The sequence below is a fragment of the Ascaphus truei genome, chromosome 4 (assembly GCF_040206685.1).
Source record: "Ascaphus truei isolate aAscTru1 chromosome 4, aAscTru1.hap1, whole genome shotgun sequence".
NCBI classification, from domain to species: domain Eukaryota; kingdom Metazoa; phylum Chordata; class Amphibia; order Anura; family Ascaphidae; genus Ascaphus; species Ascaphus truei.
Window position 1 is genome coordinate 60,165,350 of NC_134486.1, and position 144,179 is coordinate 60,309,528.

General features: G+C 42.7%; 1 protein-coding gene across 2 annotated transcripts; it reads left to right on the plus strand.

Moving 5' to 3' along the window:
* Nucleotides 1-43,010: 43,010 nt before the first annotated feature.
* PPP1R21 (protein phosphatase 1 regulatory subunit 21) lies at nucleotides 43,011-113,928 on the plus strand. Of its 2 annotated transcripts, XM_075595836.1 has the most exons (22): nucleotides 43,011-43,881; nucleotides 47,565-47,633; nucleotides 49,415-49,561; nucleotides 54,124-54,225; nucleotides 58,962-59,126; nucleotides 60,178-60,236; nucleotides 61,016-61,110; nucleotides 68,436-68,488; nucleotides 71,114-71,263; nucleotides 72,977-73,078; nucleotides 73,165-73,253; nucleotides 76,912-77,048; nucleotides 80,471-80,563; nucleotides 81,159-81,286; nucleotides 85,057-85,209; nucleotides 89,610-89,702; nucleotides 90,000-90,230; nucleotides 91,556-91,591; nucleotides 96,512-96,628; nucleotides 97,599-97,697; nucleotides 102,464-102,592; nucleotides 112,656-113,928. In XM_075595836.1, exons 1-22 carry the CDS (start codon nucleotides 43,825-43,827, stop codon nucleotides 112,683-112,685), a joined length of 2,334 nt encoding a protein of 777 aa, XP_075451951.1. In that variant the 5' UTR covers nucleotides 43,011-43,824; the 3' UTR covers nucleotides 112,686-113,928. The 2 variants fall into 2 exon arrangements, with proteins under 2 accessions (XP_075451951.1, XP_075451952.1); XM_075595837.1 differs by lacking the exon at nucleotides 96,512-96,628.
* The last annotated feature ends 30,251 nt before the right edge of the window (nucleotides 113,929-144,179 follow it).

Consider the following 144,179-nt stretch of genomic DNA (forward strand, 5'->3'; position numbering starts at 1 on the left):
ATAACAGATAATATAAATAACAGATCATGGGAATAAGTGCTTTAGACAAACATAACATTAAGGAAGAGGAGTCCCTGCCCCGAGGAGCTTACAATCGAATTGGTAGGTAGGGAGAACGTACAGAGACAGGAGGAGGGAGTTCTGGTAAGTGCGTCTGAAGGGGGCCAAGCTTTATGTATCATGTGTTCAGAATGTTCACAGTGCTATTCGTATGCTTCTTTAAGCAAGTGTGTCTTAAGGTGGGTCTTAAAGGTGGATAGAGAGGGTGCTAGTCGGGTACTGAGGGGAAGGGCATTCCAGAGGTGTGGGGCAGTCAGTGAAAAAGGTTTAAGATGGGAGAGGGCTTTAGATAAAAAGGGGGTAGAAAGAAGACATCCTTGAGCAGAACACAAGAGTCGGGGTGGTGCATAGCGAGAAATTAGGGCTGAGATGTAAGGAGGGGCAGAAGAGTGTAAAGCTTTAAAAGTGAGGAGAAGAATGGAGTGTGAGATGCGGAATTTGATTGGAAGCCAGGAGAGGGATTTCAGGAGGGGAGATGCTGAGACAGATCTAGGAAAGAGTAGAGTGATTCTGGCAGCAGCATTTAGGATAGATTGTAGGGGAGACAGGTGAGAGGCAGGAAGGCCGGACAGCAGGAGGTTACAGTAATCAAGACGGGAGAGAATGAGGGCCTGAGTCAGAGTTTTAGCAGTCGAGCAACAGAGGAAAGGGCGTATCTTTGTTATATTGCACTAATTTTCACTATTAGAGCATACCGTGTATGCTCTCATCACCTACATTCCTTTTAAAACTGCTTTATTATTAATGACAACCTTAGATCCAACATGATCCTCATGGGGCGTTCCTTTAATATTGGTTAACCTATATCCTGGTCACGCCATGGAGCGACGATTGTGATGGCCGAGACTTGTTTCCGTATGGCTACCTGGGCACTGGTCAGGAGGTCGAAGCACGCTGTGTGAAACGCTTAAGAGGTCACGGGAGGTTGCGACGTGAGCTTGCAGTCTTTGAGAGAGTTACCGGAAGAGAGAAGAATTTTTCAGCGCGTTATCATTTCGGTTTCCGGACCCACACCATTTTGTGCACTCGACTGACAACCAGACCTCTCCGGCATCACTCTCTACTTATGATAATTGTAAGTTTACTGTTTATTTTATTGCACTTGGTACTTTGTGTTTTGTATTTTATTTTGTACTTTATCTCATATATTTCTATCTTGTCATAGACATTTTTAATTTTTATTGTTAAACTCCTTGTGGGCTTTTATTGATTAGATATCACATTCGGTGTGACTTTCTGCCTATTTCTTTTCTTGTCTCTATAGGAGGTTGTGGAGTCCTCCCTAGCAGACGGCAGCAAGAAATCTAGCAACTCTGAGTACAAACCTTTAAATATACAGCACCAGCGTGGAGCACCATTTTTTATTACTGATATTTATCGCTATACAATATATTGACATATTCAATGTCATTACAAGTATGCTAAGAATATTACACCCTGTTTCTTGATATTTTGGATTGGGTATATGGCATGATGTATGTTTATAGCCATATTGGTTGATATATAGACAACCATTGGTGCTCATAATAGCGATTTGATATTGGAAGACTCACTGAGTATGCTTTCCACTATAGTTGCAGCTGTATATTATATACACTCTCAAATAGACCATAAAGTGACTGTCCCACCATTGTTTTAAGATTTCCCTTTTCTCACTGTATATATTAACACACTATCTATATTTTTTTTACCTAATAAAATAATAGTTTTAACAGTACCATTTAGATCCTTTGATTAGGGATCCCTTTCTTACCTTTGGTACATAACTACCAACAGATGGGAATATTTAGATTTTTAGACCTTAAAAGGTCTGCTATATGAAGACGTGAGTGCAGACAATTAGGGGCCTCTTTCTGATACCTCTCTTTGGGTATCTTCTTTGTACACATATGAAGGAGAAGGAGTGGCTCAGTGAGTAAAGACACTGACTGCGTTCAATTCCCGGCGTCAGCTCCTTGTGACCTTGGGCAAGTCACTTTATCTCCCTGGACCTCAGGTAGCAAAAACATAGACTGTAAGCTCCACGGGGCAGGGACCTCTCCCTGCTAAATGTCTTTATAAAGCACTACGTAAAACTAGCAGCGCTATACAAAAACATGCTATTCTTATTATTTATTCTCCTATGTACACCCTCATGTAAATAATCTCCCATATGATAATATTATGGCTAAGCGGTAGGTCAGTGGTTTGGTAAATATGCTTTAAGTAAGAGTCACAAAGTCCTTCATAAAGCGCTACGGCATGAAACGCATATGTGGGCTGTTATGTCCGTTTCTTTAAGATGACCTAATACATTTTCATTTTTTTATGGGAGCATACTTTTCTGTATTTTTCTTCGTGATTTTTCTCTTGTTGTGCGCCACATTCTTCATTCAGTTTTTGAAATTGTTCTCATTATTGAGGCGTGCTTTAGTTAGGAGTTCGTGGCATAGTAACTCCGGAGTATGTTTGGATCGTCTCAACCGAAGGTATAGAAGAAGTATGCAGTACATAGTTTGTGGGCTGCTAGACGATGTGGGAGATTACTAACTCTATGCAAGAGACTGCAAATTTAACCCCTACTACAGGTAACAAGCCAAGTACTTATCTAGCGTAGGAGTGAAAGCTACAAAGGAAATGAAGTTCAGAGTAATATATTTTGCCACGAGTTTCTGTCAAGTGAGATGTATGTCAATACCTGTGGAGCCTTATAGACGAATGTCAAATAAAGCAACTTTTATATTTTACAAAAGTTTCTGGCGCCCTACCATTTCTATCTGCTTGTTCAAGCCCAGCCTGCACCTACCGAGCACCCTGAACAGATGGGAGACACAGAGCAATGCAATGTACATAGTAAATCTGATGGAAACTCCTTTGGTGTCGGGAACAGAGGGTTACATTTATATTTATAAATATTTCAGGTTTAAAAGATATCATAAGAATGTTTAGGCCTAATGTTTTCTTGCTTTTCTTGTATACCTGTACAGTACCTTCCCTTTAACCCTTTTTTGTTTATGTACCCCTCCCCACGTATAAAAATTTTATAAAATAAAAAATTTGCGGGTGAATTATTGTTATGTTTTTAATAGATGATGAAGGAGAGGAAATTAACCAATATACAGTAAATACCACATGTAGGGAAAATGATGTATCCCGCTAGAACTACAAAAGAAAATAAACGAATATCAGCTCAGGAGAGTATTCAAGAAATAAGGTATATATTGTAAAATATTGTATATAAAGCGGAGCTCCCAATGGGTTAAGGAAATATGGAGTCAGGAACTAGGAGTTCTGTGGAGACGCTGTGGGGAGTATTCCTTGAGAAAGCGCCACAGTGGGCGTGAAACGCGTGGGAGGAGTTCTGTTCTTTTGTCCATTTTTTATGTAGTTTAATAAATTGATTTTACTTTTATATGCTGGGGAGTTTCCACTAATTTTTCATCCTGAAGCGGCAGTCACATCGATCGATCTACCCCTTCCAGCTAGAACTGGATGGTAATCCGGCAAAGATCTTGCTGGACACTGAAGCATCTGTTTCACTAATCTCAGAGAATATCTACAAGAATGGTTTATTTCATTTGCAGTTTCACTGGAGAAAGGATCCCTGTGCTGAGAGAGATCCAGGTACCAACTACTTATGAGGGAAAGACCTTTACCTTACATTTGGTTGTTGCTCAGAGTAACAGGCACACTTCTGGGAAGAAGGGTTCTACTAGCGCTACTAGTTATAGTAGCAATTTAAATAATGTCTCCAGCAGCCTTTTACAGCTAGGAATTAGCAGTGTCCTGGTACTTTGTCTCCCTGTGTTCCGGATCATAGAAGTGCAGGTAATGTTGATAAACAAAATATATTACAAATTGGGATGATAATGCTAGCCAGCAAGTAGTAGAGACAAGTAATGGCAGGGGAGTGGGGGGGGGGGGAGGGGGGTAGGGGGTGAATACTCAGGTTCATTATGGGGGAAAAGGTAGAAATGGGATGGATTCAAATGTTTCAGTGGCAAATGCTTGGAGGTTAGATCAGATTCAATACGAACTTGGGGATGATGTAATTGATACTAATTTAACACATAGTATGATACTGTATTTGAGACTATTTTGGAAGATCCACATTTTTATGGAAGTAAATATATATCAGGGAGGATCTTGGAAAGGGCCATGATCCAGAGGTGAGGAAATAAAAAAAAGTAATCAGTTAAGTAAAGGTTCTTGGGTTTAAATTTAAAAAAAATTAAATACCCAGTTAAAATTTATTTGGGAGTCAAGGCAAATTATGTGAGATGGGGCAATACCATTTTTAGTACATCCAGATGACCACATTTCAGTTCACTAGGGTTTTTAGCAAAATTAAGTGACTAATTGTGGCACTCACTCCTTTTGCATTGGTGCCGCAAGGGCTGGCCTAGATGAGAATCTCATTTTAAAAAATGACGTTGAGGATTAAAAAGGTTTTTAAGTTATGATAGGCCATATTGGATAGATGTTTAAAAGTATTTGTGTTCACTTTTTGTTTTATTTAGGTTTGTGCGGTTTGGATTATTGGTGACTCTGGAACTTTGGGCTGGCAAGAGAGCTGGAATTGGGACGTATGACACACACATAGGATTGTATTTGAAACATTTTAAGGTAGTATGGCTGGATAAGAGGGGTATACATAGGGTTCAGTTTTAGCCCGAATTATTTAAAAGGTTGAGATTCCAAAAAGCGCCACATCTGTTAATTATTCATTTAGGGAATCGATCTTCTGAAGGGTTAGCAAAAGATATGAAAAGAAATGTTTGTCAAGTTTGAATTTATTTGAATGAGTGTAAATTAATATGGTGAGCAATAGTTCATCGTTTAATTTGGAAGCAAACTAGGAATCCACATACAACTGAAAAATGCAGAAGAAAATGAAATAACAAAGGTGAGAAATAATATGTGAGAACTTCTCTTAACAGAGTAGGCAAGCTGCAGAATTGCTACCTGAAGCAAGCTACTGTACACTGTAATAGTGAGTAGCATTAGATAGGAATACTATCCGCCGAAGTGGCCGATTATTCTCTAATAAATTTATTGAACAATTTTAGCTAAAAATGGCTTAATCAACTGCTTTGGCAGATACAGAATTGACCCCATAGTTTTGCTCAGGAACATGTATTGGGTATCAAAGTACTATCAAGTACCTACTTAGTGATGGCACCATTTAACGCTATATCACCTTTGTTAACTCTACTGTACATATACGCGGTGATACACTGGGCTAAGAAAGGTAGCATACTGGTTCCCTACATGAAGGGAAACCAATTATGATCGACATAAGGCAAATGTTATAGGTCCTGTGCCATAGAATGCTAATCCTTTTGCTGCCTGAAAGGTCAGAACTTCAATGCATTTCTGGATTGAAAGTGGTGCATGCTGTATTTCTGTAATTTGTTAGTAGAGCTGTTGATAGCTAGTTTGCCTTATTGTAGCTTTATTTTAAAATTGAATATGACAGTTTTTGTTTGGTGTATGTGCTGTGTGCTCTTTGACTGAGGTTAATGGGTGTTACATTCCATTTGTTCAAATAAAATGGAATTTATTGCACCGTAACCCAATTATGTAGCAAATGTGCTCAGAAATAATTAAGCTACTTGCATCTTATGAGAAATCTTCATCTTGATTTTCATAACACGATTATATCAAAGTCGTTAAATTACTTGGCAGTAAGTCTGTTACTCTTAATTAACTAAAATAATCTAACTAATTTCTCCATTTAAATGCAGGATTCATCATTGGCCTTAGTTTCTTTTAATAATGCTGCTGAGTTGCAGAGGCATTTCTTCTTTATTAAAGTACATCAAGGCATAAAATATAATGTCTTTTTTTCCTACAGTCTTTAAATTCAATAGGACTTCATACAACCACTTCTGAGATGGAATTTTAGTGATACATTTTTGCTACTAGTCTGTTGTACATGGCAGCACTTATAAGGGAGTAAATTACAATGGTTGGATTACTAAATTAAAGATTGGTACAGCCAGTGTAACGATGTAGGAAAATTAACAAAATACCACCCTGCTGCAAAACATAAACATTTCCCAGAGGGAAAAAAACAAGCATGTTCAGGTGCTCAGTACAGTGACATTACTATTCAGTGACCGGCCCGGTAAGCAGCTCAGATAGGGGATCGGGAGATAACCGTATGGCTGATTGCTTGCATCCTCCCTTCTCCTGCATATTGAAAAATTCAGCCTCTAAATTAGGATTACAGTGAGTAGCTGAAGTTAGTTGATTCTTAAAGGAGCAAAATATTCAATATCCTATATGTGTTTTTTTTATTTTTTAAATAAGTTCTGTAGTATTAGATAATACTCACTGCATAAAAAAAATCTACTCTTAATGCCTTTTTTATGAGTTTTAATATACTGAGCATCCTTTGCTTTTTATAGAACGGTTTAGCACACCTCGCTAGCAGTTTAAGATCTATGCGACACTTTCCTGTTTGTGATAATTTGTTGCCGATGTTGCCAGCAGAAGACTGAGTTATGTGTCTGAGCTGCAAACTGTAACAATAGACACATTACCTTAGTAATGTAAGGATACATTGTAGCTGCTGAGCTACACTGACTGAAACATTGATTAAAACTGAAAGGCAGCCATTTAGCGAACCCTGGGAAGCAGGATCTTTGCTGACCAATCACGGGAGAACTAATCAATCAGCATCTTAGGTAATCAGCTTTCAATAAAGGTAATAAAATGCTACATATTTTAAAACTATTTTTTTTTAAAGTAATGTGAGTAATGTGAGTAGTGTTGCTCTTAATAGAGATCCCTACTTCCTCCTTTTCTCCTCCGATGACTCTCCTCTCATTTGTATCGATTGTTGGGCACTCTAGCAAGATGAGTTAAGCTCTTGAAAGCCACAATACAACGTAATACTGCAACTGTTGCTCTGAGGCTTATAATTAGACAGGCAAAGACATATGAGCTTTATTGTTACTGGCCATTGTTGCTACTATTTCAGTAAACATTTGCCAGTGAGCTATTTCCTGGGCTGGGGTCATTTTAAACATAGCTATTTTTAAGTGTGTACTGTCTGTGCGGCCATTCTACCCACATATCTGATTTACTTTCCTGCCTAGATTATCCAGTCTGAATGATTTTGTTGCTGGGAATTTCAATCTAATTCAGATTAATACCAATGTTGAATATAATAACACGGAAAGTATACTTTTGTGAGACAGCAATGACACACTGGGTGTTATATATGTATTTATGCTGGTGCTTTCAACATAAATACTATTAAAAGTTATTTTTATAAAGTTTTTTTGTATTATTTTGCAGTACGTTATATCTATTTTAGTTAGTGAGCAACAGTAAATTTGGGGTTTTCTTTCTCTCCTTCATTTAATATTAGTGTTTTTATAAGCATAAAATGTTTTATTTTCTATTTTTTTTTAAATTTATTTTAAGTTTAGACATTTATAAAAACATTGCCAGAATAAATGGACAGAAAAATAAAAGGGCAAATACAGTATGCAGACGTAAATCTCCAGACATATAAAGTGCTGGGAAGATTTGCTTCACGTCTAACCTCCAGAAAAGGAGTGAATGAACATTGTAGTTCCCTAGTGCAACATTTTTGCAAAAGTTCTCAAACTCTGTGATATTTGCCAGAATGTTTCATGATTTTTTTATTTTTGCAAAACAGCAAAGTTTGCTCATTTGTCTTGCCAACCAAGGTCATTGTCAGCCAAGGAAAAACACTCCAACGCACAGCCCTGAACAGAGTGGGTCCCACACCAAAAGACTGATAAAAATATATGTAATCCTTTATTGATCCATAGTTAAAAAAACGGAGGTAGGTACCCTCCTACGCGTTACGGGCAATCTGCCCTTTATCAAGGAGTAATATGCCCCCACCAATGTTGGCATTTAAATACCTATCAGGGCAGCCCCAATTCGCGCCAAAATCGCCACCAAATGTGCCAGCCCACAAACGTAGTGACGTCACACGCAATGCGTGATGACGTCACGCGTCATGACGCTCTACTACACCGCCCCCCGACACCGTCATGGCAACCAGCCCGCGTCCCATAGTACAGGAGAGGCGGGCCATGCCTCGGGCAGCTCGATCACAGTCCCCTCCTACACTGCAGAGCAGTAAAACAGAGGAGGAGCCGGGCTATCGACACATGTCCAGGCGATAGCCCGGCTCCTCCTCTGTTTTACTGCTCTGCAGTGTAGGAGGGGACTGTGATCGAGCTGCCCGAGGCATGGCCCGCCTCTCATGTACTATGGGACGTGGGCTGGTTGCCATGACGGTGTAGGGGGGCAGTGTAGTAGCGCGTCATGACGCGTGACGTCATCACGCATTGCGTGTGACGTCACTACTTTTGTGGGCGGGCACATTTGGTGGCGATTTTGGCGGCGAATTGGGGCTGCCCTGATAGGTATTTAAATGCCAGCATTGGTGGGGACATATTACTCCTTGATAAAGGGTGGATTACCCGAAACGCGTAGGAGGGTACCTACCTCCATTTTTTAACTATGGATCAATAAAGTATTACATATATTTTTATCAGTCTTTTGGTGTGGGACCCACTCTGTTCAGGGCTGTGCGTTGGAGTGTTTTTCCTTGGATCTCTCTGCATTCTCCTGGTTGCACGCCCATCAAGATTTGCAGGACTGGGGCAATACTAATTGTGAGTAGCTATTCTTTACCTACCTACCTTTGGACTCTCCCAATGAGGCTTTAGGTCTGATTTTCCTTATATTTCAGCCTTTAACCTTCAGGGTCAGAGTTCCTTATATATGGTATATGAAATGTCAATGAATACATACCTCACTAGCCCCAGTGCCTATTTTCTGCATCTCATTTAAGGATTTGTATCAAGATTGGTTCTATATGTTGGAGCGCATATCACTAGTTGACTTTACATTGTCAGCCAAGGTTTATGTGCAGGTCAGGCCATATAGAAGTATAAGTGGCACTTCAGTACTCATAAATATACTTTTGCAAGAAGGGAGGTCCTCGTTGATGCTAATGTCCCAAACCTGGATCCTGTCAGGATATTGAAGGGCTCCGTTGGAAAGAGGAGGCAGCATGTAGTGAATACTTACTCTTAGTTTATTCCTAAAATCGTCCCTTCCTCAGATATGTGCACCAATCACCTAGCAGTCCATGGCTGTTTTTATACTCCAGTTTTTGCCATTTCCCTATTTATATTTTCTCAAACATTTGCACACAAACGCAAAATGTAAGAACAAAAAAGATGAATTCCCTTTTGAATCCATTTCTTTCTCTTTTTTTAATTTTTTTAACATTCCAATTTATAGTGACTTTTTTTCCACTTAAATTTATTGGGGTTTAAAAGTAAGAATATACAGAAATAAAGCGTCACAATATGGATATTAGGGGAGGAGGTGGAGAGCGGGGGGGGGAGTACATAAAATAATGGAAGGGGGAAGGAGGGGGAATTTTATTTACATTTTTACAGGGGATAGGAATGGGGAATAGACAATTAAGAGGGGGAGGGACATGGGAAATTAAATATTCCATCAGCAACGTACTGTATGTCACAGCAGGTAACAATAGGTACAATTACATTTGTTTTAATCCACATGTTATACAGCCAATTCCAAATAAAGAAAGCAAACAATTATACCTTAGTGTAAAATGTGGGGGAAAGGGTTCCAGGACTCAAACCCAGAGGTGGAGGGCACCTGTGGGAAGATGCAACATGAAAATCCCAAAAGAATTCTAGTTGATTCAGAGGTCCCAAATTGTGTTAAAGGATGTTATGTTGTGTTTTAGGAATGCTGTGAGTTCCTCCATCAACATTATTTCATTAACCTTTTGAGTGATCAAACTCGGGGATGGGGCGCCTCTTTTTTCCAGGCTGCAACAATAGAGCATCGCACTGCTGTTAGGATGTTTGCAGTAAGTTAATTTAGATGTGGAGTCAGGTTTTCAAAAGGTTTGCCTCTTGTATATAATGTATACCCTGTTCATTTATGTAACTGAATTTGTAACCATGTATTATTTGTTTTACTCTGTGCCCAGGACATACTTGAAAACGAGAGGTAACTCTCAATGTATTACTTCCTGGTAAAATATTTTATAAATAAATAAATAATAAAAGCACATTGGGTCTAGATTAATCCTGTTGTCTAGGACTGACCCAATCAGATCTTGGATCATGATCCAGAATCTAAAAACCTTCAGGCAAGACCACCACATGTTAATCATATCACCAACCAGGTCTCAGTTTCTCCATTTATCTGAGACTCCCAGGTACTGTATATACATTTATATTCCCGAATTGATTACAGCAATTGTCATCTAAGATGGCACAGAGAGCAGTATTCTGCATCTCTAAATGGTTGCAGAAGCTCTTTTTGGGTATTGTCAATATTTATACAAAAGTTTGAATTATCTGAGAATTTGTTTCTGCGCTTGTCAACATCAGACATTACATCAAATCTTTCATTTATTGCATAGTGAGCCTTTCCCAGTTTGAGAGATTTGGAGGATTAGAGTTTAACCAATTAATGAAAATGTCTTTATGAGTTACTATGCGGAATACATCTACTATCATAGAGCGATCAGGAGTTGAATATCTCCATGATGTAAGATTCACACTTAAAAGTGCTTTAAAATCCCAGATGAGTCTGAGTATTATCATTTTGCTTGTTTGGTGCCAGAATTTGTTCTTTTTCTTTGACCCGCCCAATTAAAATTGTACTACTGTACAGGTAATACATATCCTGTATTCTCATGCTGAGATCCTTTGAAATCGTTTTCGTCATCGCTGCGTTTAGAAAAAAATACAAGCACAAGAATGTATATTCGATGTGTAGTCTGTGTATTCAATGTGCATTGAATCAACAAAATGGATGATGTATTTATACTTTAATGGGTCTCAACCTCACTTGACAGGTTTAGTACACAGTATGCCCACTTTTAACACCTGCACCTCGTGTCCATTCCCGCGAAAAAAAATTAAAATAGGGACACAGTGTATAAAAGGTGACACAAATTGCATAGCCTCTCACACGCTGATCTCTATCTGAACTTGCCCTTGTCCAGATACTGCATTGTTCCATCTGCTTCCCGGGATCAACCCCGATTCTACAGACGCAGGAACCTGCTTGCTTCTGCCGTGCCGTCCACGACAAAGCGAAAGGCGGTAGCTGTTTCCAAGCCAAAGCCAAAGGCAAAGGAGAATAAAGAAAACGTTCTGAAGACTCCAAAGGCTAAGAACCCTAGGCCTTATTATGTCAAGAAGAAATTCGCTGGCGTGCACACAAAGCAAAACATTTGGCAGCCACCCATCCACGACGCTGCTCTCCTGGAAGTTTCACGCTGCGTTTCAACAAGGTTCCAATGAGACATACATGCATGCGCATAAATGTGATGACACGCATATGCATTTCAACAAGGTTCCAATGAGACATACACACATGCGCATTAAATAAAAACAGTATGAAAACAAGAGAAAGCCTAGCAAAAGTTGAAAATATTGAATAATACATATAGAATAAAAGATATACGTATTTATCTTTGGGTTTCTTATAAGCGTTAATTAAACATGCAAGAGTATTGTAATTATACTGCAAAATGCAACGTCAAACAGTAGTGATAATTACAATACAATGTAAAAAGTATTGAATATGAAAACAGCAGCATACTGTTTAGGGTTTTCTATAAAGCTCACAATTATTCTATCCTAATCAATAAAAATTGCACTGTCACTAAATTGTTGCCTACAGTACTTGGATTTATAAATCAGATTCACAATGCGCAAGCAACGTTTCAAAAAAGCGATATTATACCGTAGGTCCATCGAAATCCCTCCTTTTGCCTTTTTTCGCTTGATGTCAAAGTTTATTTTCTGGGGAAAAATAACATGATGCTATTATTTCCGGTATTGCGCATGCGTCAAGGCGAGTCACTGGGAATTAAAGCAGCAGTTCAAACAACTTCTGATAGGCTTTGGATCTTGAGCCCCGCCCTTTCCCTAGCTGTCCACCAATTGTATCTAGTGTAGTAACTGCTCAGTCAATCATATTGCTGGACTACATTTTTAATAATTGTGCAAGAATTTAATTAAATTAAATAACCCAGAGCAAAGCGATTGATTACAGGAGAACGGACCGATCTGCAGCTTACTGTAACTAATCACTTGTTTGTGTGCATAATGTATTGATGCACATACTGTACGTACAGTACAGTATTTTTTTAAAATAATATTTTTTTTTAAATATGGCAGCTTGAATTGCAGCTTTAAACTTAATAGTGTAATACAGGTAGTTACTGTAGTAAATTATATTTACCTTCATTATAGACTTTGCCAAATGGGTGGTGATGAGCCACTGTCACTCCTTTAGTCTTCATTATACATGTAGTTGACAGGTGACAGCGGGCCTGCTGCATCTGTAGTTGACAGCTGATGAAGCTGGAAATCTTTTTGGTACATGCAAGCTTGCTGGTACCTGTATGTGAAATCAGGCTCAGACTGGAAGTTTTGCAGGTATTCTGGAAGGGACAGATAGCAAGGATTGCCATTCACCAGGTTTTCAGTGACGGTTGGACTGTTATTGTAAGACGGTGCAGGCGCTCTTGCTGGCGCTGTTAAATTGCTGGATTGGGATTGACGAACCTTATATGGATTCAACCCGGACTTTCTCCTTTTGAAGTTTCCATGATCAAACACACTGGAAAAATCTGGTACCACACACCAATACCCTCTTCCATCTCCGGGTGCAGGGTCAATACGAAAAACACACGGATCGCTACTTAACTTTTTTCTTATCGCGTGTTTCCACACACAAGTGTTAGGTGAGAATTTGTAAAAATCATAGTTCGAAATGAAATATTCATACATTTCGGTAATAGTCGCCATGTTATCTGCTGCAGCATTAATTGCAGAACAAATTAAAAATGCATAAGTACAGTCAGGTCTTTTATATGTCTGGTGTAGTCATTGTATCCAGTCAGCAATTGTACAGGAGAAATAATGTAAAAAAAAAGACACAGAGCATTGAGTTTTAAAGTTTTTATTACGAAACACCTAAAATTGATAACTTCTTCAGGGTCTTCAAGTACCAAGGTCAATTCACAATGGAACACTGTGGCAGACATGGTTTTCATCTGTTTTTTAAACACCTGCAAGTCGACACAGTAGCACAAGTACTGTACACATTACAATTCATTACAATTCATGGATTTCTGCCACATGGCGGATACGCGAAGAATTGCACCCAATTAAATCCAAAACCATTAAATTAAATGGGTGCCGGGCGGCGTGAATGCGGCATGAATGCGGGAATGCAAAATTAATACTGCGTGGAATACAGCAGATCCAACGACAACAGCTCCGTGATTTTTTTAGAATAATGGCCGCTAGAGCTGTATTATTGCTTTCTCCACTAAATGTACAGAAGTAACAAAAACCCATGATAAAAGCAGCGATTCAAATAAGTGATGCATTCTGGGATAAAACCAGTTATACTTCTACAATTTGGTGAAACGTTTTCAGGGCTGAGGAAAAATATCTCATGCACACTCACAGTCATAACGTCTATTTCTCTCCCATTCAACCTGTCTCTTTCACTCCTCATCCTCTCTCATGCTCTTTCATGGTGAGATGCAATTTACACATAAAATGACATGGCTCCATCTTGGTGGAAAGGCATTGGTTAGATTTTCCAGGCCTTTATATACACATTTTCATAGGAGTTTTGCCTCATTCAACTGTGTTTTGCTGTATTCTTAATTCTTTACAAGTTTTTTCAACTATTTGTTTCACTTCTTTAAACAGCTCTACGGTTTTTTCCCCCGACTTTTTTTTGTCTTTGGGTGGCTTTTCAAATCTGTTCAAATAATATAAATGCCTTTTCGGCTAAGGGAGTTTATTAAATCGGGGCATATTCCATATGCTCTGAAACCGCTGTCCCTGTTTGGCTTCTTCCAAAAAATTGGGACTTAACTCATCTTCAGCACAAGGAGGACAGTTTCACAAAAATATTATACAGAGGTCTGAGTGATAAAATGCCTATTTATTATTATCATTATTATTATTATTATTATTATTATTATTATTATTATTTTGTAATGAACAGCCAAGAAGAAAAAGAAAAAAAAAGAATGTTTCACACTTTTATCCATTTATTTTCACTATCACGTTTTTAGAGGGACAACTCTTTGAAACCAGATAATATATTGGTACCAGTGGACAGTTCCAAACGATGAACAGATTTACTGTTCAGGGGTACATCCCGTGCTGCCAGCAAAAGGGGTTATTTAATTGCTCTTGTGCTGCCTTATTTAATCTGCAAAATAAATGTGTGTTTTTAAAGGTCTTAAACTCAAGCATTCAATTCCTCTGACTTTGCAGAAAAGTATATTTACTGAATGGTCCTGTGAAGACACCCAGCACAATAGGAAGAAATATGGACCCAAGGACATAATAGGCTCATGAGCCTCTGAATAACTTCCATCCGTCACACTTATTCTCTGTGAGATGATCAAATCCTAGTCAGTCACTCCAATTCACAAGTTATTATTCACTTTAAGTCACACAAGGGATGGCTTAAAAATGCAATCTGTGCACTGTTTTTTAACCATTCAATGTTAGAGCTGGAATCAACGCGTTGCATTGCATTCCTTGCCCCCCTGCTGCCAAAGGAGCCAACAAACATATACAGGCATACCCCGCTTTAAGGACACTCACTTTAAGTACACTCGCGAGTAAGTACATGTCGCCCAATAGGCAAACGGCCGTTCACGCATGCGCCTGTCAGCACGTCCTGAACAGCAATACCAGCTCTCTACCTCTACTGATGCTGTACGCAAGCGGGAGACTATAGAGCCTGTTACACATGTGTTATTTACATCAGTTAAGCACGTATATGACGATTACAGTACAGTACATGCATCAATAAGTGGAAAAAAGGTAGTGCTTCACTTTAAGTACATTTTCGCTTTACATACATGCTCTGGTCCCATTGCGTATGTTAATGCGGGGTATGCCTGTACTGTACTTTGTTATGATTTTCTTTTAGCAAATCTGCTTGTAATTTTTGTATTCTGCTTTTCGAAGCCTCAACATGGAAAATAATGTCTTTCATGTACACTAAGACATTTGCATTATTTGAATTAGAACAAAAAAATTACATTAAAAAAAAAAGAAAAAACAAAGAACGTAAATATTTGAAAGAACCTATAATTCCTGTACCTTTTATATATTTATTTCCCGAGGGAATTACATATTAATTGAATTTCTGCAATACTTGAAATACATTATTTTCTTGAAGCTTTAATCCTTTGCGTTTTGGTGAGCCCGCGGCCCTGGGGTGCAATCACGTGATCGCGATGTCACTGACGACGGGAACGGAAGAGGATGGATCCATCACTTCTGTTCTTCCGCCTGCTAGATCGCACTCAATGCTCCACAGGAGCGCAGAACACAATCTCACCCTAGAACACTGGATGGAATCCCATTACATAGCCACTATCTTATGGGGCCTCTGGAGTGCCAGACCCAATGATGTGGTGGCTACATCATGAGGGCATTCAAAGGATTAATTCAGGCAGATGAAACATTTCAGTTGAAACCCAGGAAGGTGGCACTGGTCTAAATTATTATTATTATTTTTATTTATAAAGCGCCGTCATATTCCCAGCACGGCGCAATGGGGGAACAGGCACACAAAATTTTCCCACACAGAATAACGTACAGCTTAAGAATAATTAAACGCAAACAGATACAGTCTAAAAGGTTATTATTTATTTTTGTGTAGTGACAGCCATGTGTGGAGCGATTTACAAAATGAGCACACAGATAATTTAACATACGGGGAATTATTATACAATCAGGAATATGGGCATTAAACATAAGTGTAAACACAAGGTAAGGGAATACTTGTCAAATAAGTTTTCTATATAAATGTATGGTGGGAAACATACAGAAACAATAGGAATAAATATCACGATAATAGGCAACGCAGCACGAGATGCAGAATGTGAGCGCATTTCTACGTGTATTTGTATGCAATATAGATACCTCTTTTAATCAGATTAAAACACCTGAAACGCCCCCTTCCTCTCACACACAGATTTTACAAAAAAATATAAACAGAAAACTGTCATCTGTACATACAGTGCCTTTCCATTGCTAGGTACTAAGTAATGACTGAATTCTGATCCACGGCTCCCTCTAGTGAACTGATGGAGTAATTTCAACAATTATCAAAATGTGATTGAAAGACTTGTAGTGGTTATGTTGAAGAGAAATGGAGAAAGTGCAAAAGTCATGCAATAGTGCATTACATTTTTACTGAAAAACACATAAGATCGATAACAAGGTTACCATTACAATAGAAATGGTTTAAAATTGCATATCATTGGATTAGCTGTATTACTGCTCTTTAAAATGATCTGGACGTTTGATATAAAGGTCTTCCTGTTCCTCTAATCGTGGTCACTCGGAATTTGGGTAGGTATGTTGTCTTGACCTCCGATCCTGTGTCCGGCATATCTCTTCCATGAGCAGATCCTTTGAGTAAGTAACTTGTGTTTCTCGCCTGGAGGATTCTAAAATCAAATGGCCTGCTTTCATGTTTCAGTCAAAGAAATTACCCCCGTGGTTCACAGCCGCATGGAGTAATTCACAGATGCACGGATCATCTCCGAGCAGAGAACCAACAGAGCAATGTGTCCTTTAGAGAATAAATCGACTAGTGCCTACATCTGCATCGCCCCAAAGGCGGTCGCCTGATGGGGTTCCGCAAGAACTGCTCTCCTCTGCACAGAACCAGCGTGCTAAGGGTTAATATCTGCATTTGCTTATGGCTGTGTTTCGTCAGCCCCACCCTCTGGAATGTTAATGACCGAGGAGGACATAGGTCTTTGAAACCACAGCTGCATTCAATCTGAACCACTTCAGTCTACATCTGCGGCATCCGAAAAGGCTGACAGCCTTTGGCACAGCCGAAAGGTAGCTAAAGGGTGTGACCTGTTTTCTGCCGTTCGCTGATGTTTGGTGACGTTAAAGCTGCTCTAGTTCAATCTGAAACTCACCAGCCCTTTTATCCCCTGTAACCAATTTTCCAACTCTAACTGTCCATGAAATGTCTGTGAATTGACTGTATAACCTCTGTTCATTTAATGTAACTATGTATAGTTATTATAACTTTGCCCAGGATATACATGAAAACGAGAGGTAACTCTCAATGTATTACTTCCTGGTAAAACATTTTATGAATACAAATTAAATTAAAAAATAGTTCCGCGGACAAAGCCTCCTGCGTGTGGGTGTTGCATCTGAATGTCAGAGTTCCTACACGTTTTGTGGTTTACACCCACTTCTTCAGGGGAGAAGGACTTTCTGCTCTCATTGCTGTTGTTAAATAGTCTATATTACAATTTTATTGGCTAAGGAAAGTCATGAGAATATTGCTCAGTTGATTATAGAGGTGATTGTCCTGTTCTAAGCAGATATAAATACATTTTGTAGTACACACAATACTAAATTAAAACAATAATACATAAGGTTCACAAAAAAACATCCAAATATGTAGCACATTACCCCACCCTCCGTGCCCATCACACAATCCACAGCCTCGTCTGAATGGTCACTCAAAAGGTCACTGCTGGTAGAGGTGATCTCAAGGGAAGAGATGGAAGAAAAAGGCACTGTCGGTGTATGTCACTGATAAGTGACAGTGGTGGAAAGTAATAGCTATATAAATTCCACTCACATGGCCATATGTGAGTGGGAGGCACTCAGAGAAAGTCCATGCCTCACTGCTAGATGATAGGATCAAATCCTCTGATGTCACTCGTAAACATAATATGCCGTGAGGGTATAAAACAGAGTGAATTTATTCAAAACATGCAACAATTAAAAATGTTCACAATGCAGGGTACATAAGTACACATAAAAGATGCTGCTGCACATATGAACTCACAGCAGCTGTCCTTTGCAGTTCATTCGTCGTGTGTCCTGACTTCCGCGTCCGTTCTTTGCCAGACCAGGTGTGGTTGTCTACCATATCTTTCCTCTCATACGATAATAATTCAGTCTTTCTTTTAGCAACACCTGTAATCTCAAGAAGTGTCTATTCGGACCACAGGAGGGGGAAAAACTCAGGCCTTTGGATATCAAAGTTTGTTGAACTTAATACATGGCTAGATAAATTAAAAATAATTTTGGTTTATTCATATTATGTTCCATATGTTCACTTATTACCTCTTTTGACTTGCATCCGCCTTGTTTTCCTCTTCTATAAATGCTTCTATAAATGCTTTTTTTCTCCTTTTGAGGTGGGATGCTATATATCTCCCCTTCCTCTCAGTGGCGATTATATCTCCCCATAGGGTGGATCTCCTTTTTTCCACATTCTCTCTAAAAAAAAAAAAAACAAAAAAAAAAAAACATTTGGTAATTATTTGGGTTACTATAGGGAGAAACATTGTCCATCTTTCTATATTTTTGATGGTACACCCCTTGGTTTTCAAACCTTCTAGGTTCTCTCTGATTAGATTTATAATTTGATCTTTAGAAGGGTTATCTCATTTGGTTATTAAAACCCCTTCCTTTCACCTGATCATACACTGGTCTCTCATTATTCAAATCACCCCTTCTGTAATAATTCTCAGTATAATTGAAACTCCTGGTCTAGCAGAATTACCATATGATCAATATTGGTCATTCTGTTTTGAAATGTGAATTTTTTATGTCTATTACACCCAATTACTAGTCCGACCATGCTCAAATAGAGAGAAACCATAAATCCTGGTCAAAACTCCCCCCCGACCCTTTATTCATGGTGACTCAATAACTCACTTCTTGTCGCCCCCAAAGTGCTAGACGAAGTCAGATAGACCAGCGGTGCGCAAAATGGGAGGCACGCCCCCCAAGGGGCGTGGGATTTTCTAAGGGGGGCGTGCGGTTGCAGAGCCCCCGCGCTTTTCCCCCAGGCATGTAAATTAAGTGCCGGGGGAGGCGCGAGGCCTCTGCAACTTCACTTACCTGCTCTCAGCCGGCTCTTCCCTGACGCGTCGCCATGGTCAAATGGCAATGCGTCACATGATGTTGTGACGTCATATGAAGCATGGAGCCCGAGAGCAGGTAAGGAGGGGGGCGTAGGCAAGGTAAAGCGGAGGCAGGGGGGGTACGAACTTAAAAGTTTGCGCACCCCTGAGATAGACTATAGAGAATTATTATACGAGCAACATGACTGAAGATATCTCCCAAAACACCCTTTGGAATGCACACAAAGCGAAAGTTAGAGGAGCATTAATAAAAATAGCAGAAAGAAAATTAGGCAGATTAACAGGCTGATCATGTGATCCAGCTGCATCACAGTAACCTGTTGGGGTTTTCCTTGTCCTCCCTCCCTATCCCTGTGTTCCATCCCTTTCCCCATGCACTGTGCTTTACTTAGTGTCTTAGTGATATTCTGCTTGTGTATGTATCATGACCCCAAGTTTACACTTTTTGCTTCATCTGTTTACACTTTTGCTTCATGCTCCCCGTGTGCGCACTGTCCTCTCAGACTTTGCCTCAGCTCTTTTGAGCTTTCCTGCTTTCCTGGGTGTTCCCCCTGCCTTCGCGCTGAGGTGTGACGTCACCTATGCATCGCGCGACCTGATGGTCTTTGAGCTCGGTGCCAGGTGATACCTCCACAGCGTGCAGCTCCGGTTCCCCTCTGCGATACATCCCACTCACTCCAGGATCTGTGTGTGGCTTAGCAGCGGCTGTTCCGGCGGTGTGGATCCCTGAAGGCTGCAGTTTCCATCTTTGCAGAGGCTTTGGTCTGAATTTAAAGACAAGTTGCTCTACGGGCCTTTACTTTTCAGCATTGCTGTAAGTAGGTTTTCAATTTTACCTATACCGGATGATACAGCCTTATTAGTGTCTCTAGCCCACATACATGTGTATGTTGTTTCATTTAATTTTACATTGCATTAAATTTGTAATAATCTTTTTATCAATCTTTTCAGTGCTTTTTGTTTGTTTTGTAAGTTACACTATGATCTTTTTTCTTTTGTCTTTTTTATTTTTGTCTTATATGTTTGTTAGTTCCGTTTGAGACTCCATTGAAGACTCCTCCCAGGACTCCTTCTCATCTTTGTTGGACTTTATATTTGGTCAGATTTTATATTTTAGAGGCGCCGGTTCCCCCTTTTTTCTTTCATGAAAATGTAACCTACAACCCCCACCCTTTTCAAGTCTTATTTTGTTTTTGTACCCACACCACCTACTCCCCTGCCCCACCTTTTAAATCTTTGTAACCCCATCCTTCTTTTCAATGGAAAAAGATTTTTATTTTTTTTAAAGAATAACTTATTTTTCCACTTTATCTAAATGATATACACATTGTGTCTCGAATTTCCAATTGGGAGAAATTCTCAAACGTCTTCTGTGTGGATGCAATATCCTTTTCAATGGTCTTGAGCACGCTCATTCAAAAATAATCAATCTCATTAAAACATTCCTCAAAAATCTAGAATTGCACCTGTGAATGACCAGTCTATTAGAGTCAGCTCTCCCTCCATTAGACAGGCTATGAGAGCTTTTTGCAGGTGCAGCAGTGTTAGGACCTACAGATGGGCCATGCTGTGAAATGGTTGTAGGCTTAAAATACTTTGGCCAAAGAATTTAACTAAATTACCCATTCTTATAAGCAGATATACAGATACGTATTTAACTATATAATATGTCACGTAAGATATAGCACTAGGCCTTTCTGTCTTTTGTTCTACACATGAGGTTCTAGTAGCACTATTTTTGATACAATATATAGGGGATCACTAGGGGAAACCAACCCAAGAGATGCGCTCTATACCTAGGGTAACTCCCACTCAATCCCGGTGACCACAGGCTCTCACTGGGAGTCACAAACGTACTCATACTCTGGTGGTTTCTGGGGGCAATGGAACTTATGCTAACTCAGGGTCTCAGGCTCCCAGAAATGATGAGTCTATTAAGACTTCTTCCTCATATTAGAGTGGTTAAGAGAACATTTGCAGAGATAGTGCTAGGACTTGCAGAAAAAGAGAACACACCTTGACGTGGTCTGCAAGCTTACATATGCTTTGGCCAAAGAATTTAACTACAGTAAGTGACCCTCGCTTATGAGAAAAGAACAGATAAGTATTTAACTATATGATTTGTCATGTTGGATGTAGTATTGAGGTTCTCTGTCTTTTGTTTATATATTGTCAAATACCCAATAGCACTCCTTTTTGACATACAATATATATGGTGAGGTGGGTCTGGGTTTGAGCTTACAGGGGCTGTGTGTGCTCTCAGAAATCACACAACAAAGTTTAACAATCACAGTGCATACAAAGAAACAATCCTAGCCTAAACTCACTAGGAGGAAGCATGCCACCAACCAGGCTATGAGGAGATCCACCCAAGAGCACTGCTCTTACACAGAGTACATTCTCACCCACTCCGAGTAATCCTTGACTCACACCAGGAGTCAGCTCCACTTCAAAGACTAGCGATCCTGTATATATACTGTTACTGGGGTAATAGGGCACAAGCCAATTACCAGGGTCGCAGAATTCTCAGTAAGCTCCCTGACCAAAAAACACAACATACAGTATATAACAAGTTACTAAAGACCAAGTGAGCTACCACTCAGCCATGAAAATAGAGCTTTTAAACAATAGATTTAATAGAGAAAAGCACAGTACCCAAAGCAGGTTACATACACAATCAGCAACAGCAAATAAAAGGGGAAAGTATTGGAAAAGTTCTTATAACTTAACAGAATGTTCAGTTAAAGTCTGTGGGTGCAGAAGGGTTCCTTGGGCTGGCGTAGAGGTGGTAGTGTTTGCTGCATGGACCAATAGAACATATATAGACCAGCGCCCAAAAAAGAGGCCAAAGTCCCTAATAGAGTCCAAACAGATGGAAGGGAAGATAATCCAGATGGTCCAATCACTGGAAGATCTCCAATCCGGGGGTACGTGACATAGGGACAGAAACAAAGAAAAATAATAGTGTAATACGTAATGTTAAAATGGGACAAACAACATGAAACACTTAACAAAAGACAAACATAAAACAATCAAGCTGAAAGAAAAATAACTATTTAATAAAACAAACGGAGCCTGCTGCAGCGGGTCATCAAGGGGTTAAAACCCAAAACCCTACTTACAGCAGGACTGGAATAAACAAGCATGTGTGACCAAGTGGGGCAGACGCCGGCAGCAGTGGGGGTCCTCACGGGCTCCCTGAAGTGTAATTTCTTTCCCTCTAGCTTCGGAACACTCTCCAAGATGGACGCCGAGTAAGGGAACTCCACACTCTCCTGCTTTCCAGCACAGCAGCCACAATGATGCTGCTTCCTGCTTCACTTGATTGACACTTCTCACAACCAGTGTAACTCCAAGGCGCCGTGACCTGTGACCCTGTGTATATGTTCTTTGTGTTCTCTCTGGTGTTGTTCTGCTAGTGTTCCTGGCTGCCCTGTACATATTGTGTTATTATTGTTAGTATTTTATTTAATTGCACGTAGCACCTAAGCACTTTTCTTTGTGTTATTTATGCATGGACCAATGCATTCCAAGGGTGACAACACAACAAACATCTTCCCTAGTAAGTCTGACTCTAGGGGCAGTGCGTGGCCCTTTAAGGGATTCTGACCCCATTCAAGCCTATGACCTAAAGCTGAACCAATCAGGAAGCTTGACTGCAGGAGAAGGAGACAATCAGGACCAGCCATGTCAGGGTGATGTCATAGCTCCGCCCCCTGGCCAATCAGAAAAGGGGACAGAGCTTGGAAACTAGTCAATGGAGAGGCCCTATTTTGAAACAAAGAACCCTCTCCCTGAGTGCAAAAACTCGAGGTGCTAGAGAACACAGGAGTCTGAGCAGCCATTTGTCCTGGCCGGATAACCGCCCGTGGAAACCCCCAGATACTGTGGTGCCAATGAGGGACAACATAGTCCCCACATGGGGCCTTTCCCTTCCCCGCGTTGGGCCGCTGCCATGGCCGTCCCCTGCCCCCTCCATCCCGTGTCTGAGGGAGGGAGACCAGGCAATCTGTGGGCCATTTTGAGTGGCCCCCTCCATTTTGTACTTTGCAATGAGATCAAACTAAACCCACCCTCCTGGGCGTTTCCTACTTTCCCACTCATCCATCTCTAATTATATTTTTATTACTTCGGAGAGAAAATTGTTTTTTTAATTGAAAATGCCAGAATATAAAAATAACCTCTAACTTTCTTTCTGTACCTCCTAAAGCAATGTGACACACATCATAGCATTCAGGTGAGTTTACCGGATGCATAGAAATCAGCCTTTCCAGGACTACTCCTAATTTTGATAGGGAAACAAATATCTGACAATTGGACCATAAAAATTGGAGAGCGTTTGGTATAATTTAATCCACCGGATTTCCCATTTCACAAATATATATTTCCCATTCTTGGGTGGTACATCATTTTGTTGTATTTTGTAAATTTGCAAAACACATGCAAAATGAACTTTGTCACCTTGGCTCATGAGGGGCAATAAAGTTTAATGGTCTGCCCTTGAAGACGGGCCTGGCCGATCAGTGAGGCCTGTGTATCCTCTCCTGTCAGTTCAGTTTTTATTACTTAATGACCCCACAGACATCAACACAGAACAGACCAGGTTCATTCTTAAATGACCTCACAGAAACACAAATAAAAAGGTATTTCAAAGGTAAAATGGTATTTAAAATGTCTTGTTAACTCCTTGTGTGCTATATTATTAAAATATTTAATTTTTGAATGGCATTAACGTGACAAACGTGTGTGAATCCTACAGATATTAAAAGGTGTGTTGAATAAATATGTACAGAAAGAGATATAAAAAGAACTAATGTGCAAAATTGCCAGGATGTAAAAGCCTATTCTTACTTTACAAGTCCCTAATATTGCTTCATCTATGAGTTACTGTACAATTGTAGCTGTGCTGGTCCTGGAGTACTTTAGATTCATATTAGGCACTTATACAGTACCAACAAGAAAGCTCTTTATACTGTACTGTATATGTACAAAGTATTTATAACATCACAGGACTCTTCCTAATATGTCCTGTAGCAGCACTGTGGGAAAGAAAGATGCATACCTCACCAAAGGAGCTGTTTAATGGGACAGGATAAGCTCTGCACACAGTTGAGTGCTATAAGCAGGAGGTAGATGTCAGAAGTGTGATATAGATTGCAGTAGTGTATCACAACACTAATATTTTGGTTTAAACGGATCTGCTCACCACTCCAGTTGACATAAGATTAAAGTACTAGCTCTGCACCAAGCAATGGTCACTGCTGCTGCAGTTATCCTGCTTCTGAGTTTTTTTATACAGTAGACTGATCAGACTACTAGGGATAGAGCATCAGGAGCTACAAGAGGACTATGATTTTAAAGACTAGCACCGATTAGAGCTCCAATTCAAATCAATAGAATTACCTGTTACTGGTTTGAATTGCAGTTAATGCAGGATCCCTGTGTGATAACCCATATCGGAGCCTGGTGGAACTCCACAGGGCTGGATTTAATTCTTTGTATGCCCTGGGCACTCTTGTAATCGTAGGCCCCCAAGACAGATCTATAGATAAATATTTGCATTGTATACAATTTATAGATCCCATAATATAATCATAGATCTTTATACTATATGACTATGATACTTTGATAGTATGACTATGATATTTTGTCTATAATACTGTTAGCGATATTGCTTTATAGGAAACTGGCCACCTCTAATGATCGGGGTGGCCATGAGTTAGTAAGAGAAGAAGGTTGGAGTCCAAAGGAGAGCTTTGTCATGATGTATGTTAGAATCAGCGTACGGATATTGCGAAACAATCTAAGTTAATACATTATTTGAAAGGATTGCTGTGTTTTGATAAAACCATTATTTGAATAATAGTTATGCAACTATTGTATCTTGTATGTTAATGTGTAGACAAGTGTATAGTGAGAAGAGAAGCTATGATACTTTGTCTATAATACATACTTCAATGCTATAATACTTTGGAATGACATACTCCAAAATACAATGGTAAATAAATCTCTGCAGGAGCCTGGCATTGAGTTGTGCACTGCCGTGAATTTGTATGATGTTTTCTTAGGACACTTTCATGATACACGCAATAAATTTCACGTGTTTGAGGCCATGGCAAAGGAACTCGCACCATCCAACTATGAGGAGATTAGACAACGCAAACAACTGAAAACCAGATTTTTTTAATGAAGTTGGCGTGGATAATACAGACTCAGGTTTGAGTTGCAGCAAAAAATTCTGCATACACTCCTTCTATCCTATAATGGATAAACTTATAATTGAGATGGGCAGACGGCGAGCAGCATACGCCACACTGAATGAAAGGTTTAGTTTTCCTGTTGATAGATCTATGTCCAGTGATGAAGTGGCCTCTAGAACACGGGCATTAATAGATACATATCCATCAGATATCAAACATGCATTCACAGAGGAATTTCTATCGTTCTTACAATTTGTGACAGGAATGATCAAAGCAAAAATAGCAGACAATTTGGTGACAAGTTTTCCAAAGGTTAACTTTTCTTTTAAAATGTATCTTGCCATTATTGGAACAAACTGTGTAGGGACGCGTTCTTTTTCAAAGCCGAAACATTTTAAGAACTGTCTTAGATCAGCCATGAGACAGAAACTATTATCTCCACTTGCATTACACTCAGTTGAAAATGAGTCTTTTTCAAAAATTTAAATTGGAAGATGTAGTCTGTGATTTTGCTAGCAAAAAGAGCCACAAAGTTAATGTTTAATGCACATTTACTGAAGTCAGCGCTAATATCATTCAAGTTAATTCAGATATCCAAAACTCTACATTGTACTATTTTGTTATGCTGGTATGCTACTTATTATTAATTTCTCGATTATTCAACTTTCCATAATATCTCACAATTTTATTTAATGTTACATGCATGTGTATATGTACTTCAACATTTGTTGATGTCTTATTATAATAAAAAGGTTTTGTAAAGTAACTCAATTAAAGTAGATGATTAACTTTGATTTAGCAGTTTTCATTTCTCATTTTTGAGTCATCTGAGATTTTTTGGGGCCTACAACATTATTGTAGGCCCTTGGTAGCTTCACAGGCCCTGGATCATTGTGCCCATAGTATAATCAAGGCCTGAATCGTCCGCCTAAAAATATGGTCAGGTGCTGCAAAGATTAAGTGCTGCAAAGATTAAGTGCTACTGGTCAAGGAGCTGTTACCATCCAGTTGATGACAGCATATCAACTCTCTATCTACCATTAAATGATTGTGAAGCTTAGAACCTAGAGAATGAACAGATGAGTGGACTTGAAATCTCACTAATGAACTTTATAGGAGCGTTACTTTTAAGACATGCCACCCAGGAAAAAATCTAATATATTTAATTGTGGAATACTTCAGCATTGTGCTGCCTGCAACATGAGCACTACTGAAGGTACCACATTTTTATCATAGGTTTCATAAAATATAACGACGCTCGGCCACATCACCGCACATTACTCAGAATAACCAGCTCTCTGACATAAAATATAACAATCAGTCCACATTGATTCAGAGATTTACATATTCCTCCTAGAGTCCCAGGGCTCCCATACTTTTTGAAATGTTCTTGTATTATGTCTCACACAGGCTGTTAACCTTTCCATAGATTGCACCTCATTTAATCTCAAAATATTCTCTCTCCTAGAGGGGGTTTGGTACTTTTTCCAGGCCCCTGCGATTGCACATCTCGCCGCAGTCAGAATAAGTAATAATAATTTAGATACATTTTGATTTACATTAATTAGAGGCTTTCCCAGAACCATTACAAATGGGTGTAGAGGGATTCTTATCCCGATTATTTCACGTAACAGATTCTGCACTATTCCCCAAAATGTATTTTTGGGTAAAACCACCAGATATAGGCCATATCTCCAAAACCACCGTAACCCCTCCAGCAAAGATTCATGGCCCCTGGGTAAATCATCTTCAACCTCTGAGGAGTCAGATACCATCTAAAAATAACTTTGAAGATATTCTCTTTTAGATATTGTGCATAATGATGTGTTTGTTGCATTGACCCAAATATCTTGCTAATCTTCCCATGAGATCTCTGCTTGAAAATCATGGGCCCATTGATTTATATAATGGTGGGAGAAGGGAGTGTTGGATTCCCGAGAATTAATAACTTGGTACAAAATAGAGATGAGACCCCACTGATAACTTATTTATCTACAAAGCTCTTCGAATACAGAGCAGTCTGGGAAAGACCCATCCAGGGACAACTGCCTAAGATAATGGAAAACTTGTAAAAATCTATACCACAGCACCCGTGAAAGAGTATTTCTAACAAAAATCGCTGACGTTTAGCAGTTTACCATTGAATTGCATATTCCCCACATCTCTAACATTTTTAGCCTTCCACAGATCAAAAGTACCGGTAAATCAACCCGGACCAAAATCAGGGTTATCAAAAATAGGGGTACATCTCGAGGGAGCTGAACATAATTGATAGTGGGTTTTGACGCTGTGTCAAATTTTATGAGAACATTTTATTACTGCCGAATCAAAAAAAATGTAGTCTGGAACATTTTAGTGACTTATTATTCCACAAAAGGGCCAGCAATGCCGCGGAGCTATTAAATATATTTTCTAAATCTACCCTCCTATATTGATTTTTCTCAGAATGCCAAATTATTATCTGTTTCAGATGGGAAGCTAAATAGTATTTCCTAATATCAGGAACTGCCAGACCCCCTCTTTCTCTGGGTGCGAGCATAACTGATCTCGCAACTCTTGGTCTTTTGTTACCCCATGTAAACTGCATAATCTTATTCTGTAGATAGCTTATATATTTTATAGGGAAAGCGACCGGTAGTCTCTGAAAACAATAAAGCAGTTTTGGAAGAACATTCATCTTAACTGATATAATATGGCCTATCCAGGAGATTTGGTGGCCATTCCATATAAAAGATCCCGTTTGATTCGTGTGAAAAGCTCTGGGTAATTATATTTAAAAAGAAATTGGGAGTTTTTTGTGAGAAAGATCCCTAAATATTTCAATCGAGCAGTATTCCAATGGTAATTGAAATTTAATTTGATTATTTTTACCTCTATATCTGATCAAGTTAAATTTAGTGCCTCTGACTTGGCCGAATTCATTTTATAGCCCGAAAGCGAGACAAACCCAGAAAGCTCTTCTTGTAGATTGAAAAGAGAAGTCAGAAGATTAGAGATTGTCAGAATAATATCATCGGCAAACAAAGATAATTTGAAATTGTTCTGGACGATCTTAATACCCTGAATATTGGGGTTCATCCTAATTATTATTGCAAACGGCTCAATTGTTAACGCAAAAAGCAGAGGAGATAATAGGCAACCCTGCCTAGTGCCATTCCTGATTCTAATTTGGTTTAACTCCCCACTTTGCATTTTTAAAGAAGCTGTTGGGGTGTCATATGGGGCCTGGACCCCCCTTAAAAATGGACCAGAAAAACCAAACTCTTGCATAGTTGTGTCCAGGAAATCCCATTTAATTCTATAAAATGCTTTTTCGGCGTCTAACCTCAGTAACATCGTTTTGGGTTTAGAAGACTGTATATAGTCTATTATATTAATAATCTTACGCGTATTGTCCGAGGCTTGACTCTTGCTTATAAAACTTACCTGATCATTATGTATTAGACGGGGAAGAATTGGATTTCATTTATTCGCCAATTTTTTGCTATACATTTTTAAATCTGTGTTAAGAAGTGAAATTGGCCTGTAACTTGCACAACTCATTGGGTCTTTTCCATCTTTAGGTATCACTAATATATTTGCTTTTGACATTTGCATGGGAATCTGGGAACCCGATAACAAACTATTGAACATATGTAAAAGATGTGGTGCTAAAATTCCCCAATATTTTTTATAATATAAATTTGAAAATCCGTCCGGGCCTGGGGCTTTTGAGGGTTTCGAACCTTTAATAACCTCTTTTAACCCTGAAATATTTATTTTAGCATTGAGACCCTCCAATTCTTCCTCAGACAACTTTGGCAACTCGCAAGCCTGTAGATAGATATCTATTTGTTGTTTTATTATAGTTAGGGTCTGATGAATCCAGATTATACAAATTATTATAATATTTAGAAAATTCCTCTGCAATTTGTATAGTGTCATGTCTGACCTCCCCGTTACCCTGTCATCACTGAGACTTGCGTTTTAGATTTAACTCCTCTTGGCTCACTTGCGAGCAGCTTGTCTGCTTTATTACCCTTATCATAATAGGTCTGGCGAGTCCACTTTAATGCTTTCTCTGTGTCTTCCAATCTTAGTTTATTTAATTCCTCTCTGGTTTGGCAACAAATCTTATAAATCTTCCTGCATGGGCGTATTTTATGTTCCTGTTCTAGTTCAATAATTTTTACCATAAGTTTTCCCTGATAAGATTTTTTATTCTTTTCCTATATGAAGCCATTGAGATAAATTGGCATCTAATAGAGGCTTGATGAGCTTCCCAAAGAGTAGTCGGGCTTTCGACTGAACCTTTATTTAATTTAAAATAATCTACCAATAAATTCCCTATCTGCTCCTCGATCCTCATCTGATTAAAAAGCGACTCGTTTAGACGCTACTGGAAAACCTTGGGCCTAATAAAAGGGTGTTTCACAACCATTTCCACTGGGGCATGGTCCGACCATGTTATAGGGCCTATATTTGTCTGGATGACCCGATCCAAGATATTCGCAGAGACAAATATATAATCAATTCTTGTATAAATATCGTAGGGGGAGAATAAAATGTATAATCTCTTTGTTTTTTATTCTTCATACGCCAAGCGTCCTCAAGTTTAAATTCTTTTATAAGTTTCCTAAAATTGTCACGGGACTATAGGAGTGCTCACCACAAACCGGACTGGACCGCGAGGCTGAGGTGGGGATACAGGAAAACAACCGCCCTACAGCCGCGTGAGCGGGTCCGGTAAGCAGAGTAGTGTGGATAGCCTGGTTCGGGGCAGGAGAGTGTAGAATCGTAGAGGTACTTGCCAGATTCGGGGTCGGAGAGATCAAGAGTAGTCGGAGTCCAAAGCCAAAGTCGAGGAGAAGGTAGAAGTCCGTAGGGCAAGCTGGGGTTCGAGGGTGCCAGAGGTCGGGAGTCCAGATTCAAGCAAGGGTCTGTAACGGAAGACAAGAGCAAACTGTGAAGTAGCTTGTAGCAAGCACAACCAGAGACTGACTATGCTCAGCAATCAGCTCAGGGCTGGTAGCACTATATACTGTTAGGAGCCAATGAGAACCCCCAGCGGTGATGTCAGATGAAGGTAGAGCGCTGATAGGCTGAGGCAAGATGCGGGGCAGGTGTGGGAGGAACAAGTACATTTGCGGCAGTGGAGATGGACATAGTGGCGCGTGCGATGCGCGCGACGGAAGGGGCGGAGTGAGTCTGCCGGGAAGGAAAGCCGGAACTGTAGACACGTGCGGGGGTCTGCCCCGGCGGCGCGCATGTGCAGCAGGGCCTGCAGGGAGAGAGGAGAGGCCACGGGACCGGACGCCGTGCGCCCCGACGGCAGAGGTAAGAGCCGAAGTGGGCGCCGTGGGTGGCGGCATTACAGTACCCCCCCTTCAGGGTCGGACTCCGGACGATCCATACCAAGTTTAAGCAGAAATTTGAGATGAAATGCCCGGACCAGCCTGGGAGCGTGTACCTGGATTTGCGGAATCCATGCCCTCTCTTCGGGTCCAAAACCCCTCCAATGCACCAAGTACTGGAAACCTCCTCTTGAGATACGAGAATCCAGGATGGACTGTACCTCAAACTATTCTTGTCCATTGACCAGTCTGGGGCGAGGTGCGCTGTGTCGGATCTGAGAATTGGGTATAAATGGTTTTAATAGAGAACAATGAAAGGTAGAGGGAATCTTCATAGTTGCAGGTAGTTTCAGTCGGTAGGTAACCGGATTGATCCTCTCCAATATAGAGAATGGGGCGATAAATCGGGGTGCCAGCTTTGGGCATGTGACTTTTAATCGTATGTTCTTTGTGGATAGCCATACCTTCTGACCCGGGGCATAATTGGGTGGTTTCAGACGATGGCGATCAGCCTGACTCTTCTGCATAGCCGTGGCCCGTTTGAGATTATCCTGAATCCTAGACCAGGAAGCTTGAAGATCCCGAATCCTCTCTTTTGCGGCCAGAACTCCTGTACTAGGTCCAGACTGAGGAAGGGTGGAGGGATGAAAGCCAAAATTAGAAAAGAATAGAGACTGTAGTGTGGACTCATTCCTGAGATTATTATGAGCGAATTCTGCCCAGGGGAGTAGGTCGAGCCAATTGTCCTGAGAGTCAGATATGAAACAACAAAGGAACTGCTAAAGGGACTGATTGGTTCATTCAGTTTGACCATTGGTCTGTGGGTGGTATCCAGAGAAGTGAAGAGCCATGTTAAGTTTCTTACAGAAGGCCCTCCAGAATCTCGAAACAAATTGCGACCCACGATCAGAGACTATGGTTTGGGGTGACCCATGGAGCCTGAAGACTTCCCTCACAAATACCTCGGCAAGTTTAGGGGCGCTGGGTAGGCCTTTGAGTGGGATAAAGTGCGCTTGTTTAGAAAAGCGGTCGACCACTACTAGTATAGTGTCCATACCCTTAGATTTGGGGAGGTCGACAATAAAGTCCATCGAGAGATGTTCCCATGGTTGATCGGGAATGGGAAGGGGTTGCAGGAGTCCTGGAGGTTTATTCCGTGGTATCTTGTTTTGTGCGCAGGTGGAACATGCAGAGACGAAATGTTGAATGTCCTTGCGCATGCCTGGCCACCAAAAGGTTCGTTGCAAGAGGTCGATAGTCCTTTTGATCCCTGGGTGACCTGCCATTTTGGCGGCGTGCCCCCATTGCATTACCTTCTGGCGGAAGGTAGGGGGTGTGAAGACTCATCCAACTGGCACCCTGAGACCCTGAGGGATTTGATCTTGAACCTTGGTGATCTCCGTACGTGCATCAAAGGTTTTGGCAGACAGGATACATTTAGGAGGAAGGATAGTCTCTTGAGGGTCTTCGGTTTTATCTTCTACAGAGAATTGACGAGACAGTGCGTCAGCTTTAATATTTTTAGAACCAGGGAGGTATGAAATAAGGAAGTTGGACCGGGTGAAGAAGAGGGACCAACGTGCCTGCCGGGCACTCAGACGGCGGGCAGTCTCAATATATAAGAGGTTTTTATGGTCCGTAAGGATGGTGACGGGGTACTCAGCGCCCTCCAGCAGGTGACGCCACTCCTCCAAGGCCATCTTGATCGCGAGGAGCTCACGGTTACCCACATCATAATTCCGTTCTGCTGCAGAGAATTTTTTAGAAAAGAATGCACAGGGATGCAATCTGGCCTGTGGGTTCTTCCTTTGGGATAAGATCGCCCCTGCCCCTATGTCCGAAGCATCCACCTCGAGAGTGAAGGGCTGTGCTGGATCAGGATGCACCAAGATAGGTGCTGTGACAAAGGCTTCCTTGAGAACCTGAAAAGCCATGATGGCCTCGGGGGACCACAGTGCGGGATTGGCGCTCTTCTGAGTGAGGGCTGTAATGGGTGCAACCAACGTGGAAAAGTTCTTTATGAACCTGCGGTAATAATTGGCAAAGCCTAAGAACCTCTGTACCGCTTTCAGAGAGAGGGGTCGGGGCCAATCCAAGACAGCTTCCACCTTGGTAGGGTCCATCGCGAGTCCAGTGTCCGAGATTATGTAACCCAAAAATTACGTGGATGACTGGTGGAACTGGCATTTTTCAAGTTTGGCGAACAGACGGTTCTCCTGCAACCTCTGAAGAACTTGTTTGACGTGCCGAGTATGTTCCAGGGGATTCTGGGAGAATATAAGGATGTCGTCTAGGTAGACCACCACGTGTTGATCCAGAAGATCTCTGAAGACAAAGTTAACGAAATCCTGGAAGACGGCTGGCGCGTTACAGAGACCGAAGGGCATCACGAGGTACTCATAGTGCCCATCACACGTGTTGAAGGACGTCTTCCACTCATCTCCCTTACGAATCCGAACCAGATTGTAGGCTCCCCGGAGATCCAGCTTGGAGAAGATAGTGACGCCTTGTAACCTGTCGAAAAGTTCGGCAATCAAGGGAAGTGGATACCGATTCTTGACAGTCACCTTGTTGAGGCCACGATAATCAATGCAAGGGCGAAGTGTGCCATCCTTTTTCTTTACAAAAAAGAAGCCAGCTCCTGCCGGAGAGGAAGACTTACGAATGAAGCCTCTCTGGAGGTTCTCCTGTATGTAAAGTTTCATCGCCTTGGTCTCGGGGGGGAAAGCGGGTAGGTACAACCTCTGGGTGGAATCGCGCCAGGAAGGTCGATCGGGAAATCGTAGGCATGATGGGGTGGTAATTCCTCTGCCTGAATTTTTTCGAAGACATCTCTGAACTCCCAGTAGGCGTCCGGAAGGAGGGGATTCTTGGATTCCGTATGTGTATCACCTACCAGGTCCTTAGGCGAATCCAGACAAATGTCTTGACACCGGTCTCTCCAGGAGAGGGGTTGTGACTGGAGCCAGTCGATCTGGGGGTTATGGTGCTGGAGCCAGGGAAGGCCCAATATCACGTCTACAGCCGGCGTGTGGATGGCATCCAACTGAATATGTTCGGAATGGTGACCAGTCATCTTAAGACGGAGGGGAATGGTCTGCTGTGAAATGAATGTGGGCTGCAAAGGCCTACCGTCAATGGCTTCAAGGCCCACGGGCCAATCCTTGGCTACTAGAGGAATCTGGTTCTTCTCCGCAAAAGCCTGATCGACAAAGTTCCCACCAGAACCGGAGTCTAGGAAGGCCTTCGTGGTGATGTCCCCAAAGCCTCCTGATAGGGTTATAGGAAGGAGTATCTTGGATGGTAGTTTGAGAGAGGGAGGAGAGGTTACCATGCCCAGTGTAGTTCTCCCAGTACTCACTGGGGGCTGGCGTTTCCCGACTTGGAAGGACAGGTACTCACCAGGTGTACACTATTTCCGCAGTAAATGCAGAGGCCGCCCGACGCCGGCGTAGTCTTTCTGTCAACAAAAGACGAGTCCCACCCAGCTGCATGGGTTCTTCGGAAGATACGGCGATGGACTCCCCTGGAGCTGTATGTGAGAAGGAAGTGGGTTGGGTACCTTTTTGACGCTTCCCTTTCTCTGCTCTTCGCTCCTGGAGCCGCTGGTCCATACGGATACAAAGCGCGATGAGTTCCTCCAATGATGTAGGACGCTCCAGGGCTGCCAGTTCGTCTTTGAGGGAGTCATTTAAACCCTGCCAGAACACTGCGGCGAGTGCTTCGTCATTCCACCTTGTTTCTGCCATAATAGTGCGAAATTCAAGTGCGTAGCGAGCCACAGAGCGATTTCCCTGCATTACATTGAGGAGAGAAGATGCGGCTGTTACCCTCCTACCTGGTGTATCGAACACCCTCCAGAATTCAACACAGAATCGGTCCAGGTTGGAAGTCAAATCTGGCCGTTGCTCCCATATGGGTGTAGCCCAGGCCAAGGCATCATCGGTCTACAGCGAGATAATGTACGCGACCTTGGAACGGGGAGTAGGAAAATGAGAGGGTAGAAGCTCAAATTGGATGGAACACTGCCCCAGGAAGCCACGACATGCTGAAGGCTCTCCCGCATAGCGATTGGGAGTAGGTAGGCAAGGTTCAGGAGGGTGAGTTGGAGGTACCGGCGGGGAGAAGATAGGAGCAGGAGGAGCGGCAGCAGTCTCGGGAGAGGACAGAAGGGATTTGAGTTGTTCCGAAATGGTACCCAAGGAGATTTGGAGCAGTTCCATACGCTGGTTATTTTGAGAGAGATAAGTCTCTACTTCCTTGAACAGGCCATCGTGTTCGCCTGAGCGTCGACCCACCTCGGCGGAGTCCAGGTCTGTTGGGCTGAGCATAATGTCACGGGACTACAGGAGTGCTCACCACAAACCGGACTGGACTGCGAGGCCGAGGTGGTGATACAGGAAAACCACCGCCCTATAGCCGCGTGAGTGGGTCCGGTAAGCAGAGTAGTGTGGATAGCCTGGTTCGGGGCAGGAGAGTGTAGAATCGTAGAGGTACTTGCCAGATTTGGGGTTGGAGAGATCAAGAGTAGTCGGAGTCCAAAGTCGAGGAGAGGAAAAGGTAGAAGTCCGTAGGGCGAGCCGGGGTTAGAGGGTGCCAGAGGTCGGGAGTCCAGATTCAAGCAAGGCTCTGTAACGGAAGACAAGAGCAGACTGCGAAGTAGCTTGTAGCAAGCACAACCATATACTGACTATGCTTTAGGCTGGTAGCACTATATACTGATAGGAGCCAATGAGAACCCCCAGCGGTGATGTCAGATGAAGGTAGAGCGCTGATAGGCTGAGGCAGGATGCGGGGCAGGTGTGGGAGGAACAAGTACATTGGCGGCAGTGGAGATGGACATAGTGGCGCGTGCACGCGACGCGCGCGACGGAAGGGGCGGAGTGAGTCTGCCGGGAAGGAAAGCCGGAACTGTAGACACACGCGGGGGTCTGCCCTGGCGGCGCGCATGTGCAGCAGGGCCTGCAGGGAGAGATGAGAGGCCACGGCACCAGACGCCACGCGCCCCGACGGCAGAGGTAAGAGCCAAAGCGGGCGCCGTGGGTGGCGGCATTACAAAAATATTTTGATTTGTTAAATACATCATTCGCTATCTTGGTGACAAGGACCTGTCCAAATCGGGGTTCAGGGTCATATTAAAATTTCCAACAAATATTATATCCCCTGGGGGGGGGACTATTCAATGTCTTCTAAAACCGATTTCAGGAATTACATTTGTTAATCGTTTGGAGCATATATGTTAACTAAAGTTAATCTAACCCCAGCAGGACACCCCTTACCATTATAAATCTACCCTCCTTATCCCTTTTAATTTCTTCCATTTGAAATGGGACATCATGTTTTAACAGAATAGCTACTCCTCTTTTCTTCTTGGAAAAAGAATAATAATAAGCAAGCGGGTAAGTACCCGAAAAATGTTAGGAGGGTCCTGGTTGTTAAGAGGAGTTTCCTGAAGGAATAAAATATCTGCCTGCATCTTCTTAAATTCTCTCAGAGCTAATCACCTTTTTTTATTCGAATTTAGACCCTTTACATTTAAAGAGACTACTTTTATGGGTAGTTGATTAGTCATAGATTGCAAATTAAAACTCGCTCTCTGCTTATCATGATATGTGGGATGGAGTGGGTGTGTGTCGGTGTCGTTACCTGATCCTGACTTACTACGATCCATTTTAAGGGAAAGGAGGCGCGTCCTCCTTGATGATCTGTGGTGGTACTGGGGGGGGGGGCAACTTGGACGGGAGAAATAAGTTAGGGGAGACAGAACAGAAACAAACAACAACACAGAAGGAATGGAAATACTGTCCATCCCATAACCTTTTAACTACACTGGACCAAAATAAAGGACTAGAGAAAACCCAAATAAGGGGGGGGGGGGCACGAGCCTCGAGGCCACTGGGACCACCAAACTCGGCCAATGGACTCCTTCATATTCATACCTCCAAAACTTCTTATCATCTAAATTCCTATCCCTTTTATACAAAAAAGAATATCTTGCCTTCAAAACTAAAAAAATCACATAAACCTCCAATTCTAATCATGGGGGCCTGAGTCAGATTTTTAGCAGTCGAGCAGCAGATGAAAGGGCATATCTTTGTAATATTGCAGAGGAAAAAGTGACAGGTTTTATAAACATCGTTCTGGATGGATTTGTAGGGCGGACAGGGGCAGTTCGCTGGCCTCTTGCAGATATGCTCGGATCACCACCCGCACCACTCGTCTTCGCCTGTGTAGGATTGAGTTAGGAGTTCCACCAACTCGTGAGCGGTGACTTCTCCCTCTGTTTCCCGGTTCATCCGTACCAGTGGATTGGCCGGTGGTCAAAGGCACTCGACCAGCCACTGTTTTTTCACGGCCTCAGAGCAAGACCATTCATCTATCACTTGGAGAGCATGCTCTTTCCAGGTCTCAAACCCTTCTTCCCCTAAAGGCGTAGGCACTATCCCAGAGAAGGCCTTGAGCTTTCTATAATTCTGCGACTGTGAGAACAGCGTCAGGGCTTCGACTAGTTGGGGAAGAGTCACTCCTAATGAGGGCATGTCAGTGGACAGATGAGTAGGATACACTGGTGTCTAAGAGTTGGTGCAGACCTGTTCTCACACCGGCTGGAGGTAGGGGATAGGCGTAGCGGTTTGGTTTGCTGAGGGACCTCTAGTATGGTACTTGGCGTGAAGTCCTTGGAGGCTTGGAGTCCTCCATCCCCCGGAGAGATGGGGGAAGTTGGATGCTTCGGACTGAGAGGGGATCACTAAGTAGATTCCCAGTATGAACAATACCCGGATCGCTGGTAGCCCAGGATATATGAGCGAGTAGCCCTCGGGCGGGGCCTCAGGTAGGTGTAAGGTCTGAGGGGCATCTGCCATGCATATTTCTTGGCCCACAGTCAGAAGTATAGTACTCCAATAGTAGGCCTCTAACCCATGTGTTGGCTAGGTCGGGGATTAGTGTTAGTTGGTCCCGGACCTACCACGGGGGCGTAAGGGAGGGAACATTTTCTACAGACACCACGTGGCTGGGTGGTTCTCAGACTTTCAAGGCCCAGGCATGGACCTCCTGTCTTGAGAGCACAAACATGATGGAGAATTTGATTTACTTTAATTTGATTGCTGCGTCGGGCACCCCAGATCTGAGATCTAAGCAATGCCTCCAAATGTAGAGCAGTCTCCCCCACCCTATGGGAGATGTGGTGGCTACTGAGTGTGTGGTGCTTTACCTGTGGCTCACAGGAGGCCTGAACCTCCGCTACTGGGAACCTGGGGTGTACCTGATCCGTCTGGTGACAGCGCCTCCACCTGTGCGGGATCCTAACTATGTTGGATAACCCCATCACAGGACCCAATACAAGAACTACACACACGGGTATAGATAACAGTTTACTGCATGCAAATTATGATAGAAATAATAAGCCAACACCCCCACTAAATAGGCCACGCACGGCCATAACTCCACAGTGCCGTCCAACCCAGCGTCCACCCCTTGATGGGATATGCCCATAGTACTGAGGTGCCCCAGCGCTGACCACAACTAAAGTGTTATTGTTGGTGCACTTGGAGATGTAGAGATACCTGCCGGGTGCTGCAACACACGGTAGCGCCGACTGAAGACAGGAGTTCGTCCGGTCACGTCGTCATCAGCGATGAGTCCGCCTCCACGTGGGGTGATATCCAACTGGAGGGTCCCACCTTACCAGTCTATGTAAGCGTTGGTGGTCTGGTCCCAAACCACTGACCGCATCTGCTGCGCAGCGTCCCTTGCTGTGTCCCTGACACTGAGATAAAGGGGCAGAGTCCCTGTCTAAAGGCCTGTCCCTGTAGCAGCCACAAGCTTTACAGGGGAGTCGGGGCCTAGCTGGGGCCACAGACACCCTGCACACACATCGTACCCTCTCCTTGTCCCAGCTCCGACTTGCGTGGCTTGCAGCGTACCAAATGTATCCTTTCTAGGAGCAGGGGATAGCTGCAGCCCTATTGGCACCTGACTAGCTGTCCCTGTGCATTGTGGAGCTTGTATTCCCCGTGGTGCCCTTTATCGTTAATGGCAGCTGCAACTAGGCTCCAATGCGCATGTGCCGGATCTCGCGCATGCGTGAATCACATAAAATGGCGACGTCCTGCCTCAGTGGCCGCCGCAAAGCTCCCCGACACCAGAGCTCTCTCCCCTCACTGCACGCAGCCGCCGCAGTGCTGCTGATCACCTGCACGCCACCCGCAGCTACCGGCACTCGCCGGGTGCCCCTGCGTCCCTCCACAGCTCTGTCGGAGGTAAGGGGCCATAAGGGGAGCCCAGAGGGGGACCCAGGCTAGATATGTGTAGCACATGTACCCCAACCCTCTAGGAGATACTGCTTCAGCTACAGATATTTTGTGGTGCGCATACCTGTGAAGGTTCAGGAGTGCTGAGTTGATCTGCGATGGGTTGGAGATCAGGACAAGCTTTTGATGTCATCTGAGTTCGATGTCAGCGCAAACAGCTTCAGTGAGTATCCAGTATTCCTGGAGATAGATCCCACTGTAGCACAGTCTCTCATACCCCTGCCCAATTACTACAGACTCAGGCAGGGATATATAAAACAAGGGGTACACATACCACGGCTAGTACTGGGCTGGCAGGCTGCAAGTAGAAGGTGCTGCAGTGCAAGCACCATGCATCGAGGCCGACAGGGCCTCCAGTATAGCGACAGTGCGAGCAGATGCACCGCAGATGAATCTGGCCATGTACACGGACCATCAGGTAGCTACCTGGATGAAGGTAATTGGTGACTTCCAAGTCCTCAGACTCTTGGTTGGACGCCATTGAGGTCGTTTTAGTAGCTTTATACTGCGGTTCCTCATGCTTGCTCAACTCCAAACAGAATGAGAAAGTTTTCAGCAAGTTGCGGACTCCTCCCCCAGAAGGGTAGACTCCGATTGGGTGAAGCACTGGTGGCCCATCCCCTGGGTGGATTCAGAGGTAGGGCTGTGTGGGTAGAAGGCTGACCTGACTCAGGATGAGCCAGTCACTTTAGTGGGCGGCACCAGAGTTTGGCGCTGAAAGCATGCAACTTGTGTTTGCAAAAGCTTGCATTTGGCATTTGCAAACCCATGCGGTTCCCTTTTCTTGCCGTTAGCGCCATTTCAGAACTTATGTACAGGCAACGACGCGGTGGCCGCTATCTTAGGACCCTCCATTCTACAACTTCTGATGTTAAAAAGTCCATAGTATAGTCCTGAATAATTCCTTCTCCCATTTTGCTCTCTTAGGCAAGGAGTCTGTCAGGTACCCAATCCCCACATACACTGCAACGGATTGTCCCTGGATAGCAGAGTTTGGGGTACACGTTTCCAGGATCAGTTTCCACTGGAAGCCCCCAAAAGCACAGTTTCTGAAATTATGGTATCCAGGGTTTTCCACGGTACACTGTAGAAGCCCTGGCCCACTGGAGAAGGGTACACGCTCCACGGTATCTTGCCCTCGGGGAACGCCCCAACTAGCACCATCTACGTGCCTTTCTCAGACATGGGTAACCACGCTTCCTGGTATCATGTCTGGTACACCCCACCCGCACAGTCTATGTGCTAGGTACCCAGGCGCTCCCCACAGTGCGTAGTGAGGTTTACCCCTGGCCCTCTGGTCTTGAGCTACAGCGAAGGGTTACCACACTCCCTGGTAATATACCATCATACGCCCCAACAGTTTTTAAAGAAGGGTTCAGGCAGTTCTATTTCTCCCCGCTTGCTTTGGGGAGGAAACACTCCCTTCCCCGCACAGTCTATGTGCTAGGTACCCAGGAGCTCCGCACAGTGCGTGGTGAGGTTTACCCCTGGCCCTCTGGTATAAGAACCTTTGCATGTGGGTACCCAAGGATCCCTGGTAATAGCCCATCAAGGCCCTGACCCCGGCCTCTTTTTTTTCTGCATCTTCCTGCTGTTGCAACTGCTGCAAAGCCCTGAAAGTCTGTCCTGATCTCAGCAGCGCCTCCAATTGTAGCACATGTACCCCCACCCTCTAGGAGATACTGCTTCAGCTACAGGTATTTTGTGGTACGCATACCTGTGAGGGTTCAGGAGAGCTGAGTTGATCTGCAATGGGTTGGAGATCAGGACAGGCTTTTGATGTCATCTGGGTTCAGAGTCAGCGCCTCCAGCTTCAGTGAGTATCCAGTATTCCTAGAGATAGATCCCACTGTAGCACAGTCTCTCATACCCCTGCCCAATTACTACAGACTCAGGCAGGGATATATAAAACAAGGGGTACACATACCACGGCTAGTACCGGGCTGGCAGGCTGCAAGTAGAAGGTGCCGCAGTGCAAGCACCATGCATCGAGGCCGACAGGGCCTCCAGGATGGCGACAGTGCAGGAAGATGCACCGCAGATGAATCTGGCCGTGTACACGGACCATCAGGTAGCTACCTGGATGAAGGTAATTGGTGACTTCCAAGTCCTCAGACTCTTGGTTGGACGCCATTGAGGTCGTTTTAGTAGCTTTGTACTGCAGTTCCTCACGCTTGCTCAACTCCAAACAGAATGAGAAAGTTTTCAGCCAGTTGCGGACTCCTCCCCCAGCAAGGGTAGACTCCGATTGGGTGAAGCACTGGTGGCCCATCCCCTGGGTGGAATCAGAGGTAGGGCTGTGTGGGTGGAAGGCTGACCTGACTCAGGATGAGCCAGTCACTTTAGTGGGCGGCACCAGAGTTTGGCGCTGAAAGCATGCAACTTGTGTTTGCAAAAGTTTGCATTTGGCATTTGCAAACCCATGCGGTTCCCTTTTCTTGCCGTTAGCGCTATTTCAGAATTTATGTACAGGCAACGACGCGGTGGCCGCTATCTTAGGACCCTCCATTCTACAACTTCTGATGTTAAAAAGTCCATAATATAGTCCTGAATAATTCCTTCTCCCATTTTGCTCTCTTAGGCAAGGAGTCTGTCAGGTACCCAATCCCCACATACACTGCAACGGATTGTCCCTGGATAGCAGAGTTTGGGGTACACGTTCCCAGGATCAGTTTCCACTGGAAGCCCCCAAAAGCACAGTTTCTGAAATTATGGTACCCAGGGTTTCCCACGGTACACTGTAGAAGCCCTGGCCCACTGGAGAAGGGTACACGCTCCACGGTATCTTGCCCTCGGGGAACGCCCCAACTAGCACCATCTACGTGCCTTTCTCAGACATGGGTAACCACGCTCCCTGGTATCATGTCATTATATATATATTCCAATTACTGCAGACTCAGGCAGGGATATATAAAACAAGGGGCTTTATTGTGCAGTCACTGCATAGATGGAATTACAGCATTGCAGATGCTGATCAGAGGTTTCCAGGCATCAGGATGGTGCATAGATATCAGGTCATATTGAGGCCTAAGTGTCTGTCTTTAAGCCTTTGTGGCAGTAGATGTTCCCCAGCTGGAGTGGGCACACTCATCCCCGATGGGAGAGACTCGCAGCCCTTCCTCCTGTCTCTAACTCCAGACTGGACTGCCCCCTAACTTTTAGCACTTGCCCCTGATTTTAAGAAGGGGAGGGCATAGTGTCTGTACCACCATTGGCTACACCAGCGCAAACTGGGGGCGCAAGATTTTTTTTGGGGAGGGGAGGGCGCGGGCAGTTGCAGAGGTCCCGCGCTCTCCCCCAAGGCATTTAACTTAAATGCCGGAGGGACCGCGCAAAGCCTCTGCAACCTCTACTTACCGAGGTTCAGCCGGCTCCAGGACGCGTTACCATGGCAAAGAGGGGGTGTGACGTCACGGTTGCCACGGTAATGTGACATCAAATTACGCCGCGGATCACATGACGTCACGTGACGCAGCGCGACGTAAGGAGGGGGGCGCACCAAGCAGTAGAGCAGGCACGGGGGGGGGCAGCAAAAAAAGTTTACGCGCCCCTGGGCTACACACACACACCATGTCACCTCCTCTCCTGTCAATCAGAGGATAGCAGAAGGGGGGCCAATAGCCCTAGATCATCCTGTCACAGCCTGCAATACATATCAGGGCTTGTGTGACAGGAGGCAGAAAAGCAACAGGACCAGCCATGTTACATATGTAATAGGGCGAGACAGCTCTGAGAAAGCCTGCTCTATCATGAGTGCCCTATAGCGTGTTTGGTTTAAGTTATGAGAACAGTAACTCATGGAGCCTGAAGCTAATGTGATTATAAAGCAGAGTATGACAAATACATTTCATTATGACCTCAACTGAGGTCTGTGTGAGCCATTTAATCAGCCCCGGCCCCTCTGCACTATAATCTATGCACTGTATGTGTACGCATTACATATCATGTACTGTATATCACGTTCATATTGTGCATTCACACCTGCACGTTGTTACTGTGGGCACATGGGGAGGCTCTGCGGCGCATCCCTGTTTTGTGACACGGGCACGTGATCAGAACCAGCCGCAAGTACACTACGCGGTGACGTCGCGACGAGCGACGTTGCGTCCTCGCGCACGAGACGGAACCCCCGGGAGCTGCTGTGAGAAGGGTTTGCTTGGCGCAGGCTTGTGATGTGGTCTGTCAGCGCCGCCAGCTGAAGACGCTGAGGCTGGGCTGCGCCGATGAGAGGTGATCGGTGTCTGAGTGTGCGAAGGGGCTGACACCAGAGAGGGAGACACGGGCTGCGGGGCACAGAACCGACATCACAGAGAGGCAGGCAGGAAACAGTGTGCGCCTCCATCACCCAGCCAGCCCCCTCCATCACCCAGCCAGCAGCCTGCCCCCTCCATCACCCAGCCAGCAGCCTGCCCCCTCCATCAGCCAGCAGCCTGCCCCCTCCATCACCCAGCCAGCAGCCTGCCCCCTCCATCACCCAGCCAGCAGCCTGCCCCCTCCATCACCCAGCCAGGAGCCTGCCCCACCGTCACCCAGCCAGGAGCCTGCCCCACCTTCACCCAGCCAGGAGCCTGCCCCACCGTCACCCAGCCAGGAGCCTGCCCCACCTTCACCCAGCCAGGAGCCTGCCCCACCTTCACCTAGCCAGGAGCCTGCCCCACCTTCACCCAGCCAGGAGCCTGCCCCACCGTCACCCAGCCAGGAGCCTGTCCCACCTTCACCCAGCCAGGAGCCTGCACCGCAGAAAGACACAGCAGCCTGCATCTCCATCCAACACAACTCCTCCACCCTTCAACAGACAGACTGGGAGCCTGCATCTCCACCCTCCATCAGTAGACTGTCATCATTATCATACATACACACGAAAGGCAAACAGGAGCTTGCACAGAGGCACTCGAGCTGGCAAGTGATACAGTATGGCCAGCGCCGACCTACAGGGGAAGTATCAGAAGTTGGCACAAGAGTATTCCAAGGTAAAACGTAATATACTCCGCAAAGCTTGTCTCGTGTAGCTCTCATGGCCACAAAAATTATAGACTCAATCGACAGTCAAACCCCACTGCCCACCAAGTAGATACTGTTTTTGTACAAGCTTCTGGTGCGCGTAGATAAAATGTGCATGTGAGGCAGTTACTCCCTTTTAAATACTTACTGTGGGTTGCACCATGGATTGTTTTATATCTTCTGATCTATTGTGAAAGCATTAATCAGCCCTGACATAGTACTATAACAGATTAATATCCCTAGCATTCTTAATGGGAATTAATATTCCTAGCATCTCTGGGAAGACATGGGCAGGTTAGAGGGCAAGTAAAAAGTGCAGGAAACGAGCACTGCAAGAAATGGTTTAGGAACTGCTATATGTATATCTCTTATGTGCTCTGATTCAATATAGGAAGAGTCGACTTACTGATTACATGGAACTGTCTCCCAATATAAGTATATATGGTTCACATAGACTGTCCATTTCTCTGCCTGCTTGGAAACCTAATGCCTCAATTGCTTTTGGGCCTTTTTTGAATATTTAGGATTCTATTGTGTGTATCCCAAGTCTATACCTACTCCTGCTATTCTTAACATCTTAATTCTTACCTGGTGCCGTAGATGTCACATGGTTGAAATGTTTTTTTTAAATTTTTTTTTTTTACCAGACTCTGAAATCATCATTTAAAGTCTAATTTTACGAGCAAGTGGGAATTTTGGGTACTAGACTGTTCTCACTGATATATCTATCTATATCTATATATCTTGTACTTATGCACGCTGTTAGGTTGTAGCGTAAGAAGGGTCACAGTAACAATTAAGATGTTACATTAAAATTGTACATCACATGGTACTGTACCTAGAAAATAGTTTTGTCCCTTAGCTATTTTAATATCCCACCACAGCAAAATAAGGTGGTTAGAGAGCCTTTTAAGGTATTTGCCTCGAGGGAGAGATGATTTCGGAATTCGGCCAATCACAGACCTGCAGTTTTCATGGCTACAATCAGTGTTGGTAAAGTCTGTAGTAGAGGTGGCCAACTGGAGTCCTCAAGGGCCGCCAACAGGTCAGGTTTTCAGGATATCCCTGCTTCAGCACAGGTGGCTCAGTCATCTGAGCCACTGATTGAGCCACCTGTGCTGAAGCATGGATATCCTGAAAACCTGACCTGTTGGCGGCCCTTGAGGACTGGAGTTGGCTACCCCTGGTCTGTAGCAGTGTTCTAATTGGCAAATGCAACCCGTTTTCTTTACTGTGTAATTTAACAGAGTTGCCGAGTACATGGCACTTATGCTTGTCTTTTCCTTACCCTTTATTTCTCTCTCCCATTGCAGCATTGAGCAAGCTGCAGGGCAGGGAAGAGCCAACCATTCATTTACTAGAACTACAGTAGACGATGAGCAATTGTTTTTTATTTTGCTGGCTCTAGCCTCCCAATAATAATGTGCTGATCATGAAAATCGGTCTCTTTGTAGCGTTGTGGTATTAGGCCTTGTCCAGGGTGGTAGGGTGCTCAAGCGCCGTGCCGTCAGGCGCTGGGAGCGATTCCTGGCCAGCTAGTTGCGCGCACGGGGCGTGGCTATGTTGTCACGGAGATGATGCTCCCTCGCTGGGCGAACCGTTCACGTGACGCGCCAGCGAGCAGCAAAATCAAATTGATTTGTCTCGCTGAGTGCTGTGCACACGCGCGCTGGTCAAACACATTGCCTCAATGTAGCACCTGCGTGCTCGCTCTTGGCCTGGACGAGCCCTTAAAGTGAAGTTCCCAACAGTCTTATAGTGAGCAGACTTCTGAAAGCACTCATTTCACCCATTTTGTTGTTTATAACTGGCGAGAAATTTAAGAGCAACTAAATGGATTTTCGGTTTACGCTGAAACCACTAAAAAGCACTAACAGTATAATGGAATACCCTGCAAATGTATAACTTTTTGGGCTCATGCCTAACTCAAATGAAAGATGGAGAGATCAGGGTTACGTTATTGAGGTTGCAAAAAGTTTTTCGATCTCTACGTGTGTCACCAAAATAACAATATAAACTTGAAGGGGGTTTCACAATAAGCTACGTGAATCTGGATTGAAAAAGGAAACCTCTAAAGACAGGTTGAAGGAAGTGGGATTGTACCTTTAATATTATGTGTGCTGGTAGCAGGCTGTATTTGTACTTCACTAGGTTTGGTATCTAAGACAAAGTCCGTCATGTTAATTTGCTTTTGTGTTGTTTCTACAACCAGTAAAACCAGGGACATAGATTAACGAGAGCCTGTAAATTAATTACCACCTAAATGTAAGAAAATAGGACTGGGCAGTTTTGATGGATACATTGTATAACCTAGAATTGACACGTATGTATAAATATACATATTGTGTGCATTGTAACGCCCACTGTTTAGGTATCAACACAAAGTGGTGTAAACATTTCAGCTGCATTAAATGTACTGATTGACACTTCGTTTTTTTGCTTTGTACATTTTTTTACTTTCCAACGCTGTTTTTATTTTTAAGAGCTGATATCCATTTCAGGAGATGTAAGCGTTTGAAATAGTAAATGTCCGTAGAGTTAAAATGGAGCTCTGGTAACCTCAGATGCAAGAGATTAAGAAAATAATGATTTATTTATTTTTTGTTAAAGAGCAAGACATGTTTGGAAGGGAAGACTATAACATATAAATTCAACGCCTAGGCTTCTGGGGGAAGTGGGGGGGGGGGGGAATACAATACAGGCTTCATTTTTTTTATTTGAACTGAACTGTTGATTTCAGCTCTGGGGACCCGCTGCTTCCAGAGATGCCCCGCTTGGAGGGTGCCATTATCTCTTCAGTTTAAATGTCCCTGTTGCGGACCAATAGGAAGCTGCACCGGATGACGTCACCGCTTCCTATTGGCCCACAGGACCTTTAAACGCTGCCTTTGTTAGGTCCACAGTTTCTCTGACTGCAGAGATGCCGGCACCCCCTAAGGAGGTAAGTATCTCTGGAAACAGGGGGTCCCCAGAGCTGAAATTAACAGTTCAGCTCCGAAGACCCCCTGCTTGAATCCTGTAAGAAAAAAGTGAAACCTGTACTGCTGTTTTAATGTGAAAAATGTGAAATCAAGGCTGTAGTTAGGCAGTGGCTTTTCATGGTTTGGTTTTATTACTGACCCTCTGTTACTTATTGCTTGTCCCTAAGTGTGAATTAAGATTGCACAGTCGGATTGATTTATTTCAACTTGTGTAAATTGTTTCTTTGCGGTCTGTATTTTGAACCATCTTGTGAAATATACTGTATATTCAATAAATGTTGTATATGAGTATTTAATACTAATTCTTTCTGTTGGTCAGTGCCTCTATTATAGTACATGTGCAAATTATTTCCATTACATTATTCTGAATGTTCAGTGATTCGTGTTAATAAAACCTACGTCTTCGGTAGTTTTTTACTCCACGTAATATATTGCTCTCAAAAGGGTGGTAGCCATTTGATGAATTGGACAATCATTAATCTTGAACTGTCACAAGTTTAACAAAGTTAGTTGCCATAATACATTTATGGGGTGATAAGGTACAGCCACACAACTTGAATTTGCAGTATGGGCATTGACTTATGCGTATTTAAAATATAATGTAGAATTGGTATAAAATTCATTTTTCTGGTGGACTAGATGCAATAACGAAATCTGTTTTTCCATTTCAGCTGCGTGCACAGAATCAGGTTTTGAAAAAGGCTGTTGTAGATGAGCAAGCAAACTCTGCAGCCTTGAAGGTATACTTTAATTCTTGTTTTATTTACTGGTTTTCCCCTCCGCTGTTTGAGACACCTCAAATCAAGCAGACAGCATTATTTAAAATGCCCTTTATGCAGAGCAATGTGTAGCAGGCCCATCTGGTACAAAGGGGGTTAATGCGTTGTATACTGAAGGTGAACAGGAGAATAGTCGGTTTGAATATATAAAAACTTTTGCGATCATGTTTGCAAACCTGTATGTGGTATGCATTGTATACAAAGTTCACCCAACATTATGTAATGGAGTATGAAAAGTTGTAGTTTGGGGTGCTATGGAACCTATAATTTACATTAATGTGTGTCTTGTTTGAGGAATGTAGTTCAAAATGGCCATATAAAACAAATACAAATTCAATCAATAGGATGCATAAGAACAACATACATGAAAAACGGTGACATATATGTAACAAAAATATAAATGTGTCAAATACAACCCCTTTGGCAAGGAAAAGACCCTCCGCAAGGTCTCACTGGAACACACATGCAAAGATTGGAGCGTAACTCCCAGGAAGCACGTGGGGTAGAAAAAACACCAATAGTGCAATTCTGCGTATTAAAGTGTGTATTCTGAGGTAGAAGGGTAATAGACGCCCTCACAGGTTAGCTGGATAAAGCCGGCATGTATTGCACTTAAGCTGGGCAATCAGCAGTTAGACTTTGGGAATATGACATGAAGCCTCCGGATAGAATGAATATCTTTACAGCACTATGGTGTTGAAAGGGTGTCCAGGATCACTAGATGTTTGTGGGTAAATCAGAAATCGGCTTCAGTGAGTTTATAGAGCGAGAAGGAAAATGGACTTGGTTCAAGTATTGCATTTAATACCAGAGTAAACCTTTTTATATGGTTAAACTCGCAGGTAAAAAAATAGGTATTGAGACCACCCAGGGTCACAGCGTGGACGCTGCCGCAGACCTCCACCGATGCTCCGATCCGGACTCCTCCTCCACAATGGCAGATATTCCATACTAGCTGCGCCATCCTCCCATTCAGCCCCCCCCCCACCCAAAATATATATAAAAAAAAAACACACCAACCAAAATACATACAACCCCCCTCCCCACATACAGAATACAACCATACAACCTCCACCCTCCAAATACATACAGCAAAAAATCCACCCCCCCCCAAATACATACAGCAAAAAATCCACCCCCCCCCAAATACATACAGCAAAAAATCCACCCACCCCCACCCCAAATACATACACAAAAATACCTACAGACTTGCCTACCTTGGCGATGGTCTCAGGCCTCTGGTGCACCGGCTCTTCCCTGCTGTGTGGGCCTCAGAGAGGCCCTGCGTGGGACAATGAGGGAGGCCCCCCAGCTGGGGAGAGCCGGGGCCCCGCCAGAGGTCGGGTTCAACCGCTTTGTCCGGCTGCTGGCCCTCTCATTGCCGCCATGCTCTGGCTCTCCCCAGCTGTGAGCTTCCCTCACTGACACCAACACTGTCCCATGCCGGGGCATGCCGGAAGCTGGGTTCGGCGTAGGTGTATTGTTGTCAGTGAGGGAGGCCCGCAGCTGGGGTGAGCCGTGGCCCGACTGCAACGAGAGGACTGGCAGCCGGGCAAAGAATTTGGGCACGGCCAGAGGTCGAACTCAACTGCTTTGTCCGGCGGCCAGGCACCCCGCAGCCACAAGACCTGGAACACTTGTCTCGGCTCGCGCCGCCCCCCCCCCCCCCTCCCTTATTGGCGGCCCTGCGTATGAGTATTCATAATACTGTGTTTGAGTTCTGGACTGTCTGTTCATTTCAGGAGCAGATGAAGATGAAGGATCAGTCACTGAGAAAACTGCAGCAGGAGATGGACAGTCTAACATTCCGCAATCAGCAGCTTGCCAAGAGGGTGGAGCTGCTGCAGGGGGAGCTATCTGTGCTGGAAGTCAAGGGCAAGAAGACCAAGGCAAGTTTTTAACCACACTTAATGTGTGAACAGCCTCACACATTGTATTAACACTTTAAGTGCAGGTTCTTGCAGCAACCATCCTAACACAAAGAAAACAGCTGTCATTGCATTGTTTGACATTTTGATATTTGGTTTGGTTATTTGTAATAATCTGTGTATCCCTTTACTGTTTGGGAAGCAAGTAATGCTTTGTATGGGGAGCTGGTTTAACTCCACAATCTCCAGAGGAGTCAGTAACGCAATGTTCTTCTGCTCCGTCGTACAGGTAAGAGGTCAGCACCTGAAATGCCTTGAAATGCACCTACCGATGCCAGATCATGCTATTTTAATGAGACATGAGTGTAGAATCATTGAAATAAGTGTGTAACTTTGTATTAAGGATATTCTGAGTGAGCAAGATTCACAATGTAATCATGTTCCAGATAAACACTCTTATTATTATTATTATTATTTTTTTAAGAATGTAGGTATTTTTCTTCCATGGATAGTTCATTGTGATAAATTTGAAATCGGAGAGGTTTTGCCTACAATCATGCAATATACCTTGCGTTCATAAACAGTATATGTTGCCTTTTTAGTCAGAATGGATGTTTTTTTTATAACATCTTGAAGGTCATGAGTTCTAAGAAGTTTTAGTGGAATTGCATATCCTAATGATTAGCATCACAGCCTGGGACTGACCTAAATGTAGAGCTTATTGACGAGCAATAGCAATGCAGTAAGACGAGGGTCCTTGATGTAAAATATTTTACCGGAATAGATACATTGAGACATAATTATGGTTGAGTATGTTTTAGTATACAAGGCAATTTAATTTGATAGAGCAGACCAGGATATCATGATGATTCTTATGATGCAGGTTTTCAAGATATGAATGCAATCTCCATGCAAGTTGTAACTGTATTCTTAAAAACAATTCTGCAGATGGATGACGTTTGAGGCATGCAGATAGCAGCCAGATTAAACTGTTTCAAACGTTTCAGTTTCTGTAAAAATTACAATACAAATTGTCCTGAGATCTGGCAAGTACTGTGAATATAATTTTCTGTAGTGTTTCTTTGACATTTAAGAAAGGAGTTCATTTCGGGGTCATGGCCATTAGTTGATATTGAGTTAAATGAATTCCCCAAGACCAAAGTGTGGAATTGACACATTCGTTGACCAAAGATCTAAATAACCCAGTAAATGCCCAGGTCACTCAGAACCGGTATAGAGGTTCTCAGAACAAAAATACTGATAAACAGCACTCACAAAGCAATAGTAGTTGGTATATATGCAGTGCAGGGTGCCAAGGATAGAAGAGAACCCAATTCCTCTAATAATATACAATAATCCAAGCTATCCTGCACTCGCTGTCTATAGAAATCATAGGTCAAAGATGGAATGATACCAAAAAACATATAATTTAATGTATACACAAGAGAACTGAAAAACCAAAACCACATACCACAGCCACTAAAAAATAAATAAACATAGGCAGTCCAGTAAGGGGAAAACAAAGAAAAAAAGGGGACAAGACAATACAGAAATGGGTGCAACAAGGGGAGACAGCAGGGGCTGCTGTCTCCTCTTGTTGCACCCATTTTTGTATTGTCTTGTCCCCCTTTTTTCTTTGTTTTCCCCTCTCGCCTTATCCCTTCACTGGACTGCCTATGTTTATGTATTTATTTTTTAGTGGCTGTGGTATGTGGGTTTGTTTTTTTTCAGTTCTCTGGTGTATACATTAAATTATATGTTTTTTGGTATCATTCCATCTTTGACCTATGATTCCGGTACAGAGGTTCTGAGGTGCTCCAACCATACATAAAAGGTTGCATGTGGATTCTTAGAATCCATACGAAGTCTATGCAATAGTGTGTGGGGAATATGGCTAGTGAAAAGTAAAGTGCAGCCTTTTATTCTATTTCCCATACCAGAAAGACGTAGGTTTTTAAAGTGTATATTTGCTTTGTGCACAGTAAAATGAGGCACAGGAATGAGCAGTTATCCCTGTAGCTGAGGGAATCCCTACGTTACGGCGGTTACCCCAGTTAGTGCCAAGGTGTCACAGAACCTATATTGATTTTTTGGGTGCCTCAACCGAATGAGGTACCCCAAAATGTATGCTGTAATAAAGTATGACTTATGGTGTTTTTACATTTACTATAAGGCTCTATGCAGTCAGCCTGGGCATGTGTTTAAGGTGCCACCTAGTCTGCATAGAATCCATTGATGAAAGAGGAGATGGGATGTTGAGAGGTGTTGGGGTGCTAAGTGGACGGGGCAGGGTGCAGTACTGGGTCCGGATAACAGAGACCCCCCTCTCCCCCCTGTGGGGGAGACTCTCTGGTCTGCTAGACTCAGTGGTGCCTGCCCAGCAGGAGGCAATGGGATGGCTAAGGAAAAGATGTCGATCGAAGGCACTTTTCCTATTGGCCAGAACATATGTCCCGCCCACAAGGCGTCCTGAGCTGGCTCAACACGCCCCCTGCCTCTGACATCAGCCAGATGATTGGCTGGTGGGACATGTTCCCATGCCTGGATTGGCTGCAGGGTTCTGTGAATGCAACTCAGAAGTTTTATAAACCCCTGAGCCAATCAGATTTGTAGATTCTAAGCACCAAGTCCAGTGAGTTAAAATCCAGACCTCTGGAGAGAGGGGAGGGGTGGCGTCTGGCACTACAGGCTGATTTCAGTTCCAGGATATTGCAGGCTAAGGCCGCGCTTATAGTGCCGACGTCGCCCGAAAACAAACGCATTGCCGCCGCCGCCGCGTGCGCTTATAGTAAGCACGAATGCGATGGAGCGCCATCGCGAAAACTGGTAGCCGGCAAAATTTGATTTTTCAAGGGCTGTTGCCTCGTGATGGCCCTTGAACCAATCAAATGCCCGGAAACTCGTGACAACGACGCCCAGCGAAATATACCGTATTTCCTCGATTGTAAGACGCCATCGATTGTAAGACGCACCATCTATTTGGCCCTTACAATTGAGGAAAATTACTTTTTCACTTACCATGGAGAGGTCCCATGGCAGCAGAGGATGAAGCGGGCGGCGGGGCAGGAGAGGTCCCACGTCTGCAGATGGTTGAAGATGGACAGCGGCCGGGAGTGTGGCGGCAGGACAGGTCCCTATTCTGCAGGTGAATGAAGATAAAAAGACAGTGGGCGAGCGGGCGGGCGGTGGTGGTGCGGCAGCAGGAAATAATAATATCAGGAGAGCTGAGCAGGAGCAGAGAGGATTAGGGGAACGGCTTGTGAGGTGCACACTGTAACACCGGAAGTTGACCGGTGTCTGACTTCCGGTTACAGTGTGCACCTCCCAAGCCGCTCCCCTATGCTGCTCTGCTCCTGCTCAGCTCTCCTGCCACTGCCGCCGCCGCACGCCCGCCGTTTACTTATCTTCATTCACCTGCAGACTTGGGACCTGTCTTGTCGCACATCCGCCGCACTCCCTCCACTGACATGGGACCTCTCCTGAAACATGGTAAGTGAAAAGAGGGGTTTAGTACTATAGACACTTTTTATTAGTTTTTTTTTAATACATCGATTCTAAGACGCACCCCGATTTCAGACATGTGAAAATCGTAAAAAAGGTGCGTCTTAGAATTGAGGAAATAGGGTAACTTTCGCCTATGGCGACGGGTGACGTCACCCGTCGTGTCGCCATCGACGGCACTATAAGCGCAGCCTAAGTCTCAGTCAGGGGAAAAGCCTTATGTAGAATTCCCTGCACCTAGGAGAGTCTTGTTTTTTTACCCCAGTTCCCATGTAAGTGTGTCTTTTCTTATGCAGTTTGTGTAACATTGTGTGTTTTTGCCTTTTCCTGTGAATAAAGTTACAATTTATTTCATTTACCTGTTTTGCTCAATGTATGATCATGGTGTACACTGCCTGGTCTCCCATGACAATATCTTTCTATTGGATGGCCCCAACAGCCAACTTGAGTTTTAAATACATTTTGCAGGCAAATGAAAAGGTACATTTCTCAGGAACCTACGGCCCCTGGCTCAGATTCTGAGGGCAAATAAACAATAAAAAGTGCTGCTTTAAATGTGATATTCTCCTTGTTTTCTCCTGGCCTTCAGTGTTCCAGGGCTACATGATCGGACACAATGTGTCTGATTCTATAAAGAATATACATTTTCACAGGATCTCTCCCCCTCTCCCCCATCAGGAACTACATCTTCAGAGCATGATAAATCATGCAAATGCTGACAGCATATCAAACTTCATATAATATTAAAGTATCTCATTTTGGTCCCCTATTCACTTATGAAATATTTTATAGCATGACATCCTCTGACGGTTTGATAGAATGAGGATTCACCAAACATTCTCTTCCCAATTTATTAATATCAACTCTCCCATTTATCCTCCGAGGCAATTGTAGTCGCCTCTCATTGATTCATAATTGCTTTTTTGGATAATTTATTATGAAATCTAAGTAAATGTTTGTTTTTATTTAACATAGTACGTTATAATTGTCAATCCAGTGTTAAAGGCCCACTTTGTACGGTGAACGTTCTCCAAAAGTAAAAACATGCAAGATGTGCTGTCACTTTGTTTCGTCTCTTTCAGAAAAATGTGGAGTCCTCTTCTCAGCTTAGTCAGGAGCAAAAGAATGTCTTTGATGAAGACCTTCATAAGAAGATAGAGGAGAACGAGAGATTGCACATACAAGTCAGTAACTATATTGCCTTCTAGACACTCAATTACAGTCTAGGGCGTTTGGCTGTAACCAAGCCTCTAAGACATTTTGCCGAGGGACACTTAGCCGCGATGTCCGCTTCTGCGGCTGACCTGACAATCTAGATCTGCCGCGCCCGACTGCCTGCTCCGACAACTGCATGTTTAAATGTCCCACGTGGTACCACTACACTGCCTAGACAGGCCGCTCCAACGCGCCATCTTTAAATGTCCCGCGGAACATTTAAAGATGGCACGTCGGGGGCGGCCTGTCTAGGCTGTGTAGCGGTCCCCACTGGGACATTTTAAACATGCAGTTGTCTGAGCGACAGACTTGTTGATTTGGGTGCGAGGCGGACCGGACAATGCGGCGAAGTGTCCGCTGCTGGTATTTTGGTCGTGGCCAAAGGGCTGCGGCGAAAGTTCCCATTCCGCTCTATTGACATAATTCTCTATGTATTCTACTATGTAAGCAAAACCTTTGATAATCATACTCCTTACACATCGGTTTCCATTCCGCTCTATGAAGAAACCTCCAAAGGTGTCAATGGTTTACACTCCTAAGTTACACGCTAGATGACTATTTAGACTTCTATGTTTATAAAAGAAGCATTTAAATTGCTCTTTCACAAGATTGAAGTTGATTAATATGCTTTGTGGTCAAGCCTGGCAACCTAAAGAAAAGTGTATACTGTATTGTATAACTGCATGGGGCCAGGATGCTCAACGCCTTCCCTCTTTTTGGCTGTATTATTATTTTAAATAAGGAAATGTTATATCTGACCATTAAAATGTGGTCTAACTGTACGATAACTAAAACACACACTATCACAATTCTATGACCTGGTGTGGCAAATGGTTCCCAAGGAGTGGTATGAGAACCACAGCCCTGATGGAATAAAGTACTTTATAGTTCTTAAAACAAAATCTCAAGTCCTGTTTTTTAAATAACCTTGTTATGAAATTCTAAGACCATAGGATGTGATGTGCTTTGGTCATTATTGCAAATACTGTTCCATGCAATGTGGGATATTCCCGGTGTCTTCTAAATGATGAACTGGTTACCACTAAGGAGGATCATTAATGATGTTACGTATTTCCAAAAGACAGGTGCATTTCTTAATTTTTATTTTTTTTAAACGTATTCCAAGAGAAGGTATTTATATCTATCTCATTTGTATAAGATCATGAGATATAGGACAGCGCCTACAATAAACCATATAGGTAGCTATTAAATGAATTGATCTAACTGCTATAACATACAATATACCTTAAACTATAAAGATTAAGGCTATTCTAATTTGGTTTATTAAAGATAACTGAGGAATAAACTAACAGGCTTCTGTTCATGTTGGTGTATAATGAACAATGGTTGCCAAGATTATTCTAAAAAAAAAAAAAATTGTTAAAGTCCAGAACTTATCATAAATGCTGATAAATGACTGTGGGGAAAAAAGGATCCAATGCAGATATCCTCTGGATCCTGGCAGCTCTGTTCATGGACACAACCACATCCTTAAACGAACCAAAGCAAAAGAAATCGAAGAAAAGCGCCCGCTCCATGTGTAAAATCAATTGCACAGTTTTAATTTCCTGGACAGGGTTATAAAATAAAAACTCACAAACATTCGTGCATTTTGCGCATTTTATGAGACATTGCTCATGCTCCAGCAGTACTCCGGAGAGGCACTCCGCAGCTCCCACCAGCAGATGCAGGCTGTGTCACCTCACGATACGATCCTCCGGCAACCAACAGCAGCTCCCTGTACTTCCGCCCTGTAATCCTGGTTCCTTGTGTGGGTAGATGCTGATCTTCCCGTCCGGCATTGCGGTCTGATAGTAATGTGTCAATAGCAGAAAAGAAACTCCCATCAGGGGATGAAATCAGCCAAACGCTGAAGAAACGTGTCTGTGATGAATAGGAGCCTTGACAAAGCGCGCGCTGCGCGCGAAACGATCATTGGCAGTCAGGTACCTGACATCTAAGGAACACGTATGGTAATTATTCCTTGGCTTCAATTTAGAAATGTCACGGTACTCTGTACTGAGCACGCTAAATGTATTACGTCACCCTGGTATCTGTGGGACTAAATGGCAACTACACCAAAGTTACAAACACTGTAGAAAGTGTCCACAAGTACCCTGCATTATACATGCCAATACATTATGCCGGTATACACCCAACAGATGTGAGCTTAGATGCGGCCGCGTGCAAAGAGGTTAGTGGCTCCGAACGCCACAATATAGTTTCGGCTTAGTTTTTACCTTAACCTTCTGCTATACTTCCTCCTTTCCCAGAATAAACTATGTAGATTTACTGCTAATCTTGGTTAGAGCGTAGTATATAGAAGTGGTTCATTAACCACGTGTTTAACGCTGCACACCTGAGGTCAGATATTTACTATCTGGGTAAAGCTCAGACACTAGTATAAAGGTCAGGAAACGCTCACCCATATTGCTCAGTATACATATGAGCAGGTTTAAAGTACTCTGTACTGAGCACGCTAAATGTATTACGGCACCCAGGAATCTGTGGGTTTAAATGACAACTATACTAAATCTACAAACGCTGTATGAAGTGTCTACAAGTACCCTGCCTTATTTATTGATAAAATGTTTTACCAGGAAGAATACATTGAGTTACCTCATGTTTTCAAGTATGTCCATTAGATATGCCAATACATCATACCGGTCTATACCCATCAGATATGAGCTTCGATAAAGCTGCGTGAAATGAGGTTAGTGGTTCTGAACACCACAATATAGTGTCAGCTTAGCTTCTACCTCAAGCCTCTGCTATACTTCCTCCCTACCTAGAACCAACTATGCAGATTCACTGCTAATCTTGGTTAGAGTTCTGTATATAGAGGTAAGGTAACCACACAATTCACTTTGCGTACCTGAGATAAGACCTCTACAATCTTGGTTATGCCCAGACACTATTAAAAAGGTCATCAGTCACTTATCCTTATTGCTCACTATACATATGAGCAGGTTTAGATTCTATTTTAATACAGAAGCGTTCTGTTTTTAGAGTCTGTTTCAGTAGGCTACATAGTTGCAAGACAATTTGTTACCCAGTAACAGGGATTTTCTTGGGAAATACAAGCCATTGTAACACGATAAGAAATTAAGTGGAGGCGCAGTAACAAGTCAATTCAACTTTATATTAACCTATGAAGACCATATAAACATGAAAACTGCACATAAATTACACTAGTGCATAGACACAAACTAAACAACCACATAGATTAGTTTTGATATGAATAGAATTGCTATAATAATGATCAGTTCAAGAAATGAACTGATAGTGGTGTGTAAAAGGACAGAGATATTGCTGTTTGGGTGGATGCTGTCTGGATTGCAGCAGTTGGCTGTCAGTTCCTGTGAAGTCCTTCCTCTCTGGGGTTAACACCAGATAGTTCCTTCAGGGCTGGATCGGGCATATACACTGTTGGGACTCGCTTCCTCCGTGAGTAAGCGGGGGTTGTGGGTCTCCTTGGCATGCGCCGTCAGATGTACAATCCTGGGTGTCTACAGGTTACCCCCTCCGGTTAGACTTCCACAGTCACTAGATACCGGTAAGGACACGCAGCAGGCTGGTCAGCCTAATCGGCAGCAGGATATTCACCTCACGGCTTCCTCTGTACACTGGACTCAATGCTGGCTCCAGATATTAACATTTCTGTGCTACCCCAAACTGGGCAAGGCATAATCGCCATTCTTTTGTACTGGCATGGACTGCTTACAAGTCAGACATCAGCAAAGACCTTACAAAAACCTTTCAAAGCCTTTGGTTTGCATGTAAGCATTGGACGTTTTAAAAAATATATTTTAAACTATTTATTTGAACTAGTCTATTTGTAATTTTTTTTTTTTTTTTTTTAAAGGTGTCTATAAATTAAATTTACCCAGTAAAAAATGTGACTGCCATTCGTTCACCTTAGTCCCAAATGAAATGATCTGTTCGGGACTGAACTACCCACACACAGGTTCCACTTTAGCACTTAGGGGGTCATGCACTAAGCAGTGATAAGTGGGTTTTCTGGGTGCTATGCACAAAGCAGTGATCAGTGCTTTTAAGTGAGATACATGCCTTTATAGCGTGATACTGCCTGTTGTGAGATTCACAAAGCAGTGATAACACTGCAGTATCGTACTATAGTGGCATTTTTTCCCACTTAAAAGCACTTATCACTGCTTTGTGAATCTCACAGCAGGCAATATCACGCTATAATGGCTTTTTATCTCACATAAAAGCACTTATCACTGCTTAGTGCATAGCCCCCATTATCTTCATGCAGTTTGTCTTATCCTTCTGGAGGAGGTCACTTTTGCAGATTTAGTCTAATCTCAGGAGCCCTCCCTTAGAAGTCAGTGGCTTAGAAAAGTAAAAGAAAATTGGGAAAGCCTCTAAAAGGAATCTCCTTTTCTATATATAAAGTTGAATTCTAAGTCTGTAAATAAATTTAGTGGCACAAGTGCAAAAAAACAATAAAACAAAAGTAGAGGTACTATATAGCCGCTAAGTCCCATCTCAATAGGATCACTGATTGCGATGTATGTATGGGTTTGGTAAATCTGCAAAGAGTGGATTCCTTATTATTAATGCAGACTACCTTTTTGTTATGCGAGGTCAGTGGTAGAAACAGTGACATGATAGTTTGTGATTATAATAATAATAAGCTATACTAACTTTTAGAGAGTGGTCAATGTATGTTTGTGTTCAGTTTTTTGAAGCAAGCGAGACACACAAGCAGATGGAGGCTGAGCTGAGAATCAGGTTACAAGTACTGGAGACGGGCACTGCAAAGCACCAAGCTGTAGTGGATGGCTTAACCCAGAAGTACATGGAAACCATTGAAAAGCTGCAGAGTGACAAGGCAAAATTAGAGGTAAGCAAAAAAAGTTGCATGTTTTTCTAAAAAAAAAAAAAAATGTTTTGCAGGAAATCCATCTATTAAATAGCACACCATTTCCTTCCTCAGATTTCTGTGTTTTGGTATAAAATCTTGCTGACAATGTGAAAAATAAGTTGGTTCCATTCTCTGTGTGACCTGGTTCTAAGTAGCATAGAATCCTCTGCAGTTTAGAATTTAGAAATAAAACTAAGCAGGAACCTGCAACCAACTACCCTAAAACAAAAAAAGCTAACACAAAATGTTTCCATAAACACAAGGGTGATCATTCATTGAGCAGAGTTGGCTGGCTATTTCACTAGCTGGTCATGGCCACCAACATTTAGATCCTGTGGTTTTTTTTTGTTTTTTTGTTTTTTGTTTTACCATTTCCAATGCTTATTAACGTGGGAAACCCTAATCATATATGTGATTTATCATTAAAATAACTCTTACCTTGTATGTGATCTGTTCCTATCTGTTTTTTGTGTGTACTGTCTTGTGCCAAACCACCAACCATATACTAAGAGCCCCATGTATGCTAAATCTACATCTTTATGTTTTTGTATTTTAGTGAATGGCCATTAACCATTAGGGAGCACTAATGTAGGTTGTTTCCTAAACTCCTAATATGTCACTACCACACTCTTTAGTCTGTCATGAACTATGCCACTGAAACCATTTCTAAAATGTTTGTTGTGAGAACATATTTTACAGCATCTAAACTCCTACCATTTCACATAACGATAATCTTTGTTTGCTATTGATCACTGTATGATGTTACTGGTGCAAAGAAAATCAACACAGACGACACAAGCAGAGAATACCAATCACTCATTGATAGTGTGTGTGTGTGTGTTGCTTTTTAACACATGCAGAATGGGGGCAAAAAGGGTATTTTTGAAATACACCACTTGCTGTTTTTATGTATTTCAGAACATGTTCTTTAAAAATATTAAGATGATCAAAACTATATATAATTAAGAAAATAACTTGTAATCTTTTGACTTCATAACACATGGCATTGAATTAATTGTGTATTGTTCAGGTTAAATCTCAGGCTCTTGAAAGAGAAGCGAAGGACCGCAGGCTGCAAACTGAAGAATGGTATGTTTTATTTTGCGGTAATAAAACAGTTTCTCTCTTGCAATTTCAAGAAAGAAAGGTGCACAGTGCTTCTTTGTTTTGTCAATTTGTTTGATAGATGACGTTTAAAACATTTACAATGTTTTAATGTGATAATACTGTCTAGTACTTGGTGCAAAAAAAACTTGTTTCCATGTTTGTAATTTGATTAGAGCAGACTGTAGAAAAGCTGTTAATGATGCTGTATATAAGTGTACCATGGTTCTCCGTCAGGGATTAACCTCTCGTGTGTCTGGAACGGCAATTTCTAAATCGAGAATCGAGCAAGGTCATTTCACAGTAAATGCACAGTGTCCTACTTCTTGTTTTAAAGTATATAAATACCCTGTTATTTACAAGGCAAAACTACAAGCAGTTTTTGGGTTGTGCAGAAACATCTGGATTATGTTGTGATTTAGGTCTAGCTGGCAAGATCAATAACCACCATTTAGGAGTTGCTTCCTAACTTGGGGAAAGAGCAGACTCGGTAAGAAACCGATGTAGTGTGATGATTTCCCATATATAAAAGCATGAACACCTACTCGCTTTTTTTACTTGTGTTGCTGGCCCCTTATGGTAGCAAACAGGTTAACATTGTTAAATGTTTTCTGATCATTACTCACTATGCACAATGTTTTGTATATTAAATATATTTCATAGGTGTGTTTCTGTTGAACGGTGCGCAATTATAAAGGTTGTGTGGTTTTTGTCTTCTAGAAAACGAACAGATTAGATTTTAAATGTCCTTTTTGTCTTCTCAGCCAATATCAGCTAAAGACACTTCATGTAGATTTAAGTAGCAGATTGGATGAATCCTTGGGCATCATCAATGAAAAAGTACCCTTTAATGATACTAGTACGTACAGCTTCCCTTCTAACAACGTTTGCATGTTAATTTCAAGGAATTTGCACTGAAAATATACGTCCAAGTCTAGCTTCAGAGCTTCCCTAACTAATCCGGATGGATTTATTCCAACAGGCATCCTTCCTTTTTTTCTTTTTCTTTCTTTCATGTAATAGTTTAGGTGTCGACTGATTCAGAAGAGTAAGAGTAGGAGATTTGAAGATAACCTATTCCATACCCAATTTAAAAACCTAATGCTACTATATACAACGTTGGTGTCCAGTATGGTTTTAGCCTTGACCCTGCAAGAAGAATGCTGTATTACTTGATGATCCAAACTCGACTAATTCCTAGCAGCACAAGTACTTTTACTGGTATGCCATACAGCATTCTCCCATCGCTGTTGTGCCCCTATCTCCGGCATTGTTTCCTTATTATTCCTTGCTGAGGTGCGTGTATAGGTTAGCCATGCAGTGCAGAAGCAAATACTCCAGAATGGGTTCGGGATAAAAGGATTCCACTGGTTACCTCCAATTCACAAGTATCATCCGTCCCACTATTGAGGTATGTATGTCTTTATTTATATAGCGCCATTAAAGCTGCAGTTCAAGCTGCCATTTAAAAAATAAATATATATTTTTTTCCCATTCAATATGGGCATCAATACAATCGGCACACTGACAAGTGATTAGCTAAGCTGCAGATCGATCCATTCTCCTGTAATCAATTGCTTTGCTCAGGGTTATTTAATTCAGCATTATGGGAAATGTAGTTCTGGAATATGATTGACTGGGTAGTTACTAGATACAATTGTTTCACTGCTTGAGAGAGGGTGGGGCTCAAAAGCCAGAGCCTATCAGAAGGGGAAGGGGGCTGTCACTTTGGAAATGCTTCCTACATTAAAAATGTATTTAAAACATTTTTTTTAAATGCTACAAGTATTTTCTCATAGTACAGAACTGATTTATTTAAAAAAACTACACGTAGGATATTGCTTGAACTGCTGCTTTAATGTACATAGCGCTTCACAGTAGTAATACACGTGACAATCATATAAATAACAAATACAAATAACAGATCATGGGAATAAGTGCTTCAGACATAAATGTAACATTTTGGAAGAAGAGTCAGTGCTCCGAAGAGCTTACAATCTAGTTGGTAGGAAGAACGTACAGAGACGGTAGGAGGGCATTCTGGCAAGTGCATCTGCAGGGGGCCAAGCTTTATGTATCATGTGTATAGTATTGGCCACGGTGCTACTCATTTACTTAATTTAGCAATTGTATCTTAAGGTGGGTCTTAAAGGTGGATAGAGAGGGTTCTAGTCGGGTATTGAGGGGAAGGGCATTCCAGAGGTGTGGGGCAGTCATTGGGAAAGGTTTAAGTTGGGAGAGGGCTTTAGATACAAAGGGGGTAGAGAGAAGACATCCTTGAGCAGAACGCAAGAGTCGGGATGGTGCATAGCGAGAAATTAAGGTTGAGATGTAACGGGCAGAAGAGTGTAAAGCTTTAAGTGAGGAGAATTGAGTGTGAGATGCGTGATTTGATGGGAAGCCAGGAGAGGGATTTCAACCGGGGAGACTCTGAGACAGATTTAGGAAAGAGTAGAGGGATTTTGGCAGCAGTGTTTAGGATAGATTGTAGGGGAGACAGGTGAGAGGCAGGGAGCCCGGACAGCAGGAGGCTACAGTAATCGAGACTGGAGAGAATGGGGGCCTGAGTCAGAGTTTTAGCAGTCGAGCGACAGAGGAAAGGGCGTATCTTTGTAATATTGCGAAGGAAAAAGCGACAGGTTTTACACACGTTTTGAGAATGAGAAAGGAGTAGTGTGAGACACCTAGGCAGCGTGCTTGGGCTACTGGGTGAATGATAGTACTTCACACAGTAATGTGGAAGGAGGTAGTAGGGCCAGGTCTGGGAGGAAGTATGAGGAGCTCTGTTTCTGCCATGTTAAGTTTGAGTTGGCGGAGGGCCATCCAGGATGATATAGCAGAGAGACATTCAGAAAATTTGGTCTGCACAGCAGGTGTAAGGTAAGGGGTTGAAAAGTAAATTTGTGTGTCGTCAGCATAGAGGTGATTTTTAAACCCTAGAAATGTGCTTAGGTCACCTAGAGAAAGTGTGTACAGAGAAAAGAGGTCCCAGGACAGAGCCCTGAGGTGATATCTGGCTTCCTCCAGCAACAGAAAAAGTAGCGGAAACTAAGGGCAGTTAAAACTCCAATGAGAGTGGGGTCTCTGAAGGAGTTTGCAGAGTAACCAGTGGAGGGATTTCAGAACAATGTTGATCGTAGCAGAAATCCGAAACAATAAACAACCAACTGCTTTTGTGTGGGGTTCAAACTTCATATGGGAAAATGTCACGAGTTCTAAATTTACCATGATCAAAGGGATCTAGGAAGTAGAACGTTGATCATAGAAGCAGAGTTTCCTAGAGGTTACAAGAGAGGGGGGCGAGTTTGAACTTTCCTTAAGGGATGATGTCTGCAATGCAGTGTTTGTTGCAGTATGTAATGTATAATTTCATATAATTTATATTAAGTCAATTTAACTGAAGCTTAATTGGGAGATCTGGATAGTTATCCCAATTCTCGAGACTTCAACTGCAAATCATTAAAGTCTAGAACGGGGGTGGCCAACAGCCGTCAAGGGCCCCTAGCAGGTCAGGTTTTCAGGATATCCCTGCTTCAGCACAGGTAGCTTAATACTCATATCCTGAAAACCTGATCTGTTGGTGGCCCTTGAGGACTGGAGTTCACCACCCCTGGTCTAGAAGGACAAAATGTGAGAGGTCCTAGAAAAACCGAAACACAAACCACGCAGCCAATCCTTATATTTGTCATAGTACACTGGTATACATTTTTCAGGTCAGTTATAAATAAGTAATACAAAGACATGATTAATACATATCTTAATGTTGCAAAATCTTTTATATTGCCATTGACGGAGGTTAACCCTTTTGCACTTGAGTGGCCTGCGGCATATTAATGTATGGTTTGCTTTCCTGAAACGGAAGAAGCAGTGCTACTAGAAATAACTATACATTATTCAGAAGGCAAAAAGAAGCAACATTTATTTCTCTTTTCTCTTCCACAATGTATATTTCATGTGCAAGTTGTAGGAAGCATAAAGGAATCATAATCTTGTCCTCTTTTGCTATGCTTGTAAAAAAGAACTGTAAGTAAATGTGGGTGATTTAGTGATTTAATTAACAAAGACCTATTCTCAGTATAGCTTCATATAAACCACATCAATGACAACAGCAAGACGGCTTGTGTGTGGCTTCAGACCTGACTTTTTTGAATGATCAAATGTTTAGTAGCTATAATAATCTTAGGAAATTGTAAAAACCATAAAATGTATGTATAGAAAACCATCAGAAAGAGAGAAGACCTTCCACCTCTATGCCAAACAGCCCCAAATGCGACTGTCCATAGCAAATATAATTAGTGTATCTCCCAGACATGATTGCCCATGTCTGGTATGTTTATTTCATGGTGTCTGCCCACCCTTTGCTCATTTCTTTCTAGAACCTAGATAATGTAACAGATTCATTGTTTTTGGATCGCCTAGTACAGGAGTAACTAGCTCCAGTCCTCAAAGGCCACCAACAGGTCTGTTTTTAGGATATCCCTGTTTCAGCAAAAGTGGCTTAATCATTGTTTGAGGCACTGATTGAGCCACCTGTACTAAATTGGTGATTATTGGTGACCGTCAATGACTGAGCCACCTGTCCTGAAGCAGGGATATCCTTAAAACTTGACCTGTTAGTGGCCCTTGAGGATTGCAGTTGGCCACCCCTGACCTAGTGCATAAAAGTGCTTGTTATCAAAGAAAAAGGCATCTGCACAAAACCCGGATCTGAACCCAGGAACCAACAGTGCATATCGCTGCAGGACTCCGGGGTGAAAATCCTCTAATATGTGATGAACCAGTTCTCTCACTGGGGTTCTTCCAAAATATGTATTGCCGCTCTGCACATATGAGCTAGGTTTTGAACCTGAGGAGTTTTTGCAGCAAATAAAAAAAATTCCTTCATTAAGAACAAGGCATTCACAAGAACTGGGTCACTGGATTCAGTTGGGGATAATACGGGGCAGTTATCTGCAAGTATTAAATGGCTACAGCATTTCTGGTCCTCTTTTTATTAATTTAAATTGGGGGGGGGGGCGTGGACAAAAGGAACAGGCGTTGGTGGGTTCAAGTAGTGGTTACATTCTAGGCTTGTACTTCATTTCGCTTCCTTTGTTAAAAATATAATTCATCTTGCAAGTAAATGAATCCTCTGCTATTTTCCATGTACGCACTTTCCTTGGACGAAACAGCCAAACCACAGAATGCATTATCTGTAGCATCGGTAAAGTCCACTTTTTGCATGAAGCGCTGTACGTCTTGTTTATTGTGCTGTTCGCAATTGTATACGTTTTAATTTTTTTAAAGGAGAAATCCACTCTAACAATTTTTTTTTTTTTTTTTAAATACAGAATTGGAATTGGGCTATCCTCCAGATCTGAACTGCAATATTTTCAGCTCTGGGGACCACCCTGTTTCCCGAGATACTTACTGCTCAAACTACCGGTATTCGGGCCATTGATAAGGGGGTCAATAGAGCTGAAAATAGTGCTGTTTGGCTCAGGGGGAGCCCCAGGTTCCTACCCTGTGTAAAAATAAATGAAAAAGATGTTGCTTCTGAGCCGGTCGATACTGGAGAATGCGTTCATGGTACAAATAGCTGATGATACACAGTTACAGATGGCTCAAAGTAGTTGCTTAATTCCATTGTGTCTTTTATAGCGGCAATCCAGCCTGTGTTTTTAATTACATTTTTACAGTATTCAAGATACTTGGAGGATTAATTCGATATATTTCTATGTTGGGCTTTGTTCCCGCTGGCGCTGAGCGCGCTCATGCTTGGAGAGCTCTCCAAGCATGAGCGCCGGGTGTCCTTAATTTTCGGAAGCGCTGGCGGGGGAGACGCTGCAGGGGAAGCTGAGCGAACTAGAAAGTTTAAAAAAAATTGTGTGTGTGTGTGTGTGTATACACATACACCTATATATCTATATAGATATATCTATCTATTTATCTATCTATATCTATCTACAGTATATAACCGACGACCTCCATGCTGCCAAAGACAGAGGTCATTACACTCTGCTCAGATTATTCGACCTCTCTGCAGCATTTGACACCGTGGACCACCCTCTCCTCCTCCACATTACCTATACTCTTGGTATTCGGAACAAAGCTCTATCCTGGATCTCCTCTTACCTCTCCCATCATACTTTCAGTGTCTCTTTTGCTAACACCTCCTCCTCTATCGATCTCCCTGTGGGGGTACCCCAGGGCTCTGTCCTGGGACCCCTTCTCTTCTCTCTTTACACACTCTCTCTAGGTGACCCAATCACATCATTTGGGTTTAAATATCACCTCTATGCTGACACACAAATTTACCTTTCAACCCCTGACCTTACACCTGCTATACAGACCAAGTTTCTGAATGTCTCTCTGGAATATCATCCTGGATGCCATCTGCCGACTTAAACTTAACATGGCAAAAACAGAGCTCCTTATACTTCCACCCAAACCTGGCCCCACTACCTCCTTCCACATTACTGTTGGAAATACGATCATTCACCCAGTAGCCCAAGCACGCTGCCTAGGGGTCACACTCGATTCCTCTCTCACATTCTCCTCTCACATTCAAACCGTTTCTAAAACTTGTCGCTTTTTCCTCCGCAATATCACAAAGATTCGCCCTTTCCTGTGTTACTCGTCTGCTAAAACTCTGACTCAGGCCCTCATTCTCTCCTGTCTCGATTACTGCAACCTCCTGCTGTCCGGCCTTCCTGCCTCTCACCTGTCTCCCCTACAATCTATCCTAAACACTGCTGCCAGAATCCCTCTACTCTTTCCTAAATCTGGCTCTGCGTCTCCCCTCCTGAAATCACTCTCCTGGCTTCCGATCAAATCCCGCATCTCACACTCAATTCTCCTCACTTTTATAGCTTTACACTCCTCTGCCCCTCCTTACATCTCAGCCCTAATTTCTCGCTATGCACCATCCAGACTCTTGCGTTCTTCTCAAGGATGTCTTCTGTCTACCCTCTTTGTATCTAAAGCCCTCTCCCGCCTTAAACCTTTCTCCCTGACTGCCCCGCACCTCTGGAATGCCCTTCCCCTCAATGCCCAACTAGCACCCTCTCTATCCACCTTAAGACACATTTGCTTAAAGAAGCATATGAATAGCACTGTGGATAATCCTGGACACACGATACAAAAAGCTTGGCCCCCTGCAGACGCACTTACTAGAATTTCCTCCTACTGTCTATACGTTCTCCTACCTACCAATTAGATTGTAAGCTCCTCGGAGCAGAGACTCCTCTTCCTTAATGTTACTCTTATGTCTGAAGCACTTATTCCCATGACCTGTTATTTATATTATTTGTTATTTATATGATTACAACATATATTACTACTGTGAAGCGCTATGTATATTTATGTCGCTATATAAATATACATATACATATATATTGTATGTCTTTGTCACCTCGCCAAGAGCCGCCCGCTCAGCGCTAGCGGGGACGCAGCCTTATAGTTTGGGCCATGTTTGGAAGAAAATCCCCTTTGACTTCAATTGACAAATATAGAATAAGGCCTCGGGCTGCGCTGATCCGCGCTCCTGCTCTGCCTCGTCTGCTCAAGCAGGAGCTTTTATGCATCCTGGCAGGCGAGGCAGTGAGCGTGCTTTGGGGGCGGAGGCGAGGCGGGGCTAGTCCCTCGCTCCCATTGGCTGTTTTCGGTCACGTGACCGCGCATCCGCTCCCCTCAGCGCCGAAATTTAAACTTGCTTGTCTGCTCAAAATTTCTGAGCCTCCACACGCATGCTAAAGCCGCTTCCTATGTACTATGTCCCAGGCCTAAGGCTCTTTGTTTAGGTGCCTTCCAAATAAAAATGTTTGCTAAATAGGAAGCTGCAATGGATGACCTTGCAGCTTCCTATTGGATGGACATAGCTGCCATGAGCCAGGAAGTGCTCTGGCAACTAAACCGATAAGTATCTCGGGAACCTGGGTAACCCGGAGCTGAAAATCGAGCAGTTCACCTGGAGAATGCCCAGTTCAAATACTGTTTAAAAAAATATTTATATCTATTTTGGGCAGTATTGCTGCTTTAATGCTGCAGAACCACAAATACATGGCATTGCAGCATTAAATTGTCGATGTATTTTGTTTGTTTGTTTAAATCCTGCTGCCTTACATTGGAATGTGAGAATGCTGCATCCTCCTGTACGTTTTATTTAATAACATATATGCATACACAGTTTACCTCCTTTTTTAGGGACAAGTGAATTGAATGCCCTGAATGTACCCTTACACAATAGAAGACGTCAGGTAAGTTTTCTACTTTAATTTGTAATAGTTAATGCATTTACATGGCACCCTTTATATCTTCTGAATGCCATTGAAGATGGCTGCCTGCATGTGGCTGTTCATAAAACGAACATGTTTCTTTGGTACGGTTTCTGTTTGAAGAAATAAACATTTGCAAAGAATAAAGAAAAGTGAATGCCAGGGCAGCTGCTGCCACACGTTTTAATGCCATATCAATGTTTGATTGAAGCTGCAACCCAAGCAATAGCCTACATGTGTTTTTGTTTTTTTTGTTAAATTAATAAATTCTGTGCTGTGAAAATACTTGTAGCAATTTTTTTTAAACAACTCTAAATGAAATGTGTAATGTAACAAGCGTTTTTGTTTCTATAGCAACAATTTACAAAGTCACATGCCCTTCTTCTGAAACAGGCTCTGGCACACCCTTTTTTGAGCCCTGCCTCTTCTCTAGCATTGCACCAATCGTATCTAGTGACTGCCTGGTCACATGATCTTCCCAAAGAACTTTGCATCTTTTGGTCCTCTTCTGCTGCACTGACAGCCATTTAGTGAACCCCGAGCTGAATCTTTGCTGATTGATCGGCAATTTAGCTAATTACTTATCATTGAATGGATTATATTGGTGAACATATTAGGCCTCGTTCAGGGTGCCGGCTTCGGAGGGGGGGCGTGCTTACGTGCGGGCGGACGTTAGATACAAATTGTTTCAACTGAATAGCAGTTGTCAGGGTAGCAGCTGCCCTGTCGCCGAAGTACGGAGTTGACGCTTGCTACAGTTTCAATAAACAACCCAAGTTGTTTTTTGAAGCTGCTGCAGCGTCACTGGTACTTCGGCAGCCAATGAAATCATTCTTGAAAATGATTTCAACACAGCAACACCGATCCCTAAGCTGCTGTCTATCGCCCCACTTCCCCCCCCGTCTCCTAAAAGCTTGAAAAGGTCTGCTGTGGATGATGTGCACACATAGCCCAGCAGACTGACGCTCGCACACGCGAAAGCCCGCCCTCCAACTCCTGTGTCTGGCACCTTGAACTCAGCATTAAAGGGAAAAGAAAACAGTAGCTTGGACTGCTGCTTTAAGACGTTCCCCATTACAAAGTGTATTGAGAGTTTACAGGTGCAGCTCTACTTGGCAACATATACTGGACTTGCATCTTTGTTACAATTGTTAAATGTGTGAAGTTCCCAGTGTACCAATAGTCAGGAGTGGTGCTATATACAGGGATAGAAAAACAACATAGTGCACACTTTTGAGCTGTAATCCTGTAGCATTAACAGTTTCCTATTAATTAATAAATAATAAGAGATTCTTTGTTACTTATTTTGGATTAGTCTAAAATATACTTTCCTGCCCTTTTTACGGCAAACATCAATAGGGCAGGTCTTGCATTGTACCCGTAAATTCTAAGCTGCATCTTATTAGCAGTATCTGTCCTACTACTGTTATGGAGCCAGACTTTCGCTGCAAAACCCCTTTTTTTGTTTTTTTTTTTTAATTTTTGCTCATTGTCTGCCTAATGTGCTGGTCACCTGTGATATAGGGGGAGGGGAGCAAAAAGCCAGGAGAAAAAAAAAGTTTCACATCCTCTATCGCAATCCAGATTCCACAATTATGGCAAACACTTAACATTTTCCATAGTTATTTAAGTAAGTAAAAGTAGCAAATGTTTGCCAAGTTCTCAGTCCACCAGTAGCTAGGAGATGCTAAACATGAATACAAAATACCAATGCACAACCTGACCTTTAGTACAGCAGTAAAAATCCAACTAAATAAATAATGACCTACTGTTTTTGGATGTAGCTCAGACTTAATATGGGAAAACATACAACAGGTATCAGCAGTTTCTACAAAAGCACAGAGGCTTCTCACAATGAGGTCCTTTACAAATGTAATCTTGATTGTTACATCTATGTTTAACTCATGGAATGTTTGTAAATGAGTATTGCTGGCCCGAGGAAGAGAGAGAACTCTCGAAAGATGGTCTTGAATCAATTTAGTCCAAAAAAAAGGTATCACCTAATGCTGAAGTATTTGTTTACTCTGCATTATTGCACCTGGACTAACACGGCTATTCTGATCTAATCAAACAAGCACAAGTAGATAGAGGCACTCCTGTGGATATAGTGTAAAGTGTCTGTGTTAAATCTTCGCTCCTACGCTTCAATCCATACGCACAGAGCAATATAATTCTGAGAGTAGTAACTTCGTGTCCTAACAATATTAGGCTGCACTTATATTGCCGGTGACAGCGACGCAACGTTGCGTCAAAACAAATGCATTGCTTCCGTCACCTGCGCTTATAGTAAGCGCGGAGCGGCGGCTTGGTCGCGATCGCTGGAAGTCATCTCAATTTGATTTTTCCAGCGACCGTAGCCTGACGTCGCCGGCACTATGTGTAGCCTTAGCAGCGTTTTCATTTTCATCTTCATTTCAATTGGCAAGTACTGAACTGTGAGCAATGGTTCAGCTTGTTAACCTGTTTGCTGCCTCAAAAACCTGCAATGCCTCTTGCATTTAATTGGTTAATGTGGTTTAAATTAACCATTAATATGTGAAACATGAAGCACTGCCTCTTTCTTGTGTTTTGATTAAACCATTGATGACTAATCTGTTTTCATTTCAGCTAAAAGCACGGGACTTAGTAGCACAGGCCCTGGCTTTTGTTCAAGATTTGGTTACAGCTCTCCTGAACTTCCATACATACACAGAACAGAGAGTCCAGATTTTTCCTATTGACTCTGCCATTGATGTCATTACACCATTAAATCAAAAGGTACATGTTCAATGTCTGAAAATGTAATTGAAAAAAACATGTGGTGTTCAAGGCTTGATAAACTACAGAGAATGTATTAGCCAATATTCACTTTTTACAGTGTACCGACACCTTTTTATGAAATGTGTATATTGTTTCTTCATGTATTACTAACGTAACATTTTCACTGAAACAAATTGGAATGGTGGGGAATTTAAATATTTAACGTCCCTTACCCCTTTGAACATCTGAACAGGCTGTTGTTCACTGTTAAACTTTTCATACATACTGAAGATGTTAGAATAATCTTGGATACTGTAGGTATTGATAAAAGGAGGGAGGAGGGCAGGTGATAGTTTTGCAAATACTTAAAACCTTTGATTACCAGGATTGGCATTAAGCAGAGTGAGAACCTCGCATACAAACTTGTTGCTAGAGCCTAGTGAGGTTATATCGGTCACATGTTTTTGCAAACACATCAGTTTTAAAGCAGCAGTTCTTTCTCTGGATTCTAACTATTGTGTGATCTGTATGTCTATTGCTTTGTACTGTAGCTCACAGTAATAACCAATAGAGGGGAGTCTTTGCTTGTTGCATTCGTTTCTCGGTCTGTGTTTGAGTGAGTTACACTACATTAGGAGCAATGTGACCAAAGCTTCTACAGCTTTATCCATTAATTCTTCTTTTCTGCAGTGTCCAGTGATGCATTTATTGTTTGCTCCATCACTGAAATAGGGTTAGACATTTGACACAACAATTCAATTTTTATTCGAATTGTATTATCTTGTAGAATTGTGAATCTGTAGGAAACAAGCGCAAAATAAATCCTCTTTGCGCAGTATGTTTTTAATTCAAATGACGAAAGGTCAAATATGAGAACTGCTCACAATTTAATTTCTTTAAAAAGGCACTTATCAAGTCTCTTGGCGCGTGTCCCAGCTCCCTCGTTCAACTCTCAGCCTGCTGAAGATGTTGTCTAATGATTAGAACTAATAAGACAATTAACTTATTAGTTAATGATTGGTAATAAAATTTAGTAGTACCAATCGTCCCATCTGTGAGGTCAAGCATTAACGCTGAGGAAGCAAGGCGAACTACTTGTGAAATGCGTAGGGTTGCCATAACTACTGTGGTAAACACAGGAGTCTGCGCGCAACCGCCGTCCTGACGTCATTCAAGCAGTGATGGAGGAGTCCCAACATATGTGATCGAGATCCCCCGGAGGGAGCACCGCTGTGGCTCTGACGTAGGTAACATCTACAGCGGGCTGAGGAGCCGGGATGTGAGCTAAGAGGCTTGATAAGTGCATTTTTAAAGAAATTCAATTGTGAGCAGTTCTCATATTTATCCTCTTGTCATTTGAATTAAAAACACTGTGCCATGAGGCGGTGTTCTGCGCTTGCTTCCTACAGATTCATAGACTACATTGAATGGTGGAGGGACCATCTCCAAAGGCAGCAGCACTACCTGGAGGCATCTGGGATCCCTAGAACATTACAAACTATACTAGCACTAACTTAGACTTCCTAGTTTTCATCAGCTTGTTCTCATTTTACATTAGACTTGTACAACCCTTTTTTTTACCCGATATTTTTTTTTCTTTTCCTCCCCCTCGCATTCTAATTTGATATTTTTTCACTCCGCCCCACCCACCCCCTTTTTTTAATTTATTTTTTATATGCACCAGTTTGATCTCCTTGTTGCCCACGTCCTTTGTTTTTTGTTTGTTTTTAGTTCTCACAGTATCTTCATGAAAATGCCTCTTATGTGCGACCCCTGGAGGAAGGCATGCTGCAGTTGTTTGAGAGCATCACAGAGGACACTGTTACAGTGCTGGTAATATTTCTGCCTCATTTCTTCACTCCCTGGCTGCAAATAAAGCTCCTCCTAATTACATGACAAATTACATTTTGTCTTCATAGGAAACCACGGTCAAACTGAAAATATTTGCAGAGCATTTTGCGTCCTACGTTTGTTTTCTGCAGAAGATTCTTCCATATCAGTTAAAAAGGTAGGATTTTTTCCCCTGTACCTTTAAGTTACATTATGAATATTATTCAGAAAATTAATTTTTCAACCAAGAGATTTCTTTATTTCAGTGACAGTTTGTATCTCATGTAGTGCACATGACTAATTTGTAGTGCTGGTGATGTGTTATATCATCTATATCTTGTTTGGAGTTTGTAACATTTTCCCGTAGCCGGGTAACTGTAGCCTAGTGTATAATTGTGATTTTCCCCACTTGCTTTACACAACTCGTCTGAGAATAAACCAAGCCACTTTCTAAGGCTTCGGATAGATCCATCCGTTTCATAGCAAGATCACATGAGAACTACAATTAAGCTCTAGTAACAAGGGGGCAGAGACAGTAATAGGAGGTGCCAAAAAAACAAGCGGCACAACTGGAGCCCAGTTGACAGCTCTAGTAGGAGAAAATGGTGGTAGGAGAGAACTTCAGGATGAACAGACACAGTGCGGACAAATGGTATATGAAAGGGATTAAGCAAGGGGTATAAAAGAAAAGTGTATTTGAAAAATATTTATATTGGATGCCATAATATAGAAAAGCAGAGTACAAAAGTCTGGAAATATATAGTATATGTATATGTATAAATAATATATTTACCTGCAGCAATGTTTGGGATTCAAATAAAAGGACATTTCCATACAAATTGTTTTTCTGAAGATAGTTTTATTAAGATGTTTTTTTTAAAAGGAAAGGTGAATGCTGTACTTATTTCCCTAATTTGTGCTTTTTTTTGTTTTATTTCTGAATTACAAAACTACTAAAAATTATGTATTAGAGAGCTACACACGTATAGGGAATTGTATAAAGTAGATAGGATTGAAGATTTAAAAAAGCCCAAATCACATTTCAATCTAGTTCGTCAGTATATACACTTTTCGTATGGTTCCCCTTCTATATTCCCTTCTTGCTGCAGAGTGGCGAAGCAAATCGGCTATCTGTATACAATGGCATGTGAAAATGTTCAGCAGAACAAATTAACCTAACATTGGTTGCACAAAGTATTTAATAAAATAACAAAAAAAGATAATGCAGTTATTTTTTTTTTTTAAAGCATCAATGTCACATTCATTAAATTGCTGAATTAGCAGAGCTGTGTTGCAACATTTAGCAGCCTCAGAAGCTCTGCTACAGAACTTCCTTATCGTGCGTCTGAGATATCAGCAGCCCTCAGCCAGACCTAGTAACCATTGTCTCGACCAATTCGAATTTGAGGTCGATTTTCATGGTCATGTGTTTTTTTTGTTATTATTATTTTTTTTTGTTACTTGACCTACTTTGTATTTTACTGGTTGAACGCAGGTCCTTATCTACAGTGCACCGTGCACCTTGAATTTTGACTATTTTAATTGTTTGGTGAGTGGGGGAGAGGGAGGGGGGTTCTGGGGAAAAAAAGGCATGTTAGTCACAGGATTTCAAGTTTTGGGAATAAGTCTTATACCTCCATCACCCAGACATCTAACACACCAGGTTACATACTGTTGTACTTGAAGCTGTGGAACCCACGTAGCAGAGACTGAGTACAGTATAACCAAGTGTGTTGCATTCGTGGTTAATGTTCAGTATGAGACTAGAATATAGACGTACGAATGGGTTGCTACAATTCGAACCTGCCTAGATTCTCTAGGCTAAAAATAGGGTTGCAGCCTCAGATTAAGCCATTGTGGTGGTGGTTGTGGGTTTGACACCGGCTTGTTATGTGGGTTGATAGTGGTACTTGGTTTGGGTAATGGTAATTAGACTAGTGCTAAAAGTACTGCTGACCAGTAATACTGCTGACAAGTGCTAAAAGTGCATTAGTACTGCTGACTATTGCTAAAGGTGCTAACTAATAATAACTATAATAACAAGTGCATTGGTAGTTCTGCTCAGTGCTGACAGTGCGGAGTCAGAGTGCTGCTGACTGAGCAGACAAATGCTGTAGTTCCAAATCTTTTTATTAAAATTTGTATATAATAATTCCCTAAAAGCGGGGGGCACTGCCTGGCCCGAACGCTACTGTACTTTCTCATAGTTTCCAGTCTCCCTTTCTCTCTCGGGTGTTGGGGCTGTGCAGCCAATCCTGTCCCTTAACCAGCCACCATTTCTACTACACCCTCCCTTCATAGTGAAAACTCCAAACCACAAGGTTATGTAAAATAATTTAATAAATACTAGTGGGAAGTGAGAGGTGCTTAGGGAAATTTTGATGCCACACCATTATAACACAGATTTAATATAAAAACAGGCCACAGATTGTAAAAAAAAAAATCGCAGGCGGGATTTTGATATATGAATATATATATGTTCAAACCGCAGTCGGATGTTGGTATGCAGTTTGAATATTCTTAAATTCGGAGAAAACTCATGGATCAAATTTGCATTCCTTTGCACATCCCTAGGCTAGATTTATAGCAGGTGTCAAGAAGGAAAAAGACAGAATGGAAGTAAATCTCCAGAAAGCAAAACTTCTCTCAACTGTCCCTCTTTAGTCGCCAAATACATGATTTAGGTACTAGCGGTAGACACTGTACACAAAGGAAAGAAGAATCCCCCTTATACATGTTACCCCGGAGGAATGCAGACAATAAAGCCAGGGCGGGGAAATACGTATGTGCACAATGAGATGAAAATAATTTTAGGGCTAAGGCTTTTTCAAGTGTAATATACTAGGGTTTTGGGAGCAATTCTTTGTCTAAACCAGGGCGCTTGTCTTCATCACACTTTGGCAACGTAACCTATTAACCCTAATTGTGCTTACAACTAAATCTACTTTGAGAAACGTCTTCGTGTCACTCCCTTTCTGTCGCTTGCTGTGCACACTGTTGATGGGTTGGTGCTGCTGCATCTTGAGGCTGTTTTGTATATTATTCCTCTTGCTGCTGCTACGGCCTGGAATGTATTATTAAAAGTCCCTTTTTCACGTTATATTCTCAAACTATTGGGCCTTTATTTACCATGTGCTCTTCTGCCATGAGACACCTTCCGATCCTGGAAGACTCCTAACAGTTGGGTATTAGTCATGCACATGGTGACACACCCTAATCAATATCAATATTTTCAGTGATCTACTAAAGTTCAGTCCTGGAACATTCTCTGAAAACTTTATTTTTCCTGTTCCAGAATAATTGGTCTGTTTTGGTGCTATGTCTCCCTCATTATCAGAGACCTTGAGTCACTAGCCTTCCGTCTCAGCCCTATCTTTGCTGTTTTCACATTCCAGTCTTCCACTGAAATTATATAGAGACCAAACGAGGGACCCTCTAAAGTTAAAATGTTTGAACAAGAGTTAGTGTCCGCTCTTTACCAAGCATTAACTTTTTTATATTTTCCATCTCTACTCTCTACTAAGCGAGATCAAAGGTTTTGACAGAATAGCTGCATAGATATCTATGAAAGATACGTTATATGCTCTAAGTCTCCCTTATCCACTTTTTACTTTTTTTTTTAATAAAATGGCGACTATAACATACATTTTGTCTTCATTTTTGAACCAAGAACTCTTAGCTGGGAACTGAATCTGCTTTATTTAGCAATAATGCAGGAAGTCTGAGACTTGTTTTTTTTTCCATGTTTAAAGCTATTTGTTGTGATAGCTAGATGTGTGTAAAACTGCATCATAATCCGAGAGCCTTATTTTGTACCTCCATTCTTGCATGTATAGTTTGGAGGAGGAATCTGAGTTTTCCCTTTGTACATCTGCGTTGCGAACAAGAAATCTACAACTTCACAGGGATATGAAAAAGATGTCTGCAGTTTTTGAAAAGCTGAAGACTTACATTAATCTCCTTGCTTTACCAAGTGAGTGTTACCTTACACTACTGCAAAAAATGAACAAATCGCAATCATCATAAAAAAATACCTAGTACAGGCATCAAAATAGGAGGGTAAAGGCTGAATCAATAAATAGCAGTATGCATACTTAAAATGTACAAAAAAGTGAATGTACTTGCATGTGTAACATTTTCTCGGCCATTTTATTGTTATAAATGTTATGTAAGATGTATATAATCACTTCTTAAGCACTTATCAAATGCAGTGTGTCACGGTAGACCATGTCTTTTAACACATTTATATTTATATACAAGGCAAGTGAAATAAAATGGAATTTATTTGGATAAAGACCTCGGAAACACACAGAAATACAAAATACAGAGAATATACACACTTGCTTTGGGGATGGGGGTGAAATCTAGTCTTTCCTAGTGGCAGGGCGCCTGGTTCAGCAAAAGGCGTTACCCTGTCCGCTCCAGTTGGTTCCAGCCTGCTGGCTGGGCTTCTCCATGCTTCTCTGGGTGGGGGGTGTGTATAGCTCTTTCACCCAGAAGCATCTTTGAGAAGCCTGCCAGCAGCTCCTGGTCTCTTCAAATCTCCAACAAAAAAGCGAGAACTATCTGCTACACTGCCCTCCCTTATATAGGGCATGCTGCCTAACTCTAAAATTGAAAGGGGTGGCAGCCATTTAGAGCACGATTTGTGGTTTTGCATTCAATGAGCGGAGGGGAAAATTCAAGAACTTGCCAATGAAAATCGTGCCTATGGTTTTGAAACCCAGCAACCGTTTTCCTGGCCAGCCCCATCACCCCTGCTGTCAAGGCACCTATACGTCTAGGTGAAACAAAGGCTTTCCTGAAGATAGCCATTCCACAGCCCCCTCACCATGTGCCACAAACCTGCATGTCTTTGCACAGGGAGTCCTATTTCTTGGGCTGTTTGCATTGAAATGCTAATCCACCTCTGGCTATATAGACATTAATACATAATGTATAAAACACAATACACTATCTTAATAAACTCATATCTTTTGGGAAACCTTATATATGTGTGGTAAATTAGTTTGGGATACCTGGGCTCAAAATCCAGGAGTCTGGGGGGTACACTGCAGCCCCAAAGTAATTCACCCCACCTACCCACAAATTATGCCTGCACGTCAGGGAGAACTACTGGACCTCCAGTAACTTTGTTCCCCGAACTCCTGCAAACAAAAGGAATACATTTCGACCCAAATATCCCACCTAAAACTTACTCCCAAAATCTCATGTCTCTCTGACCCTGGAAGCCCCTAAACAGGTCAGGTTTTTGCTGTACTTTTACATGGGCTTCCATAGCCCACCCCTTGCTTATGTACAGATGGGTACTCACAAATTATACACTATTTGCAGGTAACATAACAGTACTACCGGCTACTCCGGTCAGCAACACTTGAAACACTTTTTCAACCCTAGGTGATCCCTAATATCCACCCTTAATCTCCTGCTCCCAAAGTCGCTTTCCTGCAGCTATCTTCTGGGGGAAATCACAAGCCTGCTTGGCATTTCTAGCCCACAACCCTGCAGGGGACCATATATGGAAACATGGTTACAGAAAATACATGGTTTTACCCTACTGGATCCAAGAGCTAACCTTCTTGGCCTATTACCCACTGTCTCTAGAGTCAACCGGCCGGGCTTCACCTTTATTAATGAAGGCCAGCTACCTGCGACCGTCACACAGAGCTGTATGCCTAGATGAATTACATGGACTACAACAATTAAGTAATAATCCCTGAATAACAGGGCATTACTGGCCAATAATGCCCTGGCTGGAAGAGTTGAAGGCCCGAGGCGAAGCCGAGGGACTTTAACCAAGCCAGTGCATTATTGGCCAGTAATGCCCTGTTCTGAGGGGATTATTACTATTATAGGCTAAATGTAGGCTTTTTTCATAAATAAGATCCTTTAGTATCGTTATTTAGATTTTTTTTTATTAAAATAAAATGGTAAATACATTAAAGCACCTCTATATACACTTACACTGCAGCTATCTATATCCACACATTGCTGCCCTCTCTGTATATATACACACATAACACACATACACTGCTGCTACATCAAAACTCTGCTGCTACACGTACATACAACAGCACCACACACACAAGCTGCAGCACTACACACAAACACACACACTCTGCAGCAGTCACACACTAGATAGCCAGAAACTGCAGCTACAAACCAACTCTGCAGACAGACACTTACTTTGCAGCTACAAACACACGCTCCCCCCTGTATCAACTGTGTTCGTGGTGCTCTGTTCAGGGAGGGAGGGTGAGGAGTCACTACCTGGCTGCTGCTTCCTGACTAATCCCCTGCCCTGTCTCAGAGCTGTTTTGACAAAAGAAAAAGCTGATTGGCTAGAAATAAACACTTTGCAAGCTGCCAAAAAGTCCGGGCATTACTGAATGAATAATGCCTGGAATTTTAACCAATCAGAGAGCAGGGATTTCAATAACACCCGGGATTTGACTGCTTTAGCCTATAATAAAACTTGATCTATATTTCAGTCCTAAGTGAGAGGATAACTATGTAAACACTGCGGCAACGTGGCCATGCTTTATAAAGCGATCTTAGACATTTCCCTGCAGTATTACTCTTGAATCAAAACATTCTGTAGGGCTTCCCAGTTGGGTATATGGATCAATAATGAATAGAAGCAGTCACCATTTCTCAGGTACTGCCACGGGTGCACAATCCTACACTGCAAAAGAGTTTCATGTGTAGAAATAAGATGGCACTCCACTGCACTTATGCAAATGATGTGCAGATTTATTGACCTTTTTATCAAGTTCCATAGTAAGGACCAAAACGTGTCTCCTTCAAATAAATCTGAACATTTGCAGAAGTCGAATTGGATATATGGGCAGAACCTTGGAGGCAGTGGTAAAAGATTGAAGTGGTGGCATTGTGTGTGACTGTCGTTGAACACAATCATAAACAATGGGACTTGTATGATGACACCAATGGAGGAAACATTAATACTAAACATATTAAAGCAGCAGTCCACTGATGATTAGCATTTTAGAGGCAGTTTCCATTCCTGAAATACCGAGCCCTGAAATACTGAGCAGAACCATGATACTTTGAGATCAGTTAACAAAAAAAAACACAACAACAAGATGGGCAGTTGGTGTCGCCAAGTCCAAAGTTGTGACGTGTATGTATCTAATATGTATGTAAAATAAGTAAAACAAAGATTAAGTGGGATTATGGGGGTTATTCATAATGTTGATCAGCACTATCGCATTTATATAAATAATCCCCTATTGCATTTAAATAATTAATTGCAAGAGAACCTTCAGTATTGCACCAGAATTAGTAGAGAACATTTCTTTGGGGTGATACCATAATGGTGTTTGCCCACAGTTTTATATCCTAGTTCCAATGCTAATGTTTTACTGATTTCTTTAGGTACAAAACCAGAGGGTCTGCTGAGAAATAACTATAGTTCCATACTAACACAAATTTCCGATGGTCTCCATAGACTTCATGATATTATGAAAGGTAAGGTATCAATCAAGGTCTTCGTTAAAGGAATAATTAGCAGAACAGATCTCCATTTATTTTAGATTTAATTTCATACTCTTACACATTTTTAACACAGTCAACATTTTTAAAGGGCTGTCACTTTTTAAAATATTTTTTTTTGTCTCCACTAACCCCTTCCCAGAATCGCCTTCCCATGTAACCGTTCCACCATAACGCACACGTCTCGTTCCTTTATTACAAACACCTTGTGCAATCTGGATAAGAGTTTGAGCCATAGTGTCTTGGTTCTTTGTGTCTAGGAATGTGTGCAAGAGCTAAACAAACAACCCTCATTTCCCTGTGTGTGTGATACAAACTCTTCCTTTCACACACGTACACTCTGGGGAAAATCTAACAAATCTCCAGACCTTGTATGCAGCGGTCTATGAAATTTAGAGTATTTATCCCCCCTCGCAGCTTGTGCCAATCTGACAACCTTTATTTACCTATTAAATAATAGTTGAGATGATATTGTCCATTGGTTCCCATTGCAGTGTTTTAACTCATCATGTTTTTAATGGTTTGTGCCTTAAGAGCAAATGTGTTAATTTGTATTTATATTTAATTTCAGAGATTTCCAAACATTATAATCATAAGGCTTCTTTAGAACAGGAACTTCCTGCAGCCACAGATAAATTGAAAACAACCAATGACTGCATCTTGTCTTCACTAGTAGCTTTAGCAAATGGAACTGGCAAGGTAAATAATCTTTTCTCTTGTGATTAGTTCTGATTAGATTTTTTTTTTTTTTGTGGTTATTTTTAGGCAATAATATGATCATTTGCATTGACATGGATTATAGATAAGTATTTTATGTATATCTTTATGTAGTGTCATCCATTTACATAGTGCTTCACAGCTGTAATAAATGTGACATAATATAACCCATAATGGGAATAAGTGTTTTAAGACATATGAAAGTAATACTAGGAAAAGGAGTCCCTGCCCGAAGAGCTTACAATCTAAGTTGTAAGTAGGGAAAACTTAGGAGGGTATTCTTGTAAGTGTGTCTACAAAGGATCAATATGTCTGTATGTACAGCTCAACCCCGATATAGCGTGATCTGCTACAACGCGGATCCGCTTATAACGCGGTCTCGGCATGGCTCCCGTTTAAAAAAGTTTTTTTTTTTTTTTTAACAAAATGGCCGTGCAATCAGGGGTTCCGCAAGGACGTACCTGCATCTGCAGCTCTCTCCCTGCTTCATCATCTTCGGGTGTGTGTGTGTGTATTTTAAATAGGGCTCTTGTTGCCTGTCCTTTCCACTATGGCTTTTGACACCTAAAGACTACATCTCCCAGCATGCTCGCTGCCTGACAGAGCCTCGTGATGTTATTAAAGTTTGCCCCCCCCCACAAATAATTTTTTTTGGGGGGGTGGGGGGGCAAACTTTTTTTTTTTATAAACTTATTCTTTATTTGAGTTTTTGTTAAGAAAAGTGGGGAGGGGGATACAGAACATAAAATAGGGTAACATGTTACTTTTGAATCACATACATTTGTATCCTGTGTATAACACATTCCATGGGAAGACAAAAATGACATCACTGTTATGACAGTGTTTAAAGTAATTGATACAGAAAATTAACTTGAGACTGAGAAGGGGGAAAGAAAAAGGAGAAATGTCATTGCTTTTAGAATATTTTTTTTTTCCATTTGTTAGTACTGTATATCTTAACAGACGTGCATTTGTGAAATATTAGATACTGAATACCCTCCAGGCTCACCTCTATATTTTATACAGTTATGAATACTAGCATATCACACCAGGGTTACCTCAATATTGAAGCTCTTATTAATTTTTTTTTTTTTCCCCCTTGGCTTATGTGTTTTTACCTCTCCTATTTTGTGGTTTTCAGAGTTGGAGAGAACCCCTCGTAAGATATCTATTTCCCATGTAGATTCTCCATGGTTCCCATACTTGTAAATATTTCTGAACTGTATCCCAGTCAATTTTTCCATGAGACAGACCCTCCATAGTCTCGCTTTTTACTGCGTGTATAGCCGACTGCTGTTCCTGTTTCCAGGCTTTAGCTTTTTTCGCATCTGGCGGCTATATATGTGTCAGTAGTATATTGTCATTTTTTTCCATATTTTCAATTAGCCTGCATAGCAGTATCTTCCAGGGGTCTAGAGGGAAGGCATACCCAAGAATTATCTGTGCCATATCATGGGTGGCCCTCCATAGCTTTGTAACCTTTGGACACGTCCACCACATATGTACAAACGATCCCTGCTGACCACACCCCCTTGTACACAGTGGGGACATGTTTCTGAAAAATGTGGACAATCTTAGTGGTGTGTAGCATTTTGTATGCATTTTCTTTTATTAATACACATGTGGAATTCTTTGCTATTCCTTCAAATATGTTATCCCACTGCTCCTGATCTAGTTGTTCTCACAACGCCTCTTCCCACTTTGTCATCAATTTGGGTTTTATCTCGGGTTCTGTTTTACCCTCCGCAAGTATGTTGTATACTTTAGAGATCAGGCCTTTTTTGTCCTCCCCCATGAGGCACAAATCCTCAAATGCTGTGAAGTCACTATATGGCCCAGTCCTCCGTATATGATCCCTCAGTAGAAGATGCCTAAAGAAGGCCGAATATTTCTCTCTTTACTGTCTCGAATTTTTTTAAGTCTTTGTTTGCCCATAGATCTTTTACCCTTGTGATTCCTGCCTTGCTCCAATCTTTAAACACTGTTGGTTCCGTGCCCGGGATAAAGATAATATTGTCAACTATGGTGGTGTCATCTGAGATTTTAAGTTGGATAGCCCATGTTTAAGTTTCAATGAATCCCACATGTTTAGTGAGTGTGTGATAGAATCCAGGGGCACCATCCGTGAAATCCTCGTGAAACCCCCTGATCGCAGCTGCCATTTTTTTAACGCAATCCCGGTTTTAACGCTGTGTGTGTCTGTCTAGATTGTGCTAGTTTAATATTATGGGGAATGGCATTCCTGAGGTGTTTGACCGTGAGTGAGAGAGGTTTTAGACGGGAGAGGGCTTTAGATGCAAAAGGGGTAGAGCGAAGACATCCTTGAGCAGAATGCAAGAGTCGTGCAGGTATGTAGTGAGAATTTAGAACCGAGATGTAAGGAAGGGCAGATACTGTATAGCCTTTAAAGAAACTGGGACAATTTTTTTAAGTAATATTAGATCTAATAAGAAGCCAGGAGAGGGATTTCAGAATTAGACACTTACAGATTTAGTAGCAAGTAAAGTAATTTTAGCAGCAGTATTTAGGATAGATTGTAGGGGCGACAGGTTAGAGGTAGGAAGGTTGGGACAGTAATAGGTTACAATAGCCGGGACAGGAGAGAATGAGGGCCTGCGTCAATTTTAGGCGTAGCGCAACACAGGAAAGGGAGTATCTTTGCAATGGTGTATTGTGACTCAAGGCCCCAAACTATGTACATTTAAATTACAAGACTTGCAAATATAACACACAGCTATATTCCTCATTGTAATTATGTGAAAGTCTTTTTCTAAAAGATGAATTTGTATTCAAATAAGATCCGACATGAAAATAAAATCATTCTCCTGTATACATCTTGCTTGCCTCTTTTCCATTAAATACACTTTCTCTCCCACTCATTCTACTTTATTAAGGAAGTAGATTACAAAAGTTGCAATCTACTTTTCAGCTACTATTGTCATTATTATTGTAGTACATTCTATTACTATCCTATTGACTTGCATCATGTTTCATGATTATTACTTTCCTCCTCTTCTATCTCTGGTTTTGCTTCTATGTCGTTGGACTGGGGAAAAATCATTAGTGTAATTAATTGAAAACATCTAGTCCAAAGGGTCGGTAAGAAAAGTGGGTAATTAACAAATGCTTTATTTGTTAATTAGCCCCAGCGTCTCTGCAGCCAGTGGGTTTGATTCACTTGAATGCTCCTTCCTAAGAAAGAGATGCCAGCAAAGCATTCAGCAGCACCACTACGTACATTATCAGAGCTCTGACTCCTGACACTCATTCCCTTGAAATCCTATAATCGGGGCACTTGCTTGGTTACATGGTGTCTTGGTTAAACAATAATTACTTTACTTGATAAGTCCACTTTGATAAACAGTTTATGTAAAATAAGAGGTTTTTACAGATGTTTGAAAGGAGATTTTATTTGTACAGCCGTTTTTTTTATTTAAGTATGCCCCTAATGAACTCCCTTTTTTGTGTGTGCGTGTAAATATCTAGTTATTAGGCTGGAGGCTTTTTAAATACTGTTATCTTAAGTATGCTATCGTAGTTATATTTTACATTTGTGTATATGTATATTTATATCGATCTCACAATTACAATATCCTCTGACATTGCCATTTGCTTTACACTATGAAATATTGGTAATATCAGACTATTGTTTAAAAGCCTCCTAAGGATTTATTAAACATATTAATAGTTGTGACTTGAAGTGGTTTAATAGCATCCTTCTTTGTATTTGGTTTGAATTTATTCACGTTTAGGTTGCCACGTTCTTCAGTAACAACCTGGACTATTTCATCGCTTCATTGAGTTATGGACCAAAAGGAGGACATGGGTTTATAAAGCCTCGATCAGCTGAAATGATGCTGCAGTACAAGAAGAAAGCAGCCGAGTACATGAAAGCTTTAAAGAAGGTTTGTATACAGATTTAAATATCCTGTATTCTAGAGATTATCCTGTTTTGCTGCTTGGTAAAACAAGACCTACTGTTGTGAACGAGGACTTTTCACATGGTAGGCCCAGTGAGAAGCGTGATGATGCATTTAGCTTGTGAACGGAGCTTCGCGTTGTCATGCCAGGTGTACAAATCCTTGCACGGCGAAAGACATTTTCAGGTTGGCAGGTCTGGAAACAATATTGTTTCAGAGAAAGCCTTTAGCAATTGCAACCAAAAATGCTAATATTGAGACCTCCATCAGGACATATTAAATATTTATATCTTAAGGGGCAAAGTGGATATTGCTGTGCTGAATACATTGACAGCAGTAATTTGTTTTCATGCCAGTTAAATGTCTGCTACAGAATTATTTTCAGCAACGTGATATTTAGAGGGGGGAGTATAATTGTGTAAAGTCTACCCCAGAGTGTGTATTTGCATAGAATATGCATAACCATTAACAGTAGAAACTATAGATGATTTTAGTTGGGGTGTATGTGATTGTTAGTGTATTTAGTTGTGCTATATTGTTGTAGTCTTTTTCATGTGTATTTGGCATGTACTGTTTTTGGCAAAATAAAGTGAACATATTTTAAATAGTTTTGCAGGCAGTGTTAATTGGGCAATATGATACTGCATCAATTAAGCACTGAGTGTGTGAAGTCAAATGAAATGTTCTCGTGAGCTTATGTAGTAATTGGATCTATGAATAATTTATGTTGCTCAAATGAAGATATTTAACGCCTACATTACTGATATAAAATCTGTTGACCAAAAGGTCACAATGTTGTGCTTTTTTTAATGTTTTGTATCTAAGGGTATGTAGAAATGTACACATCCAACATTAATTTAAAGACTTCTTATATGTCGTATTTTTCCAGCAAAAACTTAATTCCAATCAATTGCTTGTTAAAAAAAAAAAAAAAAAAAAGTTCTGCCTTTCTAAATTTCTTTCATGCTCCCATATAATGTTTTGATAAATTAATTTGAGATCTTATGATCACGATTTTCCCCTACTTGAATATTTCTCTGTGCTACTTCATTTTTTATGACGAAGTCCATCATTCCCCAATGATTTAGGTCAGCGGTGCGCAAACTGGAGGGTGCGGGGGGGAAGGGGTTTACAGAGGCCCTGCGCGCTTCCCGAAGGCACTTAAATTAAGTACCAGGGGAGCTGCAGGGCCTCTGTAAACCTAACTTACCTTGACTCCGGCGGCTTCTCACATGCGTTGCCATGGCAACGTGCCGTCATGACGCCGGTGAGGGGGGGCGCGAAGGTGAAGGGGGCGCAGGGAAAAAGTTTGCGCCCCCCTGATTTAGGTAATGGAATTGTTTAACAATATCCAAACACCTATTTCATGTATCTGTACTGCAATCTTTTTCATGTCACCATTATTTAATAATCTCTGCTATTTCATATTGCTTTTTTGTGGTTATTTAATTAAAGTTCCCCCCAAGTTAATCTACTGTACCAAATAGTTTTTGCATTCAAAAGTATGCACTTTTGGTTGTTGCCGGTTACTAATGTATAGTTTTAGATGTTATACAATGAATTAGTTTCAAAGCTCCTGCCTTTAGACTTGATAGCATTTCCTGGCCGTATCTATACTTTGTGCTTGCCTCCTTGCTTGTTGAGCTATTACTTTCCTCTTATTAAATCCTATCTCTCAATTTTGTTCTATTTTGCCTAGCCCAGTATTTCTTGTTGCCCTCCTCAGCCTTCGAGTCTGAAACTCAAGTCGTCTACTTATCCTCTCCAATATAGCAGCCCCACTCTCATTGGGGTGAAATACATCTATGCTGTAAAGTTAGTGCCTCTACACAATTGATGACCAGTGCTCTAATTATCCAAATCCCTCTTTCCTACACCAATTTGTAAGCCATGCATTTACAACGGTCTCCTTTGCTTTGAGCATGGGATTTTTAGCGTAGAATACTACTTTGCATTTCGTTTCTTTGTGCTTGCAACCTAAATACTTATTTGTTTTTCTGAAACACCATCTTCCTCTTACTTTTGTTATTGATGCACAACTGCACCAAACCCATTGTTTCATTCCTATACCGTCCAAACAATGTCTCCCTGATCTGCAATATGGCGAACACAAACAACAAACTGATGGTCCGAGTGGCAGTTTGCCCTCTCGTGCTTTGCAATAATTAAATGCGCTTTGATTGCTGTGTCCTGAGTTTACCACACTGTTGCTTACCTGTGTCACTTAATGTTGCAAGTTGCCTCTTCAAATCCTCAATCTGAGACTCCAAATTGGCTCTCAATTCTGACAGAGGTAGATTACCTGAACCGCCTGATCCAAAAATGCATACTTGTGGCAAGATGTTCATTGAGATGCATTCTCAATCCTTCTCCAACTCGTTTAACTAAAACTTCATACAGTATGCAATATTTACTTATCTAATTACAATAGCTAGTTCTCTTAATTAATTTAACATCATTGTTTAAACTTCTGGTTTTAGCTCCCCACAACCCAATTTTAGCCAAACTGTACTTTAGCCAATCTGCCGTGTTTCAAATTGTGAAAAGATATGTGCTATTAATCTCTTAAACCATAAGAGGGCTAATAAATTACACCTGGTTTCAATAATGGTTGTACCACGTCAAATAAGTGACAGGTCAAACTGTATGCAATGAGGATACACACAGCAAGCAGTCGGCAAAATTACTTTGTGTCCTTTTTTCAACCTTTCCAGTTCCTTCCCTTTGTATCATACCTGTTCACACAACTCATTTGCTTTCCATCTCTTTATTGCACATTGTTTCCAATGGTTTTCCCTTTTGCATACTTTGAGTTCTAGTCCTTATTGTGTAAAATAACAATACTAGGTGGGCTAATTATGTCTCTGCTTCCAATTATCTTGACAATAAAATAAATCCACTTCCCTCGCACTCAGCAGCAATCCACATGCTTCACGCTGACTCCCCTCTTGCGTTTCGGTCTTTAAGATGTCAGACATCATCTCTGACTATTAGATTGCAGCACTTAACTGTTTATTCAGCTAAGCCCGTGTCACTAAAGTAATAAGCCATAGAATTTACCCTGTCAGCTCTTTTGTTTGTTTTCTTTTAGTTTTCAGCTGTTCCATCCTAGAAGTGTGTAAAGAAGCAAGTTGTTGACCAGGCACAAAATAGAGTTTAATGGATATCAAATATGTCTCGCACAATATTGCCCATTCTGTGCTAGCATGATGCACACACTTTATTTCAGATATGAACACGTATGGGGCCAAGAATCATCTGCTTGACATAACTACCAATAGGATATATATTGGGTACCCAATATTTATTAGTAGGGTGGAGACAGGACATATGCAGCCTAACCCTGTTCAGGATAAAATATTTATTTTATCCAATATCTAAATGATTAGTGTGCCACTAAATAACACTTTGCTTTCTGTATAGTAATCTGAGTTTGGCTGCTCATAATTCCATTGTCATCCTGGAATATTTATTTATTTATTTATTTATAAAATATTTTACCAGGAAGTAATACATTGAGTTACCTCTCATTTTCAAGTATGTCCTGGGCACAGAGTAAAACAAATAATACATGGTTACAAGTACAGTTACATAAATGAACAGGGTATACATTATATACAAGACATTGCGTGCACAGTTAAAGAAAATATATATCATGAGCGTATGAAACAGTTACAGACCAGGTTAAAATGTGAGACAGCCTTAGATTTGAAAGAACTTAAACTGGGGGTGGATGTGAGAGTCTCTGGTAGGTTGTTCCAGTTTTGGGGTGCACGGAAGGAGAAGGAGGAACGTCCGGATACTTTGTTGAGCCTTGGGACCATGAATAGTCTTTTGGAGTCTGATCTCAGGTGATAAGTGCTGCAAGTGGTAGGGGTGAGGAGCTTGTTCAGGTAGCTGGTAGCTTGCCCATGAAGAATTTAAAGGCAAGACAGGAAAGGTGAACTTTGCGCCTAGACTCTAGTGTTGACCACTAGAATAGGTCTTGGAAGCTGTGCAATTGTACAAAAATGAATGAGTACTTCAGTAGTAGGGGATACAATTATTGCCAGAATTCGAAAGAGATCAACACCTGAATGTAAAATAGTTTTGTTGCGTGTAATTGTAACTTGAAATTCAGAAAGGTTATCAGATGTCAGTCTTGTGGTGACCCTCAGTTGTTTGATGATATACTGTATCTGCTTGTTTGCACTCCTCCCCTAATGGTCAGTGCTACTAACCTCAAAGTGACCAAAAACTGGTCATGTTTTGAAGACCTCTTTACAGACTTGTTTAGTAAAATAAAAAATAATCACCTCAAGAATTGAAATTGTTGAAGTTCGTAGTTAAATATATTATTGACCTCTTTGATGAGTTCAGTTTTGAAGAACGGTTCTCTGTTACAGCCCTGTCCAGATTCCGTGCCTTATGAGGAAGCATTAGTAAATCGCAGAGTCCTTCTGAGTTCCACTGAAAGCAGAGCAGGCCTTGCACAGCAGGTATGTAATGAGGGGAAAGAAATGGTTGCACTGAATATACCATATCACATGTAAATACCCAGACTGCATGCAAAGTTACTCCTATTGATGCTCCCTATTTTGTAATGTACATAGTACAAAATTGTAACAAATGATGGTGACAAATTGATGTCAAAAGAGACAAAACTAATGCTTTCTACATCCGTTTTGCTCCAAAGTCTCAGAGCTGAGTTTCAGGAAATCCGTGACTTCTAACATTGGTACAACCCTGATTATCGATGCAGCATTAGACGAGCTAAATATGTTCTGTTTTGACAGGTGCAACAAAGTTTGGAGAAGCTTGGCAAACTTGAGCAGGAAAAGGAGCAGTGGATGCTGGAGGCACAGTTGTCAAAAATAAAATTAGAGAAAGAGACTCTCAGAATAGCAGGAGTATTAAAGAACACAGACCAAGGTCAATTGGTTGAAATTGCACAGGAAAATCCTTTGTTACCCAATGCAGCCGATTATGCGAAAGAGAATACTAATGAAATGAAAAGTACCAGCTTGGTAAGACATTCTTTACATTTTAGCTAATTAATCAAAATGGAATCTGAAAATGGCATGTGATATTTTAATACTCTATGTAGCACCGCTACCATGTGCTAAACTGGCACAGTAAAGCCCTAAATAGTACTACAGCTCAACCCTGTTACAACGCGAATCCACTTATAACGCAATGCAAGCGTGGCTCCCAATTTTCGTATTTATGAATACTTTACAACACAGTTATAAGTATCTGAAATACTTTATGGTACAATGCATACAATTGTACATTATTTCTAACGCGATCCGCTTATAACGCGATGTGATTCTTTGGACCCCAAGCACAGCGTTATAAGGGGGTTGAGCTGCACCATGACTTTATAGGCAATAAAAGGAGATAATGACTGTCACAAATAGCCACGGCTGGTACTAGATTTTAACTGGGATATCGAATTGCAGGGGCTAGTACTGTACCCACCATGCTATTTTTCCTCCTAATTGAGACATTGTGTCCTGTGCTTGAACGTTTTGGATACATCATGAGTTCATTTTACCTTCTTTAAAAAGATCCTTTTTGATGCAAACATTAACATACTTGGCATCTACCTCTCACTGACTGGAATTCAATATAAGTTGTATGATTGAAACTTGCCGCATCAGATGAGCGGTTCAGCCAATGAGGGCGAACCGCTCACGGCCACGCCTCCCTGCCTGCAGTGCACATGCCGCTTTGCTAACGTTACAAGATCACACGCACGCCCAGTATAATCGTAGCCGAAAAGTGAGCAGGAGTTTAGATGATTCTGTATTACAAATTCAGGCTAATTAAATATTCTTAAACTGTATGCTAGGAAAACAAATCATAATGGGGAAAGTGAAGGGGTAAGGATTTGTTCGACAAAAAGGATGAGACTGAATTAATTTTCATTAATTGGCACCGTACACCATCACACAAACAAATGGTACTAGTGTAGAATTGTAATAGCTATAGTTACATAGTAGGTGAGGTTGAAAAAATACATATATGTCCATCGAGTTCAACCTATGTTACATGAATGTGTGTGCGTACATCAGATGTCGTTTTTCATGTATCCTCTTTAGATCTGCAAATAAGAATTTTGTTCATTAGATTTTATGTTCTAGCACTTCGAGCTGCTGATGTTTTCAGGAGCTTCATGCCTGTGCGTTTTAGATTGATCTAATTATCTACTTAAACAAGAAACCCATTTATTCGACAAAATAACCTGGCAATTTAAAAGGTGCTGATCAAGGTGTTTGACTTCAATATTATAAGCTACTATTGTAAGTATAAATGATGGTTATTTACTTTTCTAAATGTTCTCTCCTAGATCGGAATGCTGGCCATGATTACAGAAAATATGCAGGTATGGAGATGTACTTTGGGATGTAGATTGTTCAGTATATGAACCAGTGTAAATCTGTTATTTCGATGAGAAACATATTTGCAAGCAGGCGCCTCGAGTGATCACAATTAAATATGGTGACAATTATTTGGATCATTGAATAAAGTGCCTTAAAAAAACAGTCAATTTTCTTTTACTGTAAACTCTGTTTAAATTGTGTTGACGCCGAAATCAAGAATTTATAAAAATACAAAAGCTTGCTCTTTGTAGTCATTAAGTGTTAACAATATATACATGTATTTTTTTTGAAATTTTTTTTTTATATTATTATTATCTCACTGACTCAGAGGCGGGCAGGTGACAAATGGTGTTCAAGAAAATGTGTAGGTTCAACCATTCGGTGAAAGCTTGAACAATATACCCAGCTGAAATGGGAAAGGTACTTGTCAAATTACAAATTAGTCAGGCATGGCGAGTAAGGCCTCAATCCCCAAATATGGAAGACATTGAAAAGCAATGGCCCTCATTCTCCAGAGGCCAGATTGTCCCTGAGCTTGACTGCATGAAGGCAGAGGGTGCTCAGAATCCCCAGAGGTTGAACAAAAGCTATCATTCACAATTCAACCTGGCTAGTTACAGCTGCCGGACTTCCTTCAGTGAAGCAGCACTGGAAGATGAGCTTAAAAATATAAAATTATATTGTAGGCCTCGGTGAAGTAAGAAGAAAAGATGAAGGCTTCATTGGGCTCAAAAGCAGATGCCCATCTACAGATGCAGCCAGAATTGCTGTCTCCAGAGCCATGGCTGAACAAGCTTTAAGCCGTGGCTCCGGAGAGAGTCCTGCCCCAGTTGTGCTGCGAGGAGTCGATGCTTTTTGGATCGAACAACTGCAGTGATAATCAACTGGAACCGGGGCAGTCCCGGTGCCGAAAAACAGTAAGTCTTGCTACATCTGTGTAATGGAAAAATCCGTGGAGCAGGCTTCATCATTACCAAGAAATAGAGGAACATAGTGGAGTATGAAAGCTCACCTGAAAGAGCAACCAGAACCATCATTCAGTTGACGGGGTCACAAGCTTCAATTTATACATGCTTATCCCCCAACATCAAGTCACAAAGACAATGAAGTGGAAGACTTCTACCATGAAATCCATGAACTTAACAAAGAAAATTGTCACAAAGATCATTATGGAAGATTTTGCTGATTGGTGTCCAGCAGAAAGATGAAGCATTAGTTGGTAAATCTAGTTACGGCAAAAGTGATGGATGTTAAGACAGATTGGTAGAATTTGCAGAATGTGAATTCTCTCTTCAGGATAAATTCAAACAGAAAATAGGCTTAATTAGATTGTAAGCTTTTCAGAGCAGGGACTCCTTTTCCTAAATGTTACTTTTATGCCTGAAGCACTTCTTCCCATTATTATTTGTTATTTATATGATTGTCGTGTGTATTACTGCTGTGAAGCGCCATGTACATTAATGGCGCTACATACATACAGTGGACCCAATGGAATCGGGAATTAAATAGACTATATGCTAGCTAGTAAGAAACTCCTGATTTAAGACTGCACAGTCCTTCGCCATGTTGACACAAGAAGTGATCACTGATTTGGTTCTTTGCAAATTCCATGTTGATGCGACAGTGGAAAGCCAAAAACTGATGAGGCTGAAACAATCAACATCAAGAAAAACAGCAGATAATTTATACTAGAGCTGAAATATTGCTTTAGCTTGCTAGAGATGGGGATACTTTTACAGTTATGAAAAACTTGTGATCAAAAACAGGGTAAGAAAATATCAGATGAGAAAGTTACGGAGGAAACGGCAAGAAATGAAGCTATTCTTTGACGCAGAACAGAAATGGAATATACATAGCTGTGCAAGACTATTTACAGGGATATAACCGAATATGTATGAAAATGTATCTGCAATACTGTATGATAGATTATCGAAGATCACAATAGTATAAAGATGAGGCAGCGATTTATGATCAAGACGGAAATTATCCCACTCAAAACAATGGATTAACAATAAAAGATTGCACTAATCATAGAGTTGAGAACGTCGACAAAATTGTACAATAACACGGGTCATAATAAAGCGGAAGAGGAGCAAGAGGAAACCACCAATTGTGTCCCAGAGGCAGTAACAAAGACCATAACATCCATGAAGAATGTGAAGGCTTCTGGAAAGATGACAGTACAACTGAAGTCTTGAAAGAAGCTGGTGGACAAGTAGAGAATATCCTTGCATAACTCTTTACGTGCTGCTTGAAGAACAGGGGGGAATTCCAGAACAGTGAAGTCATGCCATTGTTCTTCATAAGAGGAGAGAAATGCAGCTTTGAGAACTACAGACCAATCAGTCTTAAAATCACAAGAGTTTTACAAAGATGCTCTCATCAGCTGCAACTTTGCCCAGCCTAGAAAAGAGCAGGTTTTCACAGTGGATACAACACAATGGATCAGATCTGAGTCGTATGAGAAGTGATTTCCCAAAGTAATGAATACAATCTACCACACCGCTTAGGATTTGTAGATTTCAAAAAAGCATTTGATTCGGTCTACATTTTGTGGCTACTCGTTTTCTCGTTGGCTATGTATACATGTTGTGGTTATTGCCAACAAGGAATTTACCCAGCAGACTGAGCCTTTTTCTGATACCAACTGGGCTATGGATTTATATTAATTCTGTTAATATGCGATGTGGTAGCTAGATTTATACGTGGCAGCATTTGCAAGGTATAAGTCTATTCGAGTAAGCTTATGAGAGTCTGTTTGTGTTTGAAGACATCTGTGTAAGTGCAGAGGAGTAAAGCCTACAATTGTTATCAGCATTCGAAAAGTGCATATTTTACCTGTACATATACATTTTACTTGTATATGAAGTAGCTGTGACAACTTTACTGTGAGTGAAAGTTGGATATTTTACCAACATCCCGTTCTCTTGTCTCTCGATGGATTTACTTTTTTAAGATGCCCCCATGATGAGGGGTGTGTCTTAGCCCCGGGCCATAGAGGTGTGGGGAGAGCGGAGGCGCGCTAACGCTGAGGCTCACCTGCTTCAGTCAGCGCGATTGCACGGACTTGCAGGCGAGCCAGCGTGCGCGAAGGGAGGTGGTTGGAGGCGGGGCAGTGACGTCGCTGGACCAATCGCCCGCGACGCACTGACGTCAATGTCACGGCACCGACGTCACGGCGCCGTGACGTTGACGCTGCTGTGCTGTGATTGGAGGTTTTCAGCCGACAGCACGCTGAAAAACAGCTTGGCGTTCGGCTGAAACCTCCAACTCGTCAGCACGCCTGCAGACGCTCGCGTGAGCTTCCTCTCAAGGCATCCTCATTGAGGATGCAGGGGCTCAGCGCGGAGCGTCCGCACACCTCAGCACGGCCTGTCCGTCTATGGACTCGGCCTTATGGACCTCATATAATGAGTAATCTCCTGACTAGTATGATATCTCGCTATATAACTGACATTTTCTTCTTGTGACTGATTAGTGAGTAAATACTGCAAGTGTATGTGGTTTTTCCTATCCTTAACTGGTACCTATTCTTAAATTGGCTTAAGCGATTTTGCTCCTATGACTGGTACTAAATCCAGCTCAACCCAGTTATAGTGCGATCTGCTACAACGCGGATCCGTTTAAAAAAATATATATTTTTTCAAATTGAGACACACACACGGCAGAGACAGCTGTCATCCCGGCTTCTGCAGACAGCATGAGATCCTCCCCCGCTCCCCTCCTATCGCAGACTCGCCAGCTCTCCTGCACAGCCCACAGTCTCCTCCCATCCCGCCATACTCACCTTTTCCCCCCTCCCTCCCTGTACCTCCACCGTGGGGGGAGTAGAGAGTCACATACACACACACACACACATCTCTCCCTCTCTCCCTGTACCTCCACTGGGGGGGAGGAGAAAAGGGAGCTGGTTCCTGGCCGGGGGACTCAGACAGCTGACATCCCGGCTTCTCCTGATTCTGTGAAATCCTCCTCCCGCTCCCCACCCTCTTGCAGACTTACCAGGTCTCTTGCACAGCACGGGTAAGTGCTGCGTGGGGCTGCCGCTGCGATGCCGGACTCAGGGAGAGCTGGGAGAGTTATCTCTGCTCTCCCCCCTAAGGCGGACGCGGAACCCCTTATCGCGGCGGCCATTTTTTTTTCAGCTGTATATGCTAGCAAGTAACAACAATAGATGGGAACCTATCGAATGAAAGCAATAGGCAATGGAGCAATAAGCAATAGCAGAATGAAGATGGGATGGACCGCACCGCATTTGGAAGAAACAAGACAATATTTCAAGGGAATGTTCCACTGTGCCTCAAGAGGAAACTGTTAAACCAGTGTTCTCTACCTGTGCTCCCGTATTGATGTAAAACTTGTACCGTGAATGGAAAAATCATTCAGTATGTGTATATATATATATATATATATATATATATATATATATATATATATATACCAACAGCTGAAGACCCATTCAACATATTGAATGGGTTTGGAAGCAAACAAGTCTGACATGGCAAGGGTGGACAGGACATATTATATGAGCAGAAATGACCATCATTTTGACAGACTGGATTACTAGTGGTATCAAAAGACCAATACAATGACCAAAAGTAAGATGGGAGACTGAAATAAAAGACATGGATAAGAGGCTTGCAACTGCAGTCCTTTGGAGATCATTGGCAAGGCCTTCGTTCAGCAGTGGCTCGACAGGCTCTGAAGGTGTGATACATCTTATATCATACATATGTCTGTGTTGAAAGCATTGTTACTTCCTTAACCGGACAGTGCAAGATTTGCTTGCTCTACTGCCATTGAATTCAACAGAAGCGGGAGGAAAACCCTTGTGGGTCTCAGTGTATATGACAGTTAAGAGTTTTGATGTTAATCTGCACTTTCAGACTGTCTAATTCTGAAAATAATTCCATCATGAACAGGTGCCAGATCACGATTCACGGGAAGATCTGATAAAAAATCATTACATGGCAAGAGTAGCGGATCTCACAATACAGTTTCAACAAGCTGACAGCAAGGCAGTGCATTTCCATGCTGAGGTATGCCTCTATACAATATTGAATGTATTATCTAACCCAGGGGAGCGCAAACTTGCAGGTGCAACATTTTCTGGGGTGTTAGTTTGGGGTGCGGGGGCGGCGGCCCCTGCGGCCCCTGCACTCTTCCCCACAACAGTTATATTAAATTGTGGGGGAGCGCGAGAGGCTTGTAAGTCAAAAAACACCAGACAAAAGGTAGAGGGGGGAGAGCAGGCAGGAGGAGGGTGCAGACAAAGTTTGTGCACCCTGATCTAACCTGATATTTATTTTGTGAATGAGTGATCATGAAATGCACACATTGAGTTAACTTGTAACAGAGACTAGTGTCTACTAAGGTACAACTTAACTAAAATGTAAATGTAATTGAAAATATTAAATGGTTACTCTGTCTGTACAGCTATTTGCTTATTCTTTTATTCAAAACGCTGTCATTCTTTTTTTTTTTTTTTTTTTTTTTTTTTTTTTTGCATCTTTTACTTTAGTTGGAATGTTTGTGTAATGCAGTTTCATTAAGGGAACATTAATTGGCCCACATTAAGGGTTAAATAGTTTAGCAAGAAGGAAAATTAGTAGTTTTGTTGTCCATTACCAAAAAAAAAATCAGATTCGCTGTAGGTTGGGATACATTATTGTGAACAAATATTAGCTCTTCATAGATGAAATCACAGTATACAGAGCTTTTGAAACCACCTAGATTTCCTCTTCAAGTGTACACTTTAAGAAGAAATCCATGAGGTTTTGAATGCTCTGTACACTATAATTTCATCTATGAAGAGCTCTGTGTGTCCATTATAATGTGTATCATCCTACAGAACATTTGAATCTGCTTTCCTTGAGGACCAACACAGCTAGAAGAACTTTGCACTACATAAAACATCACTGACTGTTACATCGTCTAGACTGTACATTTTAAAAAGAATAAACCATTTTCTCCATGGCCGGTTTATCATTTTTATATTTAATTTTACAGTGCCGAGCACTTGCCAAGAGATTAGCTTTGGCAGACAAGTCCAATCGGAACCTAATTGAAGAAACAAAAACAGCCAGTCAGAACATAAGCAGATTACAGGTAAGGACAGCCAATTGGCAAGCCTGTCGTCAAACTCTCCCATTGATCCTCCATGGGGAAGCCAATGATTGATCAGGCACTTACTGTAGGTCGGTTTACTCATCTACTGATTGGCAACTACAGGAAGCCACGAGCATGCAAGACACTTGGGAAAACAAATAGATTCATTACCTATCACTGGTCTAGTTTATTACCAATTTGATGAGTTAGATAAATTGAAGAAATGGGTATCCATTTCAAATCTGGAGCGGCCCGTCCCAACTCTTAAGTAAGACTGGTATATTGCCAGTTTGTTTTGGAAGAGAGGCCGCAGGTGGTTATTTCTGTACAATAGTTAAAGCTCATGGTGCTTTCTACCAAGCATCTTTACTCACTCTGAATATATAAATAATATATAAAGATCTTTTGAACGGACATCAGATTTCCCATAAGTGAATCGCCCCTTCACTGCAACGCATTGCAGGCCCCTTAGACAGCGATGAAGTTGCAAATTAAGGACAGTTATAAGTAATTTTTGTATTTCATATTTGAGTGTTAAAAATATAATTTGGTTTATTGTATCCATTGACTATTGTAAATGTCTGAGTCAATCTTGTTTGCTCCACCAAAGAGAGAGTAATTTAGATTGAACTATTCCTCTGGAAATTGGAGATTTCGTTAGATATGCGTAAAGGATATAGGGAGGATTGTAGCTTAAATAAAAGTAAAGTCTTGACAACATTTTTAAGATAAGATAAACTTCTAAAAATGGTCTATATTTTTCATTTTAAGGCATTAATCACATGCTTTGTGTTATCCAGCTACTCTTTCTATACAGATGGATTGACTCGATCTCATTAGCCTTTTGTGATATGTTGTATGGATAAAGTAGAATGTAGTACCTTGGTATGCATAAACCAAATACATAGCTTACCCGATTTTGTATTTGGGTGACTTGGACTACTGTAGTATCCTACGAACTGGCCATTCTTCTTCATACCCCACTTCAATTAATTCTGAATGCTGAATTTAGCATCTCTGTATCTCACAAGTTCACTTAAATCACCCCTTTCCTCAAATCCCTCTGCTGGTTCCATATTAAAACCTGCAATTCCTTCAAATCTACTCTCCTGTCCTTTAAGGCATTACAACATCAATCCCTTAACTGTAATCTCTTACTACACCTTCATGCACACTTCACTCTGCACAAGCATCCCTCCTCTTCACTCCACTGATCTCTTTGGCTCTTTACCAACTCAAAACATGCTCTTGTATCTCTGGAATGACCAATAACATTCTATTCACAAGACTTCCACTCATTATCTTCACAACTAAAATAAAAACTCAACTCTTAGAGGCTTCAATAGAATTTCCACCAGTGTTGGCCACCCTCACACATCTATTCGTATACTGCACTCCATCTCTTTTTATTGATACTTATTAACTTCTCCTACAGCCGCAGTTTCTCTGATCACATACTTGTACTGTTGTATTATTGACACATACTGTATAGGATATCATATTAGATGTCTCCTACTACACTGCTTAAATTGTATTGTATGTCTTTATTTATATAGCGCCAAAAGTGTACTCAGCGCTTCACAAAATACAGTACAGGGAATTATAATAATACAATAAGTGCAGCAAAAATCAGACAATAGGAAAGGAAATCCCTGCCCCGAAGAGCTTACAATCTAAGAGGTTTGTGGGGAAACTTAGAGAGAGCAGGTGAGGGAATAAGTGCTGTAGATGGGTGTGCTTGGCCACAATGGGTGGTATAAGTGACTGTGGGACAGTAGCCATGAGTGCAGGCTATTGGGATGCTTGATTTGTGGGGCAAGTTTTAAGGTTAGTCAGTGTTACATGAAATGGTTAACACCATTTACAGGGGAAGAGATGGCAGGGTTGGTAAGTTGGTAAGATCAGGTGTGTATGTCTGGGTTCAGGCTTAGGGGAGATCCCCTTAAATGGTAAGCTCTTCTGGGTAGGGACTTTTTCACATTGTTTCCATTGGTCTCTGTAGCACTCGCCCTAGTTTGATCCTGTATTATCTTGTTCCGCCAATGTGCATCTCATTTAGTACAGTACAGATTAAAGAATAATAATTCTAATATTTAAATTCGGCCTATACTATATGTTAAATGTCCTTAATTACGTCTTTGCTATAAATTTACTCCAGCATAACAGAATTCAGCATTCTGGTCGTTGCACACAAAAACAAAACATTTATTTTGAAAATAATTACTTACATACAAAAATAGTAAGAATGGTAATGATGATGTTTCAAATAGATTATGATATTCTTAAGAATCGTTGCACATAGTAACTTTCTGTAGTTATCTTCTCCCGATATTAACGCGTCTTTCTCCATGATATCATTCTTTCTCCTTCCTGGTCTCTTGCCTTGTCCTTCTAGCCTCACTTTTTATACAAATGGAAACACCCAGTCAGCCATCTTAACATTAAATATTATATCCTAACATGGTTTTTACATACAGTACTGATGTCATGTTAACTTCTTCTGAACATATATGGAGCTTAAAGCTTCTTGTACTGAAATGGTTACTTCAGCATATCTTCATTGGTTAAATGGCATCTTACTCAGCTCGGACCTACTGTTGTGTAATAATCACTCTCGCAACCTGAGACCATAGTATGACCTTTTGTGTCTATTCTTTTTATTAGAATAGACTTCACGTGTAATGAATCTAGGAGATCTACAAAAACAACCTTCAAACTCATTCTAGTGTTAATGCACGTCTTATAAAAGATAAGATATCATTTCAACAATTGTCCTGTAATCATTCATTCATATGCTTAAGCTTCTTTTTAGAAAAACATAATTTCTTACACTATAAAATATTATGGGCTCTTGTTTTTAAACGGTTTTTCTTTTATTTGTTTCCCCCGCCCACCCCTCTCAAAGATCTGTTTAAAAACAGATGTTGTGTCACTTATGGTTATGTTCCAGTTATAGACATCAATATAACTTTCAACTCTCCAGAAACGACAGTATAACTAAAATATGTAGCAGCATAGATACTACTAATGTGCGTGATACATCAATGCTAAAGAAACTCTCAAAATGTTCTCCTTTCAAATTGTTTACCCTTGTCTGCTGCACTGATGGGCATAAGCAGAAGACTTTCAATACCATTATGTGCTCATGCTAATTTTATTGTCCTATATGATAAAGAATTGTAGTAGGTCTTGGAGCCTGATGTAAGATGCAAGAGGAAATCGGCCATTTCAGAACCTTATCTCCTGTCATTCTCTGTGTTCTCTCTATTCCTTGATGACCTTTATATTCAAGAATACTGATTGCCATCAACAGTGCTTTAGTCTTATATTTTGGACATGAATAATTTAGTCTGCCATTTGCGTGCACAGTCAAAAAAATACTGTATAACGTTTTTTAGAAACGGCAAAGCCTAAGTTGAATTTAAGCTTCATTTCATGGGTATTTTTAAAAACATTTTAACCTTAGGTTTTTTTTTTTTGCATTTACTAGTTCAGTATTTCAGATTTAGTCTCGTTTTTCTTACCTCATCACACAAATGGACTTATAGTGATGAAACACTTAATGTAGAAATGTGTTCTGCAAATCATACCAGTGGTAAATAATGGAGCCTTTGTGATTGCAAAGAATACCACCTTTCTTTTCTGTATTAAAAATCAATCTCAATGCATATCAGGCCCTTTCTAAGAAGACCGGTTGGAGTTAAAGGAGACACTTGTCGAACAGGCACCCTCTCATTCAGAGGCCCTAAAAAAAAAAGCTAATTATTCTTTATCCCTTGAGTGGTGCTGCTTGTTATAATCGTTTGATACTGACCTTCAAAGTCATGCTATGGTGCTGCATGAGTGTTTAGTCATGTGGTCACGAACCCTCTGGCACTAGCGATCACACGATTCCTCCACTGAGCACTCGCCTCACATCCCGCTTCCGTTAATGTAAAAGAAAGGGTCCGTCCTTCCTCCCGCCCCTTCTTTTTTAGTCTGTGGCTGATTCCAACTGCCCCATAGAAAACTAGCAAACTTAGATGACGTACGTCAAAGGCCCCAGTGTGTGACCCATCGTGACGTACGTATTGGTCTACAGAGCACTATGGTTGCTACCATAATAGATATTTTTTTTTTTTTTTGTCAAAACGGCACCAAAAAAAACCTACCAATATCAAGAACTGGGGACCACTGATTTTTAGTTCTTGGTCGCTCCCCTTGTTCTGGTAAGATTAAAGAGAAAATTGCTGCTTTAATAGCAACTCCCAAAATATTGAAAGGTTGCAGAAGGTTGTCTTTTGAATCTTTAATGGGGAATCCCTTTCTGTCTCCCTGATGAAGAAAGAAATCTGTTTAAGGAAGACCATTACATGGTTAAACTGTTTTGGTTTTGACTAATGTTGTAGGGATTGTTCCCACGGCGTTTTCTATTGCTAGTTGCTTGCTATTTTTAAGTTCAATTCTTGCTGCGTTTAATATATAATTTTACAGGTTTAACAAGGGTCTTTCACATTTTCATTAGCAAGAAGAAAGGTGGACAAAAATATGTTTGTTTGTTTTTTATTTTTTTGGCATCTTAGCAATTTCTACAATCATACTCTACATACTTTCATGGTAACAATAAACATCAGAATTATTGTCCGAATATTTTCCTTTCCAAATGTAGCTGAAATAGAAATATAACATGCACCATTTATCTGCACTGCAACTTAATCCCTCATTACAAAAATATTTTTAAACAATTACTGTTTTCATTCTTTTCCTTTGATTTTTTTTTTTTTTAGGATGAGTTAACTACAACCAAAAGAAGTTATGAAGATCAATTAAGCATGATGAGTGACCATCTTTGTATTATGAATGAAACTTTATCAAAACAAAGGGAGGAAATTGATACTTTAAAGATGGCTAACAAGGTGAGTGACACCTTTTTTTGTACACTTCAGAAACGCCTTCACTGCTAGATAGATTTACCTGGTTAATGTATTTGCTACCAGAGTGGTTCTAAAGGGTCCATGTGCATCACTAAATGTAACTGATTATGTTCAGTATTAATTGGCACTCCACTCCGTATAGCACGGTGAACAGAATAGAATTTAGCACTTTACTTTACTCTGTTCAGGTGACAATTCTGAATTTCCACTTGAAAGACTTGGTAGTTTTGCTTTTTGTATTACAATATAAAGATTATAGAATTACATGAATGGCATTGTGTTATCAAATGGAAAATAAAGCATCTCCAGAAAGCATTTCAGAAATCACACATGCATTGATCACATCTGTATCACATTCAAAAGTCTTCGTCAACTTAATGTTCAATGTAATGTTTCAAACATTATATACAACCAGTTTATTATAACTTCACACGGAGACCTCCCAAAATGCACTCGTTTCAGTCGAAATGAGCGTACAATATACCAATTACGTCATCACATAAACAGACGTAGAAGTCATATCAAAAGATAGCATTTATCTGCACTTTTATTGGTTGCATCTCTGCATGGCACACAGTGATACACTATTGTTGTCTCTTTGGTGCTCATAACCACCTTTATTTCAGTGGATTACCAGAATGTAGCACTGCAATCTGTTCAGAATTATTTTATTTATATATTTTTGGATCTCATATTTTTTCAAATGTAAGTTATTACTGGAAGGTGTTTATTCCATTTCAAGTGTATAAAGAAAGTGGGTGCTCCAGTGATTTTTTGGAATATCAAAACGATGTCATCAATGGTTATTTGTATATAAAACTCATGAGTGTAACTCTAGTATGGAGTGGGTAAAGTAATGAGTGATAAGCGAGTAGCCAGTGAATAATGAATATCGCATCTACTGAAGGGAACAATCAAAAATGATGGTATTCACCTTGATGTAACCTCATTGGAGAAAAACATAACACATACTGGAACTAATGATTGTCCATAACTCACAATGTTTCACAAGTCTTGAATGGTAATATCTTGAATTAGATCTTACACACTCCTTGAGCCACACAGATACCCAGCAAGCTATATAATGTATAAAAGTGTCAATTTGAGTGCTCGTGGGAGTGGCTAAATGTATACAACAAAAAACAAAGAAGCCCAAAGCTACATCCAATATGACAAATTACACGGTGAAATACCTATATATCTCTTAAATTGTTATTTAGTTAAGCCCTCTGGCCAAAGTGTTATACGCCTACTAGCTGTCACGCTGCGCTCACCACAAACAGGACGGAAGACCGCGGGGCTGAGGTGGGGATTGATAGGCACCGACCCACAACCACGCAGTCCTGTCCGGAATGCGTAGTCCTAGTCGTACCGCGTCGTAGGGTTGGAGAGGTCAGGGTAGTCAGGGTACTTGCCGTGTTCCAGGGTTGGAGAGTCCGGGTAGGTAGAGTTTCGTAGCCAAGGTCCTGGGTAATAGAAGGTAGAGTAGTCGAGTAACGAAGCCGGGGTCAAAGTGCTGGAGAGTGTAGAAATCCAAGTAACAGGCAGGGTCAAACAGGTCAGACAAAGTTCAAGACAAAACTAGACAGCAGCGGTGAGCACAATGCATAAACAGGAGTTTATGCTCAGCAATGAAGGACAGGCAGAAGCAGGTATATATGTGGGAAGGGTCCAATTACCTTGCAGGGGTGTGTACTGGTCCACCAATGGTGTCAGAGAGACACTGATCAAAAACAGCTTGCAATTAGGCTTTCCTGATGCTAGGTCTGGTTGCCGGGCAACCCGCGCGCGTGCGCGATACGCGTCGCGACGTGATGACGTCATGCGGTTTACTCAACAAGTCTCCGCCTGTGGGAGGCTCCAGCAGCTCCCTCACGTTCTCCTGCTTCCTGGTTGCCGAGCAACCCGTGCGCGTGCGCGATGCGTCTCGCGGAGCTCCGCCATCACGCCGCTGCGCCTGCACTGCCCTGGCAGTGCGTGGGCGCATGACTCTGCCCCGTGGTGCTTCCCTGAGTCGGTCTCCGCGCGGATCAGAGGCAAGTGTGACAGTATCCCCCCCTTGAGGGGAGACCTCCGGGCGAACCAGAGATGGTTTCTCAGGATGCCTACGGTGGAAGGCAGAGATGAGGCGGTTGGCATGTACCTGATGATGAGGAATCCACTCTCTCTCCTCTGGGCCATAGCCTCTCCAGTGTACAAGATATTGTAATCCTCCTCTGGATATTCTGGAGTTGAGAATGGTCTGAACCTCGTATTCTTGTTGGCCCTCTACCAGTATGGTTTGCGGAGGTTTAGATTGTCCTTTGGAGGATGAGTCTTGATGATAAGGTTTGAGAAGGGATGAGTGAAATACAGAAGGAATCCTCATATTTTTTGGCAGTTCAAGCCGTTAGGCTACTGGGTTGATCCTTTTGGTGATGCGGAAAGGGCCGATAAAACGTGGTGCCAGTTTGGGTGAAGCTACCTTTAGCCGAATGTTTTTGGTAGATAACCAAACCCTTTGTCCTACAGAGTACCCTGGGACCTCTCTTCGGTGACGATCCGCTTGTCTCTTGATGTAATATACCAGCGTGCTGTAGATTCCGATGGATCTTCTGCCATAGGTCTTGTAAGTGGCGAATCCTGTCCTCTGCGGCCGGGACTCCAGACTTGGAGATGAGGGAAGGAAGTGCCGACGGATGGAAGCCATAGTTGACCATAAATGGTGACTGTCGGGATGATTCGTTCTGTAGATTATTGTGGGAGAATTCTGCCCATGGGAGAAGTTCCGCCCAGTCGTCCTGAGTGTCAGCGATAAAGCACCTCAAAAACTGTTCCAGAGACTGATTGGTGCGTTCCGTCTGTCCATTGGTCTAGGGGTGATATCCTGATGAAAAGTGTAGGGTAACGTCCAGATTTTTACAAAACGCCCTCCAGAACCGGGAGATGAACTGGGATCCTCTATCGGACACTATGACCTGAGGGGACCCATGTAACCTGAAGATCTCCCTGATGAAAACTTCGGATAACATTGGTGCAGTGGGTAAACCCTTCATAGGGATGAAGTGTGCCTGTTTGGAAAATCTGTCCACCACCACAAGTATTGTGTCCATGCCTCTAGATTTGGGCAACTCAACGATGAAGTCCATCGATATATGTGTCCATGGACGTACTGGGATGGGTAGTGGTTGAAGGAGACCTGCTGGTCTGTTGTGTGGCGTCTTGCTTCGAGCACAAGTAGCGCACGTAGCTACGAAGGCTTGTATGTCTCTCCGCATGTAGGGCCACCAGAATGTGCGTTCGATGAACTCAGTAGTTCTTTTGGTGCCAGGATGGCCTGCAGTCTTGGATGAATGTCCCCACTCCATGACTCTCCTCTGGAATTTACGGGGAGTGAACAACCGGTCCTCCGGAACGTTGAGTCCTGCCGGGATGTTGTTCTGAGCCTTAGTAATGTCCGTTAAGGCACTAAAAGTATTTTGCAGCCAAAATACAAGTGGAAGGGAGAATGGTCTCCTGTTGATCCACCTTGTTATCCTCTACCAGGAACTGTCGTGACAAGGCGTTGGCTTTAATGTTTTTTGAACCAGGGATGTAGGAAATGAGGAAGTTAAAGCGAGTAAAGAATAAGGACCATCTTGCCTGGCGAGATCCTAGTCGCCGTGCTCCCTCAATGTACAGAAGATTCTTATGGTCCGTAAGTATCGTGACTGGCGACTCTGTGCCTTCCAGTAAGTGCCTCCACTCTTCCAAAGCCAGCTTGATAGCGAGGAGCTCCCGGTTACCTACATCGTAATTCCTTTGGGCGGAGGAAAATTTCTTTGAAAAATATGCACAAGGATGAAGTGGAGCTTGAGGATTCTTTCTCTGTGAAAGTATAGCACCTGCTCCTACATCGGAGGCGTCGACCTCCAAAAAAAAAAGGTAATGAAGGATCTGGATGGGTTAAGACGGGTGCTGAGGCGAATGCCGTCTTTATTCTCTCGAAAGCCTGGAGGGCCTTCTCAGTCCACTTTGTAGGATCAGCTCCCTTCTGTGTGAGTGCCGTGATGAATGCTACTACCGATGAGAATCCCTGAATGAACCTCCGGTAGTAGTTAGCGAAACCGAGGAATCTTTGGATGGCCTTGAGGGAGAGGGGACAGGGCCATTCGAGTACCGCCTTGACCTTGGTAGGATCCATAGCAAGACCGGTATCCGATATGATGTAGCCGAGAAAAGAGGTGGATGTTTCATGGAAATGGCATTTCTCGAGCTTGGCATACAAATGGTTCTCTCTTAAACGCTGCAGGACTTGTTTGACATGCATCATATGTTCCGGCATGGATCTGGAAAAAATTAATATATCGTCCAGGTATACTATAACATGGTGGTCCAGAAGGTCTCTGAAAATGTCGTTGACAAAGTCTTGGAAGACCGCAGGAGCATTACACAATCCAAATGGCATGACCAGGTACTCGTAATGCCCGTCGCGAGTATTGAATGCTGTCTTCCATTCGTCTCCTTCTCTGATTCTAACCAGATTATAGGCTCCTCTGAGGTCCAGTTTGGTGAAGATCATGGCTCCCTGGAGTTTGTCGAACAGTTCGGCTATCAACGGAAGGGGGTAGCGGTTTTTTATGGTGAGTTTGTTGAGGCCCCGGTAATCAATGCAGGGTCTGAGGGTTCCGTCCTTTTTTTTGACGAAAAAAAATCCTGCCCCCGCAGGTGATGAAGATTTCTTAATGAACCCCCTCTGGAGATTCTCCTGAATATATGTTCTCATGGCCTGGGTCTCAGGAATAGATAGTGGGTATGACCCTCCTCTGGGAGGTATGGCCCCGGGTAGAAGATCGATAGGACAGTCGTACGTCCGATGTGGCGGAAGTACCTCTGCTTGACGTTTGTCAAAGACATCGCGGAAATCTTCGTATATCCCCGGCAGCCGTACCCTGTCAGGATCCATGACCTCCATTCCTGCCACTGCCTTTGGAGCAGACATGCAATGTTCCAAGTAAAAAGAACTCCAACGAAGTGGTGTGGCCTCTGTCCAGTCAATGACAGGATTGTGGATCCGGAGCCACGGAAGTCCCAGAATGATGTTTGAGGAGGGGGTGTGAATGACATCAAAGGTTATAGTCTCGGAGTGAAAGTCGCTAGTCATGATGTTAAGGGGTATGGTTTGTATGGAAATGATCGCGGGCTGCAAGGGTCGTCCGTCAATGGCTTCAAGACCTACCGGTCGATCTTTGGGTACCAACGGTACTTTATTCTTGAAGGCGAACTTTTGGTCCACGAAGTTTCCTCCTGACCCCGAGTCCAGAAAGGCCTGTTTCTGTACTGTGAAGGTCTCACCGGATATGGAGATAGGTAGATAAAACCTCGTAGAGGGTTGAGGAGGGGGAAGAGTTGCAGTACCCAGCGTGATCCTCCTTATACTCACTGGGCTTTGGCGTTTTCCGGCTTCAGTGGACAGTTGAATACCAGGTGGCCGTTATTGCCACAGTAGAGGCATAGTCCCGCTCATCTTCTTCGTTGCCTCTCGATAGGCGAAAGGCTTGTCCCTCCCAGCTGCATGGGTTCATCTAGGGCAGGAGTTGTGGAGAGTAGAGGCCCTATGGTAGACAAAGAAGACGATTGTATACCTCGGGGGTGTTTGTTTCTCTCCATCCTTCTCTCTTGGAGGCGCTGGTCCATCCGGATGCACAGGTCTATCAGGTTGTCAAGTCCAGCGGGACGATCCAGAGCTGCTAATTCATCCTTCAACCGTTCGGACAGGCCCTGCCAGAAGACTGCAGATCGGCCGCCACCGTCCGGAAGTCCAGAGCATAACGAGCCACAGTACGGTCTCCCTGAGAAATATTAAGCAGAGTGGATGCAGCCGTAACCTTACGCCCTGGGGTGTCAAACACCTTTCTAAATTCGGTGATGAAGAGAGTAAGGTCAGAGGTCAAATCTGGGCGTTGCTCCCAGATAGGAGAAGCCCATGCCAGGGCGGCGTCAGTCAGCAGGGAGATTATGTATGCGACCTTGGTACGAGAAACCGGAAAGCGAGAGGGCATTAGTTCAAACTGTATGAAACACTGGTTCAGAAACCCCCGACAACCGCTGGGATCCCCTGCATAACGGTTGGGCGCAGGTAGTCGTGGTTCGGAGGTAGGTGTGATAAGTGCAGGAGTGGCTGCGAGTGGAACGGGGTTGGTGGTAGATACTGTTAGACGTCTAACTTGCTCAGTCAGGGTATCCACGTCTTGTTTAAGTTGGGAAACTAGTTGTTCTTTTAGTGTAAATGAGCCGGTAAGTTGCCGGAAGCATTCCTCATGGGTGTCTAAGCGTCGGGCCACCTCAGCGGCGTCCATGTTTGTTGGGCTGAGCATATTGTCACGCTGCGCTCACCACAAACAGGACGGAAGACCGCGGGGCTGAGGTGGGGATTGATAGGCACCGACCCACAACCACGCAGTCCTGTCCGGAATGCGTAGTCCTAGTCGTACCGCGTCATAGGGTTGGAGAGGTCAGGGTAGTCAGGGTACTTGCCGTGTTCCAGGGTTGGAGAGTCCGGGTAGGTAGAGTTTCGTAGCCAAGGTCCTGGGTAATAGAAGGTAGAGTAGTCGAGTAACGAAGCCGGGGTCAAAGTGCTGGAGAGTGTAGAAATCCAAGTAACAGGCAGGGTCAAACAGGTCAGACAAAGTTCAAGACAAAACTAGACAGCAGCGGTGAGCACAATGCATAAACAGGAGTTTATGCTCAGCAATGAAGGACAGGCAGAAGCAGGTATATATGTGGGAAGGGTCCAATTACCTTGCAGGGGTGTGTACTGGTCCACCAATGGTGTCAGAGAGACACTGATCAAAAACAGCTTGCAATTAGGCTTTCCTGATGCTAGGTCTGGTTGCCGGGCAACCCGCGCGCGTGCGCGATGCGCGTCGCGACGTGATGACGTCATGCGGTTTACTCAGCAAGTCTCCGCCTGTGGGAGGCTCCAGCAGCTCCCTCACGTTCTCCTGCTTCCTGGTTGCCGAGCAACCCGTGCGCGTGCGCGATGCGTCTCGCGGAGCTCCGCCATCACGCCGCTGCGCCTGCACTGCCCTGGCAGTGCGTGGGCGCATGACTCTGCCCCGTGGTGCTTCCCTGAGTCGGTCTCCGCGCGGATCAGAGGCAAGTGTGACACTAGCCACATCAAGTCATGGCCATTAGCAGGTCCTAACACTATTTAAAAAAATTATTTACCTCCTATAATTAGAGGAAGAATGATCGCATTGGATCTGTCACAACCAGCTGCATGCAATACCTGCTCACTAGGAAAGTGGGGAGGGGCGAGCTTAAACCCTCCTCAATGAGTATGGTGGTGTGTCCAGCCGCTGATAGAGATGTCCAAATAGTAACAAAAAAGAGAAAGCAGCGCACTGCCCGGGAGCCAGGTGGTATGAAAGTAAAAAATATTTATTCAATAATAAGCATCACCGAAAGGAGGCTTCACACCTCCTGCTTTCTCTTTTTTTGTTACTGTTTATTCAATTTCAGTCTAAAACCTTGCGAAGAAAATGCGGAATTTCACACACTACATTGTAATAGTATAAATAAAATCAATTGAAAAATAATCTGAAATGTAAGAAGAGACAATGTTAAATATATATCATGGCAAATTGTAAAATAGGAACCACGTGTATTTTATTAACCTTTTTAGGTTACGTTAAATTGCCTGCCTCAACTTCCACAGATCATGGTTCAGTGTATTGTTTCAATATACTTTGAGGCTATTGGATACAACATAGCACTTTGACAAGCCCCATCGACTCAAAACTGCTCCCACCAGGCTCTTAAAGCAAGTCTCGGCTGCTTCCAACCAGTTAATGAGGAGGAAGTCTCTTGTCTCTTCATCTCCTCTAAAAGCTGCAATTTTAATCCGATCACCTCACATCTCCCCTGTTCACTCTCCAGTGCAATTATTCCTGCACCAACTCATCTCTCCAACCTCTCTGAACAAAGGCTTATTTCCTTTATCTTTCAATATGCTTTTCACATCCATCCTAAAGAAACTTTTTGATCCTGCTACTGTCCTATCTCTGCCATTTGCACCCAAACTTCTTGAACAATTCATTTATAACCGCATACTGGACATTCTCTCTTCTAACTCCCCTTGACACACTGCAGTCTGGGTTCTGTCCAAGCCACTCCACTGAGACAGTCTTAACATAAGTCACTAATCTACATAAGGATGTCAGTAATAGCCCTGACATCGTTTCCTAAATCTCCCTCCTCACAGTTCCTTTGTCTGTCCACTGGGTGAGCTGCTATTTCTGTCTGCTCTGGGTTTTCCTCTGTCGCCTCTTGGGTGCTCCTGTCTTCTGTCTCTGCCTGCCTTATAGTTTACTGTTTCCTGCACCTCTTTGCCTTTGTTTTGTGATCCTGACTCCTGTTTCTGCCATGACCTCACCTGACCTGTTCTTTGTAGACCTGATTTCATATTAAAGGCCCTTGCTATTGAACTAGCTTACCGCAGTCTTTCCTGTTCCTGAGTTCCAGTCCTGTTCCCGAATTCGCCCTGTTCCTGCCTCCGACCTCTGCCTGTGACCTCTAACCACGCAATCTGCAATCTGCCTGCGACCCTGACGAGTCTTGCCTGATCCCCGCTGTACCCAGCCACCGAGGTCCTACCTGCTCCTGGAGTCTCCCTCATGACAAAGGCCTAATTACAAGAGCCGTTCTTGTTGTTTATTCTTTTGGACCTTTCTGCTGCTTTTGATACTGTTCATCACCCCCTCCTTTTGCACACCATCCATTATATTGACCTGCTAGTTTACAGCTTGCCTATATCACTGTAATTTTAGTGTTTCCATAGCTTTTTTCACTCCTCATAGTTGGTGTACCCCTGGGCTCCATTCTGGCCTCTACTCTTCTCCATTTAAACCTCTTCCCTTGATAATCGAACACACTTGTTTGGTTTTGGGTTTTCGCTACTACCTTCCTCATGGAACCATCCACACAAATTCTCACTCATGCACTCCTATCTTACTGGACTACTGCAACCTGCTTTTACTTGGTCTCCCCGTCTGCTTCCTCTAGTCTATTCCAAATACTGCTGCTAGGCTCAATTACCTCACTAACAACTCTTCTGCTGCACCATTGTGCAAGTCACTAAATTGGCTACTCTTACTGTACAGAGTCAAATTCAAGATACTTGTGCTAATCTACAAAACTGCGCACTACACCGCTCCCCTACATCTTTGACCTAATACTTGATCTGCAGCTCTCCACCCCCATTATTACCTCTTCTCACTCTTGCCTCCTAAGACACTTCCTGTGCTGCACCCAAACTCTGGAATTCTCTACCACGCACAATCAGACTCTCCCCTACCATACATACATTTAAAGGTTCCTTAACACACTTTTTTTCAAGGAGATCTATCCAACACTTCTTTCTTTTACTTTGATCCTAGAACCTCATATTCAGAGTCCTGAATGGCCAAACCCTTGTTCCTGTCAACTCTAGAAATTTCCATGTCCTCCTTCACTTATCATGATGCTGACGGGCCATGACCTTTTGGAGAAGCAGTAGCAGGGGGCCCCATGGGAAGAAGGGAGATTAAGTTAAATCCGATCTAGTATGACCTGCATAAAAAATCCCTGTTCCAGTATTTGAGAGATGCATACATTGGTGTTTTTTAGATATCAATATTAAAAAGTTGGAGAAGGGTGTTTGGAAATAAAAAATACTATATCTGGTAGAATCGCAGTTGTAGAGAATAAATCTATTGTAGTTAGACATTTTGGATGAAAGGCGCCGTAATAAATCTGGAGCGCAATTTGACTGCTCGTTAATCATTAGTTGACTTGTTGCAAAACCAGGATCACTTTAACATATGGAGACCAATCTTGCAATGCTCATACAAACATGAAGAAAGAGAAAATAGATATTGTATTAGAAATTGGTGCTAGAACAGTTAATGGCTTAACCAATATTGTTCCTTGTAATATATAAGAAAGCCAAAAGAGCTGCTTTTTGATTTATATGTAGTATTTTTTTATTACGTGAATGCGACTATTGCACATTTTAATTTCTTTTCTTCTTTCTTTGTCACCATAGGGAAATTCTAAGAAGAGCAAAAATCGGTAGTTCACAGGTGCCGTCATGGTGCAGATAAAGTTGCTGCTATAAACCGTATAAAATGACAAAAATGAGGATGTCAGCCGTCAATTTATCCCTGTCTTGTATGTGAATTAAATTGCTTTTGCTGTGAAAGGGGCCTGCCAAGGGTTGCATGTGTTGGTCCCTCTAACAGCAGAGTGTTTAAAGCACCTGTGACATGACTGGAAATTTGAAACGTAATGTTTGAAAAATAATGTACCTCTGAATTCCTTTGGAAGTTGTTTTGCACTTTTTTTAACTAGTTTTTAATTCATTTACAGAATAGCTTCAACATTTTTGTATGCTTCAGCTTCATTTCTAAAGCAACACATTTAATATGTTACTGTATGATTTTTGGTGTATCTTGCTTCTCACTGTAAATAGCACAGATTGAGTTCAAAAGGGAATTGACTCTTGCCATGCAAGCTGTGTTTACTCGACATTTAAAAGCGCCTCCAGTTCTCTAACCTTACGGTCTTTACATATAAAAAAAAAAAGAAATGAAAAATGTGTAAGTTTGTCAATAAATGAATTCTTACAAAATTAGCTTCTGTTATTTTTCCTGGAGATATTTAAAGACACTTCAAATTGCAATCTCCAGTAGAACCAAGTTGAAATAATGACAGTACGTTTAAAACTAAATGTCTAGGAGACACAAGAAAGCAGGTGGGGTCAGCCTGGCTCCCAGAGAAAGATCAGAAGATGTTGCATTGTGCCATCGGTGACCTGACATTCATCTTATATTTTTATTTTATTTATTTTTTACTGGCAAGTTTAATATCTTGGATCTCTGATTACACTGTTTCTGGGTCCGTAGATCAAATAGGGGTGGGGAAAAAAATTTGCTTTCTGCTTTATTGTTGAATTAAAAAAGCATACAAATTCAAGCACTATAACCATTTTGGTTTGGTTTCCGCTGTCCTGGTCTGTGACTTATTTTTTTCCTGTGTGTAAAAGAGGAAAAAATGTCTAACTCTTATACAGATTTAAACTGTATTAAAATGACTTTGTGAGGGCTATGTAGTGATGGTACAAAAAAAAACCCCAAAGAACTTAAATACTTTTTGAACTGTTCAGTTAACCTTAAAATGCACTGCAATACAGTAGCTCCCACGGCTAGCCATGTTTTTTGGAAGCGTAGCATGATACCGTTCTTGAAAATGCAGTCAAGTTCCAGAAGATGGCATAAGAAGACTTACAAAACACACACATGCATATCTTTCTATTCTGCAGTAGTTATTGAACTGTTAAAATTAAACATTAAACAAAGTATTTTCTACTGAAAGTTGTTTCATATAAATCTTTTTTTTTTTGATTATTATTATTAAACATTTCTGTTTTAGGAAGTCTGTATCCCAACTGCTTTGTTTCTTAAAGCTGCAGTTCAGTCTTTTTTTTTTTTTTTAATTTATTTTTTTACTTCAATAGTTTTATGTGTGCAATCTCTAATTACCTAACGAACTGTATAGCTGCAGGTCAATTCGTTCTCCATGTACTGATAGGTCGAAATTTGGTGACATAATTAGTGAAGGGATCTGTTTATATTCTGCTTGTCTGTCAGTGGAAGCTCATGAATATTCATGAGCAATTCTGCACTGACATGTGCTAGAGGGAGGGCAGGGCTGACAAAGGGGTGTGCCAGAGCTTGTGACAGGACATGAAGGGGCAGTGCCTTAGCAAATGGCTGTTAAAATAGAATACAAGAAAATTGGTCTTTAAAAGTTGTTTTTTTAAAAACAGAAAATGCTAAAAGTATTTTTTCTTACTACAGAACTGATTTATTAAAAAAAACACACATGCAGGATATTGACTGAACTGCAGCTTTAAGAGGGAGGGAACTACTATAAATATTGCCTGCCAGTGCTCTCCTAACTTCTCGGAATTAACATTAGGCCAGGAATGTTAGTCGCCAATATATTGTACCCTTGTCGTGCAAGCTACAGTCGGCAGCAACTCATTGCAAAACAATGCATTTCTAATCCTCATCATTCAACTGGTGGGCCAAATGCTGGCTGGGAAGGGTCTTGATTGGGCTCTTAGAGACTCTGCTCCTGCTAACTCATAAGGTAATCTAAATATACACAATACGGATGTGTTAAATATAACAAAATATTGAAATATAAAATGTTAAATGTATGTAAAATAACATTTAAACAAGCTTGTGGCACTTCTACTCCTAATGTTTTCTGATCTGGCTCCTTTTTGGATAACTAGTCGAAGTGCTCTGCTGTAGGTCCTTTTGAAAAAGGTTAGCTACTGTACAATACAGGTCAATTAGTCTAGCCAAGGTCGTTTTTGGATTCCAGGTTATAAGTATAACCAGATATTAAAGTTATGGTGGGTAAAGGTGACAAACCCTCCACCGCACAGTATACAGTAAATAAAAAAAACACTTGTGGTGCATTTGCATTATCTCTTGACAAATAGTGCTTCCAGTGCAGCCAGGCATTTTGGGTAATGACATGCAAATGAGCACGTGTATCACTTTACTTCTCATCCACTTTAACATGGATAAGCGATAGGTTAAAAGTATATAATTCCAATACTGCAGAGGGTATATTCACTTTCTTTTTGTTAATCTGTGGGCGACCTGAACTATCTACGTATCGAAAATATGTATGCCAACAAAATACAGCATTTGTTGCAGAGCTCGTGGGGAATACTCATGAGTAAATAAGGCATGTGAATATCTTGTTGATGAATCCGTTGGTTCTTTGCTCGGTCATATTAAACAATATGTATGAGAACATTCTACGTTGCTCCAAAGAAAAAAAGAGAAACCATCTGCAAACCAAGTGGAAATAATTTTATTCCTATCCCATTAGAATGCATATTCCATGAAAAGGCACAAATTATTAAAATATTACATTTGTGTATCAGAGCAGCAGCAAATATGATTTCTTGTTTCAACCACCATAGTGCATTGTTTTTCTGGTGTGTGACATCACCTGTGACATCTGTTTTGTGAGTGTATCTTTATACTTGGTCAGGTGGTGTGCCATCTGAACTGCAGCTCCTTCATAATAAACCTTGCCATTTCAGCGCCATTACTGTTTTCAAGACCTGCTTGATAAGAGGGGGTTATTTGGAGAAAAAAGAGGGTGGTGTTTGTATTGGTTTCTACCATGTAGTAAAGTAACGAAGGGAGAAGGAGTAGGTAGTATGATGCCTTTCATTGAACCAACAGATTATTAAAGTTATAGGCTTTGACTCGCACAGGCTCTCATATGACAGAAGTACAGAACTACAATGTACACAGGTATAGCAGGCGTGATTACCGCAGTTGCTATGAAATAATGCAGTAAATATTGTCTGCATTAAGAACACGCACACCATCTTTTTTCAATGGCGTGAGGGGTAAGACTTGCTTTAGTAATGTGGTAGCATTAACATGACTAATCACATCTGTTTTTACAGTATTGTAGATGCAATTGTATTCTACATACCATCTGCACTACACTGCTGTCAATCTATACCTCATCAGTGCTAAATAATTGCCTATATAAACCTACAGTATATTGAATGATGTGTACCAAGTGCTCATTGAATAGTGTATACAAAGATTCATCAATAAGTGTACAAATAATATATATTGCGTTCACCACTATGTCAACAAATATGATATATTAGTGGACAAATGCTCAATAGTGTGACCAATTTTATAAGAACAATTGTAGGGATCAATACTGTGATCTATGCCCTGTGTTGGAGGAGTGTCAAAATAGATAAATGGATATACTATCAAGAATCACAGCAGCTTCTGTAAGGTGAACCAAACACTAATATATCTAAACAAAAATAATAATAATTAGAAGTGCTTTGTTCGAAAATAGTGAGGACAATGCTGATGACAAATATTTTATAAACGAACTCTAGTTATACATATAATTGTAAATAACAACATACATCACATTTATGTGACAGTAAAAACTAATTGAATAAAACCAGTGGTCAAAGATGTCATTGAAGCAATGATACTTGCAGTTCAATCCAAGTTGAAGCTGATGGTATATAGTTGCTGGATTCCAAGAGATAAATGATAATTGGAGTGAATAGATGTAGTTGTTGCGCCAAGGTGTCTGTGTTGGTCGTTTTGGGGGAACCCCAGAAGATGAATGAACAGGGAACACTGCACACACACTGCTAGCACTCCATGAAGAATAGAAAAGCGTGATTTCTGAGGCTCTAGCAGAGGGTCTGTAGCGATGTGCGCAAACAGAGACTCTGTATACAGAGACTCTTGTGTGAATGCAATAATTGCCTGGGCTTATCAGCTGAAACTAATCACTGGTACAAGGCGCTGAATCCTGACTTGAATAATGACGCCAAAATGGCGTGCTGATCCAGCGTTCCAGTTTACCTTCAATTGGTGTTGCAGTTCCGGTTGTTAGAAAGGAGTAATAGTATAAATAAAAAGCTGTTTTGGCTAAAAGTGTCCATAGGAGTAATCCTACGCGTTTCATCATGTGATTGTAACTTTCCCATTAGGCCTAATAGGCACAGGCCTAGGCCGGCAAAATGTACCCTTTTTTTTTCATATACAGAGAACCTTTGGTCAAACGGCGCCGGGACACGTCGCTGCATGGTAGCTCACAACTGGCAAACCAGGTCTAATAAGTGCATTTTCAAATGTCCTGTGCGGGACATTTAAATATGGCAGGTCTAGACCATGTAGTGGCCTTGCGCAGGACATTTAAACCTGCCCTTATCAGACTTGGCTTGGGGGGAGTGGGCGGTCGTGAGTGGGGCGTACATTGCAGCGAAATGTCCCGGCGTTTTGGATGCGGCCAAACATCCTAGACCGTATACAGAGGCCACACTGATTGCCACGGGAGAGTGTGGGCTTCTATAAAGTTATTTTCTTCATGCCGCCCTCCTCCAGCGTTGCGGCCTCAAATGATGCTGCGATGCATTGCCATGGAAATGTGACATCACATGGTGTTGCGTTGTCATGGAAACACGACATCACAACGTTAATTGACACCGCGACACTGAAGGAGGGCGGCACGAAAAAGGAGGCGGCCCCAAGATAAGTGCCTGTTGGTGGCAGATTTTTAAATCTGCCAGAACCTCTAGCTAGGTTAATTAATGATGTTGGGTAGCTCAGACACTGCCATTTAACCTCATGTTGGCACAAACATGTGGAGCGTATATTATATATAAATATATTTTAAAAACAGTAAAAAATAAAATTAGTTAAAGCTAAGAATTCCAGATAATATCTATCTAGACACATATTTCTATATCTAAATTAAAAGCCCTAACATACTGAAATTAAATTCACGTTGAGTAAATAAGTCCATTATAGGAAATCTATATAAACACATTATTCTGAAAGATCCAAATTGTAAAGTAATTTAGATCTATATTTAAATATTGTGATTTTAATTCATAAGGCTATTATTATTAAAAAGTTTCATTGAGACAATGTGGTATCATAGTGTTAGATCGACAAATCCAATAGGATTCCTGACAGCAGAGTGTTCTAAAACGAACTGCCCCTAAATAGGGAATACATTCCAAGAACATCACTTTAGGAGTAGAAGGGTCTTTATTATGATACTTTGAAGAGTGGGTACACAATGTGTTTCCAAACAATTCAGGATACCCCTGCGATGCTCCAAAATATAGACTCATAGGAGACAAATAGTGCGTCCTACATAATTCAAACCACAGCCACAAGTGATCAGATATGACATACTGTGTTTGACAATCTATTTGTCCTTTAACCAAAAGGACCTCATTATCTTCCTTACATACATGTATAGCAGCAACAGGTCCAAAGCGCAAACCTCAGGATATTACATGGAAAAAAAACAGAAAAGATATATAGTGCAAAAAGATATATGTCAAAAATGGGGAATGGTCCAAAAACTATGAACTTCCCCCTCACATGGTTTATGGGAATATTAAAGCGTTTTTCAACACAAAGTGGACTCCAACAGGATCTTTATATTTGTATGGGTGCAGGGCAGGATCTTATTATATATGAAGGAGAGAGGATAGAAACGTGGTGCAAATAAAGTTTAACAAATGTAGCCATGCATAATAATGACTGCATACATCTTCCCTGTTGGCAGTAAGTCCCGGTAAATACAGGCCTGCCAACAGAAGTTATGGAGGTTTTCCCTCACACCCTTGTGTGGTGCCCTGTGTAAGGATGGGAGTGGCTGTATGCTCTGAGTCCCTGGATAGTGACCTCAGAGATGCGCCTGCCCCCTGGAGTATAAAGGGCACAACACTGACAGTTGGTGTTGTTGTTGGTGGAGAAATAGTAACCAGAAGGTACAAGGTTGGAGAATCACTTTTGTGACCCTAGTGCAGTAACTAGCGGTAGCAAAGTGATCGACTAAGTTTTGTCTACGCCATACTGTGTCCAGGGACCTGGCACAGCGGTGATCTCCCTAGGAGAGAGGGAATCCCACTTCAATACGGGAGGGTGTACCTGGCAAAGGGACAGCACGGAGAGATGTGCGGCTAGAGCCGGCAGCTGCATGGGGCAGTCTGCTACATCCCTGTATTCAATAAAGATGTCCTTGAGAAAAAGAACCCCACTGTGTGAGTGTGAGATTACTCAACAGTGGATGGCACCAAGAAGGAGTTCCTCACCAGGACCATCTCCCTGCGGAAGCACAGATCCTGATGAGGTGGAGGCGCTGCACATGATGTAAGTTGGACTCGTACCCACTACCTCAGCTACCTGTCCTGATGACATCCCCTAATAACACCAAGCGGGAGACTCAAGAGTCCTGTTGCTTGCAGGTGCACCACCACACACGCCTTGTAATGGGAGACTGGTTAGACTACACGGGCCAATATGAGATTGGGTGGGTCAGGCCAGAGGGAACACCCGTTACACAAATAAAAACACATAACCGAGCAGTGGAAAGAAACTCACAGGCTTCCAAGGGATAAAAAGCATATAGACCAACCAGGGTCTGAAGACTGGCTGTCCACAGGCTCCACTCTAGCAGACAGCAATGGCTCACTTTTCCTCCTACAGTATCTCAGAGTGCAGCAGATAGGCAGAGCAGATCGCACAGAAGTAGACACTTCTCACAAGTCCAGTAGAGTGATATAAAGTCCGGACTCTACTGGACTTGTATGAATGATGCATTTTTTTTGGTTTCTTGCAAGCCTGTGCCTGTTTTACCATTTGATATATATTTTATTTCTGCCATAGCTGATGGCGAAACCTCTGTGAGTTAATGTCAATGGGAATTTCCTTGCGATAGTGCCCCGATTGGCACACTTGCAGTTTAATTAATAACCCCCAGAGTGTAACTCTTGTAATAATCAAACAACTACCATACCAGTTTGCTTTGATTTAATATCTTGCTAAGTTTATCTAATTAAACAGTCACTGGGGATTTACCAACTTTTATTTTAGTAATTTACGATCCCTGTGGACCCTTGTTGAACCTTTGAAAACTATAGTATAGCTTCAACTTGCCACTAATTGTTTGTGGGACAAGTTCAACATGGAAAGTAAGAGCCTTCTAACTTGTAAGTGGAGCATTCTAAGCACTGTTCAATGTTTATTTTGTAAAATACTGTTTCTTCGGTATGGACATGTGCACGCTGCTATTTTCAGTAATCTATCGATCTATTTTAAATTAAAATTTTCTACATTTATATTTACATTTTTTACACTCATAACTAATGCATTTTGCTTTCAGTTGATCTTTCTATAAAGAGAAAATATTAGTTTCTTATAAATGTATCACTTGCCATCTCTTTTCTGCCCTTGTTCACTTTGCCAAAGGAGCAACAACAATTAACATTTTCAAATAAAGAGATGGATGTGAAAATTGCTCACTTCCCTGGGAATATTGATGTATGTATCACTACTATCCCCACTAACATGCAGAGTTACACATTTAGAAGGTAAAGATTTGAGTACGTATCTACATTAAACCAAATATTCACTTGAGTCAAGGGTCAAATTTATTAAAATATAACCTTTATTAATATATCCCTAAAATAATTTTCTACTTGAAAAACCTATACTGTATATACAAATAATACAAATCCTTTCCAAGTAAGGGGGGCCTATATGTGTGGGCCAACGGGAATAATACAAACCAGAGATACTGATAAATAGAATTCTGACTGTACTTGAACCTATGTTAAATTGCAATGGCCAAACTGTTAGTGAGATTATATAGTTGTGGCCAGTATAGTATTGTGTCTTAAGTCATAGATTGCAGACACAGCGTCCAAGGAAAACAAAATTGTGTTCCATGATTTTTAATGGAAAATCCCAAATTAGTCAAGAGCTGTAGTGCATAATTGTGGAGGTCTTGGGCGGGAGAAGTACATTTCTACTGTAAGAAAGTGGATACAGGCCTTCCTTTTGATGGACCTTTGGTGGTTTCGGGTATGTGCCTTCTTTGTCAGGTTATTCAGGACATTCAAAGGGCGAAAGAGGATCTTTGTCAAGATTCAGGCAGTAAGGATCTGGAAGATGTAGAAGAGCTGCCTTGGCTTTAATGTTTAGAAACAAGGTCTGATTCCAGATAAATCGGCAAGACTGTTGGAGTTTGCGAATTGTTGGGAAAAGACAACTTTAGACAAATGGGTGGGGAAGTTGGGTTGCATTATAGATTTGAAGAGTTGCTTCCTCACAGGTTTTGTCTCCAAATCTCCAGGGGATCCAAGTAAAAAGAAGGACTCTAAGAAAGGTTTTAAATGGTTTTCTGTGCAATGCAGGGATCATAAAAGGTCCCAGAGAGGGGTACTTACTCCAAAATATGTTTGATTCCTAAGCCTTGAGACATGTTCAGTATTATTATGGACTTGAAGTTTGTAAATCACTTCAAAACAAAAATGCATTTTAAAATGGAAACAAGATCAGCAATCGTTGTTCTGGAAATGGTGGATTTCATACCAATGTTGGACTTTAAAGATGCCTATCTCCATGTTTCCATTTGCACCGGCCATCAAAGATGTTTCAGATTCTGCTTGAAGATACAAGATCAGATGGAGCAGTATCGATTCAGATCCCTTCATCTTGTCCTCTCTTCTGCTTCCAGGACATTCACAAAACTCATCAGGGTCATGGCAGCTTGTCAGAGTCGAAACATTTTTAAATAAAAGTTTAATCTGCAGCAGTTATTCGCTCACCTAAACACGGGTATCCAGGAACATGGATAGATCCGGACTATACATAAAAGCAATTTTGTTCCAAATTCTTGATGTACATCTTCAGCACAGTGCGTGCAAGAGTCAGAACCAAGTCCGCTCTGGTTAATCTGGGGGGCTAAATGGAAGATCTTAGAAGCGCGGGTTATGTTTTCACACATAATTGACACTTTACAAACAGCTGTGACTTACACCATAGCCTCGAGATGTTTTGCATTATGATGCAAAAGAATTCTCGATCCTTTTCAGATTTCAAACCCACTAATTTTAGAATAATAGCATATGGCAATTTAATCAAAATAAAACATAAAAATCGAACTGTTGGAATAACACTCACGAATTTTCAGTTAAAAATGTGCATGTAGATCAATAATGATCAGATGTGCTGGTGTCTTTTGGCCTCACAATGGGTCTGCAGGGTGTTTGTAGCACTCCAATCTTTGCATGGGACACCAAGTTCCTTCACCGGGTGCAGAGGTCTTGGGCGCTTCCTGGTCCGCATCTCCTCCCAGGCTCTGACTCCCGTCCGGGCAGGTCTATGCAGCAATGCGCGATGATGCATGATGCTCAATGACGCACCACAACTTGATAACGCGTTGGACCCGCCTTGGATTTCTCTGCTCACTCGTTGTGCTGAATGCGTCCCTTCTCTGATAACCTGCTCGCTTCCTCAGGGGTAGTAAGCGAGCAGGTCTTGTGAAACGCGTAGGGTGATTCATTTGGTACTGGGAACAGTGGCCTATTATCGGAGAAGGAACGCAGTCAGTACAACGAGTGTATGGAGATGAGCAGTGAAATCCAAGGCGGGTCCAATGCGTCATCACGTTGTTGTTGTGCGTCATCACGTTGTGCGTCATCAAGCATCACATGTCATCACGCATCGCTGGGCAGGCCTGCCCAGATGTGAGTCAGAGCCTGGGAGGAGATGCAGACCAGGAAGCGCCCGAGACCTCTGCACCCTGTGAAGCTACTCGGCATCACATGTAAAGATTGAAGTACTACAAACACCCTGCAGACCCACTGTGAGGCCAAAAGACACCAGTACATCTGATCATTATTGATCTACATGTACATTTTTAACTGAAAATTCGTGAGTGTTATTCCAACAGTTCGATTTTTATGTTTTCTTTTTTATTAAATTGCCATATGTTATTGTACCGTGAGGTTTTCTTCTTGCTCTTCCATTGCACATGTGACCTAATAGACATCAATGGGCATCCATCCATTTCCCTGTTATAGCCAAGTATTCATCAGTTCCATTTCATTACATCACAGCAATCTCTCACCAAGTGCATGGTATTGAATACTATATATTGATATATTGAGTACTGGTTGTGAAATTTCATCCATCTAGTGGCTAAAGGTTTCACTGAGTTTCTAAATGTATTTTATTTTTTAGATAGTACCACTGGGTATAATAATTCAGTTAGAGTGTTATCATGGTGCTGATTTATTAATGCATGCACAAGTGGTGTCTTTGTTTAAAGTAGTTGTTCAGAAGGTTTACACCAATTTATTTTTGTTGTTTCCACATCACTATTCAACACATCACCCAGAGGACCAGTGCCAAGGAGGACTTTTCTTCAACATTACTGTTAGAAGGATTTTGGACAATCCATGAGTCATCTAGGCTGCAGGACTTCTGGCACCTAAAGGTGCGAATCTATATTGTATTGGGACATTTATTTGTTCATTTATACTTATTCCTGTTGGATATAGCACTAAGTTGTGTAAACTCCATCACACGGGTAGTATTATCTGCTACTGCCTTTCTACTCCAATTGGATTTAGTCTTTAGAAGTTTTCTAGTATTATCTGCTTGTAATATGGGTGTATCGCTGCTTGCCAAACTCCTACTTGCCCCCATTCTACCTCCACGATCCCTTGCTATTTCCCCATCCCCATCTACTCTATTTAGTTTGTTATCTGTTTCTCGTCCCTCCCCCCTCTATCCTAGTTTCAAATCTCCTCCAACCTTTTGAAGTGAAACTTCTTTGCTGGCACTACTAAATTCTCATAGGACAAAACTCCTTCATGGAGACAAAAATGCATAACGGAAGTAAGGCGCGTGCCCCTAATCTCACAGCACAAAAAATTGTTGTTGGAGATGAAAAAGCGACCAGGTGTGATCACGAGTGCGTGCTAGCCCCTTAACTGATGCTTGCACCTTTGCAGAAGCGATCAGAGCCGCTCCGCCCGTGCATGCACAGAAGCAGCCAGCTTCGCCTGCACATGCGCAGAGAAGTTCACTTACAACGAGCGTGCTTGGCACACACCATGGTTTTTTTTTTGTTTTTAACATTCTCCCCCGTAGCACAGTCTCCATGGGTAATGAATTCCACATTTTAATTGCACTTACTGTAGAGAACCCTTTCCTTTGTTGCTGGTTAAATTGCCTTTCCTCCAACCTTAAGGAATGTCCCCGTTTTAGTAGGGCCCTTGGGTTGACTAGTTCTTTTGAAAGTTCCTTGTATTGACTTGTACTGAGCCTCTCCTCATAAGGGCTTGTCCAGGCTGAGAATGGGCGCGCAAGCGTGCTCGCACTCCGCGCAATCAAACACATTGCGACAATGTGTTTGACCAGGGTGAGCGTGCACGGGCCCGTGAGCGCTCAGCTGCTTGGCGAGACAAATTATTTTGAATTTGATGCTCTTGCCCTGGTCACGTGCGTGGTTCAGCCAAAGAGGGTGAAGCGCTCATGTGACATCCACCCCTGCACTCACAACTACGCTGGACACAAATCGCCCCTGCTCTCGCGGCAGGGAGCTCGAGCGAGAGCGCGCGCGCTCCCAGCATGACTGCGGCCTTAGGCAGATTTTCCAATCCCTTTATTAATTTGGTGGCTCTTCTCTGCACTTTTTCTAGATCCATAATGTATTTTTTATGGAGTGGTGTATACCCCATATTCAAGGTGTCGCCTTACCAGTGCTTTACACAGTAGCATAATAATGCTTACTTCCTTTCCATCCATTCCCCGTTTAATGCAAGATAAGATTTTGTTTATTAATAATTAAATAATAAAATCAGTAGCATTCATCTAATAATCACTTCATTAGAACTATTGCAAGATATCACAATAAGGCTCTTAACCCGTAAAATGTTTCTTCCTGAGGCTGTCACTTCTGCCAGAATAATTAGCTAATTGCAAGCGCTTGCCTATAAGGGAGCCATAAATGGTTTTCAATGAAAATAAAGTGGTTCTATGGACCCCCTCGATTTTTGTCCTAAGGTGAATGAACCAAGAAATAGCTCTGACATCATTATGCCAAAATCCATTAATGCTAAAGAAGCAAAGCTGAATAAATTGAATATGGTTTGTTGCTTGAAGATCTGCCCAGAACTAGCAATTTTCAGACATCAGAGAAACTCTGTGTTCTCTTTGGAAGACACAAGAAAGGTGTTTCAGTCTTGAAACCAACGCAGACTCGATGGCTAAAAAATAACCATATCAGAAGCATACCAGCATAAAGGTTCTGTCCAAGTAGCATTTTTTTTTATTTCAGCTCTGGCGACCCCCTGCTTCCCGAGGCACTTACCTCCATATGGTGTGCCAGGATCTCTCAAGTTTAAATGTCCTGTTCACACGAGTCAATGGGAAGCTGCAAGGGATGACGTCATGGCTTCCTATTGGCCCGCAGGACTTTTAAGCAGCCATTACGAGAACCCAGACTAGCCCAGCCACAGCAGCTACCGGCACCCCCTACGAAGGTAAGTATCTCTGGAAGCAGAGGGTCCTCTGAGCTGAAATCAATGCGGTTCAGCTCCGGAGACCCTCTCATTCAAACCTATTTTTAAAAAATGTCACTTGGACCAAACCTTTAAAGGGAAGATGCCTCCAGAATTTGTTAAGGCACATTCAACTAGAGCCATGGCAGCTGAGAGAATTCCAGCTTCAGCAGCAACGTTTTGCAGGGCAGCTACAGTACCTGGACTTCAGTTAACACATTTATTAAACATTATAGGCTAAAGCAGTAAAATTCAGGGCATTATTGAAAACCCTGCTCTCTGATTGGTTAAAATTCCGGGCATTATTCAATCAGTAATGCCCGGAATTTTAGCAGCTTGCAAAGTGTAATTTTCAATCTGTTTATTTCCAGTCAATCAGCTTTCACAACAGCTGAGACAGGGTAGAGGATTGGTCAGAATGAAGTAACAGCTCTGAGACAGGGCAGGGGATTGGTCAGGAAGTATCAGCCACGGGTTGACTCCTCCCCCTTCTGAGCTGACTGAAAATTTCTGAACAGATTCAGGTTAATTTCAAGGGGGGGGGGAGAGTCTGCAAAATTTAGTAAGTGGCTGAATTTTTTATTGTGGCTGCAGTGTGTGTGTGTGTGTGTGTGTGTGTGTGTGTCAGTAACAGTGTTTATGGGTATAGCAAGTGTCAGAAGCAGTGTTTATGGGTATAGCAGCAGCAGTGTGTGTTGTGTTGTGCAGTTGTATGTGTGTGTATCAGTAGTTTGTGTGTGTTGTGTGTGTAGAGCTGATGTGTGTGTGTATAGAGCTGCTGTGTTTGTGTGTGTGTGTGTGTGTGTGTGTGTGTGTGTGTGTGTGTGTGTGTGTGTGTGTGTGTGTGGAGCTGCTGTGTTGTGTGTGTGTGTGTGTGTGTGTGTGTGTGTGTGTGTAGAGCTGCTGTGGTGTGTGGGTGTGTGGGTGTGTGGGTGTGTGTAGAGCTGCTGTGGTGTGTGGGTGTGGGTGTGTGTAGAGCTGCTGTGGTGTGTGTGTGTGTGTGTGTTTCAGTAGCAGTGTTTATGGGTATAGCAGCAGCAGTGTGTGTGTGTTGTGTTGTGCTGTTGTATGTGTGTAGCAGCAGAGTTTGTGTGTGTAGAGCTGCTGTGTTGTGTGTAGAGCTGCTGTGTGTGTGTGTGTGTAGAGCTGCTGTGGTGTGTGTGTGTGTGTGTGTGTGTGTGTGTGTGTGTGTGTGTGTGTGTGTGTGTGTGTGTGTGTGTGTGTGTGTGTGTGTGTGTGTGTGTGTGTGTGTAGAGCTGCTGTGTTGTGTGTGTGTAGAGCTGGTGTGTGTGTGCGTGTATAGAGCTGCTGTGGTGTGTGTAGAGCTGCTGTGTTGTGTGTGTGAGTGTAGAAGTGCTATGGAGTGTGTGTAGAGCTCCAGTGTGTGTGTGTATGTGGTGTGCTTGTGTGTGTAGAGCTACTTTGTGTGTAGAGGTGCTGTGTTGTGTGTGTGTGTGTGTGTGTGTGTGTGTGTGTGTGTGTGTGTGTGTGTGTGTGTGTGTGTGTGTGTGTGTGTGTGTGTGTGTGTGTGTGTGTGTGTGTGTGTGTGTGTGTGTGTGTGTGTAGCAGCAGTTTGTGTGTGTGTTGAGCTGCAGTGTGTGAGTGTAGAGGTGCTGTGTGTTTGTGTGTGTGTGTGTGTGTGTGTGTGTGTGTGTGTGTACACAGAGGGGGCAGCAGTGTGTGGATATAGATATCTGCAGTGTAAGAGTATATAGAGGTGGATTCATGTATTTACCATTTTATTTTAATAAAAAAATCTATATAACTATACAAAAGTGTTTATTATTTATGAAAAAAGCCTGCATTTAGCCTATAATAGTAATAATCCCCTCAGAACAGGGCATTACTGGCCAATAATGCCCTGTTCTGAGGGGATTATTACTTAATTATAGAATGGACATTATGCCACCAGCTAATGCTTCCTTTTGAAGGAAAGTGTTACCTGCCATTGTGACATCTTAATCCCTCCCACATTAGATCTGCTGTGGAATAACCCACGCAGTGGCGGATTTAACATTGGGCCCGATAGGCCCGGGACTAGGGCGGCAAAATTTGGAGGCGGCAAAGTTTCCTTTTTTTCCAATGTACAGAGGCCCCGCTCTCTTCCCCACTGATTGCTGGGGGAGAGGGTGGGGCCTCTGTAAAGGTCTCTTACCTTCTACTTCGCGCCTGCCTCCTCCTTCCGTAGCATCAACGCTGCGATGTGCGTAATGGAAACACGTCGTCATGGGATGTTGCAGCCTCATTTGACGCCACGACGCTGCAGAAAGAAGAGGGCAGTGCTGCAGGAGGAGGCGGCGGCCCGGCGGCAGAAAGGTAAGTGCCCATGTGCGGCAACATTTTTAACCCGCCACTGATCCCACAGGTGTATACTGCCGCATAGACGTAGAAGAAAGAGAAAATTCTTAGCACTATTTATTGCTCCGCCAGTCCTATCATTGCAGTGCACAGGGACTTCCTCATCTAAATAAACGTGTGTTCGGCATAAATATATCATTGTTGTGGTGGTCTTTTCTCTTGTTTTTTTATTATGTCCTCGGGAACCACTCTGGGGTCTGGTGGGAGGCAAGGTCTCTTATACCTAGCAGTTGAAGTTGCTTTCTGTCCAGCCCAGAAGGAACGTGTAAAACCCCCAGGTGTGCAGCACGGCTATGATAGAACCAGAGGAAAATGAAGTAGCGGTAAGAATTTCCCCTGTGGACTTGCTGTGCTAGAAGGGCTTGGAGCACAATTGTTGTTTGGTTTTTAGGAAGAGTCAATATTCAGGAGGCGCATAATAATTTCCCTTGATGTAGAGTTATATTCTGCAGAATTATAAATTACTTAATATTTTTGAGTTTATTTCCTTACCACACACAGAGAATGCATATGAAACATTTGAGGACGATTATATGGTAAAACGTATGTTATATGTGCAATTATAAAAATAAAAGATTAAGGGTTCATTCCCCCCAAAATTGCATTTAAGTAGTTTATTATGACTGGAGGTGTCCTGGATTTTGCTTGACAAACATTTATGGAACTGTTCAGTTGATTGGGCTGCAAGGTATCTTTGGGCATTAGAAAGTATTTGATGGAGCAGCACTGATTAGTAAATGTGGCATATTGTATGCGTTAAATTAAATGTATTATTTCCTATGAAAGAAATTACAATCTTACATGTAGATGTTTCTGGAGTGAGACATCACAGCAAAGGAAAAAAAATTTTTGCAGATATTTTTGGGGAATATTGAGTATTACACTCAGGGCCGCTGACAGGGGAGAGAACTGGAACAAGTGTCCCGGGGCCCGGCGGTTATGGGGAGCCTGGCTGACCGGCGCTGAAAGTTGAGCCTTACCAGAGGTCGGGCCGAATGTCTGCGTCCAGAATCCAGGCCTCTGGTTGCCTCCAGGCCCTGACTCTACCCTGCCGGGGCCTCTCTCTTTCACAGGTGCATGTCTGAAGCTGGGCCCGACTTCTGGCATGCACTGGTGGGAGAGAGAGGCCCAGCGCAGGGGAGAGAGGTAGGCCGGCAGCAGACCCAGCATGGGAGAGGCCTGCAGGAGCTGGGAGAGTCGGGCACCCGAGGCCTGAAGCCTGAGACCATCCCCAAGGTAATTGTGGGTGTGTATTTTGTGTCTGTGGTGTATGGGGCAGAATTGTATTTTTTTTTATATGGGAGGGGGTGTTGTATTTTGTGTGGGGAGTGCGGTATTGTATTTAGTTTGTGTTTGAAAGGGGGTATTGTATTTAGTTTGTGTGGGGAGGGGGTATTGTATTTTGTGTGGGGAGGGGGTATTGTATTTAGTTTGTGGGGGGGATGAGTATGAGGAAGGGGTAATTGAGGGAGTGGGATTGAGTGAGAGGAGTGTAATTAAGTGAAGGCGGAGGGGGGGGAGTGTGAGAGGAGAGAAGGGTTGGCAGAGAGAGGGGGGGGAGTGAGAGAGTGGTGGGGAGGAAGGGAGGGGGGAAGAGTGAGAGAAATACATGGGGAAAGGGGGGTAATAGAGGAGGTGGCTCGCGAGGAGCTGTAAAAGGAGGGGGTACTCTCAAGGCCGCTGACATGCAGAGGTGAAGGGGAGGGATGGGGGAACGCTGGTCGAAACTCTAGTCCTGACCCTGGGAAATCTGCCGGTGACCCTGATTGCACTTGTAACGGGTTTTCTGGCCTAGCCTGACACACCCAATCTCACATTGGCCCCTGTGGTCTAACCAGTCCCTATTACATGGTTGTGTCTGGTGGTGCACCTGTTGGCAACAGGACTCCTGAATCTCCCGCATGATGTTGTGTGGGGAATGCCAACCCTGATAGGCAGCTGAGGTAGTGTGCATGAGTCCTACCTATATCCAGTGCAGCGCCTCTACCTCATCAGGATCTCTGCGTCCGCAGGAAGATGTAACTGATGAGGAACTCCTCTGTGGTGCCTCCTCCTGTGCAAGAACTTCATACCCACACAGCAAGGATTGGTTGAACTTGTGCATCTTTATTGTACTTTCGGTATGGGCTAACTGCCCCTCGCAGTGATTGACTTAGCCGCACATCTCGGCGTGTGATCCCTTCAGAGGTACACCATCCCAATGGAGCGGGATCCCCTCTCCCCTCAGGGAGATCACCCCTGTGCCAGGTCCCTGGACACAGTATGGTGTTGATAGCTTGATGCTGATTGATATAGAAGGGGCCACTAGTTACAGCACTAGCGGGCCTCTTTCCCCAGGTCTCAACGCAGACCTGCTCCTACTCCAACACACTAACTTTTAGCAGTGCTGTGCCTTATATCTCTCAGGAGGCAGGCACATCTCTGATGTCACTAACGGTGGACTCAGAGTATGTAGCGACTCCCATCCACACATAGGGCACCTCACCAGGGTGTGAGGGCAAACCTCCATGATTACTGCTGGCATCCCTGTAACTTACCAGGCTTACTGCCAGCAGGAGAGGAAACTGCAGTCCATTTTACAGCATGGCTATATTCTCCCCCTGGTGAATCCCAACGCCCCGTCTGGGACCTAAATATATGTACCTTCTCCGGGAAACACTGAAAAATGGAACACATAATCAGTACAACATTTTAATTCGCAGTAAAGGGTATCGCACAAAGCACGCCCTGACCAGCAGGCACTAACTCGCGCAACAGCTGCCCTGTGCCTCCTAATAGTAGTGACGTGGGTCGGGCTTCTTAATTTCCTGACCCCCCATATCCAGGACCATGATGCTATACTCATGCGGTAGCCCACTCTCTGGTCTATATACGGCTTTATGCATATAAATGCTCTGCCCTATACTCCATACTCGCATGAGCTGCGCAATTCTTTCTTCTGCCTTGCGCCCAGTAATGGCGCCACCCTTGTTCACCATGTAGTGTTCGATTGTTTCCCGCAACCACCTGTCCCTGTTATCCTCAATCTCCTGCATGAGGGGTTCAGGAACATAAGGATATTCCAGGCCATGAGAATTCTTATATTTTGTTATTATGGCCCTCTCTGCCCTACTAGCTCGGATCAACTTTGTGTTGCCCGCTTTTCCGGGCAGCACCCATGATAGGGGTTCATCTGGTTCCACAGGATCCGTCAATCTACTGGGATCCATGGGCTCTATGTTATTATGACAGATCTGGTACCACCGCTCCTGCAGTTCCCTTTTCCGCTCTTCTGCAGTAAACTCCCCACGAGCCCACCAGTAGTCAACCACATCCTCCTTCTCTAGCAGGAACCGAGTACGGTCCAACCACTCCACGTAACCCTCGAATAAGGGGGCCCACCACCGGGTCTCCCTAACCTCTTCTGGGGCCGACTCTATCGAAGCCCCCTCTTCTTGCTCCCCCCAGGAAGACACCCCAGATGTCCCGGTAGATCGGGAATTAGGCCGCCCCACCCGCTTGGGCCTATTCGCTAGAGTTACACTCACCACACTAGGGCAATCGCTGGAGACTGACACTTCCCGCGAATACCCTCCACCCACCGACCCGTCATCGGATGTGAAACTTTCCAGTCTCTCCCCAGTCCGTTCTTCGGAGGTACCCTGGGACCCTCCGGACATTCCCAAACTTGTAGAGGACCCCCGGGAAAACGTGACCGGGACTGGGGCTTTAGCTAGGGCGTGGGGTTGGGCATAAGGGCGGACGGTGGGTATCTGCGGGGTTCCGACCCGCTCTCTACCACTGCATTGTCCAGAGTTACCGCAAGGGCTCTCCGCTGGTCGGGTCTCACCGCTCTCCTTTCTCGATGCCTGCCAGCTCTTCTTAGGACCGGGGGATCGGGAAGCACTGCCCGATCCGTGAGGCGTAGTCGTCTCCCCGGTTACTCTGCCGCGCCCGCCGGAAGTGATGTCATCGATGAGACTGGACGCTCCGCCATCTTGGGATGGGTCCCCAAGCGGGATCTCTTCCTCCAAAACGACATCCGGCAGCTCCGCTGTTTTCGATCGCACCGCCTGGGCCTGACACCGCCTTTCCTCCGTCGATGTCGCCGTCGGAGCCTGGTAAGAACAAGGGCTGCTCTTACCGCTCCTGGGTGTTGGTGTGGATCGACCCTCACCATTGGAACCGCCGGTCCCCAGAACCGGGGGACTCCGTCTCTCGGTCTTCCGCGGCACTGGTGACACCCGGTTCTTTTCACCGACAGCCCCGGTAAGTGGCACTTTTCTCCCATTACCGCCACAGGAGCTCGTTGGTTGCTGGGTCGCCGCACCGGACGACGCTATGGGTTCCTCGTCAGAGGAATCCATTTCTACCTTGCCTGGGGGCACCCCCAGGGTGACCGCCGCTTAGGTTCTCGGCCGGCACACCGGCCGAAAGCTTCTCTCTCCTCGGGCTCAGTTTTGGCAACCGGCCCCGATCCCCATTCTCCAGGATCCGCAGCTTCCCTCCATAGCGCTCTGGGGAGCTCGGCTGACAGCATAGCCGCATCTCCCACTGCTTCGACGGCCTGGATGGGTACAAACGTAGGCATAGGCCACAAGTACTGGAGACCACATTGCGGGCAGCATGCAGCTGTACCCACGGCACCACCGGGTAGTCTGCACTGTAAGCAGAGGCACGCCACTGTCTCAGTGCCTGCCACCCGAATCACCAGGAAGCCTCCTGGTGCCGAATAGGGTTGTGTAGACACCATAGTATTCTCTCCTTGCTTACAGGCCATAGTCACGGTAGGAGGTACTCGCAGCAGTGGTCTGTTCAGTGTACTGGCTCCTCGTGACTGACAAGCAGGGGTTGAGTTGCCAACCACTCCCTTGACTAGCTCCACCCTCATCTGACAAAGCTGGAAGCCACCCCCACTAGTGGAGATTAGGGGCAGGTCCCACAACTTTATAGGATGTCCTGGGATTAGTGCTGTACTTTTCACAGTCCTGGGGGGCACGGCCTCAGGTTTCGCGCCACCACCCCCCGAGCACCACTCCTTATTTGGCGCCATCCCTGGCCAAATTCTCTCAGACTCTTTGTCTTTTCCTCCACCGGCAGCACTAATTACAGGAACTACTTTCTGTAAGGGCGCGGCCGCCTCACCAGGTCCTCGCTCAGCTGAATCCGCTCCCACTGGGCATAATTGGAAACTACTCCCCCTGGTTGAGATTAGAGGGAGGTCCCATAGGTTGATCGGGTGACCCAGCACTGGGGCTGAGTTAGTCATTGTCCATGAGGGCGCGGCTGCAGCTTTCGCGCCATAACCCCCATCAGGGTGGGGTTTTCCTGTTGGCGCCACTCTTGGCCAACTTTCTGTAAGTCAAGAATCTGCAGAATTTTCTGCACTTGCTCCACGCGGTCTCCCAGGGAAGCGGGAGCCGCCATTTTGGTTTGCACTGTCAGTCTCTTTGAAGTTTGAGGTAGCGTTTAATTGTTTGTATGTCGACTGACAAGCACGATCATCATATTCTCCACATATCACAGTAATGTCCTCCTCAGTATCCTCAGGGGTAGTACCCCTAGGTCCTAGGCAGGACCAAAACGGCGCGGTCACAGATTTCGCGCCACTCCACAACAGGCTTGCCAAAGTCACATCAGTAGCTTGCTCTTCAATGGAACGCACACTACATGCGCTCCCTCCATCTGCCTCCATCCGCCATTTTGGACTTTCCGCACCACGCGGATCCTCCATTCTTGCGGTCGCCATTTGGTCGCTGTATTTACTGTGATTGTACATGGAGCTCCTCTCTGCAGGGCAGCTACCATACCGGTACAATAACGGTTGCCTTGATGCACCACCTTGTGTACCTAATGTAGGCTGGACTTGTGTTTGCACTACCTCAGGCTAGGCTCACTCTTTCTGTGTCTGCTGTATCTCCTTCCTCCCAGTCTGTGCTCCCTTCGGTAAGTGGTCTGGAATGGACTAGAGTACTCTGGCTCTTCCATGCAGTACTTTGGCATCTACCTACTGTTGGCTAGCCTAGCTCAGACCCTGTCCAGAATCCCTGATCTCGTTAACAGGCTATCCCTTCAGGCATTTTACCACTAGCACTACCTCAAGGTGACTAGAACAGCTATAGCCCGGCTCCAAACCCCCAACTCCTCTCAGGCCCCTAGGTCGTCTCTGCGAGCTGACAATACTCCATCAGCCCCCTGACTACCCCTAGGCTCCGTCCCAACACAGCACAAAGTGGCAGCATACACTCTCCCTGTTTCCAAGTGTGCCTAGCAAAAGCCTGTCCTGTTGACAGGTCTACATATCTCAGCAGCGCCTCCAAATGTAACGGGTTTTCTGGCCTAGCCTGACCCACCCAATCTCACATTAGCCCCTGTGGTCTAACCAGTCCACATTACATGGTTGTGTCTGGTGGTGCACCTGTTGGCAACAGGACTCCTGAGTCTCCCGCATGATGTTGTGTGGGGAATGCCAACCCAGACCGGCAGCTGAGGTAGTGTGCATGAGTCCTACCTATATCCAGTGCAGAGCCTCCACCTCATCAGGATCTCTGCGTCCGCAGGAAGATGTAACTGATGAGGAACTCCTCTGTGGTGCCTCCTCCTGTGCAAGAACTTCATACCCACACAGCAAGGATTGGTTGAACTTGTGCATCTTTATTGTACTTTCGGTAGGCGCTAACTGCCCCTTGCAGTGATTGACTCAGCCGCACATCTCGGCGTGTGATCCCTTCAGAGGTACACCCTCCCAATGCAGTGGGATCCCCTCTCCCCTCAGGGAGATCACCCCTGTGCCAGGTCCCTGGACACAGTATGGTGTTGATAGCTTGATGCTGATTGATATAGAAGGGGCCATTAGTTACAGCACTAGCGGGCCTCTTTCCCCAGGTCTCAACGCAGACCTGCTACTACTCCAACACACTAACTTTTAGCAGTGCTGTGCCTTATATCTCTCAGGAGGCAGGCACATCTCTGATGTCACTAACGGTGGACTCAGAGTATGTAGCCACTCCCATCCACACATAGGGCACCTCACCAGGGTGTGAGGGCAAACCTCCATGATTACTGCTGGCATCCCTGTAACTTACCAGGCTTACTGCCAGCAGGAGAGGAAACTGCAGTCCATTTTACAGCATGGCTACACACTTATCATTTTTTGTTTTGCATTGTGTTGCTGGTTCTCCACTCAAACAGTTGACATTGCTTTAATGGAAGAATAGCAGCATCAACAAGTCACATTGCATGAGTTCAGTTGAAGATGAAATGTATAGAGCTCATGGAGCTTTTTAATAGGAGTGCAAGAAAACCTATTATTCAGAGAATCAGAGGATTCATACCAAAACTAAACTGAGTAATAATATTTTGTGTCCCATAATTAATGGGATCCTCAACCCTCTGTTTTGTTAGGGGTGTCCCACCTTTTAAACCTTTCAATACAAGAAGAAAAAAAGCAGGGTAATGGGATGCAGACAGCAAATAATAAAGCAAATAATAATCACAATTCACACAGTGGTTATTATTGTACTTGAATGATTACTCTTTAGCATGAGCGCTAGCTGAAGGTTTTTTTTTGTCAGTTTAAGTCACAGATAGAAGAGCTGCTGGCTACTGTCTTCTGAGGATACACTCAAACAGATGGTTATTGTTCCTTTGAACCTGATAATATAAGCCTGCGAATCCCTTGGGCTCTGTGGAATCTTGTAAGGGGTTCCACACAACAAAATAGTAATTGAGCATGTTTTTCAAGTCAGCATATTTTATTTGGCTATACTATTTAATAATAATAATAGTAATAATAATAACAACAACAACAACTTTATATAGTGCTTTTCTTCCAATGGAACTCAAAGCACTTCACACATTTAAAGCAGTTACACACGCAATAAAAGGAAAACATTTAAAGCTGTAGAAGAAACTAAACAAGATAAAACATGTAAGATATAGGATGTGGGGGTGGAGGGTGTATCCGTAGGGCGACCACGATGGCAACGTTAGTCGAGAGGTCCATCCAGGAAGATGACCCCAAGGCAGTGAGATGGGAACCGGCAACGGGAGGTTACAGAGAAGTGGAGAAGAGAGAGATCTCTGAGGCGCATGCGTGACGTGCCTGCAGAGGGTCATGTGGGGAGTGAGTTCTGAGCATAGCAGGCCACTTCGGTGATTTAAAAGAAGATTAGGTGCTGAAAAGCTTTAGCAAAGCAGGCCAAATATGGGCCCTAAACATCAAAGGAAGACACAGCAGGTCCCGGATTCCTTTAAAAAAAAAAAAAGAGGTCCTGTATCCCAGGGCCCCAATATCACATCCTCACCACGTGGCCCGTCGGACTCTGTGAGAGGAGGGTACTCAGACCTCAACCAAGAGGGATATTGATAATTTATTTTTGTACCCAAATAGCTCAGGCTATAATGGCTGTCACTAATAGCCCGGAGATCCTAAGCAACTAAGTATAGTACACCATTTGTTACAAGGGTCACCTCAGGTCAGCATAGCCAAACATGGGCAATCTCCCTTCTTGCAAATTAAACAGTACACACCAGTAATTGCAGGCAATTGTAATCAAGTAAAAGAGTTTATTAACTGACAAACTGCTGTCTATGAAGTTTTACTTTGTTGCAACTAAGGCGTAGTTGGCAGCCAGCCCAGAATTTGGTTACTACAGCAATGGTAATCTGCCCAGCAACCCCTGACACAAACAATACAGATGTTATACTTGTATTAAACACATTTTTAAACATAAACACATAGCTCAACTTTTTTGTTAGAACTTCACAAAAGTAAAAATGTATTCTGATCTCAGTAAAGAGATTATAGATTGTCTCCCAGAAAGATGGCCACCAGATATTTTCAAAGAAAAATACATGCAGTGCACTGCTATCCCAATAACCACAAATGCCATAACCTGGCCTGGATGATAGGTAGTATATATCCAGTCCTTGGTCAGCATGGAGGTACTATATAATGTCTTCAGTGGTTACGCCACAAAACTAATCCCTGATCTATATAACGTGACAGGGGTACTCCCCTGGCGAACTGACACTCCGGTCGGTCGCTGGTTACGGTCCTCCACGTACACACACTGGGATTATAATCCTCTGCCCAGCTCCTTCTATTTGAATGATCCTCCAAGTCTGTAGAATTTATGTCCCTACTGATAAGGCCAGGAGTCTAACTCAGGAACACTACCCTCTCTACTACTGTAGGATACCTAGCTGGATGTTTCCCAGCTTGGTTCTAAAGACAGGACGGGTTTTTTAGCTGACTGCAATCCAGGCTCCCAACTCAAGCTGATGCTAAAGCTTTTAAGGGGAAGACACTTGGAAAGGGATTGCTGTTAATTCTTCACAAGTCACTTCGCAGACTCTGAGAGAGAGAGTTCTAGAAAAAGGTACAGCCTCTTATATATCCCGTCTCCTTCAGAGTCATCAGTCTTTGCCCCTTAGAACATCATGGGAGGTGTAGTTTTTCCTGGGCATATTAGAACAGCAAACTCACATACTTTCAATACTCTAGAGGATATTGCATTTGAAAATATTAAATCCCTACAGCAGAAAGAAATGCATAGTGCCCTAAAGGAAATTAAGACGGACACTAAAGCAATTGACAAGTGCACAAACAAGTTGGAAAAGAAGATACTTACAGATAAAGGGGCCATGGACAGGGAGATTCTGGACATTAGAGAAAGACTGTCAGCTTTGGAAGAAAAACAGGAGGATTATGAGAACCACGGACACCGCAACAATCTATGTCTAAAAAACCTTTCCACAGACGGTCACAGAGCTTGATGAGGTACTTGGGGGGTGGTTGAAGGCAATGCTCTAGACACCCCACCTACCCAGCTGGTCCTAGACAAAGCGCATGGAGCCCAAATAGGGGATGAGCCCAGGGATGTGATAATAAGATTCCACCGCTATAAAACAAAGGAGGTAGTCTTGGCTGAAACACAAAAATAATGAGGGTTTAAGGCTTGGGGAACATCCGGTCCATATTTTCAGTGACCTGGCCCCCTCAACACTCATGCATAAAATGGCTCTAAAGCAGATCACTCAGCCCCTAAGAGAGTCAGGCACAACATATAAATGGGCTTCCCATTCAGGTTGCTGGCCTCAAGCTCTTCTGCCAGCAAATGGTTTAAATAACCAGGGAATATGATAATTATATACAAATATATTCGGGAGAGTACAGGGAGCTTTCAAAAAAACTATTCATCCCAAGGGCAGTACATAGGACTCGGGGGCATCCCTTAAGGTTGGAGGAATGGAGATTTCACCAGCAACGAAGGAAATGGTTCTTTACAGTAAGGGCAGTTAAAATGTGGAATTCATTACCCATGGAGTCTGTGATGGCAGATAAAATAGATTTGTTCAAAAAAAGGTTGGACATCTTTTTAGAAAGGAAAGGTGTATACAGGGATATACCAAATAAGTATACATGGGAAGAATGTTGATCCAGGGAGTAATCCGATTGCCAATTCTTGGAGTCAGGAAGGAATTTATTTTTCCCCTTATGAGATTTCATTGGATGATATGACTCTGGGGTTATTTGTTTGCCTTCCTCTAGATCAAAGAACAACAACAAACAGCAGCAAATGGCGCACAGCCAGGGAGCCAGGTGGAGTAAAAGTAAATGTCCTTTATTTCAGTACATGACTGGTAACAAAAATACCCCCCATGGGGACAAAAGCGCACCTCCTACGCGTTTTGGACCGGTAGGTCCTTTATCAAGGAGTCTGGTCTATGGAGCAATTGAATGTCTTATATACCCCTCATCTAATAATCTAAAATATCACAAACCTGTTGAGATCGGGTCGCTCCCCAATGCGCATGCGCGTGACGTCATATCGAGCGCCACCACTCCAGGACCAAAGGTCTGTGCGCGTGACGTCATAACGAGCGCCCCCGCTCCAGGTACAAAGGCCTGTGGGTAAGAAAGCGCCAACTCCATGCTGCCACGCACCTGCTCAACCAGGGCAAGACAGCCGAATCTGGCTTGTGAACGGGCAGCAAGTCCTGCCCCCATGACATCACCAAGAGCCCCGATTGGTCCAAGCGTGCCGCCGACCAACCAATGAGAAAGCCAGCTGTTCAGAAGGCACGCCCACCCTCCGGGACTCCACACGATGCCACAAGCAGGCGTTGAAATGCCAACAATGCAAAATATACTGAGCAGGCTAGCTGCAACCTATCTCGACCCTAATAAAAATGTATTATTTAAACAAAGGCTGCTATGTCATAATGATTGCAAGAAACCCCGTAGATCTTGGGTATATGACATGAATTGCTCCATATATCCTAGCGAACAATACAAAGAGTTTAAAACGGTGATAATGATATTGATAATGATATTAGATGATTTTATTCGATCGATGAGTGTCATTTAGTTGTTTTTTTGTGGATAATTAAATTATGTTTGTTGTTTATTTTATACTAATTGTGTGGTCACTAAAAGTTCCTGTACTGAATGACACTGTTTTAAACTCTTTGTATTGTTCGCTAGGATATATGGAGTAATTCATGTCATATACCCAAGATCTACGGGGTTTCTTGCAATCATTATGACATAGCAGCCTTTGTTTAAATAATACATTTTTATTAGGGTCGAGATAGGTTGCAGCTAGCCTGCTCAGTATATTTTGCATTGTTGGCATTTCAATGCCTGCTTGTGGCATCGCGTGGAGTCCCGGAGGGTGGGCGTGCCTTCCGAACAGCTGGCTTTCTCATTGGTTGGTCGGCGGCGCGCTTGGACCAATCGGGGCTCTTGGTGACGTCACGGGGGCGGGACTTGCTGCCCGTTCACAAGCCCGATTCGACTGTCTTGCCCTGGTTGAGCAGGTGCGTGGCGGCATGGAGTTGGCGCTTTCTTACCCACAGGCCTTTGTACCTGGAGCGGGGGCGCTCGTTATGACGTCACGCGCACAGACCTTTGGTCCTGGAGTGGTGGCGCTCGATATGTCGTCACGCGCATGCGCATTGGGGAGCGACCCGATCTCAACAGGTTTGTGATATTTTAGATGATTAGATGAGGAGTATATAAGACATTCAATTGCTCCATAGACCAGACTCCTTGATAAAGGACCTACCGGTCCGAAACACGTAGGAGGTGCGCTTTTGTCCCCATGGGGGGTATTTTTGTTACCAGTCATGTACTGAAATAAAGGACATTTACTTTTACTCCACCTGGCTCCCTGGCTGTGCGCCATTTGCTGCTGTTTGTTGTTGTTCTTGGATCTACCTTCATGGCTGGCACGCCACAACTACCTGCTTTGGAATACACAGGAGTGGGTAAGAGACATTATTTTTGACTTTAATAGTTGAGTACTTGGATGCTATATTTCCCATTGTGACTCACAGGTCATTACATACGTATACCCACTCCTTATATCCAACATTGGAGTTCTTATTTACTCATAAGGCCTCGTTCAGGGTGCTGGCTTCAGATGGAGGGCGTGCTGCCGTGAGAAACAAAGTATTCAATTTGAATACTGGTTGTCAGGGTAGCAACTGCCCTGTCTCCGAAGCCAGGAGTTGAAGCTGGCTACAGTTTCAATAAATGAAAATTTTGTTTTTTGGAGCTGCAGCAGCGTCACAGGGACCTAGGCAGCCAATGAAATCATTCTTGAGAATGATTTCATGACTGCAACCTCGATACTTAACCTGCCGTGTGTAACCCCACCCCCTCCCCGCCCCCTCCTCAACGCTGAAAAGTCTGCTGGGGGATAAACACAGATCGCCCAGCAAACTGCCTCACTGCGGCCCTCCCGCCCTCCCTCCAACTCCTGCAGCTGGCACCCTGAACGAGGCCTTATCCTATTGAATGGAGTGTCACTGGGTGGAGCACCCCATTTGTTTTTCTCTTTTTCCTCTAGATCAATAAGGAAGTGTAGATATAGGATAAAGTATCTGTTGTCTAAATGTTAGCATAGGTTGAACTTGATGGACGTACGTCTTTTTTCAACCTCAACTACTATGTAACTATATAACTATGTAAATAGACACTGATAACAAGGAACAAGCTCAATTGCATTTTTTTGTTTTTTAAATCTTGGCCCCATCCAAAAAACAAAAAAGACAACTGTTTTGCTTTGATAGCAGCATATATTGTACCAACTTTTGCTGCTTATGCCTATTCACAAACTTAACATTAGTACAGATACCAATAGTTCAACTCCCGAGGAAAGTTCAGACACAGTGTAGGGAAGAACAGTATTTTCATAAGGGGCCAAGTAGGGGAGGTTAAAGGCAGTTGCAGCTAGCTGAATCAACAAAGATCATGTGCAAACTAAGGAACTGTGGTGAAATATTTCTGCTAGGATATGTTTTGAGAATCCAAGTGTTTGATGATAATCTTATATTAATTAGGTAAATGCATCTAAATATTGCACTGAAAACAGTTTCACTTAAAGGGTCAGTTTCCTGTACACTTTGTTTGTCCCACCTCACATCACGTGTGCCAATAGGAACCTGAAACATTATCCGGCACTTTCCCCGATAAGTATCTCAAGAACCAGTGGGCCTCCAGAGCTGCAATTAATGCCGTTCAGCTCAAGAGATCCCTCTGCTTCCTATACAGGTAAAAAAGGGGAAGGGGCTGAGAGGAATTTCTTCTTTAACCTTCTGAGCGCAGGAGGAGCCGCGGCACCAAAGTACCACGGCCTATCAAGCCCTCTCAATCACGTGACTGCTCCCTCACTGATAATGTAACAGAATGGGAAGAGACCCAACCTTCCGTTCCTCATCAGTATAGATCAGTGCGCCGGACGTGATCTCCGGACACAGAAGCGCCGGACGTGATCTCCACTAGCAAAACGAGATTCGTTTTTTTTTTTAATTATGTAGTTACTACGTCATGGGGTTCCTGGAGTGCCATATCCGATGAAGTAAAAAAGGGCTAAGGTACAAAAAAAAAATGTTAAACGTTAGCAGAGAGAAATATGACAGAAGTTAAAAGCATAATAATTATTCTATGTGTGGGGTTTTTAGTGAGGTTGTTAGCTTAGCCTGTGCTTTATGTAGCAGATATTTTGAGGACAATACTGCATCTGGCAATTTCTGCCACTTTGCTACAAATAGCTGCTCACAGTTACAATATATGTTTGATGTTTTTGCCAATTTTGGCCATAAAGTTTCACTGCAAAGATCACATAATATATAGCACATCTGTTTAAGTTACAAATGTATATCTAACTAATGAAAGAAGGCTGAAGAATTTCTGACGTTGCAGTGACATTTCAACATTCTCTGGCATACAGCTGTAACCCCCTCCCGGCCCAGAGGAGACACTATCGAAGATATTGTGTAGTGCACAGTTAGTCACTGTGGTATTCTCTCATGGGCAGAATGCTTCAACCTCTTGTTCTTTCAGGGGCAGGGCAGTGAGCGGGGAAGGACTCAAGAATCAGGACACCAAGGAATCTTGTAAAACAGTAACTCTTTATTGAACAATAAAAATCAATTCCATGACTAAAAACCAGCTTCCCCAGCTGGTGTTTTCCCCAGGGCCTCTACCAGAGGGGACTCTAAACTTGAGAGGAATGTAGTAGGGTGTCCACTTGACTACCACAAAAGAACATTTCTATGAGGCATATCCATTTGTTTCTGTCTTCTTTTATCCCAATGCATTGGATCCTCCTGCTGTAGAGATTCTGGGGACTCATTTTGCTAGATCTTGGTAGGCTTAGCTTTCCACTGTGCTACTCCTCTCAATACCTTTTCTAGGTGACTGCACTGAGGTCCATGACTTGGGCCTCCCCAGGCAGCTATAATGGAAATTACAGAACTTTGAAACTGACAACTATAAATGAAAGAATCTAAACTTGTAAAGGAGGAAAGGGTGGAGCTATTTATATGTTCTGTAATAGAATTCCTCGCTCCCACTGCATGATATTGTAAGTGGGATGAGCATAGTTGACTCCAAAATTACTTAATCCATTAATAATTTGTTAACCTCTTAGAGTGCAATATTAGGCAGTTCCAACTTAGGGTTTCTACACAGGTATTTACAGACATTTAATTTCCAATTACATAAAAATTACCTTAAATAATCACCTTTATTTGCCATATAATATTGGAAGCAAAAGACTAAACATAGACCAAATATAATTGTCTCTTCCCTATACTCCCTCACACCCAGTTTCTCTTACACCTCATGTTCTCTTCCCTTCGTCCTTCCCTTCCACCCCACCCTCTCTTCCCTTCCACCCTCCCTCACACCCCATCCTCTCTTACACCGAACCTCTATTCCCTCCCTCACATCCCACCCCATCTTTCCTCCCTCCCTTACACCCCACTCTCTCTTCCCTCCCTCCATATACCCCACTCTCTCTTCCCTCCCTCACACCCCACTCTCTTCACTTCTTTACGCCCCACCCTCTTCTCCAGTGGCAGATTTAATAATATGCCGCGCTTAGGCACTTACCTGGTGCCGCCCTCCTCCTCCAGCGTCTTTTGATACCAGGCCATCCCGTTGTTATGGCAACAGAAAGCCATGTAAAGTCATGTTTCTTGTTGCGCATTGTAATGGGTGCTCTCCACAAACAGGACAGGACCGCGAGACCGAGGTGGGGATTTGTAAAACACAGACCTGAATCCGGGAGGCCACAACTGGTGTGCAGGTTCGTCGTCATGTAGCCAGGTCAGTGTTTGGAGAGGTAAAGTAGTAGATATACTCACCGTAATCGAGGGTAGGAGACTGGAGAATAGTTGTGGTCACTTAGCCGAGGTCGAGGGTAGTAGAAGATAGAGTGGTAGATATGCAAGATGAGGTTGAAGGTTGCAGAGGTCTGGGAAGTAGGTTAGGGGTCCGTGGTCAAGGTAACTGGAATGCAAGACAAGGTAAATCAAGGCAAGACAAGCAAGGCAGGGTATGGCAAGCAGAAGCTTGTGGACAGCACTTCGTCACTAGGTAGAGACTACTATGCTCAGCCAATTTGGAAAAGGGATTGTGACGGTGAGTGTGTAACCAAGCTCTCTAATAAAGGTTAAGCCCATTTGGTTACCTCTGATCCATGTTTTGGGGTTCAAGAGTGTCAGCTTGAGCCCAACCGTTGTATCTGCATCATGTATAATTATGAGACAAAGAATGTTTCTGTTTTTACCTTTCTGGTGATGCCAGCAAGCAGGGATTGCTAGGGTATGAGTTTCAAGGGGGATTTTGCAGAGAAAGTGTTGTCAGAATGTGTCTAGGTAGTTGGGGTCCAGAGTTGCTGGATACCCCAAAAATTTACACGAAAATCATGCTTGATTCCCGAATACATATTGGCACATTGTCCCGGCAATATCTCC

What these genes read in the sequence shown, in the direction of transcription:
- PPP1R21 (XM_075595836.1), top strand. Translation starts at nt 43,825, where the DNA reads ATGGCCAGCGCCGACCTACAGGGGAAGTATCAGAAGTTGGCACAAGAG. An exon ending in ACGAGAGATTGCACATACAA is followed by an intron (nt 54,226 to 58,961) that starts GTCAGTAACTAT and finishes GTTTGTGTTCAG; the next exon opens with TTTTTTGAAGCAAGCGAGAC. An exon ending in TACACAATAGAAGACGTCAG is followed by an intron (nt 68,489 to 71,113) that starts GTAAGTTTTCTA and finishes TTTTCATTTCAG; the next exon opens with CTAAAAGCACGGGACTTAGT.